Here is a 144,179-nt window from a genome sequence, read left to right on the forward strand (position 1 = left end):
TGAAGGAGGTCTTTTTGGCAGATCTGATGAGGTGATGGTGTTGGCGCATGGCGTTTTTGTGGGCTGCTTGGTTCACCGGTGTCTGTTCGTGGCGCCATTTCTTCTCCAATTTTCGGCAGTTTTGTTTGGAGGCCTGGAGGTCTGCGGTGAACCAGCTGGCGTTCCTGTTGGAGCGTCTGTTGGAGGGGTTCTTGACCGGGGCCTCTTCTGCTTCTCCGTTACCTATCATGGTTAAGTGCTTGGTTTTCTCTGTACATTTACCTCCTGTCTGTTCTTCTAATGTTAACACAGGATATAAACCTTCTGCCACCATTGCCTGTCTCCATTGTTTCATTTGACTATCTCTAGTCTCTCGGGGAAATTTCGGATAATGTTTGCTTAAGGTCCTGTTACTTCGTGGCCTATCACGTTCAAAGGCTTCCATTTCCCATTCTTCTAAAGCCTCATACTGGGTAAATCTAGGTCTGGGTTCTAATTCATTCATACGTGTTCTTAAATTGGACAATATTCTTCCATTAAAACTTCCTTACTCAGGAAATGCTAATATTCCATCATCTTTTGTGTATTCTACTCAGTTTTCTAACCATACACAGGTATGATAGCCTCTCTCCACCATCATGTAGATGGAGGCGTATTTGGAGGAGGAATGAGAATCCCCTCTCTACTCTTAATGAGTTTGTCCTTTGTAAAATAATTCTTAATCTTTTGCATAAATTACATTTTTCTCTTTTCTCCATACATTGCGTGCTTGTGCTTGTTAAGGTACTGTTCGTAAGCAAACCCTAGAAATCTTCTATCTGGACGAGTCCCTGTTAATGTTGGATTGTACATGCAAACTCCACTATCTATTACTATTCTTGGGATTTCTATTTTGTCAACCAATCAGACGCTTGCTTTAATTCTAAAAATTCTCCAATACCAACGCATTTTCTAGTCTAAAGACCAATCAACTTCTACTCTGTTCGCTCGCTCAGCCAATGTTTGCGCGACTTTTCTGTGACGTCAATATCACTCCTTACCACTGACCCCACCTTTATAATCTCGCATCAACTACACACCCGCTGTTTCAACCAATACCAGCGCGGCTCTCAGTGACGTCAGTGCTGCACCCGCAACTGACCCCTCCTTTACAAGGTAACGCAAAAACTTATTTTCTCACAAAATTTCACACAATTTTCATTAATCAACAACGTAAAAACATTTGCTATTGGGTCTGACCCACTAATTCAAAGTATAGGAAGATTTCTTTCACTGTGAGTAAAACCCTTCCGCTTACTCTTCACATACGAGTAAAACGTTTCCGCTTACTCCTCACACAAGCATCAGAGAACCTGGTACTCCTTCAGTATTACCCTTTCTAGATGATACCGAATTTTCACCAGCGAACTCCTTGCAGCCAATTACTCTCACTAGCATACAATACATTTTTCCCTAACGTAGTGCTTCTAGTCCTGCATAACTTTCAGCATTTTCTCGATCCAGACCAATAACCTCACTGCAGTGCGGCTACCATTTGCCACCTGCTATTCAATATTTCCGGGAATTTCCAGACAACATAAAACAATACATAACGGGTTTTGGTTAAAACATAAATCAATAATTCAAAATTTCAAATAGAATCCTCTCCTAACTAACTATACTAACCATGCCTCTGCTACCAAGAAAAACGGATGCAGCGGAGTTTACCAGCTCTATACATACATGCACAGCACTCATGTGGGCCCATATACATTCATACACTCAATGAAATAGCAAATATCCGCTGGTCATCTATTTTTATTTGCCCTAGGAAACGCTTTACACCAGTAATTTTTCCATTCCTGTATCCTGAGTAAATGTACGTTCGAAAGATCTAGTAGTAGATTAGAATAGGGAGGAAATGATAATGGTATAAAAATACATTTCAATTTTTTATTTAAAGAACCACAGACTCAGTAGGAGTTTCAAAAGTTTATCTGAATTAATAATTTTTGTTAGTCAAATCAAATACACGTAAACACATCAAGATTCTCCATCAGGAAAGGTAGTTCAATTAGTTATAATTCAATTCACATTAATTAATTGCATATGATGACAGTACCTGAGGAGAGAAAGAACAGAGAGCAAATACGAAGCACAACCCACAGAACTGTATTTACCTAGAATGGTGTGAGGACCATCAGAGTATCAAGGAATCAGGACAGGTTCAGGACGGGGAAGGTGACCTCTTCTAGTGTAACGCCAGCGTTACACCCCTCTCTGGTGCTACTCCCTCCGGCTCTGGCTCGTCCGGACCCCTTCCTAGATGTGCATCCTCGGTTGTTCTGCGAATTTTCCCTAGTGTTGGATTCTTCAGTCAGAGTGCAGTAAAATCGAGCAGCATCTCACCATAGCATCGGCATTTCGTGGGTCAAGTGTGTCTAACTATCTAGAACTTACCTCTGTTATACCAACTCAAATGTATGATCCACCCCCCAAATATTTCAATTCCATGTACACCCGAAATTTGATTGGGCCAAGCAGTGGGGTGAGGACACCACACCATACTAAGTGCAATACATTTCTTTAGTTCGATTGTCTAGCTCCCCGCCCCTTATTTTTAATACCCACAAGCTTTATTCCCACAAGCATTTCATATGTAGATCAATAAATCTGTACTACAATGTTTCATATTCTTCCTCTCCTAGGGTCAGAAGTTGTTCTTCCCATGTCCTTGCTATCCTTAGGGTTTGGCAGCCAGTCAATTATCTCATTGGTCTCAGGACAAGCAGATGTCACGCATGCATAGTTGCCACAAGGAAACAGAGACATGGTCACCCTCCAAGGCCCAAATATGAGCTATTAATAAAGTCAGAGAGGAACATGTTAGAATACAAAATTAAATGAATTCACTGTATACCACTTACTTCTACTCTAACCCCATTTACTTAATAAATCTTTTGCGTTAACGGTTTAGTAAAACTTGCTTAGGTTAGTTTCAGCACAGCATGTGCATTAGTGCAAGGGTTTTGAACAGCCATATTAAAAGCTATTGCGCAGCTGCAAAGATTTCCCCCAAGCGACAGAAAACATCATACCACGTAGATGTAGTAGACGCATGCGCAGAACAGTTCCCGCGTTTTTGGCGGCACTTTTTAGGACACTCGGGTTATTCATTAGTGAAGCACACAGAAAAGCTTCCCCTAGATATGATATTGGAAAACGTGGTGCAAAATTAGTACTTACAAGAAGGTTGGTGATAATGTTACAGGTTATTCGAGAGGATTGCATACAAGCAACTTTCTTTTTATACGAAACCTTGCTCCATCAACGCTACAATCATTGCATTCTGGTTATGTGTCTTGGCAATCTATCAACAGTACGTCCCTGTTCTCTGCATACAATCTAACTAAGAAGCAGATAACAATGGCACAGAGTATACAATGCTGCGTATTGAAAAACTGAACCAATTACCCTTCACTATAGCAGAGTAACCATGAACAGAATGGTTAATTCATGGCCATATATCGTTACCGGTCACTCCTTTCCAGTTTCAGTATTGCCTAGAAAAACAATAGGCAGGCAGATATGAAGCAATGGGTAAGGAATATATCAAGGAATCTTGGGAATTGCCGTATAGATTTCGATGCAGGAGTGGAGACATAGGAGTATTTCTCAGCGGTACTGACTGCGAGAACTGGATCTCTCATATGCCAGCATATCATGCTTCACGGGCCTGTATTGGTTAATTCGCAAACTTATCCTGTCATTTGAAAGGGTCCCCGGCTGCAGTGATTAATCCAGTGTTCAAGTTGCACTCAAATGGGAGTTGCTTGATGCTGAATGATCAAGGTTGCTGTGGGATGCTTCCTGGCATTGCATATATTGTCACTGTAGGCTCCAGGGTATGCAAGCATTGTTTCCACCGAGCCACACGGTCAGGGAGGCGCCGTTATGGCCTTCCTTGAATGTTTCCTTTATACAGTTTGATACTCTGACCTGCATAAAAGCCATACTTTTACATAAAACCGCGTCCTTGACCTCCACCCGAGAGACTTGATCTTCAGGTCTTAGGTCCTCAGCTGAGATACAGACACTTGTACGAACAAATTGCCCTTTCCATTTCACAGAAATGATACAACATATGTTTAACATGTCTGATACGACAGGCATAGTACACCTATTTAAGAACACAGGTTCTGCACTGTTAAGCACCTTTCAGACAGTCTTCTGAGTGATTCCAGCCTTCATGCACTCCACATTTGGAAGCAATTTTGGAGGACTTCCGCTAATTCTGTTACTAATAGCAGGAATCCAGATTGTAATTTTTCTGCTACGTAATGGACATCCCAATCGCCAAGTAGATGGAAAAAACGCTCTTGGAGCGCCGATACCGTGATCCCATGGTACTCCATCTGGGCACACCTCGCCTTAGAGAACTAAGCGAGTCTTAGCTCCTATTGTTTCGACCAGTCTTGATTGACTGTGTTTTCTCTGTCATCTGATGCCTGTTCTGCAGACATGAATGCATATTGGATCTCTGTCTAACACTTCCATTGGTTACGCCATGGGACGTGGGTGCTTTTCTGGACCCGATAACGGCCCATGTACTGCTGTGTCTTCAGCCTATTCCCATGTTGATGTCTGCGTTCTTAGAGCCACCACGGGACGCTTCAGCTTCTGTTGGAATGGAGACCGGCTCCTCTACAAGCACTCAGGCCTTGGATGTCATACAGGATTCCCCGGCTGTGGGCAATTCCTATCATCTGTGCTTGATTGACCTTATCTGTGAGGTGTTCCAGGGACCAGTCTGTGATTGCAAGCAACAGTGATGTTGCGTCTCCCAGCCAGGACACAAACATTTGGCTCATCGTGTGCTGGGAAAAAGCTGGCCTTTTTCAAAACAACCAAATTTTGAATTTTGAAACAGAAAAAACAGTTTCTTGTTGCTGAATAACATGGCTTTCAGACACTCATAGTTTTACAAATCATATATACGAACATATTTTAATAGACTTCTACCGCTTATGCTACTATTTTAGCATTTTGACACATTTTTTTTTGTGGACTTATTAGTTGTTTGCGTATTCTAGAAGGACATTTAGACTTTTAGTATGTCGTTTAGTCAGATGAGGAGTGGGTGTTCTGTTTCATACAGGTACCCTGATATAGGCTCAGGTAGAAACCAGACCTTTCACCTATATTTCCCCTGCCATTACACTACATAACGGTTCTTGGTACTGACCTTTTACCTAGTTATGGTACTGCTTCAACGACTTGGGGTTTTCTCTGAAAACTAGCCTCATTCATTATGCATGAGGATTCTTGGAATCTCAGCAGGACTACCCTCTCCTGCATAATAACTATGTATAAGGGTCATTCCTTCCATCATCCTAGTCCGACATGACACAGCAAGGTAGATCCCCTGAGGGTTCCACTTTGGGTATATAAATACCATATCTTTCTCAAGCAGGGAGAGGAGAAAAAGGACTTCCATGATGACACTGGTGCAAGGCACTGAGGTTCCTGCACGCAGACACTCCAGTTGCAGTGGTCTGACATCCCTTGCAGGGTGTCCATCTCAAGATCAAGATGGGGCCCAAGAGTTTCTCACTTCAGGTAATGGGGTTGACTTCATCTTAGAGGGATTCTTGGCTCTACACGTACATACATGCTAGGTACACTTAGGTACATCTAGTTAGAGTTGCATCAAAGGAGTATGCATTATTACTGTCATGTATTTATATACTTGCCTGTATTCATTGTTTTAGCACTATGGTAGGAATCTACCATCCTTTTACTCTGTTGGTGCTTGTAATCATTTATATCTGTTTCTGTCTTATGGCACACCTATTTTACACTAGATTGACGCTGGTTCAATAAATACGTATGACGCCGGATGTTTTCCTTGGAGTACTCTCCGTTTGCTGCGAAGTGAGACATTATTTTTGGAATGTTACACTCTGGAAGGGCTGGTCCCAATGAAAATTGTTGGTTCCAACTTCATGACACTGTTCTCAGACGGTCTGCGACTATTCGCTTAATGTGCTGTGAACCCGCTCAACTCGGATGGCGCAAAGCTTGCGATGTGATATGATTAAAAGTATCTAGTGCTGCTTTTATATCATTTTAAGATGCAAAATCATTGGTGATTTGGTGTTTGCGCTGCTCTTTCATAATATTGAGGACCCTTTATGCATATGGGCAGCATGACATTTCTTTTTTTTTTTGTCGAAATCTGTTTATTTGGTTTTAATATGACCACAGACAAGCAGCATAGACAATACATACAAACAGAGCAAATAGAGGGGGAGAGCCAGGAATTACAAAGAGCTAGTAGGAGTGTCATCTTCGTCTCAAGATCTGTGGCTCAAAAAAACGTCCCCATTCCAAGCATTTACACCAAGTATTGTTATGTGCAAGTCTTTGAACAGCATAACAATCGCCCCCCCCCCCATGGGGGGCATTACAGTTAATTTTGACGGATATAACAAAACAGTAGAACAACAAAAAAACAAGGGTGCCGTGATGCCACAAACTAAATATGTGTATCGGTGTGGTTAGGTGTCCGTGTTCTCCTTGTCGATGTTCGGCAGCGCATACAAGCGGTGAGGTAGCTGTGCCCCTAGATAAGGAACAAGTTGAGGGCCCTAAGCCTTGGCGAGCAGGCCGTAAGTGGAAGCCCTGCAGAAAGGTAGCCCACGAGCGGGGACCAGGTATATTCAAAGTCCTTCCTGGTGTCATCCATAATGTCCGCAATTCGCTCGAGGGCCAGTGCCCTCCATAGTCTTGCGTGCCACTGAGTCAGTGAGGGTGCCTCTGGTCGCTTCCGTGCAGCTGCTAGGGCCATTTTTGCGGCCCCCAGGCACAGCCACATGACCGAACGATCACTTTGCGTTTGACGCTTTAAAAGTGGGTCTCGTATCCCTAACAGAGTGTGTTCTAGAGTCTGCGGGATTGGGTAACCTAAAATTAGCTTATTTTTGCCAGAAGATCTCCTTTCAGAAAGGCTGGATATGTGGGCAGTCCCACCAGAGATGTTTAAAGTCGCCCAGAAGGCCACACCCCCTCCAACATCTATCTGAGGTTTCGGGAAAAATCCTATGTAGTTTCTGAGGGTATAGATACCAGTCGTACACAACCTTGTAGTGCGCTTCCCGCAAGTACATTGAGCGGTTACATTTTGTAATGTTGTTGTGTAGGTGCTCCCATTATTTTCCCTCGAGTGAAGTATCTATGACGGTATCCCAGAAGCCTCTGTGTCTTGGGGTAATGCATGGGCCTAAGGACTGAATAAGAGTGTAAACGAAGGAGATGCACCGCTTAGAGCCACTTCCTGATTGGGCACATTTTTCAATGGGAAGCAAATCCCTGGTGGCGGCGTGCCGCACCGAGGGCTGCATCACCCAATGTTTGAGCTGTAAGTAGCGGAAGTGCTCCCTCCTTGTTAAGGTAAACTTTTGCTGACATTCACTAAACGTGTGGAGCTCTCCTTTGTGAAACAGATGTGAAATTGTGCGGCACCCACCCTCCTTCCAAGCATCAAAAGAACCCTCGTGCAGTGCTGGGGGGGAAGGCCTCATTATAATGGACGGGCATGAAGGGGGAGGGGAAAGTGGTCAGCAATAGCCGTGTAGTGTGCGTGTCCCAGACACGGAGTGTGGTGGAGATGGGTGTGCTGATATACGCATTGGCCGATCTGTCAACTTTGGGCTTCTATAGCAAGTCCCTGATAGAACAGCCGGTGAGTTGACGATCTATGTGAAGCCAATGCTTCTCTGACTCTCGGAGCGACCACTCCGTGATCACCCGAAGCTGAGCTGCTTTATAATACTCCTGGAAGTCTGGGAGGACCAACCCTCCCGCCCGACGGGGGCGCGTCAACAAGCGATAGGATAGGCGAGCCCTCTTTCCCTGCCAAATGAACTTAGTCACCATTTGTTTGTGTTCTGTGAAGAGGCCCCCGTCCACAGGGATAGGCAGACCCTGAAAAAGGAAACGATGGAGTGTGTTCATTTTAATGGCGTTGATTCTACCCAGCCATGTGATATAGGCTGTACTCCAACGGACCATATCATTCTTCAATTGGTGAAGCAGCGGAGGGAAATTAGCTTTATAAAGGTCAGAGATTCGTGGAGTGAGTCGGACCCCTAAGTATGTGATTTCCTTGGTTACACAAGAGAATGGAGTGGTGCTCTCTACCTGATGCCAGATTTCGGCAGAAAGGGTTAAGTTAAGCAGAAAGGATTTGGTCAGATAAGTTTTGAATCCGGACGCACACTCAAACTGTGCAAGTTCTTCTTGGATGGCCGGGAGAGAAATTTGCGGATTAGTAATCGGAAGGAGCACATCGTCAGCGAATTACGAAACCTTGTGATCGTCCAGACCGAAGTACATCCCTGTGATAGCAGGGTTCTGCCGGATCTTGTGTGCCAGTGGCTCAATGCATAAAGCAAAGAGAAGGGGGGAGAGCGGGCATCCCTGCCTCGTCCCGCGAGCCAGAGGCAACGGGGAAGATGCCACCCCATTGACTAGTACCCGCGAGGTAGGAGCATGATAATTGGAGCGAATCATCCCTATGAAGGCCTCTGGGAAGAGAAATCTCTGTAAAACTCTAAACAAAAAAGACCATTCAACCCGGTCAAAGGACTTCTCTGCGTCCAGCGCGAGAAGAGCCGTTGGAATATGTTTCCTCTGAGCCTTTTCTATAATATGAATAATGCGTCTCAAGTTATCGTGGGTCTGTCGGCCCTTAATAAAGCCAAATTGATCCGGGGCAATGAGGGAAGGGAGCACTGATTCAAGACGGGTGGCTAAAATTTTTGTATAAATCTTGGCGTTCAAATTTAGGAGGGCAATTGGGTGATATGAAGAGCAGGCCGTGGGCGTTTTACATAGTTTGGGGATCACTGCTACTTTCGCCTCTCTCATAGACGGAGTGGTCTGTTGTGTTGTGGCGATGTCATTAAATAGTGTAGTTAAAAATGGAGTTATTTCGGGAGCAGGGGTACGATAAAAATGAGCCGTGTAGCCATCGGGCCCTGGTGATTTCAGAAGTTTAAGCGCATCAATCGCTTTCTGCACCTCCTCTGAGGTGATAGGAAGGGCCAAATCTTCTGTAACGGACTGGGGGACCTGGGGGAGATCCACAGAGTCCAAATAAGACTGTTGATTGTTGGGCTGTGGGTCGTCAGAGGTATATAGCTTACAATAGAAGGTTTCAAAGGCTAGTGCTTTCTCTTCTTCCGTCTTGTGGGTGACCCCGGTCTCATCCACAATCTGCTTAATATACTCACGTTCTTGCTTGATCCGCAATTGGCGTGCAAGAAGGGACCCCGCTTTATTTCCCCCTGTGTAGTTTCCTGTTTGAAGCCGGAGGAGGGTCTTTTCCGCCCTATTAGAATATATCGCCTGCAATTTCCCCTTTAACATAGTGATTTTTCGTAGTGCAGGAGCTGAAGGGGAGGTTTTGTGCGCCGTTTCTGCGGCCTGTAATTCAGTTTCCAATAGGAGACGTTCCGCTTTTTGTTGGGACTCAATAAATTTACCCCGAATGACTGCCTTGAAGGCGTCCCATGTGGTGGCGTAGGAAGTGAGGGCGGGGGCATTTTGCTCAAAAAATTGTTTTATAGATTGTCTTATCTCATCCCGGAGTAATCGATCACGACATAGGAAGTTGGGGAAATACCAGCGCACGTGTTTAGGGCGGGGGTTCGGCCAGGAAAGGGTCAATTCAAGTGGGGCGTGGTCAGATAAGCAAATCGGGTGTATGTGTGTGCGCACTACCGATTGGCTAAGGAAAATATAGTCAATACAGGAATATGTTCTATGGGAGTGAGAGAAAAAGGTATAATCGCGCACAGCGGGATTACTGTCCCTCCAATATCTACCAGTCCCAAGCGCTGCTGCTGTGTCTTAAGCGCCCTACCCACAATTCCCGCTGCCGTTCTGTTGGAATTGGAGGTGTCTAGAGCAGGATTCCATATTAGATTAAGGTCCCCAAAGGCAAGGATATCCCCCTCACCAAAATTTGAGGGTCCCAAGAAAGGAGAGTAGAAAGTCCTGTTGGCCTTGGTTAGGTGCGTATAGCGCAGCGAATGTACAGGCCCTGCCCCCCAGCTCCCCTTTGACTAGGATATATTGCCCCAATTTATCAGCTTTGGATTCTTGCATCTGAAATGGAACCCCCATATGAAACAGCAATGCCACCCCGTTATGTTTATTAATATGAGATGAACTAAATATTTGCGGGTGGGCCCTATGTTTTAATCTGTGTATTTCCGATTTTTTGAGGTGCGACTCCTGCAAAGCGGCCACTTGAACATTGTGGTCTATCAAGTATTTCCACATACGCTGACACTTATGCGGGGAGTTAAGTCCCCGAACATTCCAAGTTATTTATTTATTTATTATTTTGTTTTTTTTTGGTTTCCTCATATACCGTTATGGAATTCTTGGAGGGAGCTTAGGCAACTCAAACTGAAAAGGTCAATCCTACCCGGCCCTGATGTTAAGCGACCAAGTTCAGAAGGAGCCATGCCTGATCTGTCAAATTGCCACTGCTTTCCCAATCCACTCCTTTTCACGCCGTAACTGACTCCCTGCGTTACTAGGGAGATTTAGGAACCGACAGGGCCCAGGATAAATCATAGGAACACCAAATTACCTTTACCTGTCTTGCCATGCTACCAGGGGCTTCCAAATGTTATCCAAACTTGTGGGATCACATGCCATATCTGACTTACTGGTAAAAATAACATGTTTAAGGCAGTTTAAAAATGAAGGAGGTATTGGATCCTTCCAGGCTCTGCATATTTCGCGCCTGGCAAGGAGTATGACTTAAAAAATAAACCTTGTGTTGAGATCATCAGTATTATAAGCTACTCCTATTCCGGAAAGAATAGTGCTAGTTGTTATTACTATTGGTATCTGGAGCACATCCCCCAGAAAGCCCTGTACTGAGTCCCAGTAATTTTTTATTTCTGGACAAACAGCCAGCATATGCACATCATCTGCGGCCAGGAATCTACATCTTGGGCAATGATATTCTAGATTAGCGAATTTCATAAGTTTCTTTGGGGATATATATGCCCTATACATAGTGTACAGATGGTTCCGCTTTAATGTGGCCGGCTTCACCACAGCATGCAAAATAGTAAATGAATCGATCCAAATATCCACCGAGTCTGCACTCTCTGATACTAGTATATTATTCCATAGCTTTTGTATCTCTGATTCAGAGATGTTCTTGGCTTCTAGCATAGCTGTGTACCAGTATGAAATTTGATTTTTCCACTTATTCTTCCTGTGTACTAGATCAAATTTTGGATTAGGATTATTGAGATTCCAGGGCTTAGTTAACCACCATCTGGACAGCTGATGATATTTAAACCTAGTAAGTGTACCCCCGGTAAGACCAGATATTGCCTCCCAGCTAAGAAGCTGCGAATCAACCTGGAGATCTCCCCAACACTCAATCCCCGCTGCCCTAAGAGGGCGAGATAATAGGTCATCGAGGCAGGCCGGTGTTCCTGGAGATTCCCAGATTGGAGCCTGCACTGAGTAATAGGGAATATCAAGCTTCTGCCTCACAAAAACCCAATTTCTAATAGCTGTCCCCAAGATCTTTAGTCTTATTTTTTTTTTAAATTTTGGGTCTCCAAATTTAAAAAGAAAATGTGATTGGCCCTGTGGTACATCTCGTAGCAGCGCTTGAAATAATAAACCTAACGATGTTGCCTCTATCTCCCCCGCCAGCGGTCTAAAGTTTTTAAAATGGAAAGCATGGCAATACACCAATAAATCAGGGAAGGCCAAACCTCCTGTTTTTAAAGCTCTCCTGAGCTTCTTCCATGCTACCCTTGGCGATTTTGAATTCCAGATAAAGGAACCCAGTTTCCCTTGCAACTTTTTGATAGATGCAGTATTAAAAGATAAGGGGATGGAATTGAATAGGAAAGTAAGTTTAGGAAGGATGATCAGCTTAATTAGATTGGCCCTCCCAAAGATGTTTAAAGGGAGTGATGACCATCTTTGTAGTAGAGCACAAACCTCCTTAGATACCTTATCCATGTTAGTTTTAGTGATATCCTCCATTTTATGGGTCAAAAGGACCCCCAGGTACCTCATTTTTAACTTGGCTCCCACCGTACTAACCTCTCGGTTCCACTCCATGATTTCGGTAAAGCTATCATTCTGGGCAGGGCGACCCCTGGGTTTGAAGTGAACATAAGAAGGTCGTCTGCATATAATGCAAATTTTAATTCTAAATCAGAAATCCTAAAGGGTTTAAATGCTAAGTCAGATCTGAGTAAACAAACAAAGGGCTCAATATACAAATCAAACAATAAAGGTGACGTCGGACAGCCCTGCCTGATCCCACGAACAATTGGTACCCAGTTGGTTAAGAGACCGTTGATTAATATCTTTGCCTGTGGGGAATGGTAAAGAGACCTCATAGCAATTATGAACTTGTTTGGAAAGCCAAAGGCATCCAGAACCTTCCATAAATATAGCCAATCTACCTGATCAAACGCCTTTCCAAGTTATTAACTTAATAGCCATGTGTAACCTCCCTGATGTGTATGCGTTGTTCCTTGGCCTCCCGCCAACCTTGCCTCGCCCCCCTCCCATGCAGGTAGAAAAAGGAGAAGAGTAAAATGAAAGAGAGAGAAAAAAAAAAAAGGGGCACCACGACGCCCAACTAATTTAACAAAACTACTTAAACTATAAAAACGAGTGCGGAGAGTTCCCATCATAGAGGGAAGACTCCGTGCATGCACACACTTGAAGAGCGTGACCATTCCCGTATCCCATGCCCCTTGAACAGTAAACGTAGTAAGGCAAACAAGTAAAGAACATGATAAATCCAGTGGGCGGCAGTTCGTTTTGCCTCTCCCCCTTGTGTCCTGAGTAGTAGAAGGTATATGCCAGAATGTATCTCAGTCTAAGCACCCCACCCCAGGTCACGTAATCACCCCCCGCCTCCCCTCCTTACCACACCTCCGGCAACCCTCGGACGCCCCGCGCGTGTTGCGCCCTTCCCCAACACACTGGCCGTCGAGGTAAAACCACAGGTGTCCCCAATGTATGCGGGAAAGCATAGGGGGGAATCAATTAGAGGACAGCTTTCTTATCAGGAGTTCCGTGCAAGTCCTCCGCTCCATCCATCCCTCCAGTCAATCAACTGTAATCCCCTCCCGTTGGAGAAAGATCTCCCCACAGGTCTCGCCGGCCTGCAGTTTATCTGGACTGTTTCACAGGTTTCCTGCCCAACTGTTTCAACTCAGCTCCCTCCAGACGGTCGGGTCTTTTCTGGGCCCCCGGGTCATCCATTGAATTATCAGGTACCTCCAGACCCAGCATGGCGGCCGCCTCCGTCAACTCCCCGCAGTGGAAATTTTCGTTGTTCCATTGAAATGTGATCCCAAAGGGGCAGGTCCAGTGATATTTAATGTTCTTGCCCCGTAGAAAATTAGTGATCGGACGAAATTGCTGGCGCCTCAGGAGCGTAGCTGGGGCCACGTCTTGGTAGAGCGTGTAGGTGGTGTTTTGAAAGGAGATGGTGTCCAGTATTCGCGCATTGTGTAAAACCCTCTCCTTTACTTTAAAAGAGCTACATTTTGCTAAAATGTCTCTTGGTTTGTTAGACTCCCCCGGACGCCTCAGCCCCACTCTGTAGACTTTCTCCAGCGTGACCTCCGGGCCGTATTCCCCCAGGACATTCGAGAAGAGCCCGACCATGAACGCCTCGAGATCTGGGCCTTCGCTCCCTTCCGCCAGGCCACGGACGCGGATATTGTCGCGCCGGACGCGATTCTCCAAATCTTCGCATTTGATTGTGGCCGCTCGGATCTGCCTACATAGTTCCACCACTCCTCCTTCCAAAGGCTTGAGGTGGTTCTCCACATCTTGGTATTTGGCTTTGAGGTCCAGCGTCCGCGTCTGCGTTGAATCCACATCTGCCTGTAGAGACACCAGCTTCTCCCACACTTCTGCACGAAAAGCTTCAAATGAAGCTTCCATGTCTGCTTTAATATCTGCTCGGAGGTCTTGCCGAAATTCAAAAAGAGAGGCCATAAGATCCTCCTGTGTTAACGCCATTGCCGAGGATCGTGACGTCGCTCCCTTTTCAAGGGTCTTGGTAGCCGCAGTCTCGAAGTATTGTGAGACCTTATTGTTTGTGTTCTTTTTGGGCGGCATAAGGCAGGCACCGCCGGGTCAGCCACTGGCCACCATTGCGTTCCCAGCTGGGTAAAGGTGCTGCTGCTGGAGGGGGGCGCCGAGGTCGCTGGATGTTCCGCAAGGCGCAGGTGGTCAGGTGTTGTGCGACCCGGTGCGCTAGTCTTTTGACTCCTGGGTAGGCACGCCGCCCTAATCCTCTGCTTCCGGTACTATAAACCAGTTGCTTGATAATGCAGTCGTTGTGCTATCCTCTGGTCCCACTCTGCGGTTCTCGGGAGGTTGAGGCCGTACGCTGAAACCTGGGGTTTCCCAGTATATTGGAAATGGAGTGTCCTGAATGGCGGCCATCTTAGAGTCAGGCAGTAAAGAGCAATTGATTAATACTTCATGCAGGCCACGAAGAAACTAACCTTGCCACCTCAGGTAGAAGAGCCGGCGTAGCTTAGGTGTAGGCTAGATCAGGGGGTTCGCCACAGCTCCATCGCCCCCCTTGTGTGCCCCACTTGCCTGGTTAGGAGCTCTGAAGTTGGCGGCCACGTGTCAGTTGGGATCTCACAGGCCCAAAAGCGATGTCCCCAGCTCTCTATGTTGCAGCCAAAGTCTGTGGAGAGGAGAGAGACACCGCGCCAGAGCTGCTTCCAAGGAGGAGACAGCGCGATGGACAGGGCTCCTCGGTTAGCGCGGGTCCGCCATGTTAACGAGGCAGAGCTCCCGCTGCAGGCCGCCTCCCCGCCGCGTCTGCCATTAACAGCATGAGCAGGAATGATTGCGGGGCAGTCTCGTCTTCTTCCCGGCCGGACCCGCTCCAACGAAGCCGGTCGCTCACCGGGTCCCGTGTAGATCGCAGCCAGACGCCGTCAGGGGCCCGCCACAGCGGGAGGTGCCATCTTTCCCCCGCAGCTGCACAAGCCGCCGCTACCGACCAAAGCAGTTTGTGCCACACAGGAGCACCTCACAGGGAAAGTCGGGCGATCCGCGGCATCCCGCTACATGGAAGATCACCCTCCGCTGCCCTAAAACCAGTAAGTTTGCCTCCGAGAACGAAATTGCGCAGGGCCAAGGACGGAGCCGATCAGAAAACCGTCCGATTGGCCATGATGGTTGGCCACGCCCAGCTTTACATTTCTTACCATATTAGGTTTGATTTATACTTACTTTTGCCTGTGGTTTCACATAATCTCTAGACGCTGAGCAATCTTAACGTACCATGCGAATTTATAAAACATATAGACTATAGGATGACATTACTGTTTTGTTAATTTTCAGATACTATTTTATATTACTTATCGTTGAAGACCGAAATGTTAACATGGGTATGATTTATTGTTTCGTTTTGAATTGGTCTTAATATTGCTTGCTCCGTTACTCAAACATGATGTGTTTTGATGAATAGGTTTAAGGAACATATACTGCCTCAGGAATTGCAGATAATTTTCTAACTCATTCTTGGTGAGTTTATTTGTTTGATTGCACTACTATGGTGGTGGATCTTGTTCTTACATCTTTAGCTGCACATCGCAATTCGTGTTATTTTCTAACAATGGTAGGGATTACCTTTGGATTGGAATTACTACTCTTCTTTCCTGTGGGTCAGTTTAAGCTTTCCGAGTTCCTTTCCCCACACTCCCCTTGCTCTTCAGATATATATATTTTCCTCTCTGAGATTAACTGAGATTACATTATTTTCTGTATGTGGGTTTCCCTGACACTCCCCTTTCTTTGGACTAACCATGGAAAACCACGATATCACAGAGAGTTGTGGGTTGCATTTGTTTGTTGTTGTTGTAGGTCTGGGGAAGTTGGTGTGTGATGACCCAATGACGAAACACGTGTTGGCTACATTTATCATCTGGCTGTGACTGTGTCAACCAAGTGTAATGTTATAATATTGGATGTAATTCTACTGAAAAAAGAAGTGAATACCTGGAATTAAAAGAAGTTTCCAACAACTATACATTTATGAACTCATGAACATTACTGTTTTTGCTCAGGATAAAGACTTTTTGTTGTTTATTATTTTTGGTCTTGTTAGCCTACAGAATTTCTGCAACGCGGGGTGGCTGTTTCTATTTTATCCTTAGGAGCATTTGAAAAATGTGGGAATGGTAATCTACCCAACGGTTTTGTTCAGAAATTGACCCAGCCACGTTCTATATATATGGATTTTTCATTTGGGTTCTGCTACAGACCGTATTCACTTGTAATTATACACCTACTCACAGGGAGTTCAAGACAGAACCGTGAGAGAATTGCAGAGGGTTTGTTTAACAGTTTAAATGCGTGTGCCAATTAACAAAGTGGTAACCCAAGGAAGCTCTAGACCTAAAGAAGGTCTGAAAACTAAGTTTGTAAGATTGGAAAAACTTAGAAAATGTGAGATTTCTAAATGGTGGGATGGGGCGACTCTTAAGCAGTACTTAAAAATGAATAGAATCCCATGGAAATTGTTTTCACAAATTTTCCCCACATATGAGGATCTTGAAGAGGATCTTTGGTTACTTTGGGAAAAAGAGTTTAGTGGCAATAGTATTAGACTAATGAATATACTAATTGAAAATGCTGATAGAAAGGTAATTAAGACAGCACAGGAAGTAGATGTATTAGAAAAGGAGATTTCCGATTTGAACTTGGTCAAAGCAACTAAAAAGAACTACACAACTTTAGAGGAGGTACTGATGGAGCAAAGTTTTGTTATAAAAGAGACTTGGTCGGAGGCAATCCTCTCAAATAACGTGTAACACTATAATCAACCTGTTTTGTAAATACTAATATTGAATTACACACAATATACTGTATCTAGGGTAAGCTTTTCTATGTGTATTACTAACAAGTAACCCGAGTGTCATTGAAATGGCCGCTAAAACGCGGGATTCTTACTGCGCATGCGTCTACTGCATCTACGTAGTATGATGTTTTCTATGCTTGGAGGGAAAACTTTGCAGCTGCGCAATAGCTTCTAAAATGGGCACTTGAAACTCAAATGTTAATGCGCATGCTTTGCTTAAACTAAACCGTATAGGTTCTACTAAATTGCTAATGCGAAAGATATATATAAGTAAATGGGATTAGAGTAGTGATAAGTGGTATACAGTGAATTCATTTATTTTCGTATTCTAACATGCCTTTTTCTGATTTTATTATTAGTTCATATTTGGGCCTTGGAGGGTGACTGAAATCTCTACCCCACCTGACCTATGCGCGCGCACACTCAAACCTGCCCGGAACTATGATGAAAAAGTTGAAACTCAGCCAAGGTCGAACTGGCAAGAATCTCTTGGGAACTTAACCCATCGACCCGGACAGAGAAAGGAAAATTGTACAAAATATATACAATGTATTGATCATAATGTGAAATACGGGTGGGAATAAAGCTTGGGAAAGTGAATTAAGGGGTGGGAACATTGAAAAATTAACCTACAGTAAATTATAACATTTAGTATGGTATGATGACCTCTTCCCCTTGCCTTGACCAATCAGAAATAGGGGTTTACACGATATTGAAACATTTGGGGGTGGTACATACATGTTGAATAGTATAACTAAGGTAGTTTAGTTTGTTAGATGACGCAGTCAGAGACACAGACACAGTCACAGCCACAGACCCTACGCCGATGCAGATGCCAGAGACCCTGCCCGAGAGACCAAGATACTGATCGAAGAAGCCAAACATCTAGAAGGGGAGTCGCGGAAAAAATATCGAGGAGAGTAGTGCCAGAGAGGGGTGTGACGCAGGCGTTGCACTTAGAAGAGGTCACCTTTCCGGTCCTGAATCTGTCTTGATCCTTCATCTCCTGGCCTGTTTCTGGAGAACTTCACCTGACTCCTAGGCCAGGGGTTTGGTCCTCACGCTATCCTAGGTAACTATAATTCTGTGTAGTATGTAATTGTACTGCTCTCTGTTTCTCCCTCTTCAGGTAATGTCATCATGATATTTTAAATTGAGACTTATATTGAACCTGACTTGATTTCTTCCTGAAGGAAAACGGTGTAACATGTATTTGATCTTTGACTCACAAAATTATTGATTAGATAAAACTCTTAAAACTCTTTGAGTCTGTGGTTATTTGGAGAATAACATTTTAATGTCATTTCTACTTAATATAACGCAGCAAATAGATTCATGGACCAGAGGAAATTTATTATCAAGGAGATCGGCCTAGGTCACTCGGGCTGTACAGACTGACGCTTTGCAGTATATTCGGCAGCCAGTGTGAGAGTGGACTGGGACACACAAACACGAATTTGAAATAAAGGGGGTATAAGTATGCCAATAAAGGGCAACAATTTGGTTTATAAAACGTAAAAAAATTGACAAATAATGGTGCAGTGTGGCTAGTTAACCCTTGCCCTGACGAAATTGCCGCAAGTTTCCTGAGGCAATGAAACATGTTGGTTTGTTTTTAAGTGAGCAGACACACAGCACGGAATAAAGTAAGATGGCTAGTGCTGTCTAGCTCATTTTTAACCAGGATTGGCGTGGTTTCTAACTAGACCTCGTTACAGCTTATAGGGTTGACACTATTCTTGGCCTGGATTATTTAACCGGTGCTGAGATTTCACACTTAGCATTTCTTTCATTCTTTTCTATATCTTTCACCATTTTCGTTATAGGGTAGCAGTTGCTAATGATGAGAACCTGAGGACGCAGGCGAGTACCAGTCTGCCAACTCCCATGGTGTTACTCCCGTGAGGAACTGCCATCCTTTTCTTACACTTTTTTCACAACTTTTGTTCTCCTTTAAAATTGGTTACTTTACACTGTTGGTTGGGAGACAGCATGGGAGACAGTATACACAGATGCAATCTATTTTAATAAAGATTGAGGTGATTCAGGACCCCCTGTTCAGACAGTATAGAGATAGCCGCTGTCTTGTCATGTCAATTAGGATGACTACATATGTTTGAAGGGGTCACTGATGGAAGTTTTCACCGGTTATTCAGAACAGGTCCTTTGATTTAGATTGTTTGAGTGGGGGGCGACCTGTTCTTTTACCCCCTAAGCTCCTCGTTGTATAAAATCAAAATTGACCCCAGCCGTACCACTAGCTTAATGTATGAATGTTTATGGGCCCAGGTGAGTATATGGTGTGTGAATAACACAGGCTGGTAACCCGCTGGATCAGTACTCACAAAGTATGAGGATGACATTAAACAACGAAAGGCACGCAAATGAAAGCGTGATGAGGTAGATTATGCGAATGGTAGGGTTTTTACATTTGCTAAACGCTTTGATGATACAGTAAGGCAGGACAACATAACGACACAGAATAAAATGTCTTCCGCTAGTGGTAAAAGTGCTAGCTCATCAAGCATTATTTCAATTAGTGGAGATGAGGGACCTATTGAGGGTTCATCAAGCTTATTGACTGACAACTCTTTTTTAAGGGAGGTCCAACGGATAAGGATGGGCAACAAAGAGATTGATCACAGACATAAGACAGACAATCTAGGAAAACAAAGGGAAGTAAGAGGGGTGGAAGAAACACCAAGGGAGAGAGAGAGAATACATACACGTTCGTGGAACATGAACAAACAATAAATGAACATTCAGACAAGGGGGTGTAAGCAATAAATCTGTCCAGTAAGGAGTTAACTAAGGATATGATTTCTATATTACAGAAGGGTATGAACTTCTGTCCAACTGATCATGTGCCCAATGCTAAGAGCCTGACATATAAGGAACAAGGAGCATTGAGGGATTTAGCCATGGATGAGAGTATTACTGTCAGGGAAGCTGATAAAGGAGAAAAGATGGTGTTATGTATAAAATTATGTACAATAATGAAATTATGACAACTTGATAACAGTACATGGTACAAAAAACTTGACCGCAATCCCATATTTGACATAGCCAAGATAATTAATACAAGCCTTAAGCAATGGTTGGACTGAGGCTTAATAAATGAGGATGAATGTTTGTACTTACTGGTGGACAAACCTAGAATCCATGAATGTATGCACTCCTTAAAATTCACACAAGCTTGATTTCACAACCTAGGAGACCAATTATTTCCGGGATCGGTGGCTCTACAGAAAGACTTTCCGAATTTGTAGACACCTATTTAGAAACATTTGTGGTTAATCTCTGATTGTACATCAGGAATACTAAACAGTCAGTCAGTCAGAGTTAACTTTATTCGGTTGATTAAAACCATCAAAGTGCAAATAACAAAACAGGACAGATCGAATCTACAAACATAAAATACAAAGATGTAAAATAAGTTAAAATCCCCCATCTTGTGACAGTATGACAGACATTATATTTTTAAAAAGAACAATAAAACAATTGTTACTCTTCGTAGCATCTTGCTCTACTTAGGGTCAATATTTACAATGGGTTAAGATGCACTTCATAGGCTTACACGACACTTCATGCGAAGAAAAGGACAGCCCAAAAATCCATAGCGGGGGGGAATAAGGATGCAACCCACCAACACATAAAAAATTAGGCCTGGGAGTTAAATAAATAAGATACAATTAGCCCATCTTGCTCATATCCAGTGTCACATATAAGAAGACATTTTAAGTAACATGGTTCAAAACAGAGGCCACAGAGTGGTTCAATGGTAACCTATTCCTGTACCTGATTGCTCCTGTTAGAAAACTTGCTACCCCGAAACAGACCTTAGGTGATGCTAGCATTTGCAAATATGCCAGCGCCGGCCTAACTTGTTCAAAGTTACAGCCTCTAAGTAGAGGAATAATACCTTTTCTGCGTAGTGAATTATAATATGCACAGAAAAATATTATATGAAGGTTGTTCTGGTCAGAGAAGTTATCCCAGGGGCAAGGATTTAATGTTCCTTCTTTGAAATACCCTTTGGGAAACGCTAGGAGCCAGGGCACTATATTATGCCTAAATCTTATTAGAACAAACAGATGGTATGGTTTGTTTATATAGGTTAAGTAGGTTAAGTATGGTTGCAACTGTCTACCCAGGCTCAGTGTGACAAAACTTCTCACCATGGGTTTTTTCAAATCATTCTCCTCCCTTAGGGGCATATGTATCTAACGATTTTGTATTTGCAAATGCTACGATTCGCAAAAAAACAGCGTTTGCGAATACAAAATCGCAAAACGCGATGTATGAGTCATTTTCGCATCGCATCATTAAGGAATCGCTAATTTTGCGATTCCTTAATTTTGCGTAAGCATTTAAGGAATCGAAAATTGTGATTTCTTAAATGCTATGTAACAAGCACCCGAGTTGTGCGATTTCTCCTTAAGAAATCCTAAATTACCACCAACTTCAAGTTGGTGGTAATTTGCGATTTCTTTGAAAAATTCACTTTTTGGCTTTTTTCAAAGTGCCATGTTGTGCACATACATGCCCTTAGGGTATGTATGTGCGCCATATGCGCACACATGCTCATTTCAGGGGTGCATCAGGGTGTCCTTATGACACCCCTTGCACCCTTGAAATTATTCTTAATTTGCGATTCACTGATTGCGATTCGCAAAAAAACAGCGTTTGCGAATGCCGTGAAGGGAACGGCCAGCGTTGGGGGCACTTTGAGGTTCTTACCTTAGCATAACTTTCATCGCCGACACCGTCGCCGTGAGGGGAACGGCCTTTGGGAAGACTTCATCCCCCAGCGTGCACAGCGCCCGGCGCCTGCCGTAGAAAACACTAGGCAGCGCCCGGGCTCCATTTAAGGCTCTCACTTGCCCCGCTGCGCGGGACGCGCTCACAGCCTTGTTGACACTTCATTTGTCTTTTGAGCCTGCCGTGAGGGGAACGGCCAGCGTTGGGGGCACTTTGAGGTTCTTACCTTAGCATAACTTAGCATAACTTTCATCGCTGACACCGTCGCCGTGTGGGGAACGGCCTTTGGGAAGACTTCACAGCGCCCGGCGCCTGCCGTAGATGTTACTAGGCAGCGCCCGGGCTCCATTTAAGGCTCTCACTTGCCCTGCTGCGCGGGACGCGTGCGGGCAGCGCCCGGGCGAAGCCCGGGCCAAGGGCGGGCCCGTCCTTGCCCATCAGTGGCCGTTTGTGGCTGGGCTGGGGCCCCTCTCTTGGTTCTGGGTTTGGCAGTTTGTGTTTATGTTGCTGGGCTATACGTAGTTACTTGGTGAAAGAGTGGGACCTGTATTTTATATTGGGAACTGGGTCTGCTTACCTCCAGTATAAGTGCCACAAGTGTTAAGGCACCAAGGGCCATATGTAGGAAGCCAAATACCGGTCGGTAACGGCCGAAATTCGGTAAATATCCCGTTACCGACCGGTATTGAGGCACTTGAGATGTAGGTGACTGATTTCTGGATTCGGTATTTACCGAATCGGTAAAATACCGATTCGGTAAATACCGAATCCAGAAATGCTATGTAGGGGGCACTCAAGTGAGTGCATTATTGGCGTCTGGATTCGTTATTTACCACCAACTACAAGTTGATGGTAAATGACGAATACCTTTAAAAAAGCATTTTTGTGCAATTTGTGAAGTGCCATGTGGCAGACATACATGCCCTTATGGCGGGAAGGAGACAGTGGCAGTGTCCCCGACCCGCTTTGCGACCTGACCTGGGCAGTAAGAGCTTGACAGCGCTTTTGTTTTAAAGTGCATTTTTATTTTTCTGTTGTGAAATTGTGTCACATTTTTATCGAGTGCTTTTGTAAAATTCAATACCCCCCTGCATCACACGCCATTACTGACTTGCCTTCTCTGGCGGAGCCGCCTCCCTGCTACTCATCGTGGGGGCCTCCAGGCACTTCCGGTCGGCCTGCACGAAGAGCGGTTAGCGCTCTAGTGCTTGACTTCCTCTGGGCTATTTGGCCCTCGCAGTACCACGAGCGCGCAGCGATCGCGCGCAGCCCCGCCGAAGACCCGCCAAAGAGCTGCCCGTCTGCGCCCATCCGCGCTAAGGCAGCGCCAGGCGCCAGATATATTGTTCCCCCTCTTACATTTTTCACGGTAAGATGTACTACTCTAAGACCGAGTTGTTGAGTCTCCAGCACCCCACTTGCTCTTGTACCAGGCGGAACCCAGCCCATATTCTAAATCCCCTGCTACACCCCTCCAAACTCTGCTCTAATACTAAATCGAAACCTAAACCATCCCAGGCCCTCAGGCTAGTACACCTAAATGTTAGATCTATGCAAAAACACCATCTAGAAATCCACGATCTCTTAATAGATCACTCCCTTGATGCCCTGTTCACGACCGAGACGTGGCTCCAGGATGACATGGACTCGGTTTGCAATTTAGCTACTCCTACGGGATATACCACTCACACGGTGAACAGGAGCTCAAGAGGGGGCGGGCTAGCGCTTATAGTCAAATCTCACCTTGCCTGCCAACTAACTAAAGTGGACATTAAGGGCAGCGAAAGCGCTCGCTTTTCTATCAAAGCCAACTCACAGTTCTGCGCAACCGGCCTCTTGATCTATAGACCCCCTGGCGCTGATGCCCCCTTCATTAACTCTCTCCTACAGTATCTGGGCACTAACATCACTAAAACGGCTAATTTCACGATCATAGGCGACCTCAACTTACATCTAGACAGAGACACCGAGCCTAAAGTTGCCACCTTTCTTGCGGATCTCGCTGCTTTTCAGCTTAATCAACTCGTAAGTGGTCCCACCCATAGAGCGGGACACCTCCTTGATCCCATCTTTACTAATATTACGAGTGGATCCGCATACCCGCCTATTCCTATGACTTGGACGGACCATCATCTGGTAATATTGTCAATTTCCTGCAATTCTAGCCCTGTTCTGGTGCCCACTCCGCTAGTTCAAAAACGTCCATGGAGAAAACTCCGCTTAGAAGATCTGCATAAACTCCTGGTGTTAAATCCCCCTCCCTCAAGTGAGGACCTTGACGTAAGGTATGACCAGTTTTGCCTGTGGATCACCCAGGCACTAGACACCCTGATCCCTGCCAGATGGATCAAGGCCCGTACCCATACGGCTAGTCCCTGGTACAATTCTGAACTAGCCATTTTGAAAAAGGAATGCAAAAAGGCGGAGAGGGGTTGGAGAAAAAATTACGATGCCAATCTCAAACAGAATTATGCCCTACTCCAGAAAACCTATCACCGAAAGGTGTGCAGAACAAGAGCGGCATATTATGCCGATGAAATCAACAGTAGCTCCAACACCTCTAAATCTGTTTTTAAAATTCTGAAAGACCTTACTGCGAAAAAAATTGCGATCACTGCCACTACCTCCCCTGACCTTTGCAACAATTTGGCTAATTTTTTCACCAATAAGATTAGGAAAATCTATGATACTTTCCCTAACTGTCCGCAGCTTTCGGTTACTTTGGATCCTTCCAGACCTTCTCTTTCCTCTCTTCCTACTCTTGAGCGAGAGAGTTTTCCAAAAATTTGTAGAAAAATCAAATCTGGCTCCCCGGCGGATCCCTTAAAACCGGAGACTTTCTGTGAAGCTCATGAACTTATTACAGAACATATACGAGACACTATTAACCTGTCTCTCTCTACCGCCAGTATTCCTTCCAAATGGAAGCAGGCATGGGTATCCCCCATCTTAAAAAAACCCACTTTAGACCCCACGCTTCCTGAAAATTTTAGGCCCATCTCCCTGCTTCCCTGGCCAGCCAAAATCATCGAGGCACACGTCAACAACATTCTGACCAACTTCCTCCTAACCAACAACATTCTGGATGACTCCCAACACGGGTTTAGAGCTGGTCACAGCACCGAGACAGCCCTGCTCAGTGTTACAGAGGACCTCCGTACCATCCTTGACAGCGGCGGAACGGCAGCACTGGTCCTGTTGGACCTCAGTGCTGCCTTCGATACGGTGTCGCACGAGGTCCTTCTGACAAGACTGGAGGAAATTGGTATTACAGGGACAGCTTTAGGATGGTTTAGAGACTTTCTTTCCAACAAGTCTTTCAGAGTCTCCACCCCCCCTTACATCTCGTTGGAGCATAACATCGGACAGGGAGTGCCGCAGGGTTCTTCCCTGAGCCCTACCCGGTTCAATGTCTATGTCCGCCCTCTTGCAGAGGTGGCTAGAAGGAGCGGACTAGCATTGGTATCCTACGCTGACGATACCCAGCTGGTGGTGGCTCTTAATGACAACAGTGGTCTGGAGGCTCAGCGCTTTAAACAGACACTCACTGACATCACCAACTGGATGACGGCGAATTTTCTCCAACTTAACGCGGGGAAAACAGAGATACTGCTCCTGGGGAAAAATACCGTGTCCTGGGGAGATAGCTGGTGGCCTGATGTCTTGGGCCAACCTCCTAAGCCTAAGGAATGCGTTAAAAATCTGGGAGTCTGGGTGGACTCGGCACTGAGGTTCACGCACCATACTAAAAAGGTGGCGGCCACCTGCTTTGGCATTTTACGTAAACCTCAGACCTATTTTGAGGTTCTTCGACTGCCGCACCCGCCAGTTAATTGTTCAGGCGACCATCCTTTCAAGACTGGATTATGCCAGTTCTCTTTTATTAGGGGCGAACCTTGCCGAAACCTCCAGACTACAGAGAGTCCAGAATGCGGCTCCCAGGGCGCTGGTAGGTCTCCCTCGCCACTCCTCGGCGACCGGAGCCTTGAAAAAATTACACTGGCTCCCGGTGGGTAAAAGGATCCAGTTTAAGGCACTGTGTTTAGCCTTTAAAATCCTTAAAACCGCCTCTCCCCCAATGTTGTGCCCCCTCTTGTCGGAGTATACTCCTAGGAGGTCGCTTCGCTCAGAGGGACAACATCTCGCGATCATCCCTCGCACCAGACTGGCCAGAGTAGGTGGCCGATCCTTTAGCTTCTTAGCTGCCAAGTTATGAAATAGTCTTCCGGAATCTATCCGTGGCATGCAGGACCTTTTGGCCTTCAGAAAGGCTATCAAAACTCACCTTTTTCAATAATTGCTACCATTTCTTTGCGCCTCTTTCTCTCTGCATTTAGTCTTTTCGCAGCGCCGGGACGCCCCTTGGCTGGGGCAGCCGTGCGCTATATAAATGACCATAACATAACATGTATGTGCGGCACATGTGCACACATGCACGAATCAGGGGTGCAACAGGGTGTCAATGTGACACCCTGCCATCCATGATAATGCCTCCCCTATTACCGATTCGGTATTTACGGAATCGGTAATAGTAACTGGCTTCCCATTCATTCCTCTGGGCCTCCAGGCCCATAGGAATGAATGGGAAGGGATGCATTATTACCGATTCGGTAAATACCGATTCATAAATACCGATATTTACCAAATCGGTAATGATTACCGATTAATTACCTACATACTATTTACCAATTCATAAATACCGAATCGGTAAAATTCGGTATTTATAAATCGGTAAATGCTCTGTTACCTACATATGGCCCCAAGTATCATGAGCAAGAGGAAAGCTGAGGGTAGGTTGGTGGGGACACTTGATGACTATTTGACAAGGGCTGAGTCAGTAATTAATAACAAGATTTTAGCAGTGGAGAGAAGATTTTCTCTAGAACCAGTTTTGGTGTTACCTCATGCTCAGCCTGTGGATGTGCAGGTTATCACTACGAATACTGGGCCTGGTAATTGCTCCCTAGTGGATCAAGTATGCTTCACACCTAGGTCAGGGGTTACCGATCCTTCGTTAATTGTAAGTAGCACCCCCCAGTCCTGTTATGGTAACAACTAGGGCTAAACAGAAAGTTACTGACCCCAAAGCCAGAGAACCGCCCTGCAAGAAAAGGAAAGGCAGAGGCCCTAGTAAGATAAGTGCCCCTAAGGTACCCCTTGGTAACAGAGGGGTTCAACCTTGTGGGATTCTTACTGCTTCTGAAAGTACTCCCCCTTTGCAACCTTTGACCCAGCAGAACTTTGAGCTTTTAAGCTCACTTCTTAAGGAACAGTTAGTATCTCTTATTCAACCTTTTTTGGAAAAGCTAGATTCAGTGGTGACAAGGCTAAACTGCATTGAAGCTAACTTGTTAAGTAAAATTCCACTAGTTGTAACTCTACCTGAACCTAACTCTAATATTGTGGCCAGCAACGTAGGTGAAGGAGCTCCTGTTGGTCAACTCGACTCAATATCCCAAGGTGTTAACTTCTATGACCGCTCAGTAAATAGAGTCAACTTAAATCGGTCTATGGCCCCCTCCACCACTGTCGATAGGCCTTTGACCGACCAGCAGCTAAGGGGGGCTATACAAGGACCTGCTGCCCAGGCAACAGAGGATCCTGATGCGCTAATAAGCTTACACCTCCCCCCGGAAGCTACTCCTTATACAGTTATCTTAGCTAATGTTCCATCACTCCCAGCAGGGTCAAGGGAGCACTGGTCTAATCTTAAAAATAAAGCCCTTTATTATCTAGGGAACAAACTTGGGGCTAGCAAAGGTGTGTTTGAAGAATTTAAAATGGTTAGACGGGTAAAATGGGTCGGCCACCCTCAAAAGACCTTGGCAGGGGATTGGGTGGTATTGAGTTTTAGGTCCACCCTATTGGTAGAACACATTTTGGAGAGAGCCTCCCATCATGCTCCTAACCCTAATGCGATTACGATTTTACCCCTTGGTTATTTTTACAGACCAGTAAGGGATGCGCTAACTAGACAGTTCCGTGCCTCGATTAATGCACCCCAGCAGTGTTTGCAGCCCTTTGATCCTATTTTGCTACATAATCGCTTTACCGCCCTTTCTTCTCTGGAGGACAATGTCTGACTGAGGAAAGACAGTGCTCACCCTGGGATTGGGATTATAGGGGTTTTAGAACCTTCAAGTCAGTTGCTTTCTGTACATATAATTCCATTGGCTCAAGGAGAAGAATCAGTTATATCTGGCCTACCCAGTGCTTGTTCTGCCTCCCACTGCAATGTGGTGAATCAGGTAGTGTCCAAAAAGATTGATCCCTTTAATATTAACATCTCCTCCTGGAATATAGCAGGTTTACTCTCTAGACTGGCAGTACCTGACTGGCTGGCTTTTGCCGACCAGGCAGATATCTGGTGTTTCCAGGAGACCTGGTCGTTAGTTCCCTTATTTCGTGTAGGGTTTTTGAACTTTTTTAAACCAGCCATTAAGGGTCCCAGAGGCAGACCGGTGGGAGGCCTGGCTATTTGGGTACGCCAATGTGAGGGTATTACAGCTGTGGAAGTTCCGATTGATAATACTGATATGATCACTTCCACAAGGGGTCTTAATATCCTCATTATAAACATCTATGTGAGAGGACTCCCAGGTGGCAAATGTTCCCCTACTGTTCATCTCTTGGAACAACTACTCTGTTCAGTGTCCAGTGATTGCCACAGGTTGGTGGCAGGTGATTTTAATACATGTTTTGAGCCTCTGGGAGATGATGACGGGAAACTGTCTGAGGCTGAGGATTCTGTGTGGGGAATCCCCCAGTTGGAATTAAGCCCCATTAGGAAATGGACCCAAGCAGCCTTATATGTGAAGGGTCTATGCCTTGACAAGGGTCTGAGGGCTGCCAACGGCAGAACGACATCAGACAGGTCTGCGATGATGACTTTTAACAATGGTAGAAGTGGTATCAGAATAGATTATATTTTGGTTAACTGTGAGCTGTGGCTGGCCGTTATTGATATGGTGGTAACTGATAGGATAGAAAGTGACCATAATCCCCTGACGTTGCTCCTATTAGATAGTAGCTTCAATGGCCCTCCAATTGACGATGGTTGTGTTGTGCAAGCGCATGCCATCTTGACTAATGATCAGAAAAGGGTTCGCTGGCCGAAGATTGCTTCTAATGCTAATGCACGGGAAGCCATTAGGAACCTGGTTAATATAGCTATGGACAAAATAACTAGCTGTGAGTCAGAGGAAGGGGTTAAGTGTAGCATCCCGGATATTCATAGTGATTTATTTGTGGGCCTTAAATCTCTGTTTATCAAGAGCATCCCTGTCAACGGTAAAACTAAATCTTTGAGGATTAACTCATGGTTTGATGCAAGCTGTAAAGATTCGCCTAAAGCCCTTTCAATAGCTATCAAATCTAGGTTACCAGATAGTATTAGGAGCTGTAGAACTGCGTATAAATCTGCCCAAATAAAAGCTAAGAAAAAATGAGACGAAAATCGTTGGAGTGAGTTATATGAGGCTTGCGAGGGTAGGAACATGTGCCAATTTTGGCACCTCCTTAAATGGGGCAAGAACACACAGGATATGACCCCGATAAATCATGTTGAACCTGCTCAGTGGGTCAGCTTTTTTGAAAATCAGTTCAAGTCCAGGGATGGGCCAGAAAGAGTTTTGTGGTCTGATACTGATATAGAAGAGCTACGGTTTGCCCCCAGTGAGGCGAAGGCAATCTTGAAATCCCTTCCATGTGGCAAAGCCCCGGGTCCTGATTGTATTCCTGCTGACCTATTTAAGCAAGACCAGGACCTCTGGATTCCCTATTTGACCATTCTTGCTAATGCCCTGGCTGGTGGAGCGACTGTCCCGGATTCTTGGTTTGGGGCAGAGATATTGCTGATCTATAAGAAAGGTGATCGCTCTGCCCTGGCCAATTATCGTCCGATCAGTCTCATAGATGCTGCCCAAAAAATTATTGCTCACCTCCTTTTGGGTCGTATCCAGAGTTGGATCTCTGAAACTGATATTTTAACACATTTACAGGTGGGCTTTCGGTCGCATGTTGGTACCATTGACCAAGCTTTCAGGTTCACTTTATTGTACTGGAAGGAAGTATTTCTTGGGGGTGGCATGCTTTTTGCCGCCTTTGTGCACCTAAAGTCTGCATTTGATTCTGTCCCAAGACCTAAGCTGTGGGAAGTTCTTCGGGCGATGGCCATGCCACCTGAATTACTGAGACTTTTGATTAGACTACATGAATATACATATGCCCAGGTTCGCTGGGGTAAACCAGGGGAGGTGTCATCTAGATTTGAGGTGTCTAAGGAGGTTAGACAGGGATGTGTACTGGCCCCCACCCTCTTTTCCTTGTTTATTAATGGGGTAATCAATTATTTTTTAAACTTTCCAACTGACGCACCCTCCTTAGCTGGTATGAAGGTCCCCCTGCTCATGTTCGCGGACGATACTCTTTATTTCTAAAACGTGACAGGGGCTTCAGTTAGCACTGTCCCGTTTTGAGTTGTTCTGCCGCGAACATGAGCTTGAGGTAAATGTGGGGAAGACCAAATTCATGGTCTTACGTGGTGCTAGACCGGTGAAGGCCAGGGTTGAAATGGGAGGAGCAATCTTAGAACAGACCTCTACTTTTACCTACCTGGGGGTCACCTTCTCCGACAACCTAAGCTGGAAGCCCCAGATTGACCTCTATACCCTTAAACACATTCAATTAGGTGGAGCATTGCTTAGGGAACATAGGCTCTCGCTAACTAAACCTATGGCTTCCCTGATTAAAATTTACGGGTCTAAAATCCTTCCAGCGGTCATGTATGGTGCTAAATTATGGGGGTTTGGTAAATTAGATTCCCTAAGGGTGGCTCAAAATAAATTTCTTAGGTCTGCAGTAGGGTTACCACAATCCTCCCCACGTATACCCCTCCTATATGACCTAGGTTGCCACCCTGTTGAGGATATGATGTGGTTAAGGCCATTGGCGCTATGGCGACGTCTGTGGACCACACCAGAACTGTCCTCTTACGCCAAGGCACTGTTAGAAGTTAAAACTCTTGGGGGTTCCCATAGAATCAGTTGGTTGTCTGAAATTAAAATTATTCTGACTAATATGGGAATGGGCGAGTTGTGGACTAATCCTGAGGCGGCTGTTTTCCCCCCCGAAAAAGATCTTTAGGGATACCTATTGGCAATGGGTCAAAGATAAGCGTTTTGCCTCTCTGACTGGAGGTACTTCGACTATAACATATTTGTCTAATAAGGATGAACCATATCTTGAGGTATATTGGGATATAATTACAAAATTGCAGGACCGTAAACTCTACCATCAGTTTAGACTTGGTACCCTACCATTACGCTGCTTTACAAAAAGTTGGTCTACCCCGGGTAATGATAAATGTCCCCATTGTGAGGATATGACAGAAACTGTTGATCATTTCCTCTATGTTTGCCCGGAGTATATTCACCCAAGACGGTTGTGGTTGCGCCCTGTATGCCGCAAACTAGGAGTTAGATCAGCACAAACTGCTAGTAGAATACTGAAGTCTGATACTTCAAGTTTTGTGATCATTGGTGTGGCTAAATATATCAGTTGGGCATGGCTTTTACGGAATCGGAGTATCTGTCCCTAATTATTTTGATCCTAATACTGTGTAGTCCGTCACGATATAGGTTTTAAATAGTTCAAGTCATTGTAACTTTGCACATTTAATATCTTTTTATTATTGATGTTTTTCATAATGAAAATCTATTTATTTGGTTTTACGTATACTGGTTCAAAACGTATTTGTACTTTTTAACTTGTATATGAGGAATTATTAACATGTCTTTTATGATGAAATATTCGCAATAAAGACTTTTTTGACTTGAAATGGGCCTATAACAGTCCGGATCATCTCTTGCTCCCTTCTTGAAGATCAGGATGATAACCGCCTTGGCCCAAGACAGGGGAAAACCAGACATGGTGGCTGCATTAAAAATATGGGTTAAAATCTTGTCCCAAAGCTTAGGATCTGCTTTATAGAGATCAGCCGGTACTCCGTCTGGGCCTTTCCCCCCTGAAGTTGATGTAATAGCCTTAGTTACTTCATCCATAGTAAAGACTAAGGGATGTGATACACAATCACTACCTACTGTCCCTGCGGGGGTTCCGGTGATCACATCACTATACACTTTCCCAAAGTGTTGAACCCACCTCTCAGCAGGAACTAAACAGTCTTTACTGGAGTTTGGTGATTCATCAAAAATTGGACTATTTACAACAGACCAGAATCTAGTACTTTTGGCCAGAACACTGGCCTGACTGTGCCCCTCCCACGCCATCTCCCTTAGTTGCCTTTTCCGCCTTTCCACTGCAAGTTTGTATGCCCTCCTTGCATTCTTAACCCGAAAGGCTAACCTGGGTTTTTGCTTAAGTTCCTGCATGAGTTCCTTATGGGTACTCATACAGATTTCATCAAACCATTTTTTTAATTTTGGGGGCCTCGGTCTGCGGGAAACAGTTACGTTTGAAGCAACCTGCTTTGTGATTCGATCAAAGGCATCAAGGACTGGTAGTGGATGGGAATCCTGATCTGAGCAAATCCCAAACTCCTCTGCACAATTAGTGATTAGATTGTCAATAAAGCTGTCAGGGGTGATCATTTCCCACCTTATTCTACGCGCTTGTTCTGTGGGTGCAATATTAGCATTGGCGAGTAGGGTCATGGCTCTTCCTTTGTTTACAGCACAAATATTAAGGTCCAGTATCAACGGGTTGTGATCACTAAAACAATTATTTGTTGCACTTAATGTGCCTAGTGACGACAACAACGAAGAGGAGACCAAAATATAGTCAATTATACTTTGCCGGCCATGACCAATATATGTAGGTACAGGAGGCATCCTATCCGACTGTGCAGAGCAGATCAGGTTATGGGTTGATAAAAAACTTTCTAAAAAGGTGCCGGAAGAGTTGTGCTCAAAATGAGTTAACCCCTGGGGCCCATACTCCTCTTCCACCCTTACTAAACAATTGGTAGGGCAAACATGAATATTAAAATCTCCCAGGACTAATATGTTATAGTGAGTTTCAGTACTGTCAGCATAATTGTCCAAAAAGGCAGTAAGAGCTCTCAGGTGCTCTAGCTCATCACTTCTAGAGAACGAGTTATAAATATTTACCACTAGAAGAGCTGGCAGATTCTTCCCTGTCAGTTCTACTGCTAAAATATTGGGGGAACATGATTCAATCAACTTTGCTTTGTATAACAACTTAAGGTTGATCAACAGTAGTAGCCCCCCCTTGCTCTACCCATCCTGGACGGTATAGCACATTTACAAAAAGATATAAACCCATCCAGATAATAGGTTTTGTTAGCCTCCCATGTTTCCTGAAGGGGTATGATATAATGTGTAGCAAGGAAAAGTTCCCAACTGACATCACCCCTTTTAGCCCTTAGACCAGCGATATTCCATGATAAAACTGTCATACTGCCTCCATCACTTAATGTCAAGGTAGAGCTAGAATTTGCTATACCAGGTGGAGGAGGCTGGTGGTTCAAAGGAGCAGATGTAATCGAGTTTGGTGGACTGACCGTGAGAGAGTGTGTTTCACCATCCGGGGTTTCCACCAGATTGTCTAATGCCACTGATGCAATATTGCTAACGGGTAGTCAGTCAGTCATAGGCATCTAGTCCAGAGAGTACCTGGAACCTATTTGACAAAGAGATGGAGGGAACTATCCGCATCGAAGTACTCGGTGGGGGCTTGTAAAAATATCCCAGTGGCAAGGCCTGGATGGAGGTGGCAAACATGGGATACTAAACACTTATTGAACATTCTGAATGACTTAAAATGGGACCCAAACATGATATTTGTGACCATGAATGTGGTCTCCTTGTATAAAAACATTTCTGACCAACATGGCTTATCTGCTTTGAAGTATCTTCTGTACAGGCGACCTTTGGAACACATGGAACATTCTGACATGCTAATAGATATGTCACTCCTGATATTGAAGCATAATGGTTTTTATTTAATGGTACCAACAAGTATGCAGGACTGCAATGGGGTCCAGATTAGCGCCGTCTTTTGCCTGTCTCTTTATGGGCTGGTTTGAGGCGATGCATGTCTGGGGCCCATCAGAAGCAAAGTGGCAGGATTTTGTTGTCTATAATGGACGTTACATTGATGACTGCCTTCTTATTTGGACAGGCAGTGGTGAGGACTTGCAGGAGTTCTTTGAATATATGAATAGCAATGCATTCAACATGGCTTTTACCATGGTGCAGAGTAAACATAGGATTGTTTTCCTACATTAATGAAGGAAAGATTAATAGTAGAATGTACAGGAAGGCTACAGCCTGTAATTCGCTTTTGCATGCAACGAGCTCCCAATCCAAAGGGCCAAATTAATTATATCCCATTTGGAGAGATGCTCAGAGCTCGTAGGAACTGTAGCAAAGACATAAAGGTTGATGATTAATGCTGATGATATTAAACATTGGTTTCTAGCCAGAGGATATCATGGAAATATTTTCCTGAGGGCTAAGAAAAGATCGCTGAGGTTACAATGGACCAACACCCTTAAGGACTGTAGAAAGGACAGGGACACATTAAACACCCATAAGATTGGTGACCAACTATCATCCATGGTCACATATGTTATATAACACATTGAAAGGTCATTGGCACTAATTGACAGCAGATAACGCATTAGACCCCCATGTATTGAGACATCCAAGCATTACAAATAGGAGGGGTAAAACTATAAGGAATCTGGTTAGTCCTAGTTACCCTATGGTACAGAGACCTAGGAACACTTGGTTAAACAAACTGAATGAGGGGTTGTTCCCCTGTGGTAACTTTAGCATGTGCAAAATGGCGATAAATGGAAACAAGGAATTTTAATCCAATGATTCCTGGAGGTTCCGGATAAGCACACACATTGACTGTACGACTAAATATGTTGTTTATGTGATTCAATGTAAGTGTGAAAAAATGTATGTTGGCAGTACTGTTCTCCCACTCCAAGGAACGCATATCAGAACATTTTCGGGTGCTTGAAAACTTAGATGTGAGATACCCAATTGGAAGTCAAGCAAAAGAACGTATTTCACAAAGTAAACAACTTGGTTTCAAGTTCCATGGTATAGATACTGTAATATCCGATTGTCAAGGTGCAGAGAAAAATCTTACCAAGAGTCTTACACAGGAACAGAGATGCTGGTTCCCAACTCCCCCTCAAAGATACTCCGGAGGTCCAGTGAAATATCTAGACTCCAAGACTACCCTCTGGGGGGAAGGGGGAGTGGATTAACTAATAAACCAAGAAGAGACTGGTCCTGAAACTCGTCTTCTCTCCTTCGCCTAGTTCTTCTTCCGAGCTGCAGACTGTATATTATCTGAGAGAATCTAAATATTAAACAAGATTGGTTAATCACCTGTTCTACACCATTCACGCATCCCCTTCTCTCTTATATTCTATGCCTACCCAAAGTTCCAAGTACTGTGCCTCTCCTCTAGCTTCGTTGTGTTGTTTTCTCTTGTTTCTTTGTTAAAAAACACCAGACAAATTCACCTATCAAACAAGATTATACTTTTAGCCCTTTCAACCTCCTACCTCACCTTTGGTAAGTATTTATTTTAATGGCTTTTACTTCACTTACTTCTTGTGTGATGCTTCTAATCTTCTAAGTAACCTTTTCCAATTTCTCTTTTAATTTATTGACTATATATGTCTATGTCCTTTTCTAAGCTGTCAGGTTTTAATGTAAGTCTTCTCTCACTTTCTTTGTAAGGTTTATTGCTGTGTAACTCTGTTACTGGTAAGTATCTGTTTTAAATCTTTAACCTTATACAATGTCTATCAGTTTGTCTCAAGTTCTATAAACCCCTCTCTTTATTTTTGCAGGGACAATGGTCGTATACGCCTTGTGGGTAACTATCCGTCTAAGCCTTTAACTTAGTACAAGTCTTTCTATTTGTGCCATGCTCTAAGAAATATTCTGTCAGGGGGTGCCTCCTTTCCCCCGCAGCCCGTCCCCGGACTCACCTGTTTCACCACCCTTCTTTCTTCAACAGTCGCCGGGGAACTGGAGAGGAGCGACGCTGGTGCCATCATCGGCGTTAAACGAGCGCTGGCCCTTTCAGGACGGGGCTTCCTCGGCAGGGGAGGACCACGCCCCCTGTGACGTCGCTGGTCCGGATTGGCGGACGCCGCAGAGAAAGGACGCAGATGCGGAAGTGAGAGGGTGCCCGGAGGAGCAAGGAGGAGAAGGCGCGGATCAGGAGAGAGGAGAAGAAGACGCGGACCCGGAGAGAGGAGAGCGGAAGAACGGAAGCAAGATCCAGAGACGAGCCCCGAGACCGGAAGGAGAAGCGGAGACCGGGCCAGGAGGCGAGGAACACGCTGCGCCCTGCCAGGGACCCGGAGGTTCCTGGCTCCAGCAGGTACGACATCGTATCCTGGGTCCAGGGAACCGGGGCGGTGGAAAAGGAAGGGGCACTTTGTGGTAAACCGTAGACGGTTCATCTACGGATATCACCGTTACGCACAACTATTGGTGGTCGGGTCCTTGACCTTGTGGCACACTCTTTTATTCGTTTGGTGTCCCTCACGAACCCTGCCCCTAGAGTGACAGTTCACTGCTAGAAACCTAAGAGGATTCTCTTTATTTTTGTTTTCATATGCTGAGCCATCCTCCCTCACCGGTGAAGTAACCAGGAGAAGCAGGAGGCCCCCGTAAAGAGAACGGCCACGGAGAGAACAATCTCAGAGCTAAAAGACACAGCAACCCATGACGAATCCATCCCCTTGTACATATACCTTTGAAGATTAAAAACCCTTGACCACATATCCTAGTTCAACGTCATTCTTTACGCTGTCCAGGGAGGGACCTCCCGACATTTGGTGGAGAATGCGGGCAGAGTAGCGCAGGATAACGACACCTGATGGAGGCGCTCATCCAGCATCTAGTGGAGGGACAGCGTAAATTAGAATGGGCGGTAGAAAGGCAACTGACAAGCGCCCAGGCCGACCGAGACACCTTCAAGGACCAGATGAAGGCCCAACTAGATGCACTGACCCGCGTCATTGACGAAATGCCCTCTGGGCCAGGGGGACAAGTGACTGTCCGTCCATCCAGCGCCTTCCCCACAGTATCCTTACAGAAGTACATCCCCGGGGAGGACCCCGACGCATTTCTAGTCAACTTCGAACGGGCTGCCAAAGCGGCAGGATGGCCCAGGGTCAAATGGCCGTTTTTCCTGGCACCGCTGCTCTCCGGGGAAGCCCAAGCCGCCTACCAGCTGGCCAACGAAGGTGGGGACGTCCCGTACGATGACATTAAGCTAGTGATACTTGAGCATTTGGGAATGGATGCCGAAGCATATAGACTAAGGTTCCGTCGCGAGAAGGGCGCTTCCGGGGACACTCCAAAAACCCTGTACCTAAAGCTGAAGATGGCCGCGGAAAAATGGCTACGTCCGAATGACTATTCCAAAACGGATATAATGAACGCCATCATCTAGGAGCAATTCGTCGAAGCCTTGCCATTCGCCACACAGCGTTGGCTTCGTCAACATGCAGGACTCACCATCGACAGGGCCGTGGAAATGGCCACTTCATATGTTAGAGCACAGCCTCGTCCTCTAACCTGGGAACCTGAGAAAGGGATACGGTCCACGGCGGTACCCCGCAAACCACTGCGCCCCATCAAGGAACCGGAAAAAGTGAGACCCATGCGGCCAGAACCCCTGGTTCCTCGACAACCCCAGTGTTTCGAATGTGGCGGGTGGGGGCATATCGCCCGGGTTTGTCCACGAAGGAAAGCTGAGGAGCCCATGGATGTCAGCTACGGACCCCGCAACTTGTTGTATTCAACTGAATTGGGCGCGGCCTACTACGTAAGTCTCGGAGTCAATACCTTTCCCGTGGCCGCTCTGTTAGATTCGGGGTGTAAACAGTCCATGATGAAAAGCGGATTCGTATCCCCCAACCAAAGGGTCCCGGGAGGTAAGGTGGCTATTAGGTGTATTCATGGGGATGTGCGGTGTTATCCCACAGCCAGGGTACCCCTCTCATGTCCCGGAACAACCGGTTCTAGTTATGTCACCGTAGGGCTGTCGGACTTTCTTCCGGAGGACCTCATTCTGGGTACGGATAACCCGGACTTCTTATCTCTCTTCCGGAATACCACCAAACCCCCGGTAAAAACATCTTCCGGTCTTTTAGCCCAGGAACCTTGGGCTATTGAGCGGAATTTCCACTTGGCACAACTGAACGATCCCACACTGCTTCACGCCTGGCAGGAGGCTAAAAAGGAACCTCCCCAGCGGGCAGGACTATACCCCTGCTTTTCCATAAAACAGGGACTATTATACCGTTTTCCTAACGCCCAGAGTCCGTCACAGCTCCTCGTCCCTACCCCTTTCAGAGAACAGGTCCTGTTTTTCGCACATAGCCATCTGTTGGCAGGGCACATGGGGGCTCAGAAAACCACCGACAATATCCTGAAAAACTTCTACTGGCCAGGTATATACTGCGAAATCAAGTCCTATTGCAAAACCTGTCCAGTCTGTCAAATTAGGAATCCATATCAACCCCCACGAGCTCCCCTTCAGCCTCTACCCATTGTGGGGCAACCGTTTGAAAGGGTAGGGCTAGATCTCATAGGGCCGTTACCCCGGACGTCCCAGGGGTTTCGATATGCGTTGGTCTTGGTCGACTATTGCACACGCTTCCCAGAAGCTTTTCCTCTTCGGAGTACTACCTCCTCAGCCATAGCCGACAAACTTGTGGAATATTTTTCCAGGGTGGGCTTTCCCTTACAAATCCTTACTGATCAAGGGACACCCTTTGTTTCTTCCCTAATGGCACAAGTATGCAAACTTCTGAACGTAAAACATATAAAAACCTCCGTTTACCATCCGCAAACGGACGGATTGGTTGAGAGGTATAATGGCAATCTGAAATTGACTCTCAAAAAGATGATGGAAAGCGAAGGGAAGTCATGGGCACGTCTTCTACCTCTGGCTCTCTTTGTCATTAGAGGGCAGGTACAAAGTAGCCTAGGGTGTTCCTCGTTTGAACTCCTCTATGGCCGACAACCACGTACGCTGCTGGAAATGACAAGGGAAACCTGGGAAACAGAGGAGGACAACACCCAGTCTCTCCTGGAATACGCCCGACAACTACGTTCCACATTGGGTAAATTAAGAGAGTTGGCCCATAGGAATCTCGAGAAAGCCCAGGGACAACAAAAGAAGCTATACGACAAGGGCACCAAAATACGTGTCCTTCAGGTAGGCGACTGGGTATTGGTTACATAACCATCCAGCCTGAACAAAGGAAAAAGAGGGTGGAAGGGCCCGTATAGGGTCCTGGCGACTATCGGAAACACCACCTATAGATTACAAATGAATGACCACACCACCCAAACGTATCATGTCAACCTACTAAAAAAATGGTTAGGTCCACCTCCCCAAGACGTACAATTGACCCAACCTGAACCCTGTTCCCCCTGCACCTTAGAGGCCCTGACCGTGAATCCCGACCTGTCAGAACAGGACACTCAGGACTTGTTGAACCTCCTTTGTTCCTTTCAGGATCTCTTTTCTGACTATCCTGGAAAAACCACCCTGGTCGAGCATCGTATAGAGACTCGACCTGGGGAACCCATCAAACAAAGACCCTACCGGATCCCGGCGGCCCGGCGACCAGCCGTATCTACGGAGATTCAGAAGATGCTACAGATGGGGGTGATCCGGCCCTCCCAGAGCGAATGGTCATCCCCCATAGTACTAGTCCCTAAACCCGATGGATCCATTAGATTCTGTATTGACTTCAGAAAAATCAACGCCATCTCCTCTCTAGAAGCGTATCCATTACCCCGGGTAGAAGAGTTAATAGAAAGGTTAGGGAAGGCCGAATACATAACCACCCTGGACTTAACAAAAGGGTATTGGCAGGTGCCCCTCAGGGAGTGTGATCAGAAAAAAACAGCCTTCTCCACCCCTGATGGTCCTTTTGAGTTTACTGTCCTGCCCTTTGGTTTGCATGGAGCACCAGCCACCTTCCAAAGATTGATGAATGTTGTCCTCCGCCCCCACTCGGACTACTCGTCGGCATATCTAGACGATATTGTGATTTTCAGTTCATCCTGGCCATCCCATCTAGAACATTGCCGACAGGTACTTCAGGAACTTCGGACTGCTGGATTACATATTAACGCTGGAAAGTCCTTTGCAGCTTTTCACCAAGTACGATGCCTGGGGTTTCTACTCGGTAAAGGCTGCATTGCACCCCAAACCGAAAAGGTGAGAGCCATCCAGGAGACCCCTGTCCCCACCACCAAGCGTGGAGTCCGGGCCTTTCTGGGCCTGTTGGGATATTACCGACGCTTTATACCCCAGTACTCGGAGATCTCGGCTCCTCTTACAGAACTCTTAAAGAAATCCGTCTCTGACCGGACTTTGCGGCAACCCACACCCCAGGTCCTAGAAGCAATCTCGCGATTGAGACAGGCCATTACGAACCACCCGGTACTGGTCTCCCCGGACTTTGGCCGTCCCTTTATCCTCCAAACAGACGCCTCGGACTCAGGTATAGGGGCCGTTCTTTCCCAGTTGACGGAGGGGGACGTGGAGAAGCCCATTCTGTTTATTAGTCGGACCCTGTTTCCCCGGGAAAGACATTATCCCACCATCGAGAAAGAATGCCTCGCGGTGAAATGGGCGGTGGAAAAGTTGCGCTACTACTTAGAGGGGCGGAGGTTTACTCTCTACACCGACCACGCGCCCCTCGTGTGGATGAGCCGTAACAAGTCCAACAACCCGCGAGTCATGAGGTGGTTCCTCTCCCTTCAACCCTTTGTGTTTGATGTCCTTCATCGGGCTGGTTCCTCCAACGCCAATGCGGACTTCCTCTCCCGAGTTCCCTACGTCCCCGACCGGGACTTTGCTTGGGGGAGGGTGTGTCAGGGGGTGCCTCCTTTCCCCCGCAGCCCGTCCCTGGACTCACCTGTTTCACCACCCTTCTTTCTTCAACAGTCGCCGGGGAACTGGAGAGGAGCGACGCTGGCGCCATCATTGGCGTTAAACGAGCGCTGGCCCTTTCAGGACGGGGCTTCCTCGGCAGGGGAGGACCACGCCCCCTGTGACGTCGCTGGTCCGGATTGGCGGGCGCCGCAGAGAAAGGACGCAGATGCGGAAGTGAGAGGGTGCCCGGAGGAGCAAGGAGGAGAAGGCGCGGATCAGGAGAGAGGAGAAGACGACGCGGACCCGGAGAGAGGAGAGCGGAAGAACGGAAGCAAGATCCAGAGACGAGCCCCGAGACCGGAAGGAGAAGCGGAGACCGGGCCAGGAGGCGAGGAACACGCTGCGCCCTGCCAGGGACCCGGAGGTTCCTGGCTCCAGCAGGTACGACATCGCATGCTGGGTCTAGGGAACCGGGGCGGTGGAAAAGGAAGGGGCACTTTGTGGTAAACCGTAGACGGTTCATCTACGGATATCACTGTTACGCACAACTATTGGTGGTCGGGTCCTTGACCTTGTGGCACACTCTTTTATTCGTTTGGTGTCCCTCACGAACCCTGCCCCTAGAGTGACAGTTCACTGCTAGAAACCTAAGAGGATTCTCTTTATTTTTGTTTTCATATGCTGAGCCATCCTCCCTCACCGGTGAAGTAACCAGGAGAAGCAGGAGGCCCCCGTAAAGAGAACGGCCACGGAGAGAACAATCTCGGAGCTAAAAGACACAGCAACCCATGACGAATCCATCCCCTTGTACATATACCTTTGAAGATTAAAAACCCTTGACCACATATCCTAGTTCAACGTCATTCTTTACGCTGTCCAGGGAGGGACCTCCCGACATATTCATTCTTTATTCAACTGTATTTTCACTTAGCCTATTTGTTCCCTTCGGTCTTCCCTCAGGATAACTTCGAGTGAACTGCAAGCCGCCAGGTCACCTTCTCTCTTTGACGAGGACTGCTGAGGGAGAAGCACCAGGTACGAAGCTGGAAAATCTATGCGATGACCTAAACTACTCCCGACGGGACTAGCGGTCGATATCCGGATGAATTCCCGACGAAATATTTCTCTGGTACTAGAATTCTGTGGAGCCTTTCCTGAACGTGTATACTCGGTTAAAACTTCAGTGAAGTGTGCGTTTGACTCAGCGCGCGTGCTTCAAACAGCCTCAGAACACCTTTGGGGAAATAAACTAGACTGCCGCTGATTAGAAGGCGGCGGCCATCTTTGAGTACCGTTTTCGGTTCAGCTTAGTCCAACCATTGGTCCTTGTCATTATTCTTCCTCTTGGGCCATGACTTTCATCTTGCAATGTGCCCATTATTTTCAAGGCACCTTTTGGAGGTCTGACAGTACCCCCCAACAAAGGAGGTCCTCTCAATTTTGGCTTCATAGGGAATTTTTGATCAAAAGATTTCACCAATCTTGGAGCATGAACATCTGACTCCAATTCCCAAGATCGCTCCTCTAGCCCATAGCCCTTCCACTCCACCAAATAGTACAACTTTCCATTAATCACCTTTGAATCTAAAATTTCTTTTACTTCAAACTCAACTCCAGATTCTAAGTGGATGGGTTTTGCAGCTAGGTTTTTCCGCAGTTCAGGTGGTGCTTTTTTCAACAAGGACACATGAAAGACTGGATGAATTTTCAACTTGGGTGGTAGCCTTAACCGATAAGTATCTTGAGACATCTTTTCTTCAATCAGATAAGGTCCTATAAATCTGGGTTGAAATTTTCTGTTACCTTTTAACCTAAGGCTCTTTGTACTTAACCAAACACTATCTCCTTTCTCTAAGAGGGCCCTCTCATCTACTTTTATCTGCATAAGTCTTATATTTCTTTTTGGACTGTTCTAAGTTTTGAATAGCAGTTTGGTGGACTAGTTTTAGATAAGATACTAAGGGCCTCATGTAGGAAGCCAAATACCGGTCGGTAACGGCCGATTTTCGGTAATAATACCGTTACCGACCGGTATTTTGGCCATTGGTATGTAGGGGGACATATTTTGCTTTCGGAATTTACCGAATCGGTAAAATTACCGAATCGGTAATAATACCGAATCGGTAATGTTACCGAATCGGTAACTTTTCCGATTCGGTAATTTTACCGATTCGGTAAATTCCGAAAGCAAAATCGAGATGTAGGGGGAGTGTGTGTGTGTGTTTATGAGTCGGTATTTACCACCAACTTATAGTTGGTGGTAAATAATGAATGTATGTGTAAATGCATTTTAACGCTCGTAGCTGTGTGCAATGTGGCATACATACATGCCCTTAGGGCATGTATGTGTGCCACATGTGCACACATGGCCGAAACAGGGGTGCAACAGGGTGTCAATGTGACACCCTGCCACCCTTGTATGTGTTCCCCCCATTACCGAATCGGTATTTACCGATTCGGTAATGAGGCATACCTTCCCATCAATGGGAAGGTATGCCTCATTACCGAATCGGTAAATACCGATTCGGTAATCACCGACTAGTAACGAATCGGTAAAAATTACCGACTCATTACCTACATACGAGTTACCACTTCTTAAATACCGAGTCGGTACGGCTCGGTATTTAAGAAGTGGTAACTGGTACGCTACCTACATGAGGCCCTAAATCTTTTACTGCTGGGACCGAAATATCAGTTTGTCTTATTGTAGAATTTGGGTGTCGGCCATAGTTCAGGTAAAATGGGGAATAGCCTGTGGAGAAAGTTTTGGCGTTATTGTGTGCAAACTTGGCTGCCCATAAATAATCTGACCACTCGCCATCTTGTTTCAAAAGGAATAACCTTAGATACTGCTCTAACTCTTGGTTCACCCTCTCTGTCTGTCCATCTGTCTCGGGGTGGTAGCTGGTTGAATATCTGGCTTCGATTCCCAGACCTTCCTGGAAGGCCTTCCAAAAATGAGACACGAATTGTGTACCCCTGTCTGAAATAACAACCTTTGGGATTCCGTAAATCTTCACTATCTGTGTACTGAAGTGTCTAGCTAGCTGTTTAGCAGTGTGAACCCCTTTTAGAGCCATGAAATGTGCCATTTTAGAAAATGTGTCTACTACCACTAGAATTGTGTTGAAACCTTGACTAAGAGGTAAATCTACTATTAGGTCTAGCGTGACCGTGTGGCATGGAAAGGGTGGTGTAGGCAAAGGTTGTAACAATCCCTTAGGAGCCTGCCGTTCTGATTTTCCCTGAGCGCAGATTTCACAGGTCTTAATGTACTTGTCAATGTCTCTGGTCATGTGAGGCCACCAATAACGTCTTTTAATCAATTCTTCTGTCTTGGCTTCTCCCTTGTGTCCTGCTAAAAGAATATTGTGACACTCGTACAGAGCTTGATTTTGTAACTCTTCGGTGGGCAAGTACAAGGCCCCTTTATAGTAAGGTAGCTGATGTTGAATTTCTCTCCCTGCTTCTCCTTTGACCCATTCTTGCATTTCTTCTGGACTCATGATTTTGGTTATTTGTTCCTTCAGGTCAATTGAGGTGGTGGCGCTGATGATTTTCGTACTTGGAATTATAGTTTGATTTTCTGTTTGACTCTTCTGATTACTAGTTCTTAATCTGGATAAGGCGTCAGCCTTCCCATTTTGAGCCCCAGGTCTGTAAGTGATTACAAAGTCATAATCAGCAAAGTACAACGACCATCGAAGTTGTCTTGGAGTTAGTGTTCTAGCTGATTTCAGGAATTTTAAGTTTCGGTGATCAGTGAAAACGGTTACTAGATGTTGAGCTCCCATGAGATAGTGTCGCCATTCTTTAAAGGCGTCTTTAATGGCCAATAACTCCTTCTTTGTAATAGTGTAATTCACTTCAGCAGGTGTCTGTTTTCTTGACCTGTAGGCGACTGGATGCAACTGACCAGTTACCTTGTGTCGCTGGGATAACACTCCTCTGACTGCTAGATCAGAGGCATCAGTTTCAACGTAAAATGGTTCTGAAGGATCTGCATGTAAGAGTATTGGAGCAGTGGTTAAGTCTTTCTTCAGAGATTTAAAGGCTTCTTCAGTTTCTTCTCTCCATTCAAAGTGGTCTCGTTTCCTGAGTTATCGTGTAAGGGGAAGTATTTTCCGCAAGAATTCGCTTATAAACCTTCTGTAGAAATTTGCAAACCCTATAAAACTCTTGACCTCCTTAAGACTTTCAGGGGACTTCCACTCAACCACAGCCTTGATTTTTCATTCATCCATATTTATCCCAGTTGGAGAAAGGACAAAACCTAAGAACTCCACCTGAGAGACAGTGAATGCACATTTTTCTAGTTTCACAAACAGCTTGTTCTCTCTGAGCTTCTGTAAGACTCCTCTGACTTCCCCTTGATGCCTATCTTTGTCGGAGGAATAAATCAGAATTTCATCAATGTACACAATCGCGCATTGATCTATATATTCATGGAGTATGTCATTAATAAAATGTTGGAAGGCAGCCAGGGCATTGCACAGACCATACGGCATGACTTGGTATTCGAATATCCCAAATCTCATTCTGAAAGCTGTCTTCCACTCATCTCCTTCGCGCATTCGAACAAGGTGGTAGGCTCCTCTAAGACCGAGTTTGGTATATATCTGTGCTCCTTTCACCTGATCCAATAGAACAGAAATGAGTGGAAGCGGGTAACGATTTTTCTTGGTGATCTTATTGATCGCACGATAATCAATACAGGTCCTCAAATCACCTTCCTTCTTCGGCACGAAAAATAGAGGCGAAGATACTGGAGATTGTGATGGCCGGAAAAACCATTTGCTAGGTATTTGTCTAAGTATTCTTTTAAATGATGATGTTCTTTTTCTGTTAGAGCATAAACTCGACTGCAAGGCAGATTAGAGCCCGGTTCAAGATCTATCTTACACTCATACACCCGATGGAGTGGCAATTGTTCTGCCTCTGTTTCATTGAAAACATCTTCAAAATCTTGATATTCTTGCGGAATTTCTTGGGAATTGATGACGCACGCAGATACTCCAGTCATACACAACGAATGACAAGGATTACATATATTGGTTTTTTTCTTCGCTTCAAAACAGTTCTTCTTGCAATACTCCAAATCCATTACTATTGTCCTGGAGCTCCAATTGATGGTTGGGTTGTGTTCTGTAAGCCAGGGCAGACCTAAGATGAGCTTAAACTGGGGAGCGTCAATTAAGTTGAATTGAATTACTTCTTCGTGTCCGTCACTAGACACGAGTTGCACCTGCTCTGTATGGCTCACTATGGGTCCGGAGGAGAGATTTGTTCCGTCCACCGCCCAGACTGGTTCACTTTTAGGTTTTAGTATTGCTCGCAAACCCACCTTGGCTGCAAATTTTAAATCACAAAAGTTTCCGGTGGCTCCAGAATCTATCATTACCGAAACCTCTGTCAATGTTATTTGTCGAAACTTAATTACCATAGATAAAACCAAGTGCGGGGCAGATGACTGCAGGGTATTCGCTACTTGATGTTCCTGTGGAGTTGATTTTTGATTAGCATCCACCGGTCCAACTCCCGCTACAGGTGGTGCTGCAAGTTTTCCTTCTGCTTAAAGGAAGTCTTTGGTTTCTTTGGCCATCCTCTAACGAAATGTCCACTGGAGCCACAGTACACAATATAAATTGCCCGTTCTCCTCTTCTCCTTTTCCTCTTTTGTCAAAGGACCTCTTATCGTTCCTATTTGCATGGGTTCCGAACCCATCTGTCCATCTGTAATTCTGGTGCTTTCGGACCGAACCCTATCAAATCTGGGAATTATTGGTTTAAAATCTCTTCTTTTTTTCCCTTTTCTCTCACCTTGACGGAAGTCTATTTCTAAGGCCAGATCTACCAGCTCTGAGATTTCCGTGGGTCGATTTGGTATCTGTGCCAGCACGTCTTTGAGTTCGTCTCTCAGCCCTCTGTAAAAAGCTGCAGCTCTTATACTCTCGGGCCAGTCAGTTTCCACTACCAGTTTGTTAAACTGTGCTAAATATGCCACAAGGTCTCGGTTTCCTTGCCTTAAATCAAGTAATTCATTATCAACCGCTTGAGAGATTCTTCGCCTGTCAAAAATCCGAAGACATTCTTGCCTGAATGCTTCGTAATTATGCAGTAGAGGGTCATCACGGGAAACCAGAGGCATGGACCAAGACTCCGCATCACCACTTAAATATGACAACACAAAGGCCACCCTTGACTGCGCATCTGGGAAAATTGAAGGGCGACACATAAAATGTAAAGAGCAATGAGTGATGAATATCTGCGCCTTTTGTGGGTCTCCACTAAATCGCTCTGGGGGGGCTAACGGTATAACTGGGGACAAGGAAAGGATTACTTGTTTTGTTATTCTGCTTGGGCCTTCAATAGGGGGATCTAATGTTTCTTGTCCTGTACCAAATGGTTGCCTTAGTCTCTGAGCTAATTCCGCCATTTCTTTCCTTGAGTTTACTACCTCTTGTCTAAGACTCTGATTTTCCTCTCTTACTGCCACCAACTCCTTATGTATAGTCTCTAAAACCATTCCTAAGGTCTGCAAGTTTATTCCTTCAGCCATCTCTGTCCGGGTGCAAGTTCTTAAAATGTGGGCACTTCACTCTGTCAAGGTGCAGAGAAAAATCTTACCAAGAGTCTTACACAGGAACAGAGATGCTGGTTCCCAACTCCCCCTCAAAGATACTCCGGAGGTCCAGTGAAATATCTACACTCCAAGACTACCCTCTGGGGGGAAGGGGGAGTGGAAAAAATAATAAACCAAGAAGAGACTGGTCCTGAAACTCGTCTTCTCTCCTTCGCCTGCTTCTTCTTCTGAGCTGCAGACTGTATATTATCTGAGAGAATCTAAATATTAAACAAGATTGGCTAATCACCTGTTCTACACTATTCACACATTCCCTTCTCTCTTATATTCTATGCCTACCCAAAGTTCCAAGTACTGTGCCTCTCCTCTAGCTTCGTTGTGTTGTTTTCTCTTGTTTCTTTGTTAAAAAACACCAGACGAATTCACCTATTAAACAAGATTATACTTTTAGCCCTTTCAACCTCCTACCTCACCTTTGGTAAGTATTTATTTTAATGGCTTTTACTTCACTTACTTCTTATGTGGTGCTTCTAATCTTCTAAGTAACCTTTTCCAATTTCTCTTTTAATTTATTGACTATATATGTGTATGTCCTTTTCTAAGCTGTCAGGTTTTAATGTAACTCTTCTCTTACTTTCTTTGTAGGGTTTATTGCTGTGTAACTCTGGTAAGTATCTGTTTTAAATCTTTAACCTTATACAACGTCTATCAGTTTGTCTCAAGTTCTATAAACCCTTCTCTTTATTTTTGCAGGGACAATGGTCGTATACGCCTTGTGGGTAAGTATCCGTCTAAGCCTTTAACTTAGAACAAGCCTTTCTATTTGCGCCATGCTCTAAGAAATATTCATTCTTTATTCAACTGTATTTTCACTTAGTTTATTTGTTCTCTTCTTTCTTCCCTCAGGATAACTTTGAGTGAACTGCAAGCCACCAGATCACCTTCTCCCTTTGACGAGGACTGCTGAGGGAGAAGCACCAGGTACGAAGCTGGAAAATCTATGCGCTGACCTAAACTACTCCCGACGGGACTAGCGGTCGATATCCGGACGAATTCCCGACAAAATATTTCTCTGGTACTAGAATTCTGTGGAGCCTTTCCTGAACGTGTATACTCGGTTAAAACTTCAGTGAAGTGCGCGTTTGACTCAGCGCGCGCGCTTCAAACAGCCTCAGAACACCTGTGGGGAAATAAACTAGACCGCCGCTGATTAGAAGGCGGCGGCCATCTTTGAGTACCGTTTTCGGTTCAGCTTAGTCCAACCATTGGTCCTTGTCATTATTCTTCCTCTTGGGCCATGATTTTCGTCTTGCAATGTGCCCATTATTGTCATGGCACCTTTTGGAGGTCTGACACCGATGCAAGGGGAGGTAACTGGGAACTCAATCTAAGACAATGTGAGGCCAGTTGAATTGCTAAATTACGAGCTGTTGACATGGGCCTCAACATGGATGGTGAACTCCAAAATGTTCTGAGCAGATAATAGGTGCGACCTGGATCACTCAAGTTTCTCCCCCCTTTTCTTCCCCCTCCGTATCCTTTCTGCCTTACATTACTGTATACTTTCTAATTACTCTTCACACGGCTTACTAGCAAATGCTACTTTGTTGTTGAGACTAATGTTTTCCTAATTCCAAATATCACAGTGCTCATATAAATATTTGTAGTGGTCTCCTCTTCATACCTTTTATGCAGTAGCTCGCTCATGCCAGGGAGCTCTTAAGCTGTTCTATTTTAGAATGTTTAAAGAGACTTGTATTTGTCGTGTCAATTGCTGTCAGACGTTGCTCTCTGCCGGTTGCTGCGTGGCACATGTAAGAAATAAACCTTCAACTGCAAGTATCAACGTTGTGAAGTGCCTTACTTACTACAGAATTGATGGCGACGAGTTGCAGGTGTCCACAGAACCCACGGCTATCTTTGTTCATCGACATCGATTTGCTGGTATCTTGAAGGAGTGGTGAAAGTCTACTTCAGGGATGGAGACGAGAAAATACGATTGGGGTGTTTCTGTTTCACTGTCAAGTCTGAGAGGTACGGTCTTAAATCTAAATTTTTTATTTCGTGGCTCCAGCAGAAAAGAGGATATTGTCACTGACACGCACATGACGTATGGTGGAACGCATAAAAAAAAAAAGTCAGCGTACCAGTTATTCACATTATGCAAACGTAAGCGCCATTTTGGTTGTGGCACATTTTACATATTACAGCCAATGAAAGTAGATGCACGTATTGGCGGCCATGTTAGTGGTTGGAGCAGGTGTTTGTCTACGTAGGACGAAGTGGCCATTTTGGGATTTTACAAACTTTATTATTCATCGGTAATTAACAAAGTGGCATTGTGCTTTCAGCTGCGCTTCACTGTTGCACCTCAAGTTGGAGTTAATGTAATTTCGCAATACAGTGATGCGCACACTTTTTGTATGAAGAATCCAAGTGCATGACAAATTACAATGACACACACACTTTCATTCCAAGAGTTTTACCTGCGTGTTGAAGCACAATTTTGAGCATAAAAGTACAGCGCTGCGTTACAGTGACACGCACGTTTTTTTCAAATGGTGATCTATTTGTGTGTGTTAAAGCACAGTGACACGCACACTTTTATTACAAACGTTTTGCCAACGTGTCGAAGAACAGTTTTGAGCACAAAAGGCACAGCACTGCAGTACAGTGATACGCACACTATTTTCAAAAGCTTTACATGCGTGTCGAAGCACAGTGTTACGCACACTTTAAATTTAAAAGTACAAGTTTGGTTTGTGTGTGTTACTTGTGTGTTAAAGTACAGTGATACGCACATTTTATTTTTTGCTAAAGTTTTGCTTGTGTGTTAAAGCACAGTGATATGTACACTTTCTTTATCTACAGTCCATGTACTTTAAGGGTTTACTACTGAAGTGTTAATTTATGTATGGAGACACAGAGATACGCACACTACTACTGATTTATCAAATTGCGCATTAACTTACTTTTCAGTGTGCAAAGGCTGTTTCAGCGAAACTTAAATTCAACAGATTTAGTACATGTCTTGATGCATTGTTATTCATGATAAGATTGTATACTCTTGAAAGCATGATGTGCAGTGGATAGGTGTGCAAGTCCATTATTATTATTCTGCTTTATCTATATTTTTAGATGTGTTGATTTATTCATTACAGTACTTTGTCATTTTGGAAATGCAATCTGTTTCTCCACCTCCACCTTTTCTGGAATCACCAGGTAATCCACCAATTCCATGGAGAAATTGGTATGATGCTTTTGTAACTTATATTTGTGCTATTGGTGCATCACGGTTCAGAGCAGAACGTAGGATATTTCTTCTTCACAATTATTTGGGTTTTGAAGGAAGGTCTGTGTACAAACATTTGCCTGTTTTAGTACATGCTGAAAATGAGGAGCAACTGGATGAATACACAGAAGCTGTCAAGAAACTAGGACTATGTTTTGATGTTCAGCCTAGCATTGTAGTTATCAGACATAAGTTTTTTAAGCGTGAGCAAAGACCTGGTGAAGATGTTGAAACCTTTATCTCTGCATTCCGGAAGTTAAGTGTGGACTGTCAATTTGAGGTGTTCACTGAACACTTGATTAGAGATCAAGGTATTTGTAAATTCTCAGATAAGAACATTCCACAGAAATTGCTATCGATGGGCAATCCCACTCTTGATGAGAGTATACGTATGGCAAAGAGCATTGAGGTTTCTAAAGTTTCAGTAAAAGAACTGGATAAAAAAGTTGCAACAAATGAATCTGTAACGGTGGTTCGCACAAAGGACAATAAGAGCAATATTACTTCATATTTGGAGAACAAACAGTTTAGACAAAACAATATGTGCTACCGTTGTGGAAATCTTCCACATTTCAGGTCTGGTCGACCTTATCCCGCAAAGAATGTTGTTTGCAGAGTTTGTGGCAAAATGGGACATTTTGCTAAAATTTGTCGAAGTGGGAAGCGTGGTGTTCCTGAAGTTAAACAAGTTTCTTCCTCTGTTGCGAATGTGTCCATTGCTGAGAGCAGTGATGTGAATTACAGTAACATACAGGATGAACTTAAGGATATGGTTGTTGTTGTGGGTGACATGCATGTCACAGAAGGGGACATTTCTGAGTGTGTCGACCCTTATGTAGATGTAGACATGGGGGGCAAGAGTGTGAGTTTATTAGTCGATTCAGGAGCAAGAAAAACGATAACTTAGAATTGTTTGCTGAGGTTTGGGGTGCTCACTCTTTGATGCCACCAGACAGGTCCCCTGTTTCATATGAAGGGAGGAGAATTTAATTGGCTGGATTTTTTGAAGGTTGTATGGAATTCAGGGGAAGAAGAATACATGGGAAGGTTTATGTGGCCAAAGGGTTGTCAATTCTGGGGTGGTTCCATCAGGGTTTGTTTAAAATGGTACTTCGACCTGGTACCAAAATTCAAGTTTTGGTTGTTGGCTCTAATGACTTTGTGGACAGAATGTCTGAGCATTAGCCCTCTTTTTTTTGGCAAAGATCTAGGCAAATTTAAAGGTTTCACCCATGTCATAAGAGTTAAGGATGGTGCCATACCTGTTAAGCACAGGCTAAGGAACGTACCGTTCAGTGTCAGGGACCAATTGGAACAGGAACTAAATGGTTTGTGTGAAAAAGGAATCATAGAACCTATTGAATCTTCGCATTGGTTATCCCCTTTGGTTGTCGCAAAGAAGAAAAATGGAGATCTTTATTTTTTTTGTAGACTTACGCAGTGTCAATAAAAACTTTGGGTGGATTCTCATCCTCTCCCCAAGATCTCTGATATGTTGACCATGATTTGTGGTTCTAAGTGGTTTAGTAAGTTGGATCTGGCGTAGGCATATCACCAGGTTGTTCTAGATCCTTCTTCGAGACATCTAACAGCGTTTGTGTCACCTATTGGTTCTTTCCAATAATGTTGTATGCCCTTTGGGCTGGCCGCTGCCTTTCAAAGAATTATGTCTGATATGCTTAGAGGTATCAATGGTGTTGTTGTCTTCCAAGATGACGTATTGATACATGGTGACTCAAGTGAGTTTCATGATGAGGCCCTGTTTCGTGTCCTTGATGTTATGCAAGACAGTGGAGTTGCTTTGAAGAAAGAGAAGTGTGTGTTTAAGGTCCAAAAGGTTGAATACTTGGGTCATGTTTTAAGCGAGCAGGGTGTTGAACCTAGGCCTGGTCTAGTCAAAGCTATTGTTGACAGCCCAGCTCCCAAAGACAAGGTTGGACTTAAGTTGTTTATTGGACTATGTGAATTTTTCTCTCGGTTTGTTCCAGACTATGCTTCCAGGGCTCAACCTCTTACCAATATGCTTAAGAAGAGTGTTCCGTTTGTTTGGGATGATCGATCTCAAGAGGCATTTGTTTGGATTAAGACGCAATTGGTGTGTCCTACGGTTCTCAAACCTTTTGATTCTAGTGCTATGTGCACGATTACTGTTGATGCTAGGGGTTTTGGTCTAGGTGCCGTTCTCACTCAATGTGTTAATGGGACTGAGCACACTTTGGGCTATGCTTCTAGGGTTTTGCGTGGTACTGAACTTAATTTTGCTGTAATCGAGAGAGAACTTTTGGCCTGTTGGTGGGCTGTAAGGAAATGTAATTCTTATATTTGGGGAAGACATTTCCAACTACGCACTGATCATAGTCCTCTTGTCTCTATTCTATCAGGAGAAAGGCTGAAGGAACACACTCCGAGAATAGCTCACTTGTTTACAAAGCTGTTACAATAGGATTTTGAGATTTCGTATATCCCAGGCAGCAGAAATGGGAGAGCTGACTATTTTTCTAGATTTCCTGTTGAAGATGATTGTGAATTTGATGAAGATGATAAGGATGAATGTTTTGTTGCGAGTTTGGTTCTGAATGATATGTGTGCGGTTAGCGAAAAAGAATGGAGAGATGAACTTGCTAAGGACAATTTACTTTGATTAAGTATGTAAAAGATGGGTGGCCTAGAAAATAAAAATGTTTCTTATTCTTTGCAGACCTTTGTGAAGGTCTCTGCGGAACTCTCTGTGGAAGATGGTTTGTTGATGCGTGGTGACAGGTTGGTTCCTCCAGATGTGTTGAAATTACGATTGGTAAAAGGAGCACATGAGGGACATTTCGGAAAGACCCTCACTAAAAGGAGGTTACGAGAATATTTTTGGTGGCCTCAGATGGACAAAGATGTTGATTTGTATATGGGTGATTGTGTAGTGTGTTCTGGTGCAGAAAAGAGTTTTAATATTAGAACTCCACCTCTACAACCCATTGAGTTGCCTACCAGGCCTTGGGAGAAAATTGGTATTGACCTGGTTGGTCCGTTCAATGTTCTACCTGCTTCCTCGAGGTTTGCTATTGTGGCAATTGATTATTATTCAAAGTGGCCTGAGGTGCGTTTTATTAGCGAACCTAATTCGAAGAGTGTGATTGATTTTCTTAAAGATCTCTTTTTACGTGAAGGGTTTCCCTCCACCATTGTAAGTGACAATGGTGTACAGTTTGTGAGTCAAGAATTTGATGTGTTTTTGAAGCAAGGTGGTATAACCCATTCCAGAAGCTCCCTCTATCACCCACAAATGAATGGTTTTGTAGAGCGCACGAATAGGGTACTCAACAACTGTGTGCAGTGGGCATTGGCAGGCAAATGCAATGTCCAGAATGCTGTTAGATCTATGCTTTGGTTCTATCGTACAACACCCCACTCATCTACCAAGGTGTCTCCTTATGAGCTTTTGCGGGGAAAGAAACCATGTTCTAAAATTTGTCCTGGATGGATATACAAGTGGGTAAAGATGGACACTGTTATTGACGGAGATGATATTGTGAAAGAAAATGTCTCTCAAGCTCAAACTACGCAAAAAACTTATTTTGATCTCAGGAAAAGATCTGTTCCCCATTCTTTTACTGTTGGTGATGTTGTATGTGTGAAATTTCCTGTGTACAAAAAAAAAGAAATTTTAAGTTCTCTGACCCTTTGGTCATAGACAAAGTTCATGGCAATGCTGTTAGAGTAAACAACAAACAGCGGTGGAATGTGTCAAGAATCGTAAGAAATTCTGGTGGTTGTGGTGGTAAAAATATGCAATGTGAACTACATAACGAAGATGAGAATTCTTCCTTAGTTTAGAGACCATCTTCCGACTGTTTAACGTAAGAGCAATAGGCAGCGTTTTGTTCCTGCCAGATTTCGCTAAATTTTGATGTAATTTTATTTTGCCTTCCTGTCTTTTTGTTCTTCTTCCTTCTTATTTTTTTTATTGTTGCTTTGTTTTTTTTTTTAGTTATGTTGTATGAGGAGGAGGATAATGTAGTGGTCTCCTATTCATACCTTTTACGCGGTAGCTTGCTCGTGCCAGGGAGCTCTTAAGCTGTTCTATTTTATAATGTTTAAAGAGACTTGTATTTGTCGTTTCAGTTGCTGTCAGACGTTTCTCTCTGCCGGTTGCTGCGCGGCACCTGTAAGAAATAAATTTTCAACTACAAGTATCAACGTTGTAAAGTGCCTTACTTACTACAATATCTTGTGAGTTTGGAGCGGAATCAATTGGATAATTTGGCTATTTAACAATCTCTTGCCCTCGCAATAACAATACACATTGGGTTATTTCCTAGTATAGTTCAATGATTTTGAAAAGATAAATGATCCTGTGATACTTATGTGCTCAATATCCATGAACTTTGTAACGGACCATATTACCGATATCCGTGTACTTAACAACGGACCATAATACTATGTGGCACAGAATTCAGGTTGTCCAACTGTACTCCTAGATGGCGCCCTTACTGTATCTTGAAATATGGGTTTAACGTACATACCGCACAATGTTTATATTCTCATTGAAGGATACATTGGAGGATATCTTCTTTTTCTATTAGATAGTCTCATAGCTTATGAAGACATACTATGAACCGTGAACAAGCCAGTTATTAAGACCATTGTCGAATCTGAGTAGAAATTACAAAATGGCGGCCATATTTTAGGTGATTTGCTTGTCCTCTGGGAGATACGACTGTTATATATCACAACCATGATTTGTACCTTGGAATTAGACAACCACAATACCATTATTATAGTATTTTTAATAAGATTTGCCGACACATAATTTAAAATCTCATTTCTTGCTTGGATTCTGTTAACTAAGGACACTGGGGTCCCCATTACAATATGGTAACTATGTTGGCGGTTGTTTTAGCCCACTCCTTGGAATGTGCGGGAAAGGTTGGACATACTTCCTGGTTTTAAGTTTGGATACTTTTGAGGCGTGTGCGAGACACCGGTATTTTTCCTTGGAGTACTCTCCTTTTGCGGAGAGGTGAGACATTATTTTGGGAATGTTACACACTGGATGGGCTGGTCTAAATGAAAATTGTTGGTTCCAACTTAGTGACACTGTTCTCAGACAGTCCGTAACTACGTGCTTAATGTGCTGTGAATTCGCTCAACTAGGATGGCCCAAAGCTTACAATGTGATGCAATTAGAAGTCTCTAGTGCTGCTTTAATATTGTTTTAAGATGCAAAATTATTGGTTATGTTTGGTTTGGTAACCTCCGAACATTGAATGCTTATGGCTTTGGGCTTATGTATACTTATGGTGTTTGCACTGCTCTTTCATAATATTGAGGACCCTTTTTGCGTATGTGCAGCTTGACATTTCTTACCATAATTGGTTGGATTTATACTTACATTTGCCTGTGGTTTAACACAATCTCTAGACGCTGAACAATCTTAACATACCATGTGAATTTTTAAAACACAGACTATAGGATGACATTACAGTTTTGTTTATTTTCAGATACTATCTTATATCACTTATCGTTAAAGACCGAAATAGTATGATTTATTGAGTTTAGTTTTGAATTAGTCTTAATATTGCTTGCTCGGTTACTCAAACATGATCTGTCTTGATGAATAAGTCCAAAGAACATATATATACTGGACATACTGCATCAGGAATTGCAGATAATTTTCTAACTCATTCTTGGTTAGTTTATCTGTATGATTGCAATACTATGGTGGTGAATTTTGTTCTTACATCTTTAGCTGCACATCACAATTCGTATTATTGTCTCACTATGGTAGGGATTACCTTTGGACTGGAAGTGTTACTCTTCTTTCCTGTGGCTCAGCTTAAGCTTTCTGAGTTCCTTTGCCCCCCACACCCCCTATTCTTCATATATATTTTTTCTCCTTTCTGAGATAAACTGAGATCACAGTATCTTCTTTACGTGAGTTTCCTGAAAATAAAGAAGAAGTTTCCAACAACTTTACTTTTATGAACTCATGAACATTACTGTTTTTGCTCAGGATAAAGACTTTTTGTTGTTTATTATTTTGGGGCTTGTTAGCCCACAAAAGTTCTAAAACGTGGGGTGGCCGTTTCTATTTTATACTTAGGAGCCTTTGGAAATGTGGAAATGTTAATCTACCCAACGGTTTTGCACGGAAATTAACCCAACCACGCTCTTCAAATACGGATTTGAAGTTGAGATAGTTGACACAAGTGTCCTCCTAGGAATTTTGGATCCCCGTTCAAGGCATTTTTTGGGGGCCTCTGTTTGCAACTACCTTGAATATCCTTACCAATTTTTTGCTAATTCAAGCACGCACAATGCCAAACATTAAATCGTATGTTACATTTTCAGGAAAGGTTGCACAGATCAGCTGAAATATATGTCTTTGTTGGGGCTCCAAAATCTTTAAGATGACACTGGACAGCGGGCAACAGGGTCTCAGGTAGAGGGACACTGAGAGGGGGAAGGAGGCTAAGGTACAGAAATGGAGGTGATATAGAGAAAAATCACTGTGATGGTGCCGCAATGGAGGATATGGGAACTAGGCAATTCCCCACTTTGCCCATGCTTTAAACATCTTTTTCTGACATCCCACAACTATGTGAACTTTCCTTAATGTACATGGGATTGTAGTGACAGTAGTAGATCTGATCACAACCGAATGTATACACTTTTCCCAATGTTTCCAGGGCTGGCGTTAGAGTAGTAGATTCAAACACCGCACACAAACATATCTACTTTCCCAATGCTTGTTGCACCAAAGTCAGAAAAGAAAATGTTACTACCAACCTTCCCCATCATTCATGCACTTTCACCTCTGTTTGTTGGACTAATAAACGTATACTAAACCCGACCCCTATACTTTCTACACTTCCCAAATGTTTTTTTGACTGGATGAAGAATAGCACATTTCATCCCCACATTAAAATAAACATAATTTATAATGTGTGTAGTGTTTTGTAATTGTGTATAATATTTTGAAATGCATTTAATGTTATGTATTTTGAGGAATCATAGAAACTGGCGATAAATATAAATATGCGTCTTTTAAATATTAATTTTTATTAATAAATAAATACATATTTGAAGGTTTAAAAAAATACAAATACATTTAAACTTTGTGTAGAAAAGTATTTTTAATGTAATATGTATTAATGAAATAATTACCATTTGAATTACTTCAATTCCTATTATGTAAACATTTTATTAAATTATTTTAATGCTATTTTGCACTCTACATTTTTGTAATATGTATTTTTATTCATTCTAATGATATTTTAAAAATACCATCCTATTGAAGTAAAGATGTTTTGTAGATATTTTATGCTCTCATTTATTGTCAATATTTTGATAGCATTTATTTTGGTCATTTCAATTTTAAGTATAGAAAAACTGATATTTTGGTATTAGATATTTTGTATTGCTTCACTTTAGAACATTAGATTATACCATTTCACGGAGTGGCCTTAATTGGAATTAATATATTAGAGTTAGTGAACCATTCCCCATCTACTCTGATGATTTTATGAATGACTCAAGCGGTAGGTCAGTTGTCTTGTGCCTCCTATACAAGCCTCTATTGTTATAGATAAGGCAACATTATTATGGCCTATTACACCATATGCAAGTGGGGTTGCTGCAGTAGTTTAAGCTGCTCTCAAAGGTGATGATAATTGAACAGCAGGCACAGCGAAGAAAAGTAATTGCCCAGGGTCACACAGATTGGCTGCAGTAATGACTGTCCACAATTAAAGTCTCAGTACAATTGATGTATTTAACTAAGTAAAGCTTCAGAAGTAACTAATGCAGATCAGTCCTTCTCATAATGAGTTTCTCACTGACTCCTAGTAGAGTACACACACACAGAACACTCTGCAGCATACACACCTCTCCCAATCAGCCTGTTCCTCCTTCTCCACCAACACAGCAAATACCTCACACCTAGATATTACATTTGTCAAGCTGGACTGCCAGGATGAAATCAGATTCCCTGATTATCCATTGTGCAATTCAGCCACTGGATGGGTACTGCCAGAACCAGTTAAATTATGCGATTCTGAGGCCACTGCATTTTCTGTGTAGTTATGGATCTGCAGCACTCATCCTCAGCATAATTTGCAGATAAAAAATGAAAAGCTCAAAGGGATCAAATTTTACTTAAATTCTACCACATGTATTGAATTTAATGGCAGGCCTTTTGTTGGGCAGAGGCCAGTCACCTTTCATTTTGAATTACTGTATTTAGGTGTTAAACTGGTGTTAATGAGATGCAACCTTTGCCATTAGACTGTGAAAATGTATAAAATGGGAAAATAGTGTTGTAATTCTAGTACAAAATGTGCTGCATTACACCGCATAATTGGCGTTTTCTTAATACATACTTTAGTAAGACCTGCTGCTTAATTTGGTCCTCCCCTATGGCACAATTCCATTTTTGCTCCTAGTGCCCTGGTGATTATTTTATTTGACTCAAGACGAATGGCAGTTATCGTTCTTATAGGTGGAGCAACATTATGGTTTATTAAACCATATACAAGAGAATTTGTTTCCGGTGTGCATTGTGTAAGGAATTGTTTCAAGATTGTAAGTAATTAAGCTGAGATAGTACAAGCAATTTGAGTCTTAATACCCTGTAAAGCAGTGGGCCCTAACAGTATACCAGTGGAGTTCTATATACTCTTAGCCTAGAAGATTGCCCCTCACCTCCTGCATATGTTCATTGACAGCTGCACATTAAGGACCCAATTACAATGAGGGTTGGAAAGCCTCCAACCGCAGTTCGGAGGCGTTACCGCCGTTGGGAATACAATGTCGGTTTCCGACAGGCTTTCCATGTCGGGCTTTCCAACATGAAAAGACTGTTGGAAAACGACATTGGGGGCCCCTAGCAGGGTCACATTAACCTTGCGGCCTCTTGATGGGGACACCTGTGGTGCCCCCATGAATCTCTGCACTCTGTGGCATGCCACAGGGTGCAGGATTACACTCACAAACTCCCATTTCGTTATGGTAGCTTGTGCTACGACCACAGTACCCATAGGGAAATGGGAGTTTGCGACTGCACCTTGTGTGGTGGCATTGTAATTAGTTATGCAGAACTGCCAACCTATGGTCGGCGGGTCCCATAAGGATATAGTGTCGTACGGACGCAAGTCTGCCCAACATCTTAATAAGGCCCTTAGTGTATTGCCCAGAGACCAAAGGCTGGCCACTATAGTTGTCATACACCAGGAAGGCAAACCTACTGGTGATTATGCCTCGTATAGGCTAATCTCGTTGTTTAAACATAGAGGTCAAAATCCTGGCGAAAATACTAGCAACATGACCCATCCAAGTGATCCAGACACTGATTCATCTGAATAAATCTGGATTTATGCCATGGTGAAATACCGTTCTTAACATTAGGCGCCTACATAGCGTTCTGGATCGAATGGATGAAATTTGTGAAGATGCCCTGGTACTATCGCTAGATGCACAAATTACTTTTGATACCATTATATGGCCCTTTATGTTTGCAGTACTCTCTAAATTGGGCTTCGTGGCATGGCTAAAACTCCTCTACACTGACCCCCCTGGTGCAAGTAACAGTGAATGGGGGCACATCCTCAGAGTTCCATCTCCAATGAGGTACAAGAAAGGGAGGCCCATTGTCTCCTGTAATCTTTTCCCTAGACCTGAAACCACTAGCGGCCTGGATAAGGTGTGACCCCCCCGATCAGGGAACTAAGCTGGATGGAAGACAGGGAAGATAGGATCTCCCTATACATGGATGACATTTTTCTATATATTTCTAACACGATCTATCTCCTACATGGTCCAACAACAAAATTACCCAATGACTGTGCAGCTTGCATTGACACCGATGGATTCTGCTCTGTTGGGATCTACCGCTACTAGAGACCCTGGCACTTTTCACACTCACAAATTGGAATCGCTGCTTTCCTGCCTTCAGAAAGATGTTCAGCATTCAATGGCCCTAACACTGTCACTACTGTGGAAAAATGCCCTATTCAAAGTGACGGCGCTGACACATTTTGTCCATGCACTCCAAAACACATCCTACCCAATACCACTGTCCTACTTTCAGACGTTTGAAAGGGAAACCAGTACCCTGCTTTGAGATGGAGGACCTGTTAGAATAGCATTTGAAAACACTGACGAGAGGCTGGTATGACGGCGGGATCGCTCTGCCTGACATGCAAAAGTACTACTCATCCCCATCAACCAATGGTTGCACCTCCCAGAGAAGGAACCCGCAAATTGAATGGATAAACGGAACATGCAACTGGGAGGCTATCTTAGGGCTATCTATGGAAAGGCATAAACCAAGTCTTTCCCAGTGCCTACTAAAGTTACACTTGCCCTCTGGAACACAATACTAGGTACTCTGGGTGGGAAACAACCTTTACATCGCTGATTTTACTCTGCAAACAATCACAACGCAGTTGTCACAATGACCAGGTTGTTACCACGCAGTACCATTACTACGCAAGTCATTACACCTTCCCTACTGTTACGTAGGCTGGAGTTGGAATAGTAAATTTTACATTTCTAATGTTACGGCGTCATCTACTGCAAGTCGATGTAATGACTTGCGTAGTAATGGTGTTGCGTTGTAACAACGTGGTCGTTGTAACGACCGCGTTGTGATTGTATTGCGGGATAAAATCTGCGTTGTAAAGGTATATATTCACTCTGGGCTGGTGGGGTAGAATCACGAGAGCCAATCCTTTCAGGAACACTGCTCATTTGGGATCACTAACTATGCAAAAAGGTTTTGACAAATGGGACCTGATAGGAATAGCTAGAGAGGGGGACATGTGGAGTCGGGGAGGAATGATCCTGTTCACTGACCCACAGTGTGATTATTAGCTAGCACCCACTGAAACCTCAAGGTTTTTGAAAATTAGACAGGCATTGCAGAAGGGCAGGTAGCCACCTGACCCATCGCCGCTCGAAGATGGGTTACTGGATTACCATAAGCCAAAAAAAGCCATTTCCGTCACCTATTAGAAATAGATTAATAATTTACCAGATACTCTGACACATGTGAAGGAACACTGGGAGTGAGATCTAGAGGACATAGGAGATGAAGAATTGCTTGATGCCTTGGTGTCCCCTACAGAAATGGCTATAAGATTGATGTTCCGTCTAGTCTAGCTACAGATATTGCAGTGTTGTTACTGTGCATGCACTATGATGGTACAGGTGGGCAGAGTGACGTCAGTGCAATACACTAGAAATTGTGGACAGGTGGGAATATTTTTCCATATTCTATGGAATTGACCGGTGATTCAAAGCTACTGAGAATCACTGGTGTCTTGCTTAAATGACATTTGCGGGAGCAACATAGCCGCTTCCGCAAAGTGGTGTTTCTTTAATATATGGGGAGAGACTGACCTCACCAGAATGGACCAGATATGAGTGAAGCTGGCATTGGTGGTGGCAAAGCACACAACCTGAGGATGTGGAGGGCGGAACTGGTGCCTCAACTAAGTGAATGGCAGTGTGATATGGATTGGTGCATGCTGGTGGAGAGAGTGGTTTATGAAAGAAGGGGTTGCCCTAACAAATGGAATAAAATATGGCCAAATGTATTAGCTACCATGGTGAATTGTGTACCCCTTCTGTAGTGACCAGGCATGGGCTCCAGAGCCATAAACGCTTTGATTCAAATGTTGCACTGTGAACTACTGTGGTATGGGTGGGGAGACTGGAAGTCTTTTAAGATGGTTGGGACACTGTATATGATGTAACATCTCTTGATGCTTCAAAACGGAATGCTTCTTGTCATTGTTATATTACCTGACTTTTATGCAAGAAAAAGATCTAAAAAAAAAAAGAAGATTGTAAGTAATTGGAGTATTAGTTGATGGGGTAGGTACCCACTTCACGTAATAATCATTACCTTTATTATGGTGACTCACTTAGGTCACTAACTTAGCCAAAATTCAACCCACCGTTATCTATGGCAAAGAGCAGACAGATTTAACTTAGAGGCAATGTGTAAAGTATTCCGCAGAACTAAAAACAGTTATAAAGCCAAAATGTTAAATAATAAGAAAAATTACAAATGAAATTAGAAACATAGACAAAATGTAGTAAACGAAATAACACCAAAATGGCAAACATCCAATTAGGGGAACCAAAGATAGGATTTATTTTTATTTTTAAGTAGAAATAGCGCCAATAAGCACAGAGGGGAAAAGATAGTGAATGATCGCAGTAGAACAGGACCTAGGTAAAAATTTGATGTTGTCCATGATGGAGCACAGGTCAGATTCACTAATAAGGTTCGTCCTGGTCGAAGGTTTTACCATCTGACTGTAGTCCCTTAAGTCCAAATCCACCACAGGAATACACTTATAAAGCCCCTCAGGATCTCAGGGGTGAAGCTTTGAGACTCACAGAGTGGCTGGCAGAGGTCAACAGAAGTGCCCAGTAAAGGTCCAGTTGCCACTGATCAGCTGAGAAGATGTAGGAAAATGCCTCTTATAGCTTGATGTGTCCCAGTAGCTTTCACAGGTGATCATCTTCATGACTTTTGGAGTCCACTTGGTACAAGAGGTAGAACAGGGCCAGTCTTCCAGGCTCTTTTCGGGTCTCGGACAGCAGGTTCAGTCATCTTCTGATCTTCCACAGGGCCAGTAGTATTCTGAAGTGGGTGCCTGGATATGCCACATTGATGCCAGTCATGAGCTAGTGGGTGGTAATGACCCATGAATATGTCCTAACTAATGATGCAAAGGTTAGCAGGGTCAACCCTACCCCCTTTGGGCATTTTTGAGATAACTGAAGTCTTAATCCACACTAAACTTGGGCTCTAGGGGTTGGGTGTATGTCCGTGGGGAGTGTACCATGATAATCCTAGTGTCCTCTAAAACTAAAACCCAATTTTAGGCAGTCCCTGTATCCTGACCAACTAAGAGACAGAGGCCTGGTAGAACAAAGCTGAGCTTTCAGCAACCAGATGGTAGATGCACACAATTCTGTTAGTATTCTGTTTCCCTCCTTTGCAGTGCACCCCAAATGTAACATGTAATCCCAGCTTATCTGTTAAACAGGCGGTGACACTGTAATGTCAAAAAGAGGCCTGTTGTGAATGGGGCCTGTCTGCCTGGGTGGCCAAAAGAAGTGCCCTGCCCCAGCGGAAGATAACATTTGCTTGTGACAGGGGAGGCCTCTGAGGTGAGCCCCAAGTGTCATAGGAAACATCTCAGCAGACCTCTGAAGCGGAATTTCACAGTCAAGCAGGACTTGGCATTATAATGTCTAAAAATGATCTTCCCAGCCCCACAAATAACCTGTCAGGTTCAGATGGGTAAACTCTGCCTATTCTTGCCAGCCTATTGTTTGCTCCTGGGAGAAAATTCATACTTGATTAATAGTAAATATAACAACTGGCTTACATAGGAGGCGCAAAGCAACTGGCTGGCCAAAGTGGGAGAGCAAAATTCAGAATTAGCTTCCAGGCACTACAGGCAGAGAAAAGATAATTTTTAAAAGTTACTTTTCCGTAATATTTCTAAATGAATCCAACTTCACTATTGAATTGAATTTGTATTAACTATTTAAAAAGTTTTAAAATAATTTTTGTAGCTACTCCCATTCCCGAGATACTGTATCAGTATTCAATATTACTTCCCAGTGCTTTACTAAGGAACAGTCAGCCCTGCAACAGTGAAAATAGCTTTAAGGGGGGTAATCACTATAAGGGCATGTAACATTCACATGTTCTACTTTTTAATACCATGCACCTCGCTTTATGGGCAATAAGGCTTACTAAAAAATATTTAACATGTCAAATTTGCAATTAAAACCTGCACATTCAAGCTACTGCTGAAAGACCTACATGCATGTTTAGATTGTCACTGTAGTAGATGGCACAATGGGTGCTGCACTGCACTTGTGATTTTTAAATTACAGGCACTGGATACACCTTGGTACCATTTACTAGGGACATATAGGTAAGTTAAATATGCCAGTCAGATGTATACCAATTTCATCATGTTTGGAAGGAGGAACCCAGGCACTCACTGGTTAGTAGGGCTTAAGTGCACAGAGTTTTATAGCCAGCAAAAATAGGGTTCAGCAAAAGGCAAAACAATCAAGGGTGACCTTACAGATAGGGCAACATTTTCAACAAAGATGATATCATATGTGGTTAACAAGAGAAAGATGGCACAGTGTCAAAAAAGTAATCGCCATGGTTGCACAGCTGGCCTAAGGTTGGAAGGAGAGGAGAACATACACTACATTTTCAGATGCAGCTCTGAACAGCCCTGGTGACTACAATATTCTAGTGCCTGCATGCAGGAGAAAATGTGCTCAAGTAGCAAACCTTCATGGGAAGTTTACATTTACTGTAAGCACCATTCACGGAGGCTTATTTTATTACCGTTTTTCTCATCTACAGACACTTAGGTAGCTATTGCTCCATGAACTGAAAAACTTTCTATGGAAACAGCACTACTTTGAAGCAGTTTCCACCACAATATCCCCAGCTAATTGCACTGAGGGGAGGAGGAGTGGGAGCTGTGAGGAAGCAACAGGTGGTGCCCATTGAAAATACGTGTTTTGGCTATTATTTACCATGCTGCTGTCAACCCTGCATCTGTCAATCATCCTTCAAAATCCCCGCAGTGTGCATGCTGTGCTTGACTCTCCCCCACCCTCCTCCTTATAGCGCAAGCTGACATACAAAATTGGAACTCTGTAACTGCTTCTTAGTAGAATTACTTTATTTACATTGTCTATCTATTCATCACCTTCCTTACAGTCACCCCACTGATAAGTGCAGTGTCCCATAACAGGATAACTGCACCACGCTGGTTATCAGTCGCGACATTGAAGCAATTTCCACACAGAATGATTAGTAAGACAGCACCATTCCAACCACACAGTCTACACAGTGCAGTGTGTTACCTGTGTGGGCAAGTGCTTCAGGACCCCACATAGGTAAGCCCTATAAAATGCTACAGTGCAACACTGCTTCTCCCTGACAGGAAAAGGAGCTCTCATTATTATTAATAGTGTTTTATGAAGCAGGCAGCTCCCCGCAATGGCTTTTCTTGCACTATGCCCCATATAGTATTTTATCGGAGAGAAATTAGATCATTATTTAGAACAGCCAGGTTTTTAGCTGTGTTTATAAAACAGAGAGAGACTGACACTATCTCAGTGACCGTGGCATTGTGTTCCATAGCTTGGGCCCTAGGTAGGAGAATGTTGGGCCTCCTGGACAAGCAGCTCTTCTTTCTCTGGGAATTGAAGAGAGGTTGGAGTTGCCAAAGGGTAGGGAGCAATGAGGTTAGAGGGGTGTTAAGAGGTGTGTGAGATACTGAGGGCCTGTGTTAATAGTACTTTGTACATGTAACCAAGTGCTTTGTAATGAATGTATCTATCCACTGGCTGCCAATGGAGCTCATGCAAAAGCTTAGCTGTGGAAGTGAATTTAGACGGTTATAAAAGCAGCCAATTAGCAGCATTTTGGACTAGCTGTATTCACCTGAATGCACCCTTAGTGACACCCAGATATAAAATGTTGCCATATTCACATTTGTGATAGGATCAAAGCCTGTATCAGAGTTCTTTGTGCTGAAGACAGAAGGCAACCAAGAATCTTTCTCAACCATTTAAACATTAAGAAACAGGTAGCCACTGTCTTGGTGATCTGGGTGTTCATTGAAAGCCTGCTCTCTAAGCCGATGCACAGATTCTTAACAGCTGGCACAGGAGTAGGGCAAGTCCCAAGACCTTTGGGCCACGAGTGAGGACCCCACACATGGGGTTGTTTGCCTACCACCAAGATTTAGGTCTTATCACTATTAAATTTGAGGTGGTTGGTATTCATCCATGCCAGCACTTTTGACAGGCAGGTATTTAAGACACCAGCATTTCGATTCTCTTCAGCTGCCAATGAGATGACAACCAGGGTGTTTTCGGTGTATGAGAAGAGAGTCAGACCACAGCTCTCTACAATAAGGTTGCTGTTTTAACTTTTAGCTTGCAGCCAGCATTATTGGTATTACTTTTCTGTTGGGCCTTCACATTTTTTTGTAAAAGACATTTTATGGGGGAGGGCTTTTTAACTTCATTTTGCTATTCATTTTCAGCACAGGAGCGGCTGTTACTATTTTAATTCAAGACTCTTCTGCACTTACCCGTGGGTTTCCCCTTCTACCTGATGCTAATCGCTGGACCGTCACGGCATGTGCCGATTGAGTGTAGGGACAGCTCACCCAGCTTGCTCAGTAATCGAGAGTCAGCCCTTGCCATCTTTGGTTGGTTGACGGTCTAGTGTTGCATCTAATCTGCTTCAAGAGGCTATTTAATTGGATCCCTGACGCGGAAGCGCCGCCTGCGTGACGAAAGCACACCTAAGGTAAGCCAGTCTGCACCTAGACGCCGACGAGAAGGCTGCATTTTTTTTTTTTAAAGTAAAATTATGCTTTGATTATCTTACACAAGTATAGACCTCATAGAGATAAGGAGAACATCCCCCAGCTCTTATTGTACTGGAGGTCTATCACTGAATAAAGAAGGTCTGTTGCACTGTAGTGTCTCATTTTATTTGCCTTCCCTCATCCTCCCAAACCAAGCACAAGCTCTCTTGTACCTCAGGGCAAGTTTCTTTAACTAATAAGCACTGTACACCATCTGAAACCCTCAGACGGGCCTCACCTCAGCTACATGGTCTTTACTTTAATGCACATTCTATTCCAGAACATGCTTCTGAGCTCTGGGATCTATTAGATTCTGCTAAACCAGACATATTTTACAACAAACATGGCTTCATTCTGCTGTGTTTCCATGGATTGCAATAGCATTTCCTGCTGATTATAATATAATAAGATTAGACAAGCAGTCAAGAACTGGAAGGGGGGCCGTGGCGATTGCCTCACGTGACCCACTAAAATATAGGCTTCTAGACTGATGCTCTACTAATTGGTTAGAGACAATCGTTTGTAAATCAGAAACTACCTCAAAGTCAACTTGGAGGGGGCTCTGGTCTGCTGCACCCCCGGGTGAAAAGAAAGACTTAAGTACTAAGCTAATGGAATGGCTTGCCCCGCATGTTCTAGCAGCGGATAACTTCCTGCTTCTAGGAGATTTCAATTACCATGTGGATAAAATTATTGATACGTATACTATCCGTCTTCTTGCAGATTTGGAATCCTTAGGACTCCACCAAAAAATAAAAGATTCTACTCATACATCAGGATATACATTGGATTTAGTATTCTCCAACGCTCCTAATCTAGAGGTTGATCCTCCGACTAGCCAGTAATGGACTGACCACTATGCCCTTAGTCTTCCTTTCGATATGCAGGAACTAAGAGTCGCTAATCTTAATGCCTAAAAACTCACTAGACCTTGAGGTAAGGTAATATCTTCTGAAATTTCAACCGTCGTTGCCTCTCCTTCACTGAAAGATTATGGAGATATTAATCTTGCATTAAAGGATTTTGAGGAAACTTTTACACAGGCGTTAGACACTATTGCTCCCTTCAAACCTAGCAACATTAGAATAGAAAAAATCTTGTGTCACTCTGGTACACTGAATCCCCAAAGAGGGAAAAAAACATTTGCAAGAAATTTGAGTGTAAGTGGAGAAAATCTAAATTGGCTGAGTATAAATTTATCTAAAAATCTGTTTTAAGAATATATCTAAAAAATGTTCATGCAGCAAGAAAATCTCATACAATTGATAGAATTAATACTGCAAGTAATTCTCCTAAAGAGATTTATAAAATTCTAAAAGAATGTACCCACCCGGCAATGTGTCTCGCCACATTCCTAGCATCTCAGGATTTCTGTGATGACATTGCAGCATATTTTGAACAGATTAATAACATCTACCTATCTATAACAAATAACACAGCTCCATTAAGGCAAAGCTGTATTGGAACTGCTGGCTAGCCCTCGGTCCACAGCCCTGGAATCTTTCAACCCTGCCACTACTAAACAAGTATTGCGACTGCTTAACTGGAACAAATCTGGATCTTCTGATGACCCCCCCCAAACAGTATTTTGACTTTGGCTCGAATACTTCTTGCTCCAATTTTTGACCTATGTAACCTCTCTTTTAATCTGGAAGCTCTTCCAACTAATTGGAAAGCTTCTCGGGTTAGGCGTATTCTTGAAAAACCCAAGGCCAACCCTACAGACTTGGCCAACTATAGGCAAATATCATTGCTCACTTTTCTTGGGAAAGTCACAGAGTCTTTGGTAAACCAACAACTTTTTTTATTTTAGAAACCCATTCTCTTTTAGATCCCTCCCAGTCAGGTTTCCGTGCCTCATATGGCACGGAGTCAGCCCTGGTGGAGGCCACTGACACAATTAGGCTTGCCTTGGATCAGGAGAACTCTGCTATGCTGGTTCTCCTTGATCTATCAGCGGCTTTTGATACTGTCTCTCATTCTATCCTAGTCCAGAGATTGGGGGGAGACTGTTGTCAGTGGCAATGCTTTGGGTTTGCAGGAAAACGTTCAGATTTTTGCTGGCGCTAATCCACAGAGTACAAGTAGATCTCTTTAATTCCAGAACTATAGTCCTGTATAAAGAGGTCCCATACAGATCCATTTTCAGCCCCACTTTCTAACATATATGTGGCTCCCCTGGCTAAGATTATCAGATCGTGTGGCTTTGATACCATTACATATGCTGATGTCTCTCATTGTGTCATCCCTATGGACCATAATCCGGAATCCAGCAAATTTTGGGACTGCAAGTTAAAAATCGCCTCCTGGATGTCAGCCAATTTTCTTCACCTTAACTGCAGTTAGACTGAAATTCTGCCGTTTGGGAAGGCAAATGCAGTCTGGTCAATGGTCTGGTGGCCATCGGAATTAGAACTGTCCCCCATCCCCAAAAGAATGGCAAAAAATCTATGAGTTCTCCTGGATGACAATTTTTCCATGACTGAGCATGCCAAAATTCAATTTCTGGCACATGTTTTGGTGTAATGCGCATGCTTAGGAAAGCCTTTCACTGTGTTCCTGTGCAGATATGGAAACCCCAGTCCAAGCTCTTAACAGTGATCTGCCTGGATTATGGGAACTCTCTCCTGGTCGCAATGAATGAAGGCCTTTTTTCCAGACTTCAGGTGGTGCAGAACACAGGTGCCCCCCTTATGGAGTGATAAACGAGGTACAATCTCGGGACGACTCATCTAGTTCTATTTGATGATACGCTGAAGTAAGATCTAATGTGCTGAATACCTTTGCCCCATCAAGTAAAGTCAACAGTTCGGTAATATTAGGCAATGGATACCTGTCCACTACAACACACTTATTAAGTTGTCTTAAGTCGATGCACAGACGCAGATTCCCATTAGGTTTGCGTGCTGCAACGACCGGAGCCAACCATTCAGATCCTTCAACCTCTTCAATAATCCCACAACTCCTTAGTTTTTGAACTTCCTTTTTCATGTCTTCCCTTACCGATAGTGGGACACTTCTCACCTTGCAATACACAGGAACTGCATTAGCTTTTAACTGAATCGTATGCTGATACCCCTTCAAACAACCTAAAGTTTCCATGAACACATTCGGAAATTCAGTCTTCAGATTGTGAGCATACATGTCATTGGCATTTCTATCTACTGATTGGATTCTATCCCTCAACTGTATGGGAGGATCAGCATTGGGATCAAGAAATACCCCCAGATCCCCTTGATGTAGCCAACCACGCTTTGAAACATAAATCTTTCCAGCAATCACCCGATTCTTATATTCTATTAAACTATTGAAGTATCCATGTATCTTTATGGGTTCCCCCCCAATTCAATTCAATTCAAATAACCTTTATTCGGGTTTCATAAAATCCATAAAAGTACAACAAAAACACAATACATTTTCACAATAATACAATCCATAAAAACACCATAATCAAGACAATTCATTTTCAGTGCAACTCTCATTTGGTAATTTTCAGGGATTTTCCATCGTTTTGCGTACTATTAATCTCAGAAAAGTGCTAGTGCGGAAGATCAATTCATCTGAATCCAGGGAGAATAATAATGAACAAGATTCCCCCAAAGAAAGGGGTCTTAGTTTTCTAAAATAAGGAGTTAAAAACCAATTAATATATTTTAGATAAAATTTGCAGAAGAATAGGAAGTGGATATCGTTCTGTTTACTAATGCCATCACATGGACAGGGGTTATATTCTAATGTATGATGATACCCCAAAGGGAAACCCAACAGAAATTTTACAGAACCTGCCCTGAAACGAAAGAGCAGGGATCGTTCCCAGTTAAACATGGGGAGAGTTAGGTAGGATGGTAATGGATACCTACATAAATCATTCCCCATGTATGTGATGACAGAAGATTTAAGTGACGCCCTTCCCATTCTTTCTGAGCTAAAAAGTGCATAAAGTGCTTGTTTAACCACAACTTTATCTTTAGTCTCGATTCTAGTTGGTTCCGAGAAAAGCTCGCTTTTATCCACGGCGGTTAATGTGTTAGAGACTTCAGCTAACCAAGGTATTAGCATGCCATGGTCACAATGTAGGCAATCCTTAATAATACTTTTTGTTAAGGTCGCTGAGTCATTTGTCCAGATCCTTATACAGAATAGGGCTGGTCTGGCTCTAATAAAATCACAAACATAGGGGAGATTTAATTCTTTATGGCAAATGAATTCGGAGGCGGAGAAAGGTGCACCCAATATTTTTCTGCAAAAACTGTTTTCCTCACACTGAATCCCTAAGTTTCTCCCAGAGCCCCATACCTCAGCCCCATACGTGGCTACAGGGATGCACTGTAGTTTAAAAAAAATTTAAATAGCTCTAGTGGCGCCTATTTTCTTTGGGCGTGGGAGGCTCAATATAGAATTGGTGGCTTTCGAGAACTTGCCCATGGCGTGGACACAATGCCCGCTCCATGAGCCGTTCGCAGCGAAAACCATCCCTAAGTATGGAAAGGAGGTTACGGATTCTAGTTTATCCGAACCTACGTTTATGATATTGAGCTTCCTTTTCCCGGGTCCACAAGACATGATAAAAGATTTTTTAAAATTAACACGCAGATCCAATGTCTCCATATGTTGGGCGAATGCTCCAACAAGCAAACGAAGAGCATTAGGAGTGCGGCCCATAAGGACTGCATCATCAGCGTATAATAACACTGGTAATAAATTCCCCTGAATAATTGGGACATCTCTCGTCACTTGTTTCAGAGCTTTGGCAAGACCGTTAATATAGATAATAAATAGCAGGGGTGCTAAAACGCACCCCTGCCTGACCCCCCTGCCTATTTTTATGGGTCCGGACACATCACCACCGGACCCGATCCTGACTTGTGCTTTGAGGTCAGTGTGAAGATAAGCCAGAAAATTTACAAGAGCTTCGTCCAGACCATAGTTAGAAAGCATAAGCCATAGTTTGGATCTATTAACTAGGTCAAAAGCGGATGAAAGGTCCATGAATGCGAGATAAATTGGGCTTGATCGAGCAACATTATACTTATCAACTATCAATTTTAAGTTTAAACATTGCTCCACCGTGCCCACACCGCTCCTGAATCCCATCTGGCACGAGTCCAATAATTCAGTGTCTTCAGTCCACTCTATCATCCTATTATAAATAACTTGTCCAAGGATTTTTAAAGTGTTATCCAAGAGCGAGATCGGGCGGTAGTTAGCTGGGTCTGACCTATCGCCCTTTTTAAAAATGGGAACTATGGTACTAGTGGCCCACGTTTCGGGCATAGGCATCATGGGTAAACTGTTAAAAACGTTAAGAAGAATTGGTGCCCATAAGTCCGTGTTATACTTAATAATATCTATAGGAAGTCCATCAGGACCGGGGGCCTTATTACCAAGGCTCTCTTTGATGGCTATAACTACCTCAGAGAGATCAATCTGAAGACTGCTTAACTCTTCCGAGGTAGAAATGAATACTTCATTGAGAGGAGTCGCATATATTTTAGCAAAGTGAGCCTCCCAGCTGCTGCTAGTTATGTTACAGCTGATTGGGGATAAATGTTTCCCTGTGTCTCGCGTCTTCCTAACAGCTGACCAGAAGGGGCCACTGCTCTTCAGGTTGGCGCTTTCAACCAGAATTTCCCACTGTTCTGTCAGCAAGGCAGCCTTCCTTTCAGTTGTTTTTAATTTGTAATTTTTTCTTGCCAACTGTACCTCTAGTATACACCTTGGTTTGGAGGACAATGCCTTACGTAGTTCCCTATTCGCCGTAGAGCAAGTAGAATCTAACCATCTTGGTTCCTTCGCTATCTTTGGTAATGGGACTGACAACAGTTTTTTAATTACTAAACACAGTTTGCCAAAATCGGTGATTATTCTATTATTATTTCCATTTAAAAGTAGACAAGAATTGATTAGTTCAGGATAATCATTCCGCACAGTTTCTAAAATAGCTCCGCTATCAATTCCCCTCCATTTTAGCCGCAGGCCGTCACCTGATGGTGTAATGTCTCTTGTGCCGTTGGATTTCGCATCTACAGGGCCAGAGCCTAAATGCAAAGTGACTATGAGGGGATTATGATCGCCAAATGATGTTTCCATTACCTTTGATTCCAACACATGGTCCACTAGGTCAGGGGACATAAAAATAAAGTCAATAGTTGAGCAGCAGTCTCTCCCCCTAAACGTAGGGACATAATCCATGCCAGATGATTGGGACACTTCCATGGCATTGCTGAGGGTGTGCTCACTTAATATCTTTGCTAGTTCGAGCCCCATTTTTTCAGCTTGGTCTGTAATGTTGTTAATGTCCTTTGCCCAACGATTCTTTATAAGTTTAGCATTAAAATCTCCCCCGATTAAAATCCCTAACTCCTCCTCTGATTCCAGATTTATTTCCAGTTTCTGTAAAGTCTTGGAGAGTGCTATGAAATTTGTGTTAGGTGTAGAATGAAAATCATTGTTATAAAAATTAATTATATAAATCCTGGATTTTTGTTTCAACTCGAGAACTTGGATATTCGGATTTCCTTCTGATAGATCTTTAATGGTACCTCCCATCAATGTACTGATACCTATAAATAAACCTCCCACTGCACGGCCAAAAATAGGCTTGCTTGAAGTTACACTAAAGCAGTGGTAACCCTCAATAAATAAGTTGCTAACAGCCCACGTCTCCTGGAACATAATGATATCTTTATCGTCCAATAGCTTGATCCATTGAGGGTCAAGCAATCTTGGTTCCAACCCGGCGACGTTCCAACTGAGAATAGACAATTTGGAACGTCTTGAAGCACGAGAAATATTATACCCACTAAACTGCTTAGGTTGGGTTGATAAAGTAATTGTGTTCTCATGTGTTGCTGGATATACAACCGGAGCGGCATATGGTGCCAGTATCATAATTTCATTGGTTTGTGTATAGTGGGGATTTTCCCTAAAGGTGGTAGGTACATCCTCGCTCCCTCTATCTTTCTTCCCCAGTCAGTCCTGACATTCCAAGTTGAAGAAAGCATGTTCAAAACGATTATGGGTTGGTATGTTGTATATATACCTAGGCTCCTTCAGGGGCATATTAAAATTTTGCTTGGGCCTTTCGTAGAGTCTTTCCCTTGGATTAAAATAAGAGGGAGTGGGGAAAGATAAATATTGCATTGAGTGCGATGGTGGTATGATTCAATGGTCCGTTGAGCGGCCATTCCTCAGATTACAATTAAGATCCTGATGAGGGTATCCATAACCATTAGTAATGTTATAGTTCATACCGGGTTGATCTACTGGGAAATTAAACCCAGGATTAGAATTAAAATCAATTAAATGTCTATAAAAATACCCAAGGGGAAGCAGAGTGGTGTTAAATTCCCAGGGTGAGGGTGGTGGGGCTTTTGAGAGTGTAGATTGTACCCATTGTGGGGATATAAAATTTATGATTATACAATCCCCCTCAAACTTTCTCAATGGGCCCACCCACCCTACTCTTTGAGTGTAAATTATCTCCCCTGCTCCATCCATTGGGAAATTGCAATTTGCAGAGAGCCAATGGAGGGTTCTATTCCTTAAACTTACATGATTTTCCTCTTGGGTTTCCCTCAATTTTGGGACATTGACTAAAACCAAAACATATGCTCCACATTCTGGGGGTAGACTGACACGAGCCGGGATCTGTCTCGTGTTAGTCGCTTCAATTATATCCTGCTTAGCGGTCGCGGGTTGTTGGTCGACATCAATCACTTGTGTTGTTGATGCCCTATTAGTTCTAGCAGTGATTTGGTCCCCTCCTCCAGAACTAGCTGTCTTAGTTGTTTTAAATACCTGTTTAGATGGAAGTTCCGAGCTTGATGGGTCTTTACTAGTGCTCGGTTTAGGTATTAAAGGAGGGGCATTGATGTGCGCTATACCTTTCTTGTTGGCCTTAATAGGTTGTGATTTAACTGTGTTAGTTGTACCGAGGTGTGGTGTAATTGTAGGGTTACGCTCTGTACTTAATTTTAACACATGATCATCCAGTGCCCTCAACCTCTTGTCAATATTGAGGACTTGTTGGTTAATAGGTCCTAAGAGGGTAGTTAACAAAGTCTCCATTCTCCCCCAGAACCCTTCATTCCCCGACATTACATTAGTTAATATTATTTGTTCATCCTTGTTGCTAGGGTGGGCTTCGCTATTAACATCATTTAGCTCTACAGAAGCGGGGGGCCTCCGCAGTTGGGGGCGCCCAGCTACTAGTGGCTCAAATGGTTTCCCTTTTCGTTTTGTTTTTTGCTTTCTTGCTTTTTGTCCCCTTGTTCGCATAGATATGCTATCACTTTTCCCCCTATCTGTGATTGACACATCGGTATCTGAACATAGTTCTATTCCGTCCGAATATGCCTGCTCATGAACTAGGGATAAAATGGAATCAGCACTCTTATTAGTACTTAATCTTAGCATAGTCGGGGTTAGCGAAAGTCTGTTATCCGTCAAACATAGGTTAGGGGATACTATGTCCACAATTCTGTGGTTCTCATTAAGTTCTGTGCCTGGTAGCCCCGCATAGGATGTTATATCCGATGTAGCAAGCAGGGATTCCATTGAGTTCTCCTGCAGCAAAGGTGGTGGCAGGCTTGACGGAAGTGATAAACGTCTTTCAGTGTTTTGAATCGCAGAGGCCACAACACCAATTGTCTTCTGGAGCATTTTGTCAATAGCGGTCAAACTAGGTAATGGAGTGGGGTTTATGGCAGTAGATGATGAAGTTGGCTGCTTACGATTAGATTTAGGCACAGGTGGTGGTCTTTTCCCCATTTTTCAATATGTATCTCAGTATACTACACAGCGCTAGATAATTCCCTGGCACAGTATATAATGTACTCACACAACTGACTATCTCTTGCAGCTAGGCCCACACCTCGTTTGAGCCAGGGGGGGTGGCCCGACCCGACCACCTTCGACCCCGGACGGCCACAGACGGCCCGCCCTTTGCCCGGGCTTAGCCCCGCGCGCGTCCCGCGACGCGGAGGGAGCGCCGATCTTAAATGCGCCTCCGGGCGCGTATGTTGCGTCAAAGGAGCGCCGGGGCACCTGGGAAATGCAGTTCTAGCTGCTTTCAGGCCGCACGGTGAAGCAGCGGTGGCGGCAGGCTTGGATGCTGCGTAGGGGGCCGAAGGAGCACCAGCAGGGCCAGCAGCAGGAAGAGGAGAGCAGCGCGTCCATGAAGCAGGTCTCACCCGGTCTGCAGAGGTTTTCATTTTAAACTTCCCACTCCACCGAGGGTGCGCCGATCTTAAATGCGCCTCCGGGCGCGTATGTTGCGTCAAAGGAGCGCCGGGGCACCTGGGAAATGCAGTTCTAGCCACTTCCAGGCCACACGGTGAAGCAGCGGCGGCGGCAGGCTTGGATGCTGCGTAGGGGGCCAAAGGAGCACCAGCAGGGCCAGCAGCAGGAAGAGGAGAGCAGCGCGTCCACGAATCAGGTCTCACCCGGTCTGCAGAGGTTTTAATTTTAAACTTCCCCCCCATATGCTAAAGGAATGATGTCTGGTTTCATAAGTGTAATCTTTCCCTTAAGCTTGGAGTTATAAAACTCTTTTGATACAATGGTAATCTTCGCACCAGAATCAAACAGTACCTTAGTGCGTTCTCCTTCTACAACAATTTCATCATAAGGGCATGACTTTTTACTAGATTTGCTTTCAACCTGTACCACAATCTGCCCACAAATTAAATCTTCGGAATTAGGTTCTCCCCAATCCCTTTGATATATTTCTACTTCTTTGACCTTAGTTTTAGTTTTTGTTTTACAAAAAGCAGAGAAATGTCCCTTTAACTTGCATTTGGAACATGTTTGACTGAGAGCCGGACATTTTTTATCGTTAGCTAGATGTCCAGCTTTACCACATCTGTAACACTTTCTTTCTGACCCCATTTTATCAGCATGTATTTTATCATTAGTGTTACTTTTTTCTGCTTTAACCTTAACCATCTCAATATTAGCCCCTTTTTCTGCATCCTTCTTTATGACAGCAACACATTTTAAAGAATGTTCAATACGTTTGGCAACAGTTAACACTTCATCAAGAGTCGGTTCGTCTCTTAACCACAACTCTTCTCTAATTTTTTCTATGCTGCAACCAAACATAAACTGGTCCCTGATGCGTTCCTCAGTTAAATTCTCAAATTTGCATGAAGAGGCAAGCTTTCTTAATTGAGTTATATAATCCTCAATTGTCTCATCAGTAGATTGCATCCTCTTTGCAAACTGGTATCTCTCAAGAATTGTGCTGACTTTGGGCAAATAATGCTTGTCAAGTTTCTTAATGCAAATCTCATAGTCATTCAGACCGCTGGCATCTGAAGCTGACAGCTCTGGTAAATGATCGAACACATCCTGACCTTCAGACCCCAAACAATGGAGTAATAAGGACGACCTTCTCTCAGCACTTAAGGAGGGACCGCAGACCCTGGCATATCTCTCAAAAACAACCTTCCATGTTTTCCATTTAATAGGAGGAGAACCAGGACACGATAAAAAAAATGGTGCTGCTGTAACATTTTGCATGATTACCAAAGACCTTAAAGCAAGTCACACTGAACCAGTAACAGAATGCACCTGTACAGTTGCCAAAATAGAATGGAATGCAACGCCTAAAGTTCCCTCAGGTATTACCCCAGCAGTGAGAATAAAGCACTGTTTTAGTGTTGAGACATGATATTACATCACTTAGATAGACCCAAAACTCAATAACAGTATATTTATCATATCTCCTCTGCAGTTATTCAGCAAACCTAACTCGTTGTATCAAGAGATACCACTTTTCCTTTATTTATTTTTTTTAACAGTAATGGAGATAATATACTTTCACAGTTTGATGACGATGAGCTGAGGTGCCGCTGGCCTCCCGATCCTCAAGAAGGCTGTTAAATCCAGGAAGACGCGACCTAATAAAGCACTGCCGGTTGCTGCACAACCGTTATGCTAGGTCCCGATCAACACGAAGCCTGTTGGATCCAGGAAGACGTGTCTAAATGAAGCGCTGCCAGTTGCTACGCAACCATAAACAAAATGGCCACCACGCACGCTTGCGTTAGCGTGAAGCGTGGTGACGCAATACGATGAAGGAAAAGAGAGAAGCAACAATGAGGAATGCAGAAGAGAATCGATCGTGGCTCCCGTTCCAGGAGACAAGAAGATTCCAGGTACGATGACGCCCTAATTCGTTAGAATATCCTTGTTTGTTTTCGAAAGTTGAATGATGGCCACCGCCTCGAGAGAGTAACGTTGTAGAGATGACTGAAGATAACAACGATAAAGGTATTAAATTCACTCGTGCAGTAAATATGTTCAATGCCACCACTCAAATAAATTTGCCAAATACAATAAGTTCCAAAGAGTTAGGAAATGACAGTGAGTACGATGGGAGAAGCACAACGACAATCCACTTGGAGATGAACGCTCCACTCGCCAAGCCACACACGCAATGGTTGCCGAGAATGGCTAGGCAGAAGCAAACATCCAGCGCAGGTTGTTGGATTTCAAAGTTGAATACAGGTTATGCAAGCCAGATCACACGCTATGAAATGTCCACTCGATGACATACGATCCGTTTAAAATCACAGACAAGGCAGGTAACACATTGTAACATGTATGCTTGATAGCATATGATCCGATTAAATCCTCTCACGGAGTTTTCCTCTTCCTCTCCTTTTTTTTTTTTTTTTTTTTTTTAAGTCCAACGCAGAGTAAAGAACAGAGTCTTTATAAAAATCAAAAATCTTGTGTTGAGATCTTCTCCTATGGATTCCAGTGCCGACTACGCCAGTGAAGTATCTTTCACAATAAAGTTGGCAGACAGATAAGCAGTAGATGAGTTATTTATTCCAGTAGAGAAGATCCCATCCATCAGCCAGCAGTCAATACAGTAACTGAAGATTTTCAGAACATTACAATGTACAACAGTCCATGACATCAGCAAGATTCCAAGCTGAGATGCTAACACACCTCAATGCCACTTCATGTGAAATACCACACCCCCCTTGTCTGCAACCTTCCTCCTCGATCTCCTTCTGAACCTCTGTTATGTTCCCATCGCTGGATTCCCATAAAAAAGTGCACTCTTTTAACTTCTTTGTCTGTTTTTCAAATCTTTGCATAGAAACGGACCTTGATTTCGGAAATTAGTTGCAGCCACACATTGCATTCACACTCTTAGATCTACAGAACTACTAATTTTACACCATAAGCATATACGTACAGTTAGGCATGAGAGTGCTCTTTTTCTTTTTTGGCCCCCAAACATTGGAATCAACGACCCCCTCAGTTACGTTCCTGTTTAGGCCTATCTTCTTTTAAGAAATCTCTGAAAACATGGCAGCTTGTTCTATAATACCTCCATTGAACTGTGACGTGTGCGAGCTTCTCAAACGCCAAGAGATCCCCCTGGGGATGATTTGTGGGCTTAATAAATAAACAAATAAATAAATAACAGCCAGAGGACTTATGCAGATATTGAACATAGGCCGGCTGAGGGTGGAGCCCTGCGGTACCCCACAAGATAGTGGGTAGATCTGTGAGCAATAATGTGTTGTATGTACTTGGAAAGTGTGATCTTTGCAGAAAAGTCTTAAACCATTGCAGAGCAGGGCCACCTACACTTATTTCTTCTAATCTTTGCAGCAGGAGGTTGTGACTAACCATGTTAAAGGTGGCACTCAGGTCCAATAGTATTAGCGCCGTCTGTCAAGCTGAGCCTTATTATTCTCTGTGACGCCAAGTAAGGCTGCCTCTGAACTATCTCCATCTCTAAAGCCTGATTGGGACTGATGGAAAAGATGGTTTGAGTGAATGAACATTGTAAGCTGCTCATTTATATGTTTTTATACGATCCTGGTCAGTATTGGGAGAAGAAAAATAGGTTTGTAGTTTGCCAAGTTGAAGATGTCTAAGTCTGGTGTTTTTTTAGCAACTTCCTGACCATGGCGTGCTTCCAGGCTTCGGGAACATAGCCTTCCCACAGAGAAGCATTCAAATGTTACGCTAGCTGCTAGATGTTCTAACACTTGTGGGTCCAGCTTACACAGAAACAAGGGAGGCGATGAATCTAAAGGGGAGTCTGATTTAACAGCATTTAGGGACTCTGTCAATGTCCCAAGGTCCAGAGGTACAAAGTTGTTCAAAGAGCAGGGTAGGGCAGGGCAATTGAGGTGGTCTCTACCATCCTGCATCTGAAGGTGTCCTGATATACTTGGGTAGAACTTTCTCTAAAACAATCCAGAGACCAGTCTGTAGTTGTTGGGGGTGCGGGAGGCAGGAGGTCCAAGTAGCCGCTACTTTTCCCACCTTCTTAGAGCTGTCTGAAATGTCAGCCGAAATAAAGGAGGCTTGAATATCAGCCACTTTTTCATGTAAAAGTAATCTAACTCAACACACTAAGGTTGTGACAAAGAGACCGGGGGATATCTTAGTGACTCTGAAGGGCTTTATAATCACTTGAAACAGGGTTTTAGGGTTGTTTTGAGCTTTAATGGAAAGTTTCAGCGCTCTGTCCATCATCTCCTTGTGTTTGCTTTGTTCGCCCTAAGTTGGCAGGGTATGCCCATATGTGGGTCCCTTGCTCACTTGGCCACTGGGTTCAAGCTAACCTGGCTGACGAAGGGTGTTACCCAGAAACCGGTCCCTGGACGCTTGTTTATGGTTCAGGGAAGACCTGGCTTGGCAGTTCAGGCTCCACTGTTCCCAAGAGGCACAGGGTCAAGACTGATTTGCATATAGCTCGGTCTGAACTGAGGTGGTGAAGTGAGCTAAAGCATGATGATGGATTCAACCCAGATCTGTGACTGGGGGTGAGTGTCTGAAAATGTTCTGCGCTCTGTCCATCATCTCCTTGTGTTTGCTTAGAAGAAGTTAAACCTTGAAGATTTGGTAGTTATAAAATGTTCTCTTATCCTCCTTTATTGCTGTGGTGTATTTTGATTCAAAAACTTGATATTGGACACAGTGTTTTACAAAGTAGTCTTTGCACCATAATCTTTCCAGTCTCCTGGTTAGCAAATTCAGAGCTTTAATGGTGGGTGAGAACCAAAGGCTGAACCACCGAGACATAACGTGAGGCTTGGGTGAAAGAATGTCATTTAGGACCTTAGATGTTGCCTTTAATGTATTAACAAACATATCGGGGTCAGATACCTGCCAGGAATACTTAGCGGTGTTTACTGACAGATGCTTATGAAAGAGAGGGATGGTTGATTTTTCCAGTTCCTGATGGATTGCACAAAATTTCCTATGCTGGATAAAAAGCCCAGAAGATGTCCTTCCTAATGTGTAGGGTGTTGTGAGGAGTTCTAGACCTGGCTGCATAAAGAATGGAGCAAACGATTTCAGTAGGGCCTCCAGGGCTTTCAAGCCACACACTGAGGACATGGTTTTCATTGATTGTAAGATTTAAAAGAATCTAGGACATGTAGTTCAGAAATGTGAGTGCTCACTCAGTGATATATCTGGACAAACTGCGCAGATAGATTTTCTATTTTCTATTGTAGAGGATACCCCAGGCATGCTCCTGACAGAGAATCACTGTTGGGGAAGGAGACCTGAGAACAAATTTACAAGCCCCAGTGTGTCGCTCTTGCACCACACAACGTGATGCAAGAGGGATCCAACTCAAAAAGAGATTTATGAAGCCATGCACGGCCATCTTGGTGGCCATGCGTGGCTTCATAAATCTCGAATAATGTAACGCAGCACAAATAGCAGCGTTGCATTACTCTGCGCTAGGGAGGTGTTTCCATTGGTGTTCTCACGCAACATCCATGGATTTTGACACATTCCCGGATTTACAAGAACAGGTAAACCTGGGAATGTGTCAAAAAGATACACCTCCCAGGAGAGGCGGAACAAGGAGAAAAATCTTTATTTCACCTTGTTTTCCTTCTTTCCATGCGTGCTGCATTCTACAGTACACATAGAAATAGGAAAAAGCGTCTCAGGATTGTTTTTGTGCAGGAATGTGCCCCTACGTGCACAAAAACAATCCTGCATGCAACACAGGCACTCTTGCACCATGGTGCAAGGGTGCTTGCATTGGCATTAGGCAACCCATTGTGCGCCAGTGTAGGGGAAAGGACAGGAATGCGTTGATTCTTTTAAATACGGCACATTCCTGCCTTTCCCTGTCATGCAGCGCTGCAAGGTGCCTTACTGCGCAGCATTAATTTTTTGTCAATATGTCTCCTGGTGTAAGTCCCTCTGATAGTTCCCCCTCCCTCACCCCCCCACACAGCCTGCTCGCTCTATTCAGATGATTTTGTATATGCAGGGAACAAATGAAGTAGGCCTAGTTTCATCTCCAGGGCACACCAGGTTAGGTCTCTGAGCTTGGAGCTCAGCCAGATGTTTGTCCTCTTAGCGAATGTTAAACGTTAAGGTTACTAACTTGTGTTGTCAGAGTATGCATAAGGCTGAGCAGGGAGCAGGAAATTGGAAGCAGATATCAAAGGCACAATCTGGGAGAGAGGGTGGAGAGGATAGAGGTAGGGCTCGCCAATAGGATATGCTTTTCAAATGAATAAGTCCGACACGTACACTCGCCTGGAGCCACAGATGCAGGGACACAGGTGGATGGCGGCGAAAGGACGCGGTCAGATGCAGCCTGACTTGCCTTTGGCCAACATCAGGTGAACCTCGAGTGTGGTATTGAGTGGACGTACATGTCCTGAGGGCTTTAGGACATTTTTATTTTCCGCGGAATAAGATCAGATTTTTCACTTTTTGAAGGATTCTATATTTTTTCTGCTTTTAGAACTCTGCACTTTCCCGCCACTAATCAGTAGTAAAGTGCCTGTGCTCTCCTTTTAAATCATTGGATTCTCACCCACTGCACCTAGTGTGAGTGGGTGGGCTTGAGGCAATATGTTAGCGGAGCACTTTACTACACAGGAGGGATTGTGCCTTCTGGATCCTTTTGTATTTTAATCTGAGGTCCTTTAGCAAGGTTAAAAACAGAATGATGTAACTGGGTATAATGGCCCAAGATATCCATGGGTTTAATATTGTGAATGAGGATCCAGTGATGAGACAAGCCACGGGGGGTATCTGTGGGTGAGGATCCTACAAAAATATTTAAAATATGCCAGGATCCCACCAACGATCTTTTATAGCAGAGGGATCATAGATTATGAATTTAGCCCTCTTGATTGTGTAGACTGCAATACATTGGGGAGGTTAAGGGTACCCTTTTCATAGCTTCTTACTCCCCCCCCCCCCCAAGTGTGATACACATTTCAATACTGCCTCAAACATGCAACTATAAAATACGATAACAGTATAAAATTCACCATACAATTATAAAAATAATAAATAAAAAATACAATGAAATTACATGTAGCATGAAATTCTATAAAACCCCAAAACACTCATTGTACTAAAAATATAATTGCAGCATTAATGGTCATGACTTTGATAGGCATATGCAAATCTCCAATAACTAACAAGCAATATCCACAACAACTCAACATGCAGTTGCTAAAATCAGGTACAGTATTAAATTAATGATCCTGTTACGGCTGACCTAAACATTTTTTAGTAAGCCACACAGAGTGTAAGTATTTACTTACAGAAAACACAATTACGTTAGATGTGTTAGTGGGTAGAACCCTCAAAGTCCGCTTATAAGATTGTGTGCCCAAATAGATACAGATTTTACAAATCTACTTCCTCCTTGCTACTCAATAAGGTTTGCAAAAAATAATAGGTATTCTATAGTCTCAGTAGCCTGACAATTGCACAAGTGAATCAAAGCATGCTGGTTGGTTGCGAAGAAGACCAGCTTGCTGTGGTACTTTTTATGCGAAGTCTACAATACCAACATTTAATGTACAGTGTCTTTCCTTGAGGTGGATAGGTCTCTTCGAGAAATGTCTCAAAGAATGGTGAAGGTTTTCTGCTCCAGATATTTAAAAGTGCGACTCCCCTCCGGAGCATCCAACTGTGCCTTTCCCAAAACACAAGCCCAATATAGTTTGTTAACAACAGCTTTGGCTGGGAGGGATTAAGATGGAGGATCCTTCCACCATATTTCTGTTCCCTAAATTTCCAGCCAGGATTTTACATGGGTAACCAGGGTACAGAATTTGTCTTGCAAGATTTTACCATTTCAAAGAGCCGCATCTTATAGTGAACCAATTAATCAATGGTCCATATTCATACCCTATACAAAAGGGGTCTCAAAGCACGTGCATTCTCAATTCTGTGTAGCCCTGCATCAAAGTACAGTGGGATTAAAGAAGTATATTGTGATAAATTAAAAGAGACCGAACAAAAGAATTCTCCCCGCAACCGACAATGTCGGTATTTTTGCATAACCCCATATCTCATTCCCAAAAAGTGCTGTTGACTGAGCCTTAGCTTTCTAAATTTCCAAGGCCGGATAAGCTGGTCTAGTAAAAGATGTGTGATAAATGTTGTATGTGGCTCCTGCCCTATTTTTCAGTAAAGAACACCTCTTCTCTATTTGAGGGTCCCACATCAGTTTGCTATATATCATAGCTCCCAAATAGTCGAATCTCTCCACCTTCTCAAGTTGTGTGTTACTTGTGAGGATTCAAGGCCATATATTTTTGCTATTTAGTTTGTTTATCCCTGTTCTTAACATAGGGCACCCTCCCTCTTACCCGCATTTAAATTTGTTGTACCACCGCTGCTTTAGCGGGTCCGGTCCTGGTGGGGCACGTCATTAGGGGGATTAGGCCGCCATCTTGGAGTGGTGTCGGGGACGTCTGGGGCTGCCATTTTCAGCGGTCTAGCGCTCTTCTACACACACGGGCACCCTATTTAAGGCGGTACTTCAAGGGGGTCAGCCTGGACAAGGTAACCCGGATCGTCAGAGCATTTTAGGAAGCGTGCATTGTGTGCTGTGGCAAAGGCGCGTAGCGCTCGTATTTAAAATTACCTATTTTAGTATTTGTGTTGCTATTTAGTTTGTTTATCCCTGTTCTTAACATAGAGCACCCTCCCTCTTACCCGCATTTAAATTTGTTGTACCACCGCTGCTTTAGTGGGTCCGGTCCTGGTGGGGCACGTCATTAGGGGGATTAGGCCGCCATCTTGGAGTGGTGTCGGGGACGTCTGGGGCCGCCATTTTGAGCGGTCTAGCGCTCTTCTACACACACGGGCACCCTATTTAAACCCGTCCTCAAGCGCGCAGCGGTTGCGCGCAGCGGGAGTGCCTTCCCTGTGCCTGAGTCGTGCCAGAGTCCTGCCCGTCTGCGCCCGTCAGCGCTAAGGAGGCGTGAGGTGCGGAAGACTCTATAGGTAGGTGGTAGGTATCCGTTGTGCGTATGGCTGTCGCGAGGGGATATTCCAGGGAAGAGTTGCTGTACCCGGGAGGGGTGGCTTCACGGTGTGTCTGTGAGCCCGTTAGCCCCCTTCGTGGTCAGTATAGGTGCGCCGGCTGTAACTGGTCGTTAAATGATCCCTCCCAAATCTCCGCTTTATCGGACATGTCTCCGTGCAGGCCTTCGGGTAATAGGTCAATAACTCCTCGAAACATTACGATCTGGAATTTAAATATTAGGTCCCTATCGAAGCATCATTTAGAAATATGGGATCTTATACGTGATGAGAGACCTGATGTCTTTTTTATGACGGAGACTTGGCTTCAGGAAGCTGACACTGCAGCGGTGAATCTGGCCCTCCCCTCAGACTATTCCATCCATACCCTTAATCGGGCATCTAGGGGGGGTGGAATTGCTGTGGCTGTCAAATCCTGCTACCCTTGTGACTAGAGGGCAGTAAACCTGGTAGGATGTGAAAGTGCATTCTTTAAGATCTCTATTTCTCATCATTTTGCACTATCTGGTCTTCTTATTTATCGTCCCCCTGGATGCGACACTGCATTTCGAAAGGCTCTCCCGGAATGCATCAGCTCGCTTGCATTGGGATGCGCTAATTTTAGCATCCTGGGTGACCTCAATCTTCAGTTTGATGGACCTCACATCCTGGCTATCAGCAGCACGTTGGCGTATTTAGAGGCTCTCCAGCTTAATCAGCTGGTCACTCTTCCAACGCATGTGGGTGGTCACATACTTGACCCGTTATTTACTAATTTGTCAGGGGCCACGGTAGCTATACCAAGCCCTGTTGATTGGTCCGACCATTTTTTGGTTAAAATTTCGCTCTCGACTGCTGAATATCCGCATAAGCCCCAGGATAAAGTAGTGTACAAGCGTCATTGGAAAAAACTTAAGCTGGAGGACTTTCACCATTTGTTGGTTACGAATCCGCCTGGCCCTTTTCACAATGTTGAATCTGGGTATGATTTGTTCTGTGACTGGGTCTCTCAGGCCTTGGACATACTGATCCCTGCTGCCTGGTCGAAATGTAGGTCCAGAGAACCCAGCCCATGGTACGACAGTTCCCCGATACTGTTAAAAAAGGCCTGTAAACAGGCTGAAAGGGAGTGGCGGAAGTCTTATGATGCCGGAAAAAAATCAAGGTATCTCTCCACAGTCAAACACTATCACAGAGCTGTGTGTAGAGCTCGTGCTGCCTTCTACTCACATGTATTCAGAGCAAGTCCTAATACATCCAAACTAATTTTTAAGGTCCTAAATGACCTGATGGCCAAAAAAGTTCATTCGGCTGAAATTCATTCGGTGGCTCATTGTGAAGATCTGGCACTGTTTTTTCTTGAAAAAATTCAAGCCATTTACCGTGCCTTTCCCACCTCTGAGCCAGTTGTTGAATGTACCAGCCCCTCACCAATTATAGGTGACACATTGGAGGTATTTCCTAGTTTATCAATGGACACACTTTTAAAACTAGCCCAGAAGGTAAAATCTGGCTCGCCTATGGATCCCATGAGGCCAGCTCAGTTTAGAGATTCCGCCACTATCTGCCTTCCTCCACTATGCCATCTTTTAAACCACTCGCTTGCTACGGGTGTTGTTCCAATTAAATGGAAACAGGCTGTCGTAACACCCATTCTGAAAAAGCCTACATTGGATCCATCTAAACTCGAGAACTATCGCCCGATCTCCCTCCTCCCTTGGGCTTCCAAAGTTGTCGAGTCCCATGTGAACGAGGTCCTGACTAAACACCTCATAGTGGCAAACATTCTGGACCCTTCCCAGAATGGGTTTCGGGCTGGTCATAGCACCGAGACCGTCCTGCTCTTTATGACAGAACATCTGCGTGTTACGCTTGATTCAGGTCAGACTGCGGAACTGTTATTGTTGGATCACAGTGCCGCATTTGGCACGGTTTCGCATGGGATTTTAATTCAACGACTTAGGGAGGCGGGTGTTATGGGCCCTGCTCTTGATTGGGTCCGCTCCTTTCTCACTGGTCGGACCTTTAAGGTAGCCACGCCGCCTTTTGAATCTAAGTCCTATTCGCTGGAGATGGGTGTGCCCCAAGGTTCGTCGTTGAGCCCCACACTGTTTAATCTATATGTGAGGCCGCTAGTGGATGTCGTCAAGCCCTGGGGTATGACTATGGTCTCCTATGCAGACGACACGCAGCTGGCGGTCGTCCTAAGTGGGGACTCCGACCTAGATGCACCCAGATTCCGGGATGGATTATCGGCAGTGGCTAGCTGGATGAATATCAACTGTCTCCAATTGAATGCAAAAAAAACTGAGGTCATGATCGTGGGCAAGCGGACGGACCTGTGGGGTGATAAGTGGTGGCCTTCGGAATTGGGTGCGACTCCTGTGCCCGTGTCAGAGGTAAAAAATCTGGGAGTGTGGCTAGACTCTGCTTTGAGTTTTAGTGTCCATACAAAAAAAGTGGTGGCCACCTGCTTTGGCATTCTGCGAGGCTTGCGTCCACTCCTGAGGTTTTTTGATGCCCCCACCAGACAGCTGGTTATCCAGGCATCTATATTATCGCGGCTGGATTATGCCAGCTCACTTCTGTTGGGGGCTAATCAGGCTGAAATAGCACGGATGCAACGTGTTCAGAATGCCGCTGCAAGAACCCTGATAGGTTTACCGAGGTCTTGCTCTGCGGAAAGCACCATCCGTGCTCTGCACTGGCTACCTATGGTGCAGAGGATTCAGTTTAAGACCTTGTGCCTTTCTTATAAGATCCTCAGGAAGATTTCCCCCCAGATCCTTTCCACTTTTTTGGTCCCTTACGTGCCCTCGCGCCCCCTTAGATCTGCAGGTCAAAACATGGTGGTGGTCCCGCATTTCAGGCTTTGTAGGGCGGGTGGAAGGTCCTTTCGGGTCCTGGCCGCAAAGTTGTGGAATTCTCTTCCTCCCTATTTGCGTGGAATTGACGAACTCTTGAAGTTTAGGAGGGCCATTAAGACGTATCTGTTTCCCTCCCTAGGTTAGTTTTCTGTTTCTGCGCAAGTTTCCTCCTTTTCGGTTCTGTTGTGTTTGGGACTTCCATTTCTAAGCGCCGGGATGCCCCTTAGCTGGGGCAGCCGTGCGCTATAAAAGTGCTGGTAACATAACATAACATAACATAACATTTTGTTTTAGAGATGTTAATCTACTAGCCCTTGGAATCACTGTAGCTTTTAAACTCAAAGAAAAGATTTTAAAGGCCTCTAGATATTCTAGACAGGAGAAGAGCGTCATCGGTAAAACAGAAAGTGGGTATAGAAAAATCATTGAGTTTAGGGGAGTCATGAGTGCAGTCCAACAAAAATTTGAAGAGATCATAAATGTGAAGGTAAGGACATATCCTAGCATCACCCCTCTCTCCACAGACATATGCTCAGTGATCTCTCCCTGGTTGCCCCAGTGGACTTCTGCATAGTTATTCTCAACTAGTCTTATAATAACAGACAAGAGTGAAGTGGGTAGGCCCATTGGCTTGGGGGACTTCCACAATAATCATCCAGGTCAAAAGACGACCGTAGATCAACAAGAGCAAAGTACAAATAGCCTTAATACTAATAACATATTTCCAATCAATAAGCATAAAACATTTCCCCCCCCCAATTGTTCCAGCTTTGGCCCCAAAGCCTGCCTGGAACTGAGATTAAATTTTTTTGTCAAACATCACTGTCCTAGTTTGTTCAGAACGTGCCTAGCAAAAACTTCCTGGAGGTTGTCCACTAAATTTATGGGTCTGCAGTTCTCAAGAATGCCTCTATTCTCTTTTTTTTAATAAATGGGGATTATCTCCACCCCATGAAATGAACCTACAATCTCTGCCCCATTATTTATAGCATTCGTTAAAAGATTCATGTAGGGAGACCAGAACTGCGTGTCATAGTGGAAAAGCTCCCCTAGGATCCTATTGGGTCACAGCGCTTTACCTAACTTTAAAGTATATTTTGCTGCCTGGATATCAGCCATAGAAAATAACAGGAGCTCCTCAGAAACAAGTCCTACGCACTCAGTCAGAATAACATTGTCGCTGTCAAGGTATCCTCCAAAACTACCACATTGGAGCAAAGACACTTGACATGATAAACCTACTGCATTGGTTGCATTGAACAATCTATCTGCAGAGTACTCAGACCACTACCATGGGTAATTATATGCCAAAAAGAAGACCTGTCTTTAGCCCTAGAAACCTCCAAAGAACCAACCAGATAGCCTCACCCCACTCCCTTTTGCTTTTGTTAAGGATATGCCTCTACTGTAACATAGCTTTCCTGATTTAGATGGAACACAAGATTGAATTGCTTGTATCAGGAGAAATTGCGCTCTATGACATTTAGTGTTGAACCAGGAGTTCCATTTCCTATCAACAGGCACTACAGATGATTAAACATGGAAAGGTTATCGAAAGCGCATCCTTAATTGCTCAAATAGTCAATGGTGTATCTAGGCTAAAGGAATTTCATGTTCCAGAACATCCACACATGGTGAAAGTGTTAAATAAAAAAAGATTAGAAATCTCCATCAGAGTTTCTTGATTAGCTAAAACCATAAGCCATTTGACTGTTCTTTGATTATTACTCATTACAGGCTCTACTTGGTTTAAACCTCCATGCTCAGGATACTTCAGAATCAAACATAGAATTAGGCTAAGGTGAAGTGCCCAGTGATCGAGGTCTATTCTAAGAATGAATAAGAAATCAAGCATCTTATGTCACAGTCCAACATAAAAAAAAGAAATCTAGCCTGCTTTTAGACGTCACACGTACAAAGGTGTGAGATCTTACTTGGTCGGATTTGGATCTTCCATTGCAGGCCTGCATATTATGTGAAGGAGATAGTAGGGCAGTTGGATTTAGTCTACAGTGGGAGGTATAAACAGAGGATCCAGCAGAGGGATACCCATGGCTTCAGCTTCCTCTTCTGTTACCAAATATGTACTCTGCAATGGTAACATTAAAATCACCACCAATCAGAAGATGTGGCATTGGGCTCAGATGGGTAAAATGAGAATCGAGGAGGGTTATTGCTGGAGATTACTTAATGCAAGAAAGAGGGCATTTGAATACGGACTAAAGATTAACCCTCAAGCCATGGACCCTGAAAGACATAAGCCCAATATATTAGGTGGGTCAAAAAGTAACAATTTTATATCACAATTCAAAGAGATGTTAACACATGTAATAAGCCCAGTGATGCTCGTCCCGCTGCTGAGGGGCGTGCAGTAATAAAATAAGTAATAAAAACCCTTTCTATTAATAGGATTCAATTGCCCAACTTTCCTGAAACTTTAGTATATGGTGCTATTCACTAATTTGAGCCACTCTAGTTCATTAAATTTGGAACGTAGATCTGCAACATTCTGAGATAGTATTTTAAGAAGTTGGCGCTCATCTGTCTGTTGCGTACGATGACAAGACCCAGACAAATATATATTCTGGGCTTCTTTTGAAATATTAACAGAGGCATTGGAATAAGCTATAGTTTGTGGAGGCAGCTCCAATGAAGGAAAAGTTGAAATAACTGGTGTAGAAGGAGCTGCGGTCAACCCAAATTTTTTTTACCTGTATTAGAAGAAGTGTCTACAACAAGATCAATGAGAAGTCAGTCATACTCTTTCAATATCGAAGTAGGGAGACTAAATGCAGTTAAAGGAATATTTTGCCCCCGAGACACTAAATTGTTTTATACTTTGAAAATTCATGATAGTGAAAAGGAGATATGTGAGTTGTTAAAGGACAATGAAGTTTAAATAGAATTTTGAGCAGGGACGAAGGTAGAGAACGCGCAAAGAAATTAATCCATCTGTCATACGGTGATCCACTAGGATCAACTTAATCATGTCATACAGTTATCCCCTCTTTAATATGCGAAATGTATCAATTGCATCAAATCAAATCATGGAAAGACAGTCTCTCTGTGAGGTGATCCCACAACAACTTTGTTCTTTTGAGATTCAAAGTCATCCCTTGCTTGCTCATCAAGTTTGGGGACGTTAATCATGTAAATAGCAGGTGCTCTCATAGAATGAGCCCTTCTTTTAAGGTTATCTCTTCATGCACCATGGCCAGGTAGCACATAATCATTGGTAGTCTGAGGATACAAGATAGTAGAAGTACCCAATTCACCAACGGGGGCTAGCGGGGGACCCAGTGCTATAAATATGGTATGCTTGGTAAGGACTATATGGGGAACCAGTAGGTCATCAAACTGGTTAAGATGCTACTCATTTAATTTTTTTTAATGTATCCATAACCATAGTGGGAGCAGTTTGAGCAGTACGTGGAGGGAGACCTGGTGTGTTTTTAGACACCATTTGATGCACATTTACTAAAAAAGGGAGAGTTAATACGTTTATAGTCCCCAGAATATCCTGTGTTCTTTGTAGTAGCTGCTGCGTCTGGAGTTTTAGTTTCATCACATTGTGTGCTAGGAACAGTGGCGGCTCCTCCATTGGGGGGTGGAGGCGAAGCCCCACTGCTTTCTCGCAGTGCGAGAGCAGAAACATAAAATCGTAAAACTACCATTTTATGTTTCTGCTTCTTGCACTGCGAGAAAGCAGAAGTGCCTAAAATGCTTGGTGGGGGGCGGGCAGGTGGTCGGTCCTGCTCGAGGGCAGGGGGGGGGGAGTTGCTTGCCCACTGTTGTGGGTACTGACTGTTTGGTCAGCCCCAGGGCCAACCAACTAAGTCATGTGCACTCTCCCTTTTTCTCTATGCAGTCTGCATGCAGCCTACATAAAGAAAATGGCCTCCCAACAGGCACCCAGCTGGGGCGCACTCCGCTGCGCCTCACCAATCACAACGCTGCCATTGCAGCGTTGTGATTGGCTTAGGGTAGGGGCTGCCTGTTGGGCTGGCTGCTTCCTGTTCCTGCAGGAAAACACGGGACCCAGCTGCACCATTACACGCCTGTAGCGGAGGCGGCGGGGTACCCGGGAGTAAGGTAGGTAACATTTTAATTATTATATTTTTTTTTTATTTCCCGCCCACGCCCCCCCTCCTTCCCGCGATCATGCCGGCTGCGGCTGGTATAATATGATTTCAGGTCTTACAGTTATATGGCCTTATTTGCACCCGCGCTGTTTGCACTCGCTTGCGTCAATAAGCTGCCACCACCTGCTTCCCCCAATTGTCTCACAGAGACACCACCAGAGTGGAAGCACCCCGAAATCCCCTCTATGTCCACCTGAAGTGCTGACGGGGTTGTGAGAGATGCAGAGTCTGACTTTGCATCCAAGAGATACATTATCAGCCGCTGCAGATGGATCGATACTTCTGATCGGAGCCGATCGGATCACTGTCTGCTTCACAGCCAGAGCCCTCGCGCATTCAAGGAAATGTAGTATTTAGAGTGAGAACAGGCTGAGCAGCGCAGGCTCTCGCAGGCAGGGCCGGCATTAGCGCTCATCTTCCCATGTTTAACTGCTGCAGGGGGCCCTAGGAGGCCCGGTGAGTGAATATTGTAGCAGAGGGGGTAACCTTTAGAAGGGATCAGAGCCCGGGCTGAGTCAAACTCTTTTAGTCTTAGAATGAACCAGGCAAATGGAGGCGATTATCATGGTAAGACGGCTCTGTGAGCTACACGCTCACTGCTGACAACTGCTATGATCTGCAGGCCACAGGAGACAATCCTGGGAATTCCTATTCATCCTCTCAGCCTTCCGACAAGCAGCACCTCTTGTGTGCAGTACTTAAAACCAGCAGGAATGCAGCACAGAGTGGTGCCTAAAAGATGAACCTCCACCCTGCTGTTCCAGTGGCCTCAAGGTCAGGGTACCCCTCAGCGTGCACCAGCCCGAACAGCTAAGAACCCGCAGATTCACTTTAACTCTGAACTCCAGTTTATGCCGTGCGTCCATGCAGCTGTCAAACCCACTGCCAGCTTCCACTCTCCCACAAATCCTCCTACCTCTCCAGAGTGATCCCTGGGACCAGTTCACAAGAGCCATTGGCATGGCACATGTGGATTACTGGATCATCTACACAGGCCTACCCTAGACAACCATCTCAGGCCTTCAAGGCAGCGTGAAGATGGCATTGGTGGATAGGGTGAGGTGCCAGAAACAGTGGACACTGTAAAAGTAAGCACAGGTGATCTCTCTCTTCCACAGTCTATCTTTCTGTCGGTCTATTAACATACTTTTTTTCTGCCACACTCTCAACATCCCTGTGTGGTCCTCTGTGTAATAACCTCCCCAAAAAAATCCAGCACCAAGAAAATTCTTAAATGATTAATAATTCAATCGTATTGCTTTATTAACCTTTCCGCTGTCTCAAGTTTGGTTGAAAATGCATAATTTGTCCACCCTCTTTTAAAAAATTTCTCGGGGGGAGAACCCCTCCAAAGGTTATTCCACTCGCTCACTACGCACGCTCGCCGTAGTGCAGTACGGCAATAATTTTACGCCGCACCACTTTCAAATGTTACTAGCCGCCACTGGCTAGGACACACACTTCAGTGTTTATAGAATCAGGCACGCGTGCACCTGTCTTTCAGAGTTATTCAGCACTTTACCAGTAGTAGAATTACCTGCTGAATTTAAATCCACTAAGGGGACAAAAAAAAGTATATATATATATATATATATATATATATATATATATACACACACAAAAATATATATATACATACAAATTTAGAAGTTCCTCACTCATGAAGCTAATATTTTGTGGAGTGGCAGAGTAATTCTTCTATGTTTATGGAGGAGGCCATGTGACTCACAAAAGGGGTTGGACACCTAGCAACATTTTGCAGAAGCCGAACGGAGAACGAGGACGACTGGGTCGGAGGACCCGTTGAAAATGCAATCCGGCGGTGAGTGAAAGGAATAGTGCTGCGTGTAGGTGGGGAGGTAACGGCTCGAAGGCAGTGGTGGGGAACGGCGGACGCCGACTCCAGTATACAAACTCTTTCCACTCTGAGAAAATGTCTGCCAGTTTAGAGAGAGAACGGGAAGCCGCAGCTGAAGAATTATTCGGCAATCTGCCAAAAGCGAGCACCAATACACAGGGCAGTCAAAGTATAATTAATCAGAATGTGAAACAGCTATTAAAGACATTGGAAAAGAAAATGAAAAGTGAAATCACTAAATGGTGGGAGCACAAGTCTCTCACGAAGTACGAAGAGGTGGAACGAGTCCCCCGATGTTTGACGAACCTAATCCCGCCATATTGAGGGAATGGGGGAAAGTAATTTGGTGGCATCTATGAATTTAGTGAAAATTCTTATTAAATATGCAATAATTGATCGCCAAGCCCTGCTGTAAGATATCAATAAAATTAATGAAGAGCTAGACAAAGTAGTCCAAACCGAACTAAAGGAATTAATAATGAAGTCACGGAAAGAAATAAGCGAACGACTGCGCAAACATGAGGATAGGATTAAAATCCGTAATGTGCACAAGTTTGCCCGGGATCAAGCTGACTACGAGCTGGGGCAAATCTATACTTTTTCACGCAAATTTGAACATGCGAAAAAGTTAAAATTTGATGGCAAAAATTCTAACAACAAACCAACTCAACAACAAAGCCACACTGAGCATGTATGAGACGGAAGGAGACACAGTATCTCTCTCAAGCGCATCATGCTCAGATTACAGTAATCATGAAGGGCTTAATTCAAAGACTGTGTTAAATCTGGGCGAAGAAGTTGATTTTTTAGTAGAAGAACGAAGAGAAACGCTCCACCCGAGAAAACAGAACAATCAAACAGAAAAAGGAGGAATGCAAGGAGAAGAGCAAGGAGAAAAAAGCAAAAATAACAAACCGCAAAAAAAGAAAAAACAACAATGGTACAGGAAGCAGCGGTAGAGGACTTGAACATTATGAATCTGTCTGACATCACCCTAACGGTAGCAGAAAAACAACAACTCTCTCTGGGTCTCAATTTTTGCCCTGTAAGTACGTTCAACTATGCGAGCACTAGGGGTGATATATTTTGCTTTATAAGAAAACTGAAACTAAAAAGTTTCTTCACGATCAAAGCGGGCAATACCAGTCCTAATGTACTCACTGATAAACACAGCAATGTGAACATGCTTCCAGCGCTTCCAGCACTTCCAGCATCAGATGCTGAGATTCTTTTAACTCTTCATGACTTAGGAGCATCCACCAAAGACCTTCCACAACCAATTGACACAGACGGAACTAGTACACAGAACCGCCTACAGAGAATAGACATTCCACAAAAGGAAGCAGGAGAGAGTCCTTTTAAATCGAAAAGCACTTTTATCCCCATTATGCCGAAAGACACCATAGACATTTTTCATGAATGCGTAACTGGGGATTTAAAGCGATTGAATCTGATAATCAACAAACAACATCAGCATAAGAAAAGCTACAATGAAATGCAATATGGGAACTTGAGGAAGAAACTGAGTGACAACCAAGAAGAAATAATCAACAAATCAGACAAGGGAGGAAACATAGTCGTATGGCCCAAAAAAGATTACATAAGGAGGCTATGAGACAATTGAGCAATGAGGAATGCTACAAAAGAATAAATGGGTTTGAATACAAGAAAGCAAAAGAGGTGTTGAAAAAACTACTGTTTCAATACAAAAGAGAGGGTTTGATTTCCGCTACAGAATTCAACTTCCTACATATTGAGAATCCAGTCATTCCTATTTTGTATTTAATTCCCAAAGTGCATAAGATGGTCTGTCCAACGCCAGGCAGACCCATTATTTCTGCGATTAACAGCGTCAGCGAACATATCTCACAATATATTGATTATTACTTGCAGGATTTTGTTAAGAATCTTCCTAGCTATGTAAAAGACACTGGGGATTTTTTTAAACAAACTAAACACTGTAGAATGGGAAGATGGTTGGTGTCTAATAACACTTGACATTGAGTCACTTTACACCAGCATCAATCATGAAACAGGACTAAAGGCTGTTAAGTATTTTTTTGAAAAGAGATCATGCGAATACTATGGCCATAACAAAATGATATATGAATTGATTGCTTGGTGTTTAAATAATAACTTCTTCATGTTCAGAAAAGAAACCTGGAAACAAGTAAGGGGTGTGGCTATGGGATCCTGTTTCTCCCCCAGCTATGCTTGCGTGCATGTTGGCTGGTGGGAGGAACAGGTCCTGAAGAAAACACCAAATGTACATCATACACGTTATTGGCTAAGGTTTATAGATGATGTTTTCTGTGTGTGGGATGGGGATGAGGGAAGCGCACGAGAATTTGTCAACACATTGAACAATTCCAGCAACCTTATCTTTACATCTAACATAAGTAAAGTGAGAGTAGACTTTTTGGATGTACAAGTCTCAGTCAGCAACCACGCAATAGTGACATCTCTATTTAGAAAAGCTACAGCAGGGAAAAGCATACTGCACGCCAGTAGCGGACACCCGAGACACCTCATTGAAAGCATTCCATATGGCGAATTACTAAGACTCAAATGCATATGCAGTTCACCACACGAATTTTGACAAGTGCTCCAAAGAAATGGTAGAGAGACTCAAGGAGAGAGGATATAGTAAAACAGTGCTCTCTTCAAGACACTGAGAAAGGGGTATGAAAGGCCCAGAGAGTCTCTACTGCTCCCTAGAGATAAAACTAACATGAATATGGAAGATAGTCCCCGCCTAATCACTACCTTCAGCAAACAAGAAAGAAAAATTTAGTCAATCATCAGAAAGAATTGGCCTATGGTTCTCACTGATGGAGTGTTGGGTAGCAGACTTCCGAAGATACCTACCATTACTTACAGAAAACCTAGATCAATGCGGAGCCAATGGGTAAGAATGAGTCCTGAACTCGGCGTAGCCAGCACATGGCTCAAACCGAAATTAGGCTTCCACAAATGCTCATCCTGCCGAGCTTGTAAGTTCGGCATAAATACCACCCACTACATTACTCCATTTTCGGAGAGTAGTGTGGTCATTAAGGGTAGCTATTGCTGCAGAACTGAGTATGCTGTATATGTTCTGATGTGCACCTGTGGCCTGCGTTATGTGGGAAGCACAAAGCTGCAGGTGCACGTGAGAATTCAACAGCATCTTAGGGCGATCGTGAACAACGACAACGCCTATCCGGTCACTAGGCATTTCAAATCTGTACATGACAATGAACTGAAATGCCTTACTTACTACGTGATCAATGCAGTGCCACCCCTCAGAAGGAGAGGAAACAGAGAAAAACTCCTAAGAAAACTAGAGACACGTATCATTTTAGAACTAGAGAGCAAGACTCCCAATGGGTTGAATACTACCGAAGACATGTACAATTATTTATGAGCATTTTAGAATAGAGCTGTGCCTTTTACATTGCAGTAAATCTATTTAATGGTTGTATTATGCATATCTTTTGCACATTGGTTGGTTCAAGTCTAGAAATAAGTAGGATCATGCAGGGTAGGATGAACCAACTAACACTTTCATAGCTGCTTCACTGAAATATACTTTAGAGTATGAATTAGAGCAAAATTCCTGTTTTGTAACCAATTTTACTTGCACAGTTTGGGATTTTAATAGAAGTGTAGGTTGGGTGTTTTATGTATTTAAAATTTTATATTTATTTGTTATTAATATAAATATTTTTTGTCACTGTAGGAGCACTTCAGCACTTTATTAACACCACTTTTGTATATAGAAGAATTTTTCAGTCAGTCTGTATCAGGAATATATACTTGTAGATTGTATTTTGGGGACAAGTTTAATGGCAAAATGTGTTATGCATTCATGAAGATAAAAAGATGTCTATATTTTCTGTTGACAAAGATATATATACATGTTCTCATGTGGATCAGTATAGCATTTATACTCCAACATGGTTGCTGTTATACTGATGACCCATATTTGCAGAATTTGCACAGAATGCTAAGTTTGCACAAATGATTGTTTACATATTTATTGATATTTTAATTATTTATGTATTTGGGTCAAATTATCTATTCCACAATGACATCAGAACATAGTTTACATTTTTTAATGTTTTTTTTATATATAGATATATATTTATTTATATATTTATTGCATTTGCCAGTTTTGCAACTTTAAGCATTGATGCTGTTTACAAAAAATCTGTCTTGCAAATTTAGAAGTTCCTCACTCATGAAGCTAATATTTTGTGGAGTGGCGGAGTATTTCTTCTATGTTTATGGTGGAGGCCATGTGACTCACAAAAGGGGTTGGACACCTAGTAGCATAAAAACAATGGCAGACGCTGTATTTTCGGTGTGGTCAAGGGCACAGCGTGCTCGAAACGCGCCGCAGAGGGAGAGATTGGATAATAAACATCTACCTGCCAGAGCCATTTGGGTTAGTTTCTCTCATTTCGCCGCAGTGGAAGTCTTGAGAGTTTTGCTTTTGTGATATATATATATATATATATTTTCTTCCCTCACCGGGGACTCCTTGGAGTGGGAATTTCTATTTGCCGTGCTACTGCGCTACGGACTAGGGGACACCTTCATCCACATGGTTCAGCATTTATGTAACAAGTCAATGGTGAGAGTGCAGACAGGAACCAACATCTCCGCTCAGATTAAGGTAAAATGGGGGACCCAACAGGGATGCCCACTGTCCCCGTTACATTTCTCACTGGCTATTGAACCCCTAGCAGTAGCAATTCTGATACGGGGAACGGATTGGGGAATTCCACTGGGAGATGGTATATATATATATATATATATATATATATATATTTCATATCACAAAGGTTGCCCTTGATAGAAACGCCAACACAGTTGAAATTATGTACCTTTCTTTATTGCAGGCACAGGCACAGCGCGCTTTCTCCCCCATCTCAAGCGCCAAATGCATTTCAGGCTTCGCGCCCTTTCTCAATGGCTTATCACGAAAGTCCTGGCAGGTGTGGACCTATACTCTTTGTAGTAGTGAGTCAGTTTCCCTCTCTCTTATAATGAACCGTATCCAGACTCTTGGTGAAACCAAAGAATTATTTTTATTCGTGATGTGAATGAACATGGGTAATCAAATGAACATGGACAGCCAACACGTGTTTCGCCCCCTTGGCGCAGTTAGGGCTGGGGCTTTCTCAAGGCTGTACGAAAACAAGGGAAGAAAAACAAAGAGGGATAAATCCTGGGGGAAATTATTTTGTGAGCTGAAAGGAGTTAATGTGACCGCACCCTGTGAGAAATTTGGAAAATAAGATTGGATATGTAATGTTGTAGAAACCCGTATCCATAGGTGAATGTAAATGTGACTGGTCTCTTCCAGATTATTGTGAGCAGGTTAGTGTTATTTAGTATTGCTCATCGATTAAGTGGGTATTAGGGCTTGATAGTATTTAGCATGTGTCATTAAATATATCTAGTTCTAATAGAAAGTCACATATAGAGTGAACTGGCAACCTATGCAAAGAGAGAAGTGCTGCGCCAGAGAAGGTTAGTTAAGATTGGTGAAGTATAGGGTCCAATGCCAAAGAGCTTTTGTTCAGGTAGGTGAATATAGTCAGGTTTTTACCTCGAAATGTGCTTCAAATTAATTTCCGTGTGTAACATCTCAAATTTATCATTGTTTCTTCATTATCTCCTCATTCTTTCAAAGGTTACTTGTACAATACAGGTATACCAGCCTCTGCACGAAACAATATATGTATGTGTAATAACAAAATTGCAACAGAGTAAACATATTAAGGAGGGATCAAGAGGAGAAATTGTTGTTCAATACAAAGCAGTACATACAGAGGACCGCCCGGTATTTAGTGATCTGAGTTTTAGCTATACATTAGCATTGTAACGATCTTATTCTCATTGTTGGTCACATCTCTCAGGTTTATTATGGTAGTAGAAAGGTTCCGGGAGCCCAATAGTGGATTGTTAAGAAAAGGAGTTTGTATTTATTATCCGGTTATGGGGAGTAAAGCAACCCGTTTAAATACCATCGTATAGGCCCATGGGGGGGGAAATATTTTTACAGAAATCAGGGGACCCAAGCGCAAACTAAACTTTGTTTAAGAAACGTTTCCTAGGAGCTGATTACTTACTGTTGGGCTTAGAGATCAGGGTCACGGAGGGATAACCGTCTCTGGTGTTCTTCGGCGCGATGTATTCGCGTTCTGGTCCGCGGCCATCTTAAAGGGGTTAGTGCGGCCAGTCACGTATTTCTGACGTTAAACAAGGTCGTTTTCGGCGCCATCTTAGAGTGTTGTTTTATTTATTACGAAAGGGTCTACATCTCAAATCTGGTTTACATATTGTCATCAAAGTAATGAAGATTTTCATCTTATTGTTTTCTCTTTTTATTTGCTCTTTTCCCTACTTCGTTTTTTTAGAAAAAGTTTTATTTCAATTTGCGCGACCGGCTGTAAAGAGTTACTTAGTTGGTCAGCGCCATCTTTTGATGTGGTCATAGAAGTTTAGGAGCTGCAAATGCTCCATGTAGTTAAGTTTAATTTACATCATCCATGTTGGCGATTTTTCGAACAACAGAAAAAGGGGAGATTTATTTTATTCATTATACTGCTGTCTATTTATTTCCCCTTTCACCCTCTGACTATGGGGATAAGGTTGCGGACTTGCAAGATTATATTGTTAATCTTATTGCTTAACACTAGTAGTTTTTTGGAGCCACCGGCGCCATCTTGGAATGGCCACGGGGCAGTGTGAAATTGAGTAAGTTAGTGGCATCTGGTCTATATTTATTAAGAGCAGTGACCGCGACTGTGTAGGGTTTACTTTACTCCTATAATATTATTGCATACGTATCCTTTTGGATTGTAATTACTTTGTTTTAGTTTTCCGTGTTTTTTTGGTGAGGAGGAAACGTCTAAAAGAGTTTTCATTTATAGAGCTTATTGCTCATTTTGTTCACAGAGTTTTTTGTAGGGCTAGTCAGGAGAAAAAACGAGAATAATTATAGCTTTCAGGTCGAGGGACAGGTTAATTGAAAGAGAAAAGCAAGGCATTGTTCTTCTTGGGGGTAAACCGAATTGTATATATACACATAAATGTCATCATCATTATGTCTGAAACAGTTCAACATCCATTTCTATCTTTTCAGTAGCACTGTGATGTGGCAAGGTAGGATAGTAGTGCTCTTCGACCTTCGGGGTACTTCTTCTGTTTGGTGCCCAGATTTTAGATTGATATATATATCTTACAACCAATGATGCCACTCGTGATCTTTATTGAGACCAGACTCTACAGTCCCACAACGGATTATGTAGGAACTTTCCTTCTGTCTCAGACGTTGTTCCAGATTGCCTCCTCTGTCGGGTTGTCGGATCTTTTCTAAGCCGCAGAAGACAAAGTTCCGATTGTGTTCATGGTACAGGTTGTAGTGTTCAACTAGAGGTTGTCTATCGTCTGTTTTATGGATGTTACGATAGTGTTCCTGTATTCGCTTTTTGAGTGGGCGGGTTGTGCTCCCAATGTAGTGTTGCCCACATGGACATGTGACAAGATAAATCACATAGGTGCTCTCACAGTTAATGAAATCATTGATAACAATAGTATGTCCATTTATTGTTGTGTGTTGTAGTTTTGATTGGCCTAGTTTACATATCGAGCAGTTGGAACATGTGTAGAATCCATGTGGTCTCTGTAAGAAAGATGTCGTTTTTTGTTTGGCTTCAAAAAATGATGTTCAAAATCACAAGAGCAACCCTTATGTCCCTGCGAACCGGGTAAGTACAACGTACTGAAAAACAATGTTCACAAGGAACTCATTTGGAATTCATTTCCTATCACAAACAACAACAATAGTCGTCTTTGAATGAATCTTTCACCAAGTTAACAAAAAGTTAACAAATCTTACGGTAAGCCTACACACAGTAATTATTTTACAAAGCCTGTGCCGAGGTCTTTTATTGGACTAGAAAATTGTCAAAACACATATAAAAACATATCATATATACAATATTCCTCTCTTATTCTATTGTATTTACAGTGCAAAGTGACCCCAGTGAAACCATAACCATACAGACACCAGTATACAAAATAGCAAAAGAAGGTTATTGGAGAAATTTAAACAAGGACAGTTTTGTAAATGTTATAATGATGCAGTCAGAACTGTCTCTTATTGTGTTTGTCGACGACGTTTCGACCCACTTCTAGATACCGGGTCTCATCAGGACTGTTAATATGGGGACTAGTGAAAGAAAAAGAGAAGGAAGTGTATGACTATATTGGGACAGAATAAAAATGTTTTCAATTAAGCACTATAAGTGTTTTATGTATAGTTGTAGGCTTACCTAGTTTATGGCATACACATGTCCATGTTGGATCCGGTATGCAAATTAAATAATAGTATCCGCACCTATAGATAATGAATATATATTTATTATGGGTCAGAGTTCACAAAGAAATTTAGACAATTTCTTATCAGTACACCACAGAGTGCGATAGTCAAATATACTCACTTAACCAATAGAGCGTCTATTTTTAGCTTCCACTGATATGGATAAATTGGTCGGAGTAGGACAGAATTCCTATTGTATGGGGAATAGGGACAGTTAATTAAGGTTAAATGATCTTTCACATTAGCACCATGGTGTCAAATATCCCGGTAAAACACTTACTTGGGATTCTATGTTATGAGTATCCCTTATTTTCGTGAAGCCCCATCATTCTAAGGAAATGCGACCCGTTCTTTTGGCGCTTTAGCTGTGATGTGTTAAAAACAAAATCATTATGATGTTCTATACATCATTTTCACAACCTTTTGCCTCTGCCACTCGATTGCAGATACTCACATAATGCTGAGTTGTAATGTCACAGCAAAAAGGGGGGTTCCGTGATAATAATGGCAAATAAATTGCACCTTCAACACGCTGTTAATTCATGTTGTATCTGCAACGGACCGAATCACGCTGGCTCCTAGACTCGCAGGGCGCGCCCTGCTCTCTATTTATGTCCGATTCAATGAAGGAGTTGATGGCGGCCATCTTATAACGGCTAAAAATAGCGCGAAGTCTCTTCGCGATATGGTTCCAATAACCCATCCTTACCTTCCAATATACAATCGATATTATGCCTCAGTGTTAAATAATCTATGACAATCTGTGTCACTACATGTGTTAGATCGAAAAAGATGCTTCATCTACCTGTGTTACGAAATGGTCGCCATCTTGGACTGGGATTATCTTCTGACCAGCATGGCACTTTCATGTCCATGACAATCACTATCACTGCATATGTTAAATTGGAAAAGAGGCTCCATCTCGTTATTCGGAGTTAGGTTACGAGGGGGTAGCCATCTTAGACTGGGATTGGCAAGGAAAATGGTTGCAGCCATCTTGTAATGGATAAAGTAGTCCGAAGACTCTTTACGATATATTTTCAATACCCCATCCTCACAATCTAGTAGGCAATCAATGCTTTGCATCAATGCCTAGTAGCCCATAAGGATTCTTATCACTGCATGTGATAAGGAGAGAGCTCTATCTCGTCATTTAGAGTGAAATTACGATGTGGCGGCCATCTTAGATTGGGATTGTATGCTAGCCAACTTGTCGTCTCTAAACATATTGTATGTCTCAGATCCAAATTCACATTGACATTCATATCGGTGTATTGGGAATGACCTGACATATTTAATACTAGTTGTCTATCTCTTAGTTAGTCATTCTAAATAGGGTTAGAATTGGCCAGCTTAATTGGACAGAACAACATATTGCCTGTACCTACTGTCTTGGTGTATTCCATATGGTGTTTATATGTAATGGTCCTCAATTGTCATTATTTTCAATGTAAACAGATATTGTTATTTCATCACCATTAGATGACATTTTACTTCAAGCCGACTAACGTAAAACCTTAGAATAGAGTAAAGATACAGGCTGCAGAGACATAATAACACATTTTTTGTCTAATGCGCAAAAACACCACAATAATCCACATTCATTACAATGTTGCTACCATCTCAAAATAGTTTCGTTCATATTAACACATCGTATGGTCGAGTTCATGTCTGAGGTTTTCTTCATTACCATCATTACGTAGTCATCATTACATGGTCAAACCGCATCAACATTACATTATACCATTTGGATTATTATACATCATGAACATTATTATAAAAGTTACTTTTTTTTGTTCGTTAACTACTCACTGTAGAAACAGTTACTGAGATGTACAAAAACACAGTGCTGTACAGAGACGGTATAATTAGCTGAACCCTGCTTGTATATCTAATGCAGGCTAATGAATTTACGCCACTCCTCGAGATTATTCAGACCTTTCTTAATAGACCCACACTTGTCTATCCATTTACACTCCAAGGTCTGGAGAATCAGGGACAGGTCACCACCTCTAGGCGGAAGTGTAGCCTTCTCTACCACCTGCCAGGTCAAGTCATTGGCTGTGTGGTTTTTTTCAATGAAGTGATCGACCAAGGGGGCATTCAACACTTTGCATCTAATTCTACTCCTGTGTTGGCCTATCCGTGCTTTTACTGGTTGCATGGTTTGTCCAATATAGATTAGGTCACATGGGCACCAAATGCAATAGATGACATTCGGAGTAGAACAATTCGTTAGGGCCTGCAATTTGATCTTAATGTCTCCATGTTCAAAAAATTTAGTTTCTCTCGTAAGGCTACAGGCTACACAATTCCCGCATTTATAGTGCCCTGTAACTACTGGTAATGACCAAAGCTCTTGTATACTTTTTTCTTTTTTACATATACTAGTGTCCGAGTGTACCAGATGGTCTCTGATGTTCTTTCCTTTTTTAAAAGAAAAAAGGGGCATTTCTTTGCAGCAATCTACGGTGACAAGGGTAGACCAGTGTTTTTTGATTGTCCGTTGTATCTGTGTGCTCCACGGACAGAAAGTGGTGACACATACAACTTTCTTTACAGGTTCTCTCACTGACTTTTCCAGTAGAACCTCCCTCGGACTAAACCACGCCCTCTTCATTGAGGTTTTTACCAATCTCTTGGGATATCCCCTCTCTCGTAACCTCTCACTCAAAAGATTGGCTTCTACGAAAAAGTCTTGTTTCTCTGTACAATTTCGTCTCAACCTCAGAAACTGGCCATAGGGTAGGCCATCTCTGAGGGACCTTGGATGGAAACTGTTGTATTGTAATAAGGTATTTCTATCCGTCGGTTTCCGATACAAAGTGACATCTAAATGGTCGCCTTTACATCTGATTTTAAGATCTAAAAAGGGGACCATTTCTTTATTTTTAAAGTAGGTGAAGGTCAATGCAGACTGGCAAGTATGTAAATATGTTATGAAATCATCCAAATACAGGCAATATGTTGTTCTGTCCAATTAAGCTGGCCAATTCTAACCCTATTTAGAATGACTAACTAAGAGATAGACAACTAGTATTAAATATGTCAGGTCATTCCCAATACACCGATATGAATGTCAATGTGAATTTGGATCTGAGACATACAATATGTTTAGAGACAACAAGTTGGCTAGCATACATTCCCAATCTAAGATGGCCGCCTGTTGGAAACAGCCCACCTCCACTCCGCAGGGTGGTGGTGGACTCCCCGAACACACTGTGGTAGCTTGGCTCGAGTGGTCAGGAAACAGGCGCAGTGCTAAGCATACAATATACCCATACAATAACCATGCGTGCATCCGTTCCAAAAACGACTCTACACCGTAAAAATTATGAAAATATCCTTTCTTTATCTTTTTCTCTTAGTTGCTGATTGGAAAAATAAATAAGACAATCACAATATACAAATTCTTAAATAGAGCAGGTCAAATAAATATTTGCTGTTTGCTGAAATAAATAGGGGTGATCATAAATAACAGGGCATAAATACAAGTGCAATATATACAGACAATTAAATACTTTGAGGTAATAAATACTGTACCAATAAATACTGTACCAATAAATACTGTACACCAACAAGTCCTGTGGACCTATAAATACAGTGCAGCATTAAATAGATAAGAACTTAATAAATACAGTTTCCTCAATAAATAATTAGAAGTATACAGTAGCACTCATGAATCAGATGACACTTCAATACTTAAGGGCTGATTTGGCCCAGGCACAGCTTGTAGGGTGTGGAAGGCTTGAGGGGGGGCTACTCCCTGGCTGGGACAAGGCTGAGGCCTAACCTGAGGTAGATCAAAAGGGGGGAATACCAGAGCCCTGGCTTTCTCTCTCCACACAACCTCTCTAGGTTAGTCCCAGTTCACCCCTTGCACAGTCAGGTGGGTTTCAGCACCTCCCTAGCCCCTTAGAGCAGTCTCTCAGGTCTCCACAGGGCCTTAGGCGCCCTCTACTCCACTTACTGCCCTTTTCTGATGTTCCGACGCCGCTGGAGTCGTGTCGACGCCGTGAGGCGGTTCCGGTTCGGTCTCGGCGGCCTCGGCACAATGTCAGTTCTTTGACGACGCCGGCAGGCCGTTCCGGTCCGATGTCGGTGGCCTCGGTTCGATCTCGACCTCCGATTCGACGGCGTCGGGCAGTCTCTTCACGATGTCGACTTCGGGCGGCTCCGGTCCGATGGCGCTCTCGGCTCCGATGACGTCGGCCGGCCTGGCCTCGCTGTCGACTTCCGGCGACTCCGGGGTGCGATCCTCACCCCCGACCTCCGGTGTTCCTCCTCACAGGTTCCGGGCGACTCCGGAGTGCGATCCTCACTCCCGACCTCCGGTGCTCCTCTACCTCGGTCTCCGACGACTCCGGAGGGCGGACTTCACTCCTCCGATGACGCCGCTCGCTCGACCTCGGTTCACTTCCTTCTCGACCTTTGGTATTCCTCTCGACCTCCGCCGGCGCCCTCTTACGACCTCAGGCGGCTCCGGGTACGACGTCTGCTACCTCAGTCAGCGCCGCTTCTCCTCCTCGGGCTCCAGGTCTTCGGCTACTCGACGCCAGGCTCCAGGGAAACCAGTTCTCAGGTCAGAATCTTACTGCTTTCTTGGTTCTAAGGCCTGTTCCTGCTGTCCAGGTCCTTAGGATGGTTTTCTTCTGACTTCTTCCCACACAGGGCTATAGGCTGGGATCCATCAGTAGGGACAAGTATCAAGGGTGGGTTTATGGACCCCACTCCAGGCACAAGTTTCCACCCCTGCTGCTTCACTCCTTCCTCCTTCACTGTTGTGCTCCTCTCCCTTCACCAGTCAGGTGCCAACTGCCAGCTCCAACTGCCAACTGCCTCTCTTATCCTCCCAACATTCTAAACGGTTTCCAACTGTCACACAGTTCTGGAATCTCCTGGAATGTTCTGGAAGGTGCTGGTAGGTTCCAGTGGATGCTGGTGATGTCACAGGAGGCCACCATTTTGTGCTCCAGGCCCTCAGACAGAAGTTTCAGGGGTAGCTAAAATGGCTCCCTGAATCTGTAGCAACACTAAAAAGTCTGGTGGTTCCCAAAAAGGAAAAATTCAAACAGGGTTTGAGGCAAAAGTGGGACAAAATAAATAATGATGAGGAGGGACCACCCAAAGGGCTGACAGGTCTAACACGCGTCCCCCCCAGCTGAAAGTGGGGAGAGCTACCCAACCCCTTGGGAGTTCTCATCACTAAGGCGGAAATACCTTGAGAGACCGTCTGCATTGGCGTGGTCCACTCCAGGCCGATGTTCCACCTGAAAGTCCATCCCCTGTAGGGAAATAGACCACCTCAACAACTTGGGATTCTCCCCCTTCATTTGCATCAGCCAACGAAGGGGTCTGTGGTCGGTCTGAACCAGGAAGTGCGAGCCAAACAGGTATGGCCGCAACTTCTTCAGAGCCCATACCACTGCAAAGGCTTCACGCTCTATTGCACTCCACTTCTGTTCCCTGGGAAGTAGTCTCCTGGATAAGAAGACCACGGGTTGATCCAGACCCTCTTCGTTGAGTTGCGATAACACTGCCCCAATGCCATGTTCTGATGCATCTGTCTGGACAATGAACTTCTTGGAAAAGTCTGGGGCCCTTAAGACCGGGGCCTCGCACATGGCTTTCTTCAATTTCTCAAAGGCTTGCTGACAAGCCTCCGTCCAGACTACCCGTCGAGGTTGTTTCTTGGACGTGAGCTCCGTGAGAGGGGCTACGATGGTACCGTACCCCTTCACGAAGCGGCGATAGTATCCCGTGAGGCCCAAAAATGCTCGGACCTCAGTCTGTGTCTTGGGGGGTTCCCAGGCCATGATGGCCTCGATCTTCGCCTGGAGGGGCTGCACCGTTCCCCTACCCACCAAGTGTCCAAGGTACACTACCGACCCCTGCCCGATCTGGCACTTGCTGGCCTTGATCGTCAATCCAGCTTGTCTCAGGGCCTGGAGAACAGCTTGCAGGTGACGCAAGTGATCCTCCCAGCTGTTACTGAAGACGGCTATGTCATCCAGATAAGCAGCAGAGAAACTCTCCATTCCGGTGAGGATCTGGTTTACCAGGCGCTGAAACGTGGCAGGTGCGTTCTTGAGCCCAAAGGGCATCACACAGAACTGGTAGTGGCCATTGGGCGTGGAGAAGGCTGACCTTTCCCTTGCTCCATTTGTCAAAGAGATCTGCCAGTACCCTGAAGTAAGGTCAAAGGTACTTAGATATTGGGCAGCTCCCAGCCGGTCAATTAATTCATCCGCCCTAGGGATCGGATGAGCATCAGTCTTTGTCACTGAATTCAGTCCCCGGTAGTCCACACAGAACCTCAGTTCTGGTTGGGCACCCGGTGGTGCAGCTTTTGGTACTAACACCACCGGACTGGACCAGGGGCTGCTAGAAGGTTCAATCACTCCTAGCTCCAGCATCTTAGTGACTTCACTATGAATGCTGGCCTTCACCTTGTCTGACATCCGGTAGATCTTGGACTTCACAGGTGGGCTGTCTCCTGTGTCCACGTCATGGACGCACAGGTGAGTCCTACCCGGGACAAGGGAGAACAACGAAGAGTACTGCCCCAGGACCTGGCGACAGTCCTCCTGCTGTTCAGGAGTTAGGGATGGGGAGAGAATCACTCCCTCCACCGACCCATCCTTTTCTTGAGACGCAAACAGATCAGGGAGAGGCTCGCTTTCCACGTCCTCTCCTCCGTCAGTCACCATCATCAAGATGACTTCGGGCCTCTCGTGGTGGGGTTTGAGGCGGTTGGCATGCAGCACCCGCAGGGGCTGACGAGGGGTCTTCAGGTCCACCAAGTAGGTAGCCTTACCCTTCTTCTCCAACACCTCAAAGGGTCCTGACCAGCGATCCTGGAGGGCGCTAAGCTCTCCTGGTTCGATCACCCACACCTTCTGGCCAGGCTCCAACTCCACCGGGTGAGCATTGTGGTCATACCACGCCTTCATTACTGCTTGGCTGGCTTCCAAGTTGTCAGAAGCTTGCTTCCACAACTTAGCCATTTGGCTCCGGAAGGCCAGCATGTAGCTCACCACATCCTGGGGAAGCTTTCTGGGAGTTCTTTCCCATCCGTCTCTCACCAGGTTGAGAGGTCCACGTACAGGGTGCCCATACAGAAGCTCGAAGGGGCTGAAGCCCACTCCCTTCTGTGGCACTTCCCTGTAGGAAAAAAGTAAACAGGGTAGGAGGACGTCCCATTTCCTCCGCAGGCTTTCAGGCAGACTTCTGATCATGCCTTTCAAGGTTTTATTAAACCTCTCCACCAGACCATTGGTCTGGGGGTGGTAAGGAGTTGTGAACCGGTAGGTCACTCCACACTCCTTCCACATTGCCCGCATATACGCTGACATGAAGTTGGTCCCCCTGTCGGACACAACTTCCTTGGGAAAACCCACTCGGGTAAAGATCCCCATCAGGGCCCTAGCCACAACAGGTGCTGTTATGGTCCTCAGAGGTATTGCCTCTGGGTACCGTGTGGCATGATCCACCAGAACCAGGATAAACCTGTGACCAGCTGTAGTCGGTGGATCTAATGGACCCACAATGTCGATGCCCACCCTTTCAAAGGGGGTGCTAACGACAGGAAGTGGTTCCAGGGGAGCTTTCAGCTTCACCCCTGTTTTCCCACTGGCTTGGCAAGACACACATGTCCGGCAGTAGGTATCGGACGACACTTTCATCTGAGGCCAATAAAAGTGTGGGACAAGACGGGCGAAGGTCTTGTCTTGCCCCAGGTGTCCTGCCAATGGTATCTCGTGAGCCAACTCTAAAAGGAAGGCTCGATAACGTTGAGGGACTACCAAGGCTCGTGACGATCCATGTAGGGGTGCCTTGGGTTCACTGTAGAGGAGGCCATCCTCCCAGTAAACACTGTAGTTCCCTTCAACGTTCCCTGCTGCCTGGGCTTCGGCCTGTCGCCTCAGCCCCTCAAGGGTAGGGCACTCCCTCTGGCCCTGGCAGAATTCCTCCCTGGACGGGCCTCCCTCCACGTGCCACTCGGCCGGGATGGGTAGGTCCTCCAGGTTGGTAACGTCCCCCTCCGCAGACTCCTGGTCCACCACCTCCGGTGGCCTATCCGTCCTACGGGGTGGAGACGCCGAGACAGGCTCCTCCTGTCCTCGGTTCTTCCCTTGACTGGCAGCTGGCTGGGCCTTTGTTCCAGGCTCCAGCCGGAATGAACTCCCTCTTCGGGTAGTCACGGACCTTGTGCTAACACAGGCCCAGTCAGGTGTACCCAGCATCTCGGTATGAGTCCGGTATTCCACCTCCTTCCAAGCGTTGTGCTCCATGTCATTGCCCAGTAGACAATCGACTGGCACGGCAGGGCTTACGGCAACTCGAAGTGAACCTGCAACCCCCCCCCATTCAAAGGGAACCTCAGCCACGGGATAGTGGCCGGTTCTGCCGTCAGCCATCGCGGCTGGGTGGAGTACATCGGGAATGACTTGCTCTGGAGACACCAGTTGGCTACGTACCATAGTCATACTGGCTCCTGTGTCTCTCAGAGCCTCCCCTCTTTGGCCGTTGATGGTGATCCACTGCCCATACTTTGCGGTATTTGCGGGCACCTGGATCTTGGGAACCATCTCCCGTTCTCCCAGGGACACTAAAGTGACACCCGCCCACTCCCTTCCCTTAGTTAAGGGCATCTCCTCCCCGAGCACTACACTAGCTACTCCGGGGGGCTTTCCTCCAGTGGGAGGGGGTGATCGTTTCTGACACTTCGGATCTCCTTTATAGTGTCCAACGCCACCGCATTCGTAGCAATGGACAACCCTTGGCTGCTGACTCTGGCCAGGATTAGGGTTTCTGGGTGGGTTAGCCTTAGAGGTGAATCCTGTTCCCTTCCCTTGGAAGTTATTTTGGGGGCCTTTGGAGAACTCCTTTTTCTTTTCCCCTCCCTCTTTCTTCTGGGGGGCGCCCTGTCCGGCCTTTTGAGTATCCCCTCCAGTCCCCCTTGTGGACACCCGGGTACTAGCCCAAATGTCCGCCTCCTCAGCAAGCTTCCGGGGACTGGTCAGCTTGCTATCCACCAGGTGTTGCCGCAGTTCAGGGAAACATTTCTCGAGTAGGTGTTCCTTCAGTACCAGGTCAAACAGCTCCTCGTAGTTCCTTACTTCACTGCCCTGAATCCAACCTTCCAGTGCCTTCTTTGCATAGTCCAGGAAGTCCACCCAATTCTGTGTGCCCAGCTTGTGACTACCCCTGAACTTCTGTCTGTACTTTTCAGGTGTTAGTCCAAACTTTCTGATGAGCGCCAGTTTCATGGTGGGGTAGTGGGTCTGCTCATCCTCTTCGAGGGCCAATAAAGCATCCCTACCAGCTGGAGGCATGTACTTATACAATCCCCCTCCCCAATACTTCGCTGGAACCCCATGGGCCCTCAATGAGACCTCATAGGCTGCTAGCCACTTGGCGATGTCGTCACCCGCCCCATAGCTCGCTACAATGTCCTTTGGCAGGTAAGGTTTGGATTCCCTGGTGGACTCTTGGTTTTGGCTGCCACCATTAGGAACAGGTTGTGCCCCGATTCTCAGAATCTGAAGATCTATTTCTTTCAGTCGCAATTAATGGGCCATCCTTTGCTCCTCTTTCTCCTTTTCCAGCCTTGCTAAGTCCCATGTGAGCTGTCTCTTCTCTCTCCGGTCTGCTAACTCCACTTCGGATAAGCCCCCACTAGAGACAGTGCTGCCCTTCCTAGAAAGTGTCCTGGGCCCTGCTGACAGGTTCCCCACCTCAGGTTGGTACATCTCAGCCCCCTCGGGGTCAGGCTCTCCATCCCTGTCTTCCTCCTCAGCCTTGCTTTCCCTGCGTGCCTCCCCCCAAGCCCTTAAGCTGGTTTGAAGTGCACCCTTCTTTGCTCCTGGGGGACAGTACACCCCCTCTCGCTGGCAAAACTCCCTGAGTTGGGCCACAGTGTACGTGTCTAGATTTTCAAGAACAAACTCCATCTTGCCCACTCAGGTTAGAGGACAGGTTTTGTGCAGTAACAATGTAGGGTGGTACCTTTAATAATACCTCCTCCCACCACCAGAGTAAATTTGGAAAAAACAAAAACCCACAATTAGGAAGGCCGCTGTGAGAAAACTCCCGGTGTAGGCCTATGGACTACCCACAGTTATTGTTGAGTATATGTAGGCACAGCTCTATCCCACCACTGAACACCAATTTATGTTGGAAACAGCCCACCTCCACTCCGCAGGGTGGTGGTGGACTCCCCGAACACACTGTGGTAGCTTGGCTCGAGTGGTCAGGAAACAGGCGCAGTGCTAAGCATACAATATACCCATACAATAACCATGCGTGCATCCGTTCCAAAAACGACTCTACACCGTAAAAATTATGAAAATATCCTTTCTTTATCTTTTTCTCTTAGTTGCTGATTGGAAAAATAAATAAGACAATCACAATATACAAATTCTTAAATAGAGCAGGTCAAATAAATATTTGCTGTTTGCTGAAATAAATAGGGGTGATCATAAATAACAGGGCATAAATACAAGTGCAATATATACAGACAATTAAATACTTTGAGGTAATAAATACTGTACCAATAAATACTGTACCAATAAATACTGTACACCAACAAGTCCTGTGGACCTATAAATACAGTGCAGCATTAAATAGATAAGAACTTAATAAATACAGTTTCCTCAATAAATAATTAGAAGTATACAGTAGCACTCATGAATCAGATGACACTTCAATACTTAAGGGCTGATTTGGCCCAGGCACAGCTTGTAGGGTGTGGAAGGCTTGAGGGGGGGCTACTCCCTGGCTGGGACAAGGCTGAGGCCTAACCTGAGGTAGATCAAAAGGGGGGAATACCAGAGCCCTGGCTTTCTCTCTCCACACAACCTCTCTAGGTTAGTCCCAGTTCACCCCTTGCACAGTCAGGTGGGTTTCAGCACCTCCCTAGCCCCTTAGAGCAGTCTCTCAGGTCTCCACAGGGCCTTAGGCGCCCTCTACTCCACTTACTGCCCTTTTCTGATGTTCCGACGCCGCTGGAGTCGTGTCGACGCCGTGAGGCGGTTCCGGTTCGGTCTCGGCGGCCTCGGCACAATGTCAGTTCTTTGACGACGCCGGCAGGCGGTTCCGGTCCGATGTCGGTGGCCTCGGTTCGATCTCGACCTCCGATTCGACGGCGTCGGGCAGTCTCTTCACGATGTCGACTTCAGGCGGCTCCGGTCCGATGGCGCTCTCGGCTCCGATGACGTCGGCCGGCCTGGCCTCGCTGTCGACTTCCGGCGACTCCGGGGTGCGATCCTCACCCCCGACCTCCGGTGTTCCTCCTCACAGGTTCCGGGCGACTCCGGAGTGCGATCCTCACTCCCGACCTCCGGTGCTCCTCTACCTCGGTCTCCGACGACTCCGGAGGGCGGACTTCACTCCTCCGATGACGCCGCTCGCTCGACCTCGGTTCACTTCCTTCTCGACCTTTGGTATTCCTCTCGACCTCCGCCGGCGCCCTCTTACGACCTCAGGCGGCTCCGGGTACGACGTCTGCTACCTCAGTCAGCGCCGCTTCTCCTCCTCGGGCTCCAGGTCTTCGGCTACTCGATGCCAGGCTCCAGGGAAACCAGTTCTCAGGTCAGAATCTTACTGCTTTCTTGGTTCTAAGGCCTGTTCCTGCTGTCCAGGTCCTTAGGATGGTTTTCTTCTGACTTCTTCCCACACAGGGCTATAGGCTGGGATCCATCAGTAGGGACAAGTATCAAGGGTGGGTTTATGGACCCCACTCCAGGCACAAGTTTCCACCCCTGCTGCTTCACTCCTTCCTCCTTCACTGTTGTGCTCCTCTCCCTTCACCAGTCAGGTGCCAACTGCCAGCTCCAACTGCCAACTGCCTCTCTTATCCTCCCAACATTCTAAACGGTTTCCAACTGTCACACAGTTCTGGAATCTCCTGGAATGTTCTGGAAGGTGCTGGTAGGTTCCAGTGGATGCTGGTGATGACACAGGAGGCCACCATTTTGTGCTCCAGGCCCTCAGACAGAAGTTTCAGGGGTAGCTAAAATGGCTCCCTGAATATGTAGCAACACTAAAAAGTCTAGTGGTTCCCAAAAAGGAAAAATTCAAACAGGGTTTGAGGCAAAAGTGGGACAAAATAAATAATGATGAGGAGGGACCACCCAAAGGGCTGACAGGTCTAACACCGCCACATCGTAATTTCACTCTAAATGACGAGATAGAGCTCTCTCCTTATCACATGCAGTGATAAGAATCCTTATGGGCTACTAGGCATTGATGCAAAGCATTGATTGCCTACTAGATTGTGAGGATGGGGTATTGAAAATATATCGTAAAGAGTCTTCGGACTACTTTATCCATTACAAGATGGCTGCAACCATTTTCCTTGCCAATCCCAGTCTAAGATGGCTACCCCCTCGTAACCTAACTCCGAATAACGAGATGGAGCCTCTTTTCCAATTTAACATATGCAGTGATAGTGATTGTCATGGACATGAAAGTGCCATGCTGGTCAGAAGATAATCCCAGTCCAAGATGGCGACCATTTCGTAACACAGGTAGATGAAGCATCTTTTTCGATCTAACACATGTAGTGACACAGATTGTCATAGATTATTTAACACTGAGGCATAATATCGATTGTATATTGGAAGGTAAGGATGGGTTATTGGAACCATATCGCGAAGAGACTTCGCGCTATTTTTAGCCGTTATAAGATGGCCGCCATCAACTCCTTCATTGAATCGGACATAAATAGAGAGCAGGGCGCGCCCTGCGAGTCTAGGAGCCAGCGTGATTCGGTCCGTTGCAGATACAACATGAATTAACAGCGTGTTGAAGGTGCAATTTATTTGCCATTATTATCACGGAACCCCCCTTTTTGCTGTGACATTACAACTCAGCATTATGTGAGTATCTGCAATCGAGTGGCAGAGGCAAAAGGTTGTGAAAATGATGTATAGAACATCATAATGATTTTGTTTTTAACACATCACAGCTAAAGCGCCAAAAGAACGGGTCGCATTTCCTTAGAATGATGGGGCTTCACGAAAATAAGGGATACTCATAACATAGAATCCCAAGTAAGTGTTTTACCGGGATATTTGACACCATGGTGCTAATGTGAAAGATCATTTAACCTTAATTAACTGTCCCTATTCCCCATACAATAGGAATTCTGTCCTACTCCGACCAATTTATCCATATCAGTGGAAGCTAAAAATAGACGCTCTATTGGTTAAGTGAGTATATTTGACTATCGCACTCTGTGGTGTACTGATAAGAAATTGTCTAAATTTCTTTGTGAACTCTGACCCATAATAAATATATATTCATTATCTATAGGTGCGGATACTATTATTTAATTTGCATACCGGATCCAACATGGACATGTGTATGCCATAAACTAGGTAAGCCTACAACTATACATAAAACACTTATAGTGCTTAATTGAAAACATTTTTATTCTGTCCCAATATAGTCATACACTTCCTTCTCTTTTTCTTTCACTAGTCCCCATATTAACAGTCCTGATGAGACCCGGTATCTAGAAGTGGGTCGAAACGTCGTCGACAAACACAATAAGAGACAGTTCTGACTGCATCATTATAACATTTACAAAACTGTCCTTGTTTAAATTTCTCCAATAACCTTCTTTTGCTATTTTGTATACTGGTGTCTGTATGGTTATGGTTTCACTGGGGTCACTTTGCACTGTAAATACAATAGAATAAGAGAGGAATATTGTATATATGATATGTTTTTATATGTGTTTTGACAATTTTCTAGTCCAATAAAAGACCTCGGCTGAGGCTTTGTAAAATAATTACTGTGTGTAGGCTTACTGTAAGATTTGTTAACTTTTTGTTAACTTGGTGAAAGATTCATTCAAAGACGACTATTGTTGTTGTTTGTGATAGGAAATGAATTCCAAATGAGTTCCTTGTGAACATTGTTTTTCAGTACGTTGTACTTACCCGGTTCGCAGGGACATAAGGGTTGCTCTTGTGATTTTGAATATTGATTGTGCAGTTTTTCCTGCAAGAGCTTTATATAATATATATTGCTTTTACCCAAAGAAAGTCCTTTTTTTGGGTGGTTTGTTCTGTAATTGTTGTGTCTAATCGTGTGTATGTTTATATAGTGTATAAACTGTATAAAATAAAGTGACCCAAATAATATACAGGTCACAAGACTATGTCAGAAAAAGAGGCACCCCTATACACTGAAGAGTATATTGCAAGAATCATCAGTGGCCCCTCTCTTTTTTCGAATACCACACAATTTATAAACTCCAATCCTAGAGCGGTTTTGTTGGATAAATTAGAACGAGCTAAAAAGAAGCATGTCCGAACCGAATTACATGCCCGAATGTTGACTGAGTATTTACGGGCCAACATCATCCCGCAGGGATTAATTGTGAGAAATATTCCAGGTATCTTTAGAGACGATAATAAATTCAAAGGGGGCTTCTCCAATATATCAACTACATGCTCAAGGCACTGGATGGTCTTGGGCATTGAGACTGCTTTAGAACATAGTAAGCAGGAATTGATTGAAATCGAGAATCTGGAGAAAGAACTATTTGGCTGTGATAACATTGAAGAGTCAAAAGCAGCCCTAGAGAAATTAAATAAAACTATACAAGAATTCAACACCTTTGAGCTAAAGAAAAAAGCAGACAAAGTCCAAAAAGATATCCACGCCTATAGTAAGGAAAAAGCTTTTCCTTATTTGGTGGAAGATTTCTACGTACAACCACAACAATTCAAGAAGAACGTCACCTGGGGACGGTTCAAGAATAACAGTCTGGTTGGGTTCTCGGAATCATCTGCGGGGTCAGAATCCTCAGACGACGCAGGGGAAGGCACGAGTGCACTGCCAAGACAACAACTACAGCAGCCTTTTTTAGGACAGGCCCAGAGGGGGAGGGGATCCAATCGGAACCAACGAAGAGTTTGGCACCAGTTTGCCGGCGAAAGGCAAACGCGCCGCCAATACTACAAATGGGGCCCGAACAACTAGAAATACAAAGTAATCTCCATACTAGAGACCCATACCAACAACTGGGTAATACCAGCAGAGAAGAATTGAGTAACTTAGACACCACTATGAAGGCTGACACCATACGTAACAAAGAGTGTATACCGATTTTCAATTTATCCAACCATGTTATGAATTCCCACGAGCTATCACTCCTTAGTAAGGGTTTGTCCTTTGTTTTGACGGAATCCACGAATTTTTTCCAATTGCAGACTGAGTTACATAAATTTTTCAGGTCATTACGTCTAAAAGTCTTTTTCAGTGACCGTGCACAAGTCCCCACTCATCCCAGATCTCTAATGCGTCCTAAATCCACCTTCTTTCCAACAAACGTCATGATGCCACCTGAAGTCATAGCATTTGAGAAGGGTGTTTTAGAGGATATCTCGAAATTGAAGACACAAAAAAAATTCACCCCATATAACATCTCAAAACATGAACGAGAAGCCTTGATTTCTTTAAAGAACAATGACCAGATTATTCTGAAACCCGCCGACAAGGGTGGCGGTATAGTCATTCAAGAAAGATCAAAATATGAAGCTGAAATCATGAGGCAAATCAGTAACGAAGAACATTACAAAAAATTGCCCCGAGATCCCCTGAAAGATATACAAAAGCTAATACAGTCTGTAACATCCAAGGCCTTGGAAGATGGTTTCCTAACTAAACCAGAATTCGATTTTTTGAATAAGACCTACCCTAGGACACCGGTCCTATACACTCTACCTAAGGTGCATAAGGACTCGGTTAACCCCCCAGGCAGACCTATTCTATCTGGCTGTGGGTCTGTAATGGAACCGTTGGGCCACTATATCGATAGTTTCATAAAGGGGTTTGTACCAGATTTGCCCACATATGTCCGAGACAGTACCCACATGATCAATTTGATTGAAAATATGGAGTACAATCCTGAGACGGAGACTTTGGTTACAATGGACATCAACTCGTTGTACACCAATATTCCCCAAGCTGACAGTATTAGAGTAATCGAACAAATTTTGAATAAAAGACCTGCACCATTGGAGATTCCCACGGAGTTCATAACTGACCTGTTGAACATTGCTTTGACTAAGAATTATTTCAGTTTTAATTTGGACTATTATCAACAATGTTCCGGAACTTCAATGGGTGCTATTTTTGCCCCAAACTTGGCGAATCTTTATGTTGGGGACCTAGAGGAGAAGTTTATCATCAACAACAACAATCCTTTCCACACGAACATCAAGTGTTGGAAAAGGTATATTGATGATATTTTCTTCGTGTGGGTAGACACTAAAGATTTGGATGATTTCATAACATATTTACATACTTGCCAGTCTGCATTGACCTTCACCTACTTTAAAAATAAAGAAATGGTCCCCTTTTTAGATCTTAAAATCAGATGTAAAGGCGACCATTTAGATGTCACTTTGTATCGGAAACCGACGGATAGAAATACCTTATTACAATACAACAGTTTCCATCCAAGGTCCCTCAGAGATGGCCTACCCTATGGCCAGTTTCTGAGGTTGAGACGAAATTGTACAGAGAAACAAGACTTTTTCGTAGAAGCCAATCTTTTGAGTGGGAGGTTACGAGAGAGGGGATATCCCAAGAGATTGGTAAAAACCTCAATGAAGAGGGCGTGGTTTAGTCCGAGGGAGGTTCTACTGGAAAAGTCAGTGAGAGAACCTGTAAAGAAAGTTGTATGTGTCACCACTTTCTGTCCGTGGAGCACACAGATACAACGGACAATCAAAAAACACTGGTCTACCCTTGTCACCGTAGATTGCTGCAAAGAAATGCCCCTTTTTCTTTTAAAAAAGGAAAGAACATCAGAGACCATCTGGTACACTCGGACACTAGTATATGTAAAAAAGAAAAAAGTATACAAGAGCTTTGGTCATTACCAGTAGTTACAGGGCACTATAAATGCGGGAATTGTGTAGCCTGTAGCCTTACGAGAGAAACTAAATTTTTTGAACATGGAGACATTAAGATCAAATTGCAGGCCCTAACGAATTGTTCTACTCCGAATGTCATCTATTGCATTTGGTGCCCATGTGACCTAATCTATATTGGACAAACCATGCAACCAGTAAAAGCACGGATAGGCCAACACAGGAGTAGAATTAGATGCAAAGTGTTGAATGCCCCCTTGGTCGATCACTTCATTGAAAAAAACCACACAGCCAATGACTTGACCTGGCAGGTGGTAGAGAAGGCTACACTTCCGCCTAGAGGTGGTGACCTGTCCCTGATTCTCCAGACCTTGGAGTGTAAATGGATAGACAAGTGTGGGTCTATTAAGAAAGGTCTGAATAATCTCGAGGAGTGGCGTAAATTCATTAGCCTGCATTAGATATACAAGCAGGGTTCAGCTAATTATACCGTCTCTGTACAGCACTGTGTTTTTGTACATCTCAGTAACTGTTTCTACAGTGAGTAGTTAACGAACAAAAAAAAGTAACTTTTATAATAATGTTCATGATGTATAATAATCCAAATGGTATAATGTAATGTTGATGCGGTTTGACCATGTAATGATGACTACGTAATGATGGTAATGAAGAAAACCTCAGACATGAACTCGACCATACGATGTGTTAATATGAACGAAACTATTTTGAGATGGTAGCAACATTGTAATGAATGTGGATTATTGTGGTGTTTTTGCGCATTAGACAAAAAATGTGTTATTATGTCTCTGCAGCCTGTATCTTTACTCTATTCTAAGGTTTTACGTTAGTCGGCTTGAAGTAAAATGTCATCTAATGGTGATGAAATAACAATATCTGTTTACATTGAAAATAATGACAATTGAGGACCATTACATATAAACACCATATGGAATACACCAAGACAGTAGGTACAGGCAATATGTTGTTCTGTCCAATTAAGCTGGCCAATTCTAACCCCATTTAGAATGACTAACTAAGAGATAGACAACTAGTATTAAATATGTCAGGTCATTCCCAATACACCGATATGAATGTCAATGTGAATTTGGATCTGAGACATACAATATGTTTAGAGACGACAAGTTGGCTAGCATACAATCCCAATCTAAGATGGCCGCCACATTGTAATTTCACTCTAAATGACGAGATAGAGCTCTCTCCTTATCACATGCAGTGATAAGAATCCTTATGGGCTACTAGGCATTGATGCAAAGCATTGATTGCCTACTAGATTGTGAGGATAGGGTATTGAAAATATATCGTAAAGAGTCTTCGGACTACTTTATCCATTACAAGATGGCTGCAACCATTTTCCTTGCCAATCCCAGTCTAAGATGGCTACCCCCTCGTAACCTAACTCCGAATAACGAGATGGAGCCTCTTTTCCCATTTAACATATGCAGTGATAGTGATTGTCATGGACATGAAAGTGCCATGCTGGTCAGAAGATAATCCCAGTCCAAGATGGCGACCATTTCGTAACACAGGTAGATGAAGCATCTTTTTCGATCTAACACATGTAGTGACACAGATTGTCATAGATTATTTAACACTGAGGCATAATATCGATTGTATATTGGAAGGTAAGGATGGGTTATTGGAACCATATCGCGAAGAGACTTCGCGCTATTTTTAGCCGTTATAAGATGGCCGCCATCAACTCCTTCATTGAATCGGACATAAATAGAGAGCAGGGCGCGCCCTGCGAGTCTAGGAGCCAGCGTGATTCGGTCCGTTGCAGATACAACATGAATTAACAGCGTGTTGAAGGTGCAATTTATTTGCCATTATTATCACGGAACCCCCCTTTTTGCTGTGACATTACAACTCAGCATTATGTGAGTATCTGCAATCGAGTGGCAGAGGCAAAAGGTTGTGAAAATGATGTATAGAACATCATAATGATTTTGTTTTTAACACATCACAGCTAAAGCGCCAAAAGAACGGGTCGCATTTCCTTAGAATGATGGGGCTTCACGAAAATAAGGGATACTCATAACATAGAATCCCAAGTAAGTGTTTTACCGGGATATTTGACACCATGGTGCTAATGTGAAAGATCATTTAACCTTAATTAACTGTCCCTATTCCCCATACAATAGGAATTCTGTCCTACTCCGACCAATTTATCCATATCAGTGGAAGCTAAAAATAGACGCTCTATTGGTTAAGTGAGTATATTTGACTATCGCACTCTGTGGTGTACTGATAAGAAATTGTCTAAATTTCTTTGTGAACTCTGACCCATAATAAATATATATTCATTATCTATAGGTGCGGATACTATTATTTAATTTGCATACCGGATCCAACATGGACATGTGTATGCCATAAACTAGGTAAGCCTACAACTATACATAAAACACTTATAGTGCTTAATTGAAAACATTTTTATTCTGTCCCAATATAGTCATACACTTCCTTCTCTTTTTCTTTCACTAGTCCCCATATTAACAGTCCTGATGAGACCCGGTATCTAGAAGTGGGTCGAAACGTCGTCGACAAACACAATAAGAGACAGTTCTGACTGCATCATTATAACATTTACAAAACTGTCCTTGTTTAAATTTCTCCAATAACCTTCTTTTGCTATTTTGTATACTGGTGTCTGTATGGTTATGGTTTCACTGGGGTCACTTTGCACTGTAAATACAATAGAATAAGAGAGGAATATTGTATATATGATATGTTTTTATATGTGTTTTGACAATTTTCTAGTCCAATAAAAGACCTCGGCTGAGGCTTTGTAAAATAATTACTGTGTGTAGGCTTACTGTAAGATTTGTTAACTTTTTGTTAACTTGGTGAAAGATTCATTCAAAGACGACTATTGTTGTTGTTTGTGATAGGAAATGAATTCCAAATGAGTTCCTTGTGAACATTGTTTTTCAGTACGTTCAAAAAATGATGGGCATAGTGAGTCTCTTAGATTTTTGCTTCTCTTGAAGCTGAGTTGTGGTTGGTCTTTTATTGCAGATCTGACTGTTGGGTTAAGTGTTAATAGATTCCAATGTTTTTTTAGCACTTTACGTATGTGGTGATGACCATTGTGAAAAGGAGTGAGGAAGCGTATGGTAGGTTCCATCTCCTTCTTTTTCCTGTTTTGGAGGAGATTATTTCTGTCCAGATTGGAGACTTGTTGTTGGATGTTTCTAAGAGAGCAGATGTTATATCCTCGTTGGGCGAGTCTTGATGTGATGTCCCTTGAATGTGTTTCAAATCCTTGGTCTGAGCTACAATTGATTCTGGCCCTACGGAATTCTCCTGATGGTATATTTTTGATGGTATGCTGTGGATGACTACTGGTCGCATGTAAGATAGAGTTAGCGGCTGTGGACTTGCGGTGAAACTGTGTTAGTAAGGAATTGTCTTCAACAGATATTTTTAAGTCCAAGAACTCTATTTCGTTTTTGGATATGGTAAAGGTGATATTGATATCCCATTGATTTGGTGTCAGAGTTCTGAGGAAGTTGAGTAGGTGTTCTTCAGATCCTTGCCATATTAGCAGCACATCATCGATGTATCTTCCCCGCATTACTATATTCTCAGAGTAGTTTGGTTCGATGTCCTTCCAAATCCAGTGGCGCTCTACTTCCCCCATGAAGATACAGGCGTACGGAGGAGCAAATTTTGCCCCCATCGCCGTACCTTGGGTCTGTAGGTAATAGGTACCATTGAATAGAAAAAAGTTATTGTATAGACAGAATTCCAGAAATTCCAAAATCATGTTATTTCTCGCGGTGAAGTGTACTGATCTTCCTAGTAGGCATTTCCTTACTGCCGCTATACCATCAGGATGTCGGATTGACGTATATAGACTGACGACATCAATAGTTGAAAGAAGATAGTCCGGTTGCCATGTGATATTGTTCAGCTTCTGTAGTACATCCTTAGTATCACGGATGAATGAGGGAAGGTCTCTCATGAACGGCTGTAGTTCTTCATCGATATATGCCCCAATCCTGGAGCATATAGAGTCGATACCTGCAATAATGGGTCTTCCTTTCGGGGGTGTACCTGGTTTGTGGACTTTGGGCAACAGGTATAGGGTCGGAGTTACTGGCGTCTCTATAAAGAGAAGTTGTTTTTCTGCTAATGTGAGAAGGCCTTTGTCATACCATTTGTTCAGTAGGCACAGCAGTTTATTTTGTATATCTTTGGTTGGATTATTGATGAGTTTGCTGTAGCAGACCTATACTCTACTGCCACGCCCATGTGGGACTTTGCGCCTCAATGACTTCTGGGACAGGTAGTCCGTGCTCTTTCACCAAAGTGGAATGCTCTCAGAAATTCGTGGTAAATTGTACTCCCCCAGTGGGTTTGGTGGAGGAGAACCGCTTCCGTTCCTGCCAGTGTTCTTTGCTGCAATACAGGTAAGTATTCAACCCCACACAGCACTAGGAACTCCAGGTGCCGGGTCCACTCTCTCTGTGGCAGGGCGTTTCTGCGACGAGGCGCGCCGCAAATTAGTTCCATATCACAAAGGTTGCCCTTGATAGAAACGCCAACACAGTTGAAATTGTGTACCTTTCTTTATTGCAGGCACAGCGCGCTTTCTCCCCCATCTCAAGCGCCAAATGCATTTCAGGCAACGCGCCCTTTCTCAATGGCTTATCACGAAAGTCCTGGCAGGTGTGGACCTATACTCTACTGCCACGCCCATGTGGGACTTTGTCCCTCAATGACTTCTGGGACAGGTAGTCCGTGCTCTTTCACCAAAGTGGAATGCTCTCAGAAATTCGTGGTAAATTGTACTCCCCCAGTGGGTTTGGTGGAGGAGAACTGCTTCCGTTCCTGCCAGTGTTCTTTGCCGCAATACAGGTAAGTATTCAACCCCACACAGCACTAGGAACTCCAGGTGCCGGGTCCGCTCTCTCTGCAGCAGGGCGTTTCTGCGACGAGGCGCGCCGCAAATTAGTTCCATATCACAAAGGTTGCCCTTGATAGAAACGCCAACACAGTTGAAATTGTGTACCTTTCTTTATTGCAGGCACAGGCACAGCGCGCTTTCTCCCCTATCTCAAGAGCCAAATGCATTTCAGGCTTCGCGCCCTTTCTCAATGTCTTATCACGAAAGTCCTGGCAGGTGTGGACCTATACTCTACTGCCACGCCCATGTGGGTTCTCCTCCACCAAACCCACTGGGGGAGTACAATTTACCACGAATTTCTGAGAGCATTCCACTTTGGTGAAAGAGCACAGACTACCTGTCCCAGAAGTCATTGAGGCGCAAAGTCCCACATGGGCGTGGCAGTAGAGTATAGGTCCATACCTGCCAGTACTTTCGTGATAAGCCATTGAGAAAGGGCGCGAAGCCTGACATGCATTTGGTGCTTGAGATGGGGGAGAAAGCGCGCTGTGCCTGTGCCTGCAATAAAGAAAGGTACACAATTTCAACTGTGTTGGCGTTTCTAGCAAGGGCAACCTTTGTGATATGGAACTAATTTGCGGCGCGCCTCGTCGCAGAAACGCCCTGCCGCAGAGAGAGCGGACCCGGCACCTGGAGTTCCTAGTGCTGTGTGGGGTTGAATACTTACCTGTATTGCGGCAAAGAACACTGGCAGGAACGGAAGCGGTCCTCCTCCACCAAACCCACTGGGGGAGTACAATTTACCACGAATTTCTGAGAGCATTCCACTTTGGTGAAAGAGCACGGACTACCTGTCCCAGAAGTCATTGAGGCGCAAAGTCCCACATGGGCGTGGCAGTAGAGTATAGGTCCATACCTGCCAGGACTTTCGTGATAAGCCATTGAGAAAGGGCGCGAAGCCTGAAATGCATTTGGCGCTTGAGATGGGGGAGAAAGCGCGCTGTGCCTGCAATAAAGAAAGGTACACAATTTCAACTGTGTTGGCGTTTCTATCAAGGGCAACCTTTGTGATATGGATATATATATATATATTTTTTTTTAAATATGTATTTGTTTTTCAGCGTTTCATGAATAATACAGCAAACATAGCATTAAGGTGCAGAACATGCACAGAACAATTAATACCTAAACAGTGAAGGAGGCATGCACATACTCACACCCACCCTTTCAAGCACAAGGGGCAAAAGCATAACATTTGCATATGCAGGAGAAATCAGAGTGATGATTATAGTAACACTCCCACACATAGCACCACAATATATTTATGTTAAATTAGTCGCAGCTCCCGGTGAGGGATGAATATCCTAGTATCTCAGCCACCCCTCCCCACACTGTGGGATTTCAGCGAGCAACTCCTGCTTTTGTAAGTGATCTTTTTGGCTGCCATATATAGGTCCAACCCTCTTCCATTCCAGTAATATAGGGGTTTCAGGTGCCCCCCAATATCATGCCACATCTTGCTTGGCCACTACCAGTCCCAAAAATTACAAAAAAAGGTGTTGTGCCCTCGGAACGGGTACAAACATATTTGAGCAAGGAATTGTTGGTGACATCAAATCCTTTGCCGGAGATGGATTAGCACATGAGACAGTAGTCTGGGTTTCAACAAGATTAGAAGAGTCAGGTGAGACTCTTTTGCCTGTGGAGGACAGAGAATCATCATTAGTATCAGGGTTGGAGTGTGAGCCTTTGGTCTTCCTCTGAAAATAACAGATTGTCTTTATTGTTGAGATTTAGGCTCTTTGGACACAATACCATGTGAGCCGATGTTTCCACTTCCTCGGTTAATTTGATAATTTTGCTCAAAGTACAATTTGACTCATCTTTGAGTCTAAGAGCCTTCAGTAATCTAAAATTCCCAGTTAGAGACTCATGTGTTTCACGTTTGCCCATGGTGCCAGGAAAAATCAGAACTAGATACAAATGTAAAATATGTTTAATCGTTGATAGAATATAAATTTGTCCAAGGATATGTTCAAAACTCAAACAAATAGTGTCAGGATCCTCAGGTCAGCGCACCGCCGGCCGTGTACTGATTGCGAGCAGGGTACGACACGTTCAAGCCAGAACTCCAACTCCCGACGGGCGTTGCGAGAGACGCATCACGTGACTCACGCTACGCCCGTCGCGGACATAAAGAGGGGAAAGGTCAACTCCGTCGGAGCCGATAATTCTTTGAACGTAGACGCGCCCGAGGAAGCGCTGTGGTTCGGAGACGGAGCACGGAAGGAGAAAGAGTCAGGTAGCGAGGACCGCAGGCACCCCCGGAGTCATCACTACCGATTCACTCCTCGGCTCCCCCTAGACCGAGTTCTGAGACAGAGTCTCAGCAGACCTGAACTTTTGTGTATTCGCCCCTCTGTTGGAGAGACCGGTCGGTCTCATGCAGAGGAGCGGTTGTATAAATATTGGCCAGTTAACCACTAAAGGGCAAGTTTAAGCCCAGTCCAGTCTCTCGAGGTGAGAGAAACCCATGACTTACAAACCTGTGGTGGCAAAGGTCTTAATTTGTGTTCGCTGCCTTTTGTGGCAGGCAAGTCCGACCATCCCATGGTGTGCATATACGAATGAGGGATGTTCGGTTGTGTGTTGCTCGTAATTACTGGCAGAAGCAGGCCGTGCTAAAAGATACGACCCCGCCGCCAGTCCTCATTTTTGTTTCTTTTTATGTTTCATTTATTCAGACATAAGAGAGAGCCTCATCACGAAAGGGTGGTGCCAACACCGGTGGCTTGGGACTAGAAGGGCATTCACAAGTGGGTACATGTAAGAGAAAAGTACTAAAGACATGTCGTGTTCCCTGTGTTTGCTCGTTGAAGTGTGATCCATACGTGGGATCTTTCTTTTCGTTTGTATTAGTTGCCTGAGACCACTGACCACTGCCTCTTGCTCTCCCATATATGTCTTGACGTACCTTCTTTGCTTTACAGGTGAGGGGGTGAGCTAGAATAGAAATCGCGGATGTTCATGTTAAAACACGCTTATCAGTATATCTAGAAGAGGGTCTCATATGGTGTCTTGTTGTCTTTTTGCCTTTCAGATCTCCCTCCCAGCAGTCCCCACCCTTTCCTTCCCCCGCTCAATCACCCCAAAAGTCCGTGTTCACACTCAAGCCGGACTTGGGGTCATCCAGAGGTGGGCCCCTTTAGAGCATCAACACAGCCCCGGGGACATCTGAACGGAGGAACCTGACAAATAGAATTAGAATGTATGCCCTTCCAAGCATGTTCAAGGGATAATAAATCTACCTAAGCCTTATATATCGTCAATGTATGTGGAAGAAGAACCAGGGAGGGTGGCCAATCCCAGTTTCTTCCGGGCGATCATAGGGGAGGACGGGCCTGAGTTTTCCCAGGGTGCATTTCCCTCCTCAGGTTTAGAGACACGCTTTATAGCTCTGTTGATGCTGGCATGTGGGGTCTTCCTCCTTTTCATCCAATCTTTTGCAGGCAGTGTTTCTGGGGCTTGTAGTCCCTCATGAAAGGACATCCTGCGCAATGGGTTAAGTGGCCATCTTTATAGCACTGTTGATACTGGATTGTGGGGTCCTCCCCCTCCTTTCCTCCCTCCTTCGTGAAAGTGCATCCCTTGGAGTAGTTACTTCATGCTTGAAAGAACCAGCACTTCAATAGATAGAAGATCAGGTGGAGTTCATACAAAAGTTACTTTAATATGGACTTAGGTTCTCAAGACCTAGTGGCAGTTTTGAACACTTCAGCATTAAGATCTATTGCTCCCAGATTTGTAGTTACCTTTTCCGTTCCTTAAGTCTAAATTTGCATTTGTGTCAAAAAGACGCAAAGTGCTACCGAGGAGCAAACATTAGACAGACCTGAATGAGCTGAGGTGTGGCTACTCTGATCCTGACTGAATATATATCTTCGTATATATATATATGTGTGTGTGTGTGTGTGTGTATAAATACACTTAAAAAACCATAGGTTTCAGGTAGGCCTGGGCGGTAAATCCCGTTCCGCTAGCGGAATTTGCGGAATTTCGGTAATTTTGCGTTCCGCAGAGAACGTGAAATTACCCAAAATTTAGCTTTCCGCGACTTCGCGAAATTTTTTCTTGTTCGCATTCTCAAAATGCGTGTTCGCGAGATATTTCTCCCCGAGCACGCAAACAGCAACTGTGAACAGGAAAAAAGCATCGCGAACATGCAATTCCGCGTGTTCGCGGAATTTCTGCATGTTCGCGGAGATTTTTTACCGTTTCACGGAGATTTGCGTAACGCGATTACGCAAATTCCGCCCACCCCTAGTTTCAGGCACGTTATAGTTAGGAATTAGCATTTAAAAAACCTTGCAAATTCACTTAAAAAACCATAGGTTTCACACATGTTATAGTTAGGTGGACATTTCACTCGTAAAAAACCAATGAAATTCCACCGTTATAGTTAGTTCAGATAACTATAACTCGCGCGCCCGCAATCCAGTGCTCATGACGTCACATATTTCATCACTCATGACATGGTCAGTGGCATCACTCATGACATCACTGATGACGTCATCCTTGTGATAGAGTGGCGGTTGCGCGAGTTATAGTTATCTAAACTAACTATAACGGTGGAATTTCATTGGTTTTTTTACGAGTGAAATGTCCACCTAACTATAACATGTGTGAAACCTATGGTTTATTAAGTGAATTTGCAAGGTTTTTTAAATGCTAATTCCCAACTAGAACGTGCCTGAAACCTATGGTTTTTTAAGTGAATTTGTACGTTTTTTAAAATGCTAATTTTTTTAACCCCGCGATGTAAAAAAAAAAAAATGTTTTTTCACCCTTCAGGGTCCTTTAGGGACCCCCTGACAAAGGCTAGGGGGTCAGGAACTCTCTACCCTGCCCCCTTTTCACGTTCGCCACCTCTCTTTTTCACTCTCACACCCACAACAAACAAAATGGCGGCCGACACTTCCTGATTTCGACCGATTCGAACGTTGACTGACATGTAACCACCAATCAGAATTACGCTCGCGCATGTTAGGGTGCGCGCACGGTGCACGGCTATAGATATGTATGTGCTTTTAAATGCAATTTTCTCAGGAACTACTGAACAGATTGACTTCATATATGCAAAAGGCACTTCCCTGACCTGAGGACTACCTCTCTGCCAAATTTCAAGTAATTCTGTTCAGCCGTTCGGGCTGTACCTTCGACTAAAGGTCCTATGGGAAAATGCATGGGGAAAACGCGTTTTGGGACCCCCCTTTTTTCTCGGCCCCCGCTTGACGAATCACGCCAAGACTTTCAGGGTAGGAGCTGAGCGGAGCGCCGCATTAGTTTTGAAAATTTCGCGAGGATTAGTCAACCAGCGCCAAAGTTATTCAAAATAGAATTTTCGGATTTCCTATGGAAACACGGTCCTAACTATAACTATCTACTGGCGACCGCCAGTAGATTATATATATTACCTACTGGCGGTCGCCAGTAGGTAGTTATAGTTAGGACCACGTTTCCATAGGAAATCCGCAACATTCTATTTTGAATAACTTTGGCGCCGGTCGACGAATCCTCGCGAATTTTTCAAAATAGGTGGGGCGCTACGCTCCGCTCCTACCCTGAAAGTCTCGGGGGGATTCGTCAAGCGGGGGCTGAGATAAAAAGGGGGTCCCAAAACACGTTTTTCCCATGCATTTTTCCATAGGACCTTTAGACAGGGCTACAGCCCGAACAGCTGAACAGAATTACTAGAAATTTGGCAGAGAGGTAGTCCTCAGGTCAAGGAAGTGCCTTTTGTAGGTTTGGTGTAAATCTGTTCAGTAGATTCTGAGAAAATAGCCTTTAAATCAATATATATATCTGAGCCAGCTTACCGTACGCGTACGGTGGCGTGCGCGAGCGCGATTCTGATTGGCTCTTAGATCTTAGTAAACATTCGAATCGGCCGAAACCAGGAAGCGGCGGCCGCCATTTTCTCTCTCGCACTGAGAGTGATGTTTAAAAGATAAAGCACAAAAACATGTAAAGGGGCTGTTTAGACAGCTCCCACACACATAGCCATGTTGAGGGAGTCCCCAAAGATCCCCCAAGGCCAAAAACGGAATTTTTATTTTTTCGGTAATTTCGCCGATTACGCTTACCGTACGGTAAAAAATTATAAAAAAAAAAAAATTATCCACACTCTCCCCACCCCGTGTGCAATTTGTGCCTGAAGGGCACCAATTGTGCATGGCTAATTAGAGATGAGATAAACTAAAATTTAAAAAAAAAAAATAATAAAAAAAAAAAATTATCCACACTCTCTCCACCCCGTGTGCAAATGGTGCCCGAAGGGCACCATTTGTGCATGGCTTATAACATATACGAAAAATTAAAATATTACCTTTCAAAACGAAGTGCATCATATGTCCTCCATGTGCGCACGGTGCGCGAAGCGCATCGTGCGTACATGGCCCATCTAGCGTAACGTGGGCACGCGGTGCGCGTAGCGCACCGCTTGCCCACCATGCGTGCACGGCACTAACTGCGTAAAGTGGGCGCGCGGTGCGCGAAGCGCACCGTGCGCGCACGGAACGAACTGCGTTAAGTGGGCGCGCACGCCACGAATGGCGTAAAGTAACTTAGCATTTAAAAAACCGTACAAATTCACTGAAAAAACCATAGGTTTCACACACGTTATAGTTAGGAATTAGCATTTAAAAAACCTTGCAAATTCACTGAAAAAACCATAGGTTTCACACATGTTATAGTTAGCGGAAATTTTACTGATAAAAAACCAATGAAATTCCCCCGTTATAGTTAGTGCAGGCAACTATAACTCACGCGACCGCAATCTTCTGCTGATGACATATGTGTCTTTATGAAAAAAAAATATTTGTAATATAAGTATAGCTAAAAATTTATGGAAGAAGACATGGGCAAATAAGTGTCTAAATACAGTATTAGCATCAGCAGAGGATTGCGGTCGCGTGAGTTATAGTTGCCTGCACTAACTATAACGGGGGAATATATAAATAAATACACACACATGTTAAATGTTGCAATTATTCCGTCAGCACTGCACAAGTCACTTTACTTTGGTAACAACATTGGACTCAGACATATAGAAATTTGGAACCCACTCACTGTGTACGTTATGGGGAAAATATGGCCATATCCCTCGATATATGCACTTTATGAGATTGTACTGTAGAACTTACTGAAATAGCAGAGAGCAGATATAATTATACTTAAATAAATTTATTGGACTGTGGGATTGACCCAATGTATCTGCTTCTCAGTTCAACTACTGCACCTTAGCATGATATCTTGCAATCTGGTGGTTTAACCCGCATGTCTAAAATGAATTCTTTAATCTGATTCTTGGAAATCCTATCCCCTTTGCTCATATCTATATTTTTACAATATCATACGATTATATACATATCTTGTGGTTTGAGCCATGATTTACATATCAGCACGGAGTCCCTTTATGATTTGTCTACAAATGCACCTTAGTAAATTGCTTTTGATGTTTATAAAACTATACTTGCTATAAGGCATTTTTAAGTATATTGACAAGTTATGACTCTTGACATGGGTTCATGAATGTTTAGTTTTAGGAACGTGTAGTTACACTTGATGGATAACGGGCTTTGAACATTTGTTTCTATTTTCGTCTGCCTCTAATAGATGAGTGTTATGCCTGTCCCTATCACTCGTATTATTTTTGTTCCCTTGATGTGATAGTTTAATTGCATGCTGTGAATCATAATGAAATGTTTCAGGTAATTTTGAGTGTTGCGCGATTGAAATCTCAGAGACATGTGGAAATGTACTGCAATTAATCATATCATGGGCCGATTTGAGGAATGGTCAAAATTTTAACATAAAATGGCTGTGAATATATAGCAATCTTTTGCACAAATAACTGAAAAACAAACAGACTTATTGAATAAAGGCTTTACATTCTGTTCCTCAGTCAAGATGGACTTGGCAACGGCCAGGACAGATTTATACAAGCTTTCAAGGAATCTTAAAATAAAAAAAGTATTTTCTGCAGGAAAGTAACATCAAGTCAGAAAAGTTAAAAAGCAGGAGAAATACAACATCTGTACTGACCCCAAAGGATATGATACACTTGAATGCATTCGCTTCTTTAGAGATGGAATCGATAGATATGCCATCACAAGAAGGTACTGCAAGTCTATCTACCTCACAGTTGTGTTAAACAATGGGCTATCAACAAAGGAATCAACCACTAGCAAAATGCAAGCCAAATCCAAGTTTTGTCCGCAGCTCCCTCCAGGCAATAAGATAGACAACTTTCAAGAAATAGTGAAAGAATTGCATAGGATCCACAAGAAAGATAAAAAAAAGAGCTAACAAATCCTCTAATATGACAAAAGATGATAAGTGGGCAATTAGGGATTTACAGAATAATGGAACTATCATCATTTTTTTGTTAACATTTGCTTTATTGATTTTCCATTAACAGAGCAGACATTCACATTAGAGTTCACAGTTTGTTTAGATTACATTAGATCCTTACACCATACGTAACTGACATTTGTACAAAGCTGGTTTGTTTATAATAGGAACATTGAACACATAGGGTATTCAGCCATTGTGTCTTACTGTATACATCTCGTTTGGCCCCCAACCCCAGGGGTCAGTGGGGGTCAGCCGTTAGGGGCGTTTCATCTACACTATAATGGTACTTCAGCTGTGAATCAGTCTGCCAATTCAGGAGTCAGATAACATGTGGCACAACGTAAACAAAAATAGGGGGAGTGGTGTTTTTTATCTAGAACTAGAACAGCCCTCTATCCCCACTTCATAAGGAATGCGCGCGAGCCTCTTCATCGTGGTCTGGAAGCGTATAGTACTATGACTATGTCAAGTGATGTCCGATCTTGATTTCTTCCAGCAATCCCTCACTCATGCTCTCCTTGTTATCAGCACCACTCCCCTAATTCACACTTTTCAGTGATGCTGGGGATTAATTTGTCTGTAATGTCATTAGTTTGACTGTGCAGGTCACGTAGAATTGTGTCCCAATGTGCTGCATTTGGGATTTTGTGAAGGACTAATGCGTCCTCCCAATGCAGCTCAATGCTTTCCACCCAAGCCCACACCTGCAGGGAGTGCCTCCAGACCAGCACATGGAGGGGTTTCAGGGGGATTCTATTAGCCGCTTCGCCACCACCAGCCAAAAGCCAACAAAGCAAGAGGTCACTCTCTGGCACTTGCTCCTACGGTAAATGTGTAGAATGCACTTCCCCCATACAAGTGTCACCGTGAGCTCCGTGTGGTGATCCAGGGCGTCGGTCACCACCCCTCAGTATTCTAGGGAAGATCCACAGCATGTGTAGTAGATCCACAGCATGTGTAGTAAATCCACAGCATGTGTAGTAAATCCACAGCATGTGTAGTAAATCCGCGCCTGTGGTGCAGCATCGCGGGCAGGCGGTGTCTGCACGGTTGAAATATCTGTTGACTTTGACCGGGGTGAGATAAGCCCTTTGTGTGATGTAGTATTGTATTAACCAGAGTGCTTGTTCCTCAGCATGTTGACAGGACCTTCTAGCCCAGTTGCCCACTCAGCATTAGTGAATGGGTGGCGATGGTCCTCGTCCCATCTCTGTCCCAGGGGTGACAATGTTGTCACTGTGTGGTGACTAAGGGATGCAGCAAACCATTTTGTAAGGTGCCTGCCCTGCCCCATGACATGCAGGTATGAATTGCTAAGTACATTGGTAGTTCCTGGGTCATGGCACCCCAGTGCTTGCTCAGTTTTGGTATGAGCGTGCGATGCAAGAGGAACTGACCCAGATGGAGCCCATCTTCCTCAGCCGTTGAGGCAAATGGTAGCAGGATGCCATGACGGTATAGATCTACTACATTGTGGATCCCCGCCTCCCCCAGTGGCGCAATTCAAACAAGGTGACGGGTGCTGGACCTCTGGAAGTGCCCAGTAATGCCAGTGCAGGTGCGCATATGGTTTCGCCCTTTGTGTTATATATAAGCACCTGCGGGAGCAGCGGTGTGCTGTATTGAGCAGCAGGGGAGTTGGTGATTTCTCCTTAGTACATGGGTGGAACAAAGTGAGCAGGGCATTAAAGGGTCTGGGCGGAGGAGCGGCTGACGTGTCAGGCAGCTGGCATCCAGAGTCTCATCTGGCCACCAACTGCAGTTGTGCAACGAGATAGTACTACTCTAAGTTGGGCAATGCCAGGGGGAAACATCATTTACAACGCATGCGATACATCGCATGCCATTACAACACAAATCGTTACAACAACTCGTTACATCGCATGCCATTACAAGACAAGTCATTACAACGACTTGCTGTAGAGAGCAGAAGGTGTTGGATTTGTTGGATTTTCAATCTAAAACCTTCCCTACTGTTGCACACACTGGAGTTGGAATAGTAAATTATACTATTCCAAAGTCCAGCGCCCCCTACAGCAAGTCGGTGTAACAGCTTGCATTATAATGGCATGCGATGTAACAACGAGTCGTTGTAACGACTTGCATTGTAATGGCATGCTTAGAAAACGCATTTGTTGTAACGAGCTATTCAATGCCAGGCCACCCTGGTTTGTCGGTAGATAGAGGCTTCGGAGAGCCACTCGGTGGTGGGAGCCCCCCAAATAAAGTCTCTCACCACACCCTCGAGGGCCCAGGAGAAGGACGGTGAAATGTACAAGGGCAGGTTTGTGAAGTGAAATGAAATGAAAATGAAATTAAAAAACATATATATAGCGTATGGCTACCCGGGAGCATCTCAGCGCTGGGCAATACGAGAGAGAAGAAACAGAAACTAGGGAAACAGTAATGTCTACAATTGTTCACGGAAGGTAAGATGGCTAGATTCCCTGCGAAGATACAGAGGCAAAGAGTTCTAGAGTTTGGCAGCGTAATTCGAGAAACGCCGTCCACCACTTCTGGTTCTAGGGACCTCAACCAAATGAAGCTCATCCGAGCGCAGTTTCCTGTTGGCCTTATAGGGGTGAAGCATGGCCGAGTTTATCGGTGGTCCATTCCCTTGCAGGGATTTATGGACAATGCAAACAGCCTTGAAGCTAATTCTTTCCTGCACCGGAAGCCAATGAAGGGAGTGTAGTGCAGGTTTTGCAGAATGGCTATTGGACACTCCCATCAACAATCTGGCTACACAGTTTTGTATGGTCTGGAGTTTCTTGACTACTGCAATTGGGGCAGCCAGATATAAAGCGTTTCCATAGTCTATCCTGGAAAGAATAAGCGATTGAACTAGTATTTTTTTGGCTTGAAAAGGGAGAAGAGGAAGCACTTTGCGGGCTATTCTGAGCAGGCCATAACAAGTGGCCGCCGTCTTCCTGGCCAGCACCCTGAAGGTCAGGTTCTGATCTACCCAGATGCCCAGGCTCTTTATCTCGGTCTTAGGGGTCGGTATTGGGCCCATGCACGCTGTCCACATGGTGCTGGATTTAAAGCTTATAGGATCGCCCAGGATCATGAGATCAGTTTTTTCACCATTAAGCTTAAGGTGAGACACAACCATCCACTTAGATACTTCCTCAATACATGAATAGAGGCCATTAGACCTCTGATCTTCTTGGTTCAATGCTACAACCAATTGAGTATCATCAGCTTAGGACATCATGTGGATCCCGAAGTGGGCTGCAATAGCCGCCAGTGGGGCCATATAAACATTAAAAAGAGTCGGGCTCAGCGGTGAGCTCTGAGGGACTCCATACGGTAAGGGGGTGGGTGGGTACCCCTCAAAAACCTGGAAGAGTCTTCCCTCCAGAAAGGAACATAGCCATTGCAGCGCAGTACCCGTTACTCCTACGCTCCTGAGACGGTGAACCAAAATGCGATGGTTCACTGTGTCAAATGCTGCGCTCAGGTCGAGGAGTATAATGGCTGAAGACCCTCCTGAATCTAGAAAGTTTCTGCTTTCTTCCACCACGGCTAACAGAGCAGTTTCAGTGCTTTGTCACGGGCAGGAACCCTGTTTGGGAGGGATAAAGCAAGTTATGAGATTCAAGAAAACTAGAGAGAGTATGGTTTATGAAGTAATATAGGAGCCGTGGCAGGACCTACATTTTAATCAGGACCACGCAGCCCACAACCGTCAGAGGAAGCCTGCCCCAGAATGACATCTGAGAATGAATAGATGCCAGTGACCTAACCTGATTTCTGTCAAATAGGTATGCATGTTGACGGAAGATCCTTACCCCAAAGTATCAAAATGTGTCTATTCGCCATTCTAATCAAGCATTGTTGAGCGTGTACCCTGGATCTGCGTACTCAAAGGGGTATAGACACGACTTGGTTGCGTTTGCTTTCAGTCCTGACAGATCGGCAAAATCTCAGAGTGTGCGCCAGCAATAGAGTAATTGGTTGAACGTCCTTGACGTATAGAAGAAGGTCATCCGCATACATTGAGATTGTGTGTGCCGTCTCCCAGTGGAATTCTCCAATCCGTGCCCCATATCAGAATGGCTACTGCTAGGGGTTCAATATCCAGCGAGAAATGTAACGGGGACAGTGGGCATCCTTGTCAGGTCCCCCATTTTACCTTAATCGGAGCTGAGATGTTGGTTCCTGTCTGCACTCTCACCATTGGTTTGTTCTATAAATGCTTAACCATGTGGATGAAGGTGTCCCCTAACCCGTAGCGCACTAGCACGGCAAATAGACATTCCCACTCAAAGGATTCAAAGGCCTTCTCCAGGTCTAATATCAGACAACCCGAATAGGGCCATTGGCCTATTGAGTATGCGGCTACCCTGAAGAAGCACTGCAAATTCAAGGAGGTACTGCATCCCGGCACAAACCCATTTTGGTCAGTGTGAACCAGGGATAAAACCAGAGGCTCTAATCAATCAGCCAGTAATTTTGCCAAAATCTTATAGTCCGTGTTTAACAGGGTCAAGGTTCGATATGAGCCCAGCCCAGCAGGGCCCTTATAGGGTTTGGAGAGTGAGACTAGTCAGGCCCCTGCACAGCGATATGGGGAGGGCAAATTCTACCACAGCAGTGGTATATAGGGCATGTAGGCACGGGGTCAGAGCAGGGGCATAGGGTTTGTAATGTTCAGCAGGCAGCCCATTGAGTCCTGGGGTTTTGCCCATTGCTAGCGCCACAATGGCTTCTCAGATCTCGTCTGGGGCAACTGGTGTGTCAAACGCTGCGCGTTGCTCAGGTGTTATGACTCGTCATCTCCACATGTGTCTCATGCTGCATGTACACTGTGTCCTGCAGCAATGCGTATAGTAGGTATAGGGTGTCGGGCTGCTTCTGACATAACAGCCCTGCCAGCACCAGCCTGGCCTATCTGACCCTGCATGTGTTTGTGCTGTGCGCAGCATAATTCAGACATTGTAATCTTTCCAGCAGTTCTACGTGTTTGCTGCATGCTGCATCCAGTCGCTGCAGGTCACTTGTGCCCATCACTACCCGTGTTTCATGATGCAATAACTCGCGCTCTACCCTACCAACGGCTTCGCTTAATTGATTGTGTATTTTCCATGTGAATCCCATACTATGTCCTCTTATGGTTCCTTTAAAAGCATCCCATTCAAAAAGCGTGTTTCGTATGGAGCCCTCAATATGGTCCAGCCTATAATGCAAGTTGTGCGCGTAGGAGCAAAAGCAACATATGCATATGTCTGGGTTATGGGCACGTCCTATGTCTGTCAGGGACCAGTGGGCTTGCCAGGTGGTCAGAGCTAGGATATTCGATAGGGCTATGGCGCATGTCAGAGTGGGGAATGAGCGGTCTAAGGTGACGTCCAGTATGGAGTTCAAGTCTCCCCCCAGTAACCATGGGATCCCGCTCTAGCAGGCCAGGATACAAGTGAGGAGGGGAAGATATGCTACCAGGTCAGTGTTTGGAGCGTAAATTGATCCTACTAAGATGGTTTGGCCATTCAGCTGACCTTTAGCGGGCCCCCCATCTGCCTCCACCACAAAAGGAGTTCTCGCTTTCACCCATAACAGTACCCCCGTGCCCGAGAGGAAAAGTTGGTGCTAAACACTTGACCACGCCATCGTCAGTGGAGACGGGTTGCCTCTGACTGCTTTAGGTGTGTTTCCTTCAAGAATGCTGTGTTAGTGGCTCTACGCTGTAAGTATGAATATATGGAGTAGTGACGCGCAAGCGTGTGTATGACCTTCACGTTTCAGATAATATTGTCGTGAGCCATGGTGTGGGTTCAAGTGCGCCCGCAATGCTCACGGGAGGTATATGGCCTAGTCCTACCTTATTACATAGTTGTGTATGTAGGAATCGGGCATCATCTCTCTCCTCCATGGATGCGAAATGCAAATCAGGGATGATAACTAGAACATGTACAACTTCATGATCGTGGGTCCACAACAAGGGTCCCCCCAAACTACCGTGCATAACCCTGGCGAGTACTGAGTGTGTAGGTGTCTGTTAGGGGGTCGTGTGTGGTGATACCAGCTCTTGAGTGCCCCTGCAGTGTCACATGTTAAGAGCCATGTGCATTTATTTACATGCCTAATGATACCTCGTGAACTCACATGGTGTGTCAACCCTATCCCGTAACAACCCGTTGCTTTATCCCATTCGCATGGTTGAGTCCCTGTCTGCTCGATCTGAGCACTTGGATCACCAAAGCAGGGTCTCCCCACTACAGTCATTGAGAACCACAGGCCTTTGCCCAATGAGTCACCACCTGCTGGCCACTCATATTATTTCATCGGAGGTCTGCGGTGTCACTACTGGCAGGGTCGGCGAGTCTGGCCCTCCGAACCATAGGCCTGTAGAGTCATCTTCATTCAGTGACATAGCTGATTCTGTGAACTGGTCTGAACTGTGCACCTGGTTGCGGATTGCTGCCGGCACATGCAGGGCCTCATGCCACTCTATTAATAATTACTCCAAGTTGGGGACAGCCTATGGTGGGACCAGTTGGGTTTCCCCCTTGCTCTTGGTTCTTCTGCGTTTTCCTTTTCCCTGGCACAGTCCTGTCTAAGATCCTGGGGATGTGCATGATGTTGCAAGCCCCAGCCCCTCCCGCTAATCCCAAGCATCTGATGGAGAATCAAAGAAGGCACCACCCAGAGTCTAGCAGGGAGTAGCGCATGTCTAATTCACATAGGTAAAGTTTCACTGACTTGGAAAGCGGTCCGGCGTCTTTGCACCTGTGCCGTATAGTCAGGGAACAGCAGGACGTGTGCGTTCTGGAGTTTAACTTCAGCCAGCTTACAAGTTTCCCTCAGGACAGTTTCCTGCCTCTTTGGATCAGTAGCTAGAACAAAAGCGCCCCAGGATGTGCTCCTGGTGGCGGTCTACAGGCTGGTACCCTGTGTGCACACTCCACCACAAATTGAGGCAACAGTGTGTTTTCGGGCAGCAGTTTCTTAAACCAATTTTTCACATAGGATACTGCATCTTGGCCTTCCTCAGCTTCCGGGAGGCCCACCACCTGCATATTGTTCAGACATGATCGGCCTTCTGCATCTTCCTGCCTTTCTTCCAAAGTGCTCACCCTATCTAGAAGATTTTGCAGTGCGGTGGTGTTTGAGCGTGTTGTTGGGTGTAGTTATGACAATGTGAGCTCATTGGCGTGTACCTTGTCAGCAAGCTTGCGGTGATCAGCACGCAAATGCGTAAAATCATTTGTGATGTGGTCAATTTTGGCTCCCAAGGATGCGCACATTTGGTCAAGGGTTGTGCCTAGTCTTTCAGCCGCACTCAGCACCTTCTATAATTTAGCAGTCAAATTTGGGTGTGGGAACTCATGGTTCGCTGTCTTTTCTGCCTGATACGCTCTATCCATGCCAGGGTGTGGCATCGTCTGTGTTGTATTTGATCGCAGACAGCCCTTAGATTGCTGTTGGGCCATAGGCATGTGACAATACCTCTCCAAGCTTCCAGCGGGATTTAAGTGTGGCCCAGCTGTACCCACCACCCAGTCAGGTGCGCTCTGATCACTCGCTGCCACCCTCTGAGCCCCAGCTGTGGGGCAGTCACAGCCTCTGTGCTCTCGATAAATCTGGGGGGTGGCTTCCCGTGCACCCAGAGCCCTCAGCCTCTTTGCATAAAGATTTTGATCCGCACTCAAATATAAAAAACAAGTCCATCCGATTTTTGTATTTTATATGTTCCTTTATTCTTGTATCTTTTCTTCCTAGTAGCCAACGCGTTTCGTTCTGTTTTAGGACTTCTTCAGGGCTACAAACACAAACAATAACTAATATTAAAATCTTATTAGAACAAGACTTCTTGTATAATTAAATTCATATACATAGTCTATATAACTAATCAGTGCAATTTCATTTTCAGCACATCATAAATATACCACACCAGGCACATGACTCCTAACAACAGTAATAACATATGTTCCATTGAGAATCATAACATATGACAGTATGGGAAACTCATAGAGTAATGTCAAACAGTTAGTGAGAGAACTTTAACTTATAAAAAATTTCATTACCACACATTAAAAACAATACATTTATACACTATTTTAAGGAAACACATTCCATAATAATGTCCATCAGTCAGACCAAAAAGTCCCTGTATATAGATCTCTGTACATCTCATAGTGTTGAGAGATCTAATATGAACTATTAGTATCTTTTTAGTTCTATTTTTGCATGGACTACTTCATTTTGGAATACAACACAAACCACATGTTTTAGAGCTATAATTAGACAATCAAAAAATCAACCCATTATTGAGAGGTCACATTTATAGATACCTCAACTGCTGTCTTTCATGTTGTATTTTGATCTCTTCTTGCTCTCATCCCCTCTACCTTGTGTTATTCTCTCTAGAAAATATGCATACAAAAATTCAAGGATATTATAGTCCTTAATGATGATATCTTTATATTGTAAATTTAATGGATAGTATTAACCTCAATTGGTGCTACATATTCAGTTATTTTATTCTCTAGTTATATGACAATATACCAATTTGTTGCAACAGTTTTCAAATTGGCACATAGTTCGATATTCATCAATAATCACAAAATCCTTTTAAAAACATAAGTTAATAGTACATGTCAAACCCAAAATATTACAGAATTGTAATATCTCTATATGAGGCCCATAGTATCATACCTTTATCGTCATTCTCAATTTCGTAGTCATGTAAATTCAGATATACCACCTATTCTATTTACATCATAGGGTGTGCATGTGGAAAGATCTATGTAGGCAGCAGTATACGCTGTCTTAAAGTGAGAATACAGGCACACGTGCGCGCAATAAAAAGAATGGATGAGAGATTCTCTGTTGAGATGCATATAAAGAATGACCTTCCAGAGAGTAAAGATATCTGGTTTCATGCCATAGAACATTTGGCTGTAGGTAAAAGAGGAGAACTTCATCAGAGAGAGGCCAGATGGAAATGTATCTTGAGAACAATGCCTCAGGGTCTGAACGTGAATTTAGAAATGCATTACTTCCTATAGATTCTATCTTTCTCTTGTAAATACATGTCCTATTTTCTAATAAACTCTGGAAGTGGGATAAATGTAATGAGATTGCTGGAACCATATGTGAGGTTATGATAATGGATGCGTGCCACTATCATTGATTAAAGATTGTTATCTTGTTAGAAGAATAGATTGCCAAATTACATCATATGATTATCCTTCGAGCAACAATATTGCTATGTCTAAGATTTATTTTACCCCAATTGTGAGAAGAGTAACCCCTGTGATAGAATAGATTGATTATTTGAGACGTCTGCCCATGGTTTTACATGCGCTATATAATTCTTGAATGGCAACTAGCAATACAAATGAGAAAATAATTGTATTGTAGGTTATCTTAAGTTTGATTGTTTACTGTCAAGCTAGCAAGCTAAATACAAGACAAAGTGTTATATATGTTGAACACGATATAGTTTAGGCTATATAGGAATGGCTAATATGTATATATGTATACCATCACATGTAATGTAGTGGTGATACCACCCTAGGATGACCGTCCACTGGCGAGCTGGCCTATTGAGATACTAATAACAAGCAGTGTTTATTCCTGTGAGTAACCACTCCAGCCTTATATGGTAGTCTAAATATCAAAAATGACATTCTAATGTAAGTGCGATAAAATAAACGTAAGTCCAACAATGATATAGAATGTATGGGGTTACACCTATGACTTAATTGTCAATAATCATGTGAACCGTTAAACAACTGTTTTATGGGCTTACATATTAGTATCGGTTAGAACTTAACAACACAAGCAGTTTGTCTTTGGACATCATTGAGAAAGATAGAGATGCTGATTAAAGTAGTGGTGGCACCATTCTAAGATGACCGCCATTAGACCTTAATATTCTGGCGTCGTCATAAGAATAGCCAGATTCTCGGGACTGTGATTAATAAACAGCAGGCTCCTCTATAATATAAGCAGTTTGTCTTTGGACATTTTTGCAAGATATAGAGATGCCGATGTCAAGAATTCCTGTCATGCGAGGGGAGGAAAACGGTAACCAGCGAAAACGGACTACATCTCCCAGGATGCTTAGCGGTTGAGAGGTTATGTAAACAGGAGAGCTGTTACATAACTCAAGGAAAACACGCCCTTATGTAAACAGGAGAGCTGTTACATAACTCAAGGAAAACACGCCCTTATGTAAACAGGAGAGCTGTTACATAACTCAAGGAAAACACGCCCTATAAAGGGAGGAACCGGGAGGTACAACGCTGTCGGATATTGTGTTTACACCGACGTACCTGCTTAGTGAAGAGCAGTGTTCCGGAGTGGTGCTCCAGTAAGGCAAGAACGGAGGTAGGTCGAGTCGTTACTCCCTGGGCCGTGTCTTGCCCCATCGTCACCTGTGAAGGACCCGGAAGCTCTACCGGATAACCATTGAGCTTCGCTTTTTGACTCGGCTGAGTCAAAGCGCAGTGGCGCTTTTGCTGGTTGGAGTCGTAACTCCCAGCCCGACCAGAGATACAGGGACTGCTAGCTGTAACGCACACCAGGAGGTGTTTGCCGCGTTACAGACTCGGAAGTCCACAGGATCGATCGAGCGGCTGCTCTCGGTTCAGTCTTCTTTGCTTGTGATTGGGGTATCGGTGACGCATCACCAGGAGGTGACTCCGCGTCCCGGTGCAGTCTGAGGAAGAGGTTGAGCGGCTGCTCCCTTCAGGTAGAGACCCCGGCTGGGTGTTTCCCTGACTCCTCGATTCTCCCCAACACTCTTCGTGCCCCCTCACAGCCTACCGATTGGCATTGTCGGCCATTTCATTTCTGCCTTCTGTTGGCATACGCCGGGATCGGCGTATATGCAGAGGACGGTTAGGACCATCCGTGCTGTGGGCTGGTAACGTACTTAGCCTGGAGGATTCCAGTGACTATAACCTTTGTTTATTCCTTTTATTATTTTTGCCTTCATTAAAATAACTAAACCTTCACAAGTGGTTGCGTTCTCATTATCGTGTCTGTTAAACGATCCTGAGACGTTCAGGGCGTTACAAAATATCCGACCTTAATAGCACTAACTGTCTCCCGGTCGATAACAGACATGGCAACACTTGATGATGTGCTGGCTGCTTTAGCGACCGTGCAAATTGAATTGGCTGCCTCCAGGCAAGAAACAGCCGATGTAAAAGCCAGACTGGATGCTATCCAATTGGACCCGCTCACGCCCAGCACCTCCCTCACGAACCAGACCCCTGCGGTAGTAGTGGAAATGCCGGTAGCCGTCCCCTTGGCAACACCAGAGAGGTACAGTGGGGATCCTAACACAGTGCAGGTATTCCTCACACAAGTGGCGCTACATTTATCGTGCAAACCAAGGGCGTTCCCCACGAGTCAGGCTTGTGTGGCTTTCCTTATATCCTATTTGGCTGGAAACGCGGCACAATGGGCCGTACCTCTGGTGAGCAGGGACGACCCCATCTTATGTGATTGGGGTGCTTTTCGCGAGGAATTCCTGAAGGTCTTCGACAGAAGGGCTGACTCGTACACGGCGGACCGTGA

Source organism: Triturus cristatus, chromosome 9 (genome assembly GCF_964204655.1).
Source record: "Triturus cristatus chromosome 9, aTriCri1.1, whole genome shotgun sequence".
In the NCBI taxonomy this organism is placed as follows: domain Eukaryota; kingdom Metazoa; phylum Chordata; class Amphibia; order Caudata; family Salamandridae; genus Triturus; species Triturus cristatus.